Source organism: Rissa tridactyla, chromosome 13 (assembly GCF_028500815.1).
Source record: "Rissa tridactyla isolate bRisTri1 chromosome 13, bRisTri1.patW.cur.20221130, whole genome shotgun sequence".
NCBI classification, from domain to species: domain Eukaryota; kingdom Metazoa; phylum Chordata; class Aves; order Charadriiformes; family Laridae; genus Rissa; species Rissa tridactyla.
Window position 1 is genome coordinate 267,045 of NC_071478.1, and position 143,362 is coordinate 410,406.

General features: G+C 41.5%; 3 protein-coding genes across 6 annotated transcripts; 1 reads left to right on the top strand and 2 right to left on the bottom strand.

The window, feature by feature from the left end:
* Nucleotides 1-512: 512 nt before the first annotated feature.
* Nucleotides 513-10,710, bottom strand: SNAP29 (synaptosome associated protein 29). The gene is made up of 5 exons (XM_054219906.1): nucleotides 10,151-10,710; nucleotides 8,511-8,707; nucleotides 7,666-7,751; nucleotides 6,461-6,565; nucleotides 513-4,752 (listed from the first exon to the last, which is right to left on the bottom strand). Exons 1-5 carry the CDS (start codon nucleotides 10,364-10,366, stop codon nucleotides 4,595-4,597), a joined length of 762 nt encoding a protein of 253 aa, XP_054075881.1. The 5' UTR covers nucleotides 10,367-10,710; the 3' UTR covers nucleotides 513-4,594.
* Nucleotides 10,711-76,877, top strand: PI4KA (phosphatidylinositol 4-kinase alpha). Of its 4 annotated transcripts, none has more exons than XM_054219903.1 (55): nucleotides 10,712-11,007; nucleotides 13,265-13,381; nucleotides 14,624-14,717; nucleotides 15,398-15,486; nucleotides 16,001-16,073; nucleotides 16,409-16,668; nucleotides 17,356-17,422; nucleotides 19,519-19,667; nucleotides 19,957-20,022; nucleotides 20,372-20,468; nucleotides 23,164-23,355; nucleotides 24,118-24,218; nucleotides 24,930-25,059; nucleotides 26,124-26,253; nucleotides 26,916-27,011; nucleotides 27,756-27,939; nucleotides 28,672-28,775; nucleotides 30,756-30,924; nucleotides 33,692-33,742; nucleotides 46,425-46,533; nucleotides 47,054-47,190; nucleotides 48,120-48,253; nucleotides 49,282-49,364; nucleotides 49,641-49,711; nucleotides 49,829-49,953; nucleotides 50,360-50,441; nucleotides 51,166-51,249; nucleotides 51,631-51,720; nucleotides 52,941-53,060; nucleotides 54,679-54,771; nucleotides 55,125-55,281; nucleotides 55,557-55,684; nucleotides 56,935-57,093; nucleotides 57,357-57,508; nucleotides 58,031-58,138; nucleotides 58,851-58,978; nucleotides 59,059-59,178; nucleotides 59,836-59,915; nucleotides 60,090-60,283; nucleotides 61,008-61,098; nucleotides 61,289-61,456; nucleotides 62,007-62,060; nucleotides 63,318-63,438; nucleotides 63,741-63,870; nucleotides 66,006-66,076; nucleotides 66,949-67,021; nucleotides 67,142-67,212; nucleotides 67,775-67,884; nucleotides 68,504-68,608; nucleotides 69,075-69,200; nucleotides 69,522-69,642; nucleotides 70,314-70,473; nucleotides 73,233-73,322; nucleotides 74,187-74,270; nucleotides 76,195-76,877. In XM_054219903.1, exons 1-55 carry the CDS (start codon nucleotides 10,807-10,809, stop codon nucleotides 76,244-76,246), a joined length of 6,351 nt encoding a protein of 2,116 aa, XP_054075878.1. In that variant the 5' UTR covers nucleotides 10,712-10,806; the 3' UTR covers nucleotides 76,247-76,877. The 4 variants fall into 4 exon arrangements, 3 of the variants coding, with proteins under 3 accessions (XP_054075878.1, XP_054075879.1, XP_054075877.1); XM_054219902.1 differs by having other exon boundaries at nucleotides 10,713-11,007; nucleotides 26,121-26,253; XR_008469204.1 differs by lacking the exon at nucleotides 76,195-76,877 and having other exon boundaries at nucleotides 10,711-11,007; nucleotides 26,121-26,253; nucleotides 73,233-73,396.
* Nucleotides 35,883-45,032, bottom strand: SERPIND1 (serpin family D member 1). The gene is made up of 5 exons (XM_054219905.1): nucleotides 44,899-45,032; nucleotides 42,762-43,633; nucleotides 38,750-39,023; nucleotides 37,549-37,693; nucleotides 35,883-37,154 (listed from the first exon to the last, which is right to left on the bottom strand). The coding sequence occupies exons 2-5, from the start codon at nucleotides 43,615-43,617 to the stop codon at nucleotides 36,963-36,965; spliced, it is 1,467 nt and encodes a 488-aa protein (XP_054075880.1). The 5' UTR covers nucleotides 43,618-43,633; nucleotides 44,899-45,032; the 3' UTR covers nucleotides 35,883-36,962.
* Nucleotides 76,878-143,362: the final 66,485 nt, after the last annotated feature.

A 143,362-nucleotide genomic window follows, 5' to 3' on the forward strand; every position in this document is an offset into this window, starting at 1 on the left:
CCCTTCGTATACAGATAAGAACCTAACTGAGGGTCGGGATGTTCTGAAGTTTTCTGCCGTCACCCAGTTTGGGACCACAAGGGAGTACTACATACCTGTTGGTTTTAAGTTTTCAAGATGGTACTTTTTTTTTTGCCTTACGCCTGTTCTGCCTGCTTTGTTCACACATACAGCCAGTCTATGCTATTCCTGATAATACTAAGCGCTATAGCAAGATTACTTTTCAAGCAACATCTTGAATTATTTTATCAGCACAATTTAGAGTTTTGCAAAAAGAAATGACTGTTTGCATTGCTCTCTCAGGATCTAGCAGAATCTACTCAAGAGTCAAGTAGAAATGCAATACCTCTTTTTATTCTCAGAAAACAAAACTCACCAGCTGCAAACTTATCTCCATTCTGGCACAAACTTTACAGAGTAGGTCCAGCATTTTAACAGATCTTATTGTGGGAAAGATGTGTCAATTAAATTGTAATCAAAGAATTTTGGGAAATAAATGCAAAAACTCTCCATTAACAATAAGCACCTTTATTGACCCTCTTACCATTCAACATTCATTTCATTTAGTCTCCTAAATCGCTGAACCACAGTCCAGTTTAGCATTAGAATAAAAGAAAAAGATGTGTCCCATTTGATTGGTATAAAACATGTTATGCCACAGTGGCATAGAATTAAAGTACTGTTTAAAAAGCCATAGACACAGATAATCACTACCTGTGATTCTGAGAATTAAGCCCCATATATTTCAAATTCAAAATGAACACATATCCTCCATATGATGTTATGCTTATAAAAATGCCTACAAAAATCTGTTTGTTCAGAAGGCTGAGTGGTTGGAAAGTATCTTCTATTTCACCATTTAACAAATGACATCACAAAAACTACGAGGCAGCAAAATATTTCAGATAAATTCCACACATTAAAAAAAAAATCAACCTGACACAATATAGTGTCCCAACAATTTCAGTAGGCCAATAGAGTTCAGCACAGCAACAAATCTTTGTAGTACACACTAAAATTCAGCTATGCATCATGTGTTACAAATATTTAATTCAATGCTCAGGAGGTTTAAAAATCAAATACACCTAGGAATCTAGTAGTCAGATACTGGTTATTCACACTCTTTTTTTTCCTTGCTGCTTTTAGAGTGTCTTCTCATATCTATGTTATGAAGGGTATGCTACTTCCCAGCGTTTAAAAACCTCTTCAAAATTTATTAGCAAACTTTTTAAGAAGCAAGAAAAATCACCTTCTAGAAAGAAGACTTCAATACTTTTTTATTAAACTTCTACTCAAGCCAATAGGAATAAAACTAACTAGAGTTATTTTGCTGCAAGGACACCAGTTTCTTTGCTAGCATGAGTATTTATGCAAAATGATTTAACTTATCAAAGTATGCTTCAGCGCAAATTAAATTTCTTCTGAAAGTCCTATACCCTACACAAGGTTCAATGAAGAAATAAAGCTCTAGCTCAGGAAACAGTAAGAAAAGCTACTGAAGCAAGTCCTTCATAACACATGCAAAATGACATTCCCTGGAAAGGCAAAAATCATGTGGGTTTTTTCCCTTTAAATTTCCCCTTTCTGCAGGATGGAAAGGTATTCTAACACGCAAAAAAAAAAAATCACCACTGTTACAAAATAGTGTTGTGTCCTCATGTCAGTTAGACTTCAGTTATCAGCATAAAGCATCTCTATGAAAGCTGAGAAAGGGAATTCAGTTTGTAGCAGAAATTCATTTATACCCATGCACAATCTTTTTTCTTTCCCCCCCACAAAAGAAATCCAATGTGGGAAGTGATTCTTTAGAACAAGGCCATTAAAAAAACCAAACCAAAAACAGTAAATAGAGCAGGAAAGCCTAAGCAAAGACATATGTTACTGAGACAGCAAATGGGATTGTTAGAGGAGATGAGAAGTTAGACCTCTGCATAACATCCACGTGGCTGGGATCCTGGTTTTCTAGTCTGCCTGGATCATGAGGTTCTCAAAGCAGAAAGAGGGATTTATTTTTTTTATTCCTCTTCCCTGTGTGTGTTTTTAAGGGCAAAGATATCAAGGATATAGTAAACATTTGATTAGGCAAATACAACTAAACAGTTGACCAAAAACTTGAGTTTCTTTTGTGAAATAGCTTAGGCTAAAAAAATGGAATAGCTTACATCAGAAAGGCAACACACTTCATGCTTAAATCAACAAATTTTTTTGTTTAGATTCAAGCTCTACATTTATTACATGTAACACAACTAGATCCTCCAGCTACATTTTTCCTCCATTAGCCATAACTTAGTGGAGAAAGCCTCAGCATGCACCCTAGTTACCAGAGTCTTACTTTGGAAAAAATTTAGCTGTGAAATAGCTGCATACAGGTGAAGGCAGACCTCACACTAAAAGAAGTATTATTAATTACTATGCATTTTTTGGTATTCTGTTCTGGAGAGAATTTATACGTCCTTTCTAAGATGAAAGTGTTTCTGTTAGCCAGCATTGGGATAAGAAAAAAATACAAGTCTTCTCACCATTTTTATTAAAAAGAGAAAGTCAAATAAGAAACTAAACCAGGTATAATTAAAATTTCAATCTTCCTTCGTTAAGGTACTTAACATTTTGAAAACTAATGATTGCATCATTTAGTAAATAAATGTATCGACTATCTTGAGACATCAAATCATATCATTCATAAATATTCTAACAGTAAGAGAGAATTAGTCATGGTACACACCCCAAAAGTTAGATGATACATTGATATTAATAAGGTTTTTATGGTTCCAGATGAGCGTAAGTGGCACAAAGTGAAAATTAAACAGCAATTAAAGGTACTCAATAGCTCTTGCCTGCAAAACATTTGTGGGTTTTTTTTTTTTTTTTTTTTTTTTTTTTTTTTTAGGGACTGACATCAATGACATCAGTAATGTAAGGGGAAACAGAGGCTCACCTTAAAGTTAATTCACAACTCTACTTTGGTATTAATCCCAGGAATACTTTTTTTCCATAATACTATGTCCAAGAAGCATATCTTTTTAGCGCTTTATTCGTCTACACGTGAACTTTCAGGAGACACGGTAAAACAGGAAAGGCTCAAGTTTTCTTTTATCTGCTTAACAACTGGGTGCACTTTGTAGCAAGTGAGCTCAACCTAACAAATCCCTTGGAAAAAAGGGGAGGGTATGAATGTGGTGTTCAAGAAGGATACAGGCTCAATAGCCCTGAACACCAAGGTCTTCCTTTAATTCACAAGATAATGTGGCACCAGCTCAAAAAAGTAACTCTCTCTTCTTAGCCACTCACTGTCATTTGTGATAGCGAGTGTTGCAATACCGACACAGGTCCCTTGACCCCTCCAAACTGAAATAACTTACTTGTTTTCAAGACAGACAGCAAGCTCTCACTGTCATGTCTTCAGGCTGGAACAGAATTATTTTATCTACAGTGATACTTACAACAGAATAAAACAAATTGGAAGGCCCAACTTGTATCTGGAAGACTCAAAAAACATTTCTGAGCTTCTCTTCATTTGCAGGAACTTTTCATACCTGCTAAGCCAATGCAGAAGTATGTGAACCATAGCCGAGTTTCTTAAAAACAGTCATATTAGCTAGGAAAATACAGCATCTGCTCAATCCCTAAGCACATTTGAAAGAAATGTTAAACTAAAGAATGATCTCCTATGATCTGTTTGTGCAATATTAGACCGTGAAATGGAAGCTATTTTTCAAATAACCACCTAACTGAATAAGCTGAGAAAGAGCAGAAAATAAAAAAAAAAAAAAAAAACACAGATGGTGACAATTTCTACAAAAGAATCTTTAAGAGCACATATGTTTAAGTCCTGATTTTGTTACACAAACTTTTTGGGTCACTGTCAATCAATATTTCTTGCAGAACATAAGATACCTTTAGAAATCTTTACTGAAAATAAAGGTGATGGCATTTAGTGACCTAAACATAAAAACCACAGTTCATGGTTCCACCATCTAAAAAAAGTCATCACAGGAAAGGTAACACGCACAGAATATTATCATTACTGCATGACACCCTTGATACTTTACAACTTCCATAAAACAGTTTGCTCCTTAAGCCCCAGAAATGCCAGAGAACAGTCACTTTGAATTATTTTTACAGCTGGAAATTGGCATTTTTTCATAATTTAAAATAGCTGTAGGTAAACAGAATTAGTAACGTTCATTCTGAACAAAGCAGCACATTCTGTTCCCCTGCCCCCTCCCCAAAACAGAGGCAAAGTGCAGTTACTTTTCTCATCACAGCTCCCAGGCCAAGGACACCAAAGCTTTGTAGATTGCAAATTCCTCCACACACATGACGCACAGTTATACAATTGAGCAGGGTATCCAGCACAAAAGCATTTACCAATTGCTGGGAGTTTTCACTCAACATGCATTTTTCCTGTGTACGTTAAGAAGGAATTTAAGGTATTATGCTGCATTTAAGATTATGCAATTTTAATGACAACAAAATCAATAACATGTCAGAAAAAAGAGAAACAGATATTGTCCAAGATTTTTTTTTTTTTTTTTTTAAGAGATCAGTTAAGACACCCAAGAAGAACTGATGCTGGACAAAATCTAAAAGTTCTTTAAAGTTGTCGGACTTTTTTATCAGTGCTTTTAATATTGACGTCCAGTGTCTCTACTTTTTTTGTTAGGCGATCCAGCATATCATCTTGCTCATCTATTTCTGTCTGCAGACCAAGAGCTAGGTTTTTCAGACGACTCAACCCAGAAGACATCTCATCTGTCAATGAAGAGAGGCACCATAAGTAAAGCAGTATAAAGCATACTGTTTAAATGGACACTATCAGGATTCCCTCTTCTCCAAAAATGTTTGAAAGTGTTAGTTACAACTGCTCAAGTCTGAGTGTTCTTAAACAGTGGAAGCACCAATACTTTAACACTTCTACTGCATTACTACCAGAAATAATCACTTCTTTCTTTTTTCCATTACAAGTTAACTACAAATGCTTAAAACCAAATTTGATCTTTATAAAATGACATACTCTGTAATATATTTTTTTTAAATGTGTTTTATAGAAAATTGGGTACATCTTTTCTCACCTCAGTATACACAACATGCTCACTACCTCAACGGTTTTTCTTTAAACTTCACGCAGATACCGTCAATACACTGAAGATTTAAGCAGCAAGTTATTCAACATAGGTGGAAAAATCCCATTTTCCGATTTTCTAATTTGGCTACAAGGAAACTATTTTATTGCATGATTGATCAGTATAAATGATTCTGAAGCTAGTAAGTTTTGCACGGCTTAGAACAACTGTGCTTCCACTAATTCTTAATGCTTGATTATTTCTCTTTGATCTATCCCTTTCTGATTTCTTTCCAATCTCTTCTTTCTAGGTCAGCTAAACACTGACACATGTAAGGAAAGAGGCACTTTGTATATATGCTACAGAACAAGGAAGAGAAAGTCAGCTGAATGGTTTTGGGAAGTAATAAAAGAAATGCAGCAAATTCACAGATTAAATATTTAATGCCTTTTGATTCTTCTATTTTCTGCAGAACATGTTTATTTCAAAAGCTGCGCACAGTTGCAAATCCTTTGGATCCAAACTGATGTACAATTTAATATCAGAGTTTAACAGCCAGGTCGGTAAGCTGAATGCATCTTTCAGTGTAAGTGGTAAGCTTTAGAAAGAGAGTAGTAAGTATCCATACCGGTATAATCTGGATGTCAATGTGAAGCAGTATTTCCTTATTAATATTACTAGTACCTGCCTAATAAGATTTTTCAGAATGGATGGATAAATCTGCTTGTCCCAGTGATATTCCACTCAATTTACAGGATGATTCAAAGAAACATTTTCACATCCCGAGTGCAAGTGTTATGGGATACTTCAGCGCCATTTCCTCACTCAAATGACAGAGATTTGCTAGCATATTCACATTTGGTAACAGTGTTCTTCCTAGTGTCACTATATGATCTACGAGCACTTGTGCTTTTGGTCTGGATTTTTTTTCCCCCTGGTTTCTTTACTCAGGGACAGTTCAAAATCTAACTATTTCAAAAGCATAAGCACGTTACAGAACAGTGGAAGTATTGATGCCAGTAGCAGATCAGTTTCCACAGTAGATTGAATACTATTCCAGGCATCCTAGCCTGTTTGTTTCCAACTGATTTAATATGAGATGCATTTCTAACTCAGATTTGTTATTAATATTTGCAAGTAGTTGACCCACAGATATCCAACAGCATTCTACCATTCAAATAACATATGCTTCAATCAAACTCTGGATTCTGACATGTAGATAGTTTTGAAATGCAGAATACAAACCAATGATTTTTTTTATTATTATTATCAAATTTCACATGTGAACTAAATGAAAAAGTGTTTGTTGGCAATGCATTACTTAGTAATTTTCTCTGGCTTAAGAACCAAAAATCGAAAATGGTATTACATCTAACAGCTTCAATTTTTGCACTCACCTAAGTTGTTATCAATTTTCTGGTGGTAAGCTCGCAGGTGTTGGTTCTTTGGATAGGAATCCCTTTGCACTGAAGAAACTAACTCTGCTTTGCTGAAATCATTGTCTGTCAAGAGTATGAAATGCAGAATATTATATAATTAAAAAGCTAGCAAGAAGAGTCTTTAGTATTTTAGAAGGGCTATTAAAAATTAATCTGACCACAGCTGCCATGTAATCACATAACCTGTTGGCAGGAGTATAAAAACTAGTCCAACACCACTATCTTTAGGGCACCCCTCAAGATGAGCAGTTAATTAAGCCACAATTATTCTCTTTTGGGCTGCCTTTTGTAGTTCTACTAGGTAGTTAAAAGAAAAAAGGAAAAAAAACCCAACAAAACCCAGCCACTCAACCAACAAAGCAAGCCAGTTGGTAACTTCTACCAGCAGTTACTGTTCCCCAGGTCAAGCCACCAGACAGTTATTTCTGCCCTCTATTGGACAGACTTTTAATATTATGTGGAGTGGAATGGAGATTAACATTACCAAAAAACATTTCGCTACTTAGAGAACTACAACTATAGAGACACCCTGCTGCTTTCTCACTCCTACTAAACTACATAATTGAAACTCACTTTAAGAAGGAACAGTTACTTTGTACATAAAAGTCACACAGAAGTTAATGCACTGGGAGAAGGTACGCTGTACAGAGAACATACGCTGTATGCTTCCTTGCGTGAATCAAGTAATGACACCAGTATGATTATACTCCATGTTTGAAATAACAAGGAAAGCATATCTGAAAACTATGACAAATGATGCTTAAAAAGGATAAGCTCTGAATGTATAAGTTAACATTTTGGCAAACATAGGACAAGGCTGCCCTCACATTGTGTGGGTTCTTGGCTATAGTCTCCTCTGTGCAAACATAAGCACTGTACGCTTTTAAACTCTTTAGTGGATATAACATAAATCCGCCACAGGAAGGGCTAAATAAAAGCTGTATCCAAGTGAAAAAAAAAATAATCATGTCTTCAGTATAAAGAGTTTTAGGGGAAACAATTCCCTAGAATTCAAAGACGTGAACACTGGGATACAAATCTCCAGACGTTAAGCAGCAACTTAAATCAGCAGTTGGGCAGGCTGAAGGGTCTCTGCCTTCGCCGCTGTGCAAGTTCGCCCCATGATGATGACAGACATTCAGTGTGAAATAAAGTTAACAAACCTGAATTATCCAGCTTCCTTAAATTTGGATGACTCTCCTGGTATTTTGACTCTTGCTCTTTACTAGACATCATTGCTTCTTTTAATCTAGTAATAAAGAGAAAAAAAAGAAAACATTCCTATGGACCACAGGCCTCATTCTGAATCTGTTAAACAAGGACAGGTGACAAATTTATAGAAGACAACCAAATTTGTTAGACCTGATCCAAAATGCTCCTTTAAAATGAGCTATTAGCATTTGCCTTCAGTGAAAGTGGAGCCGGTTGCTTTAGTGCTGAAAACAGTGTATGGAAACTTTGATATCAAAACCAAAACTGTATCTTCCATCTTGGAGACAACCTGTTCCTTTCCTCTAGTGGAGGATGGAGGGGGAAGGGAAAGAATAAATCAGTCCACGCAGCATTACCAGGCTTTACATAAATCTCTCAGCTGAAGAAAGGCAAGTACTGTAAACCACAGTAATTTCACAGCAATTAATTTTTATCTACAGCTTGTAATAGAAGGTAGAAAAATACACATAATATTTAACTGGAAGCATGTCAATGCTACAAATCATGATTTCCTGATAAGATTGAAGTAAGCATGGTAATTCAGAAGACTCCGAAGAATTATTTGTGTGATTTTGTGTAATTGTTGGAATTAATTTCCCACAAATACAAAGTCATTCTTACCACCTCAAATATAAATAAAAATATTTTTTCTCAGAGTTAAAGGGAAAAGGGAGCTAGACACCATCTCAGGAGTTTACTTGAGAGAATCAACAGATCTTTTAAATTCTGATTTTCTGATGATGTTTCAGAGATGTTGTGGGAGATAAGTCCCAAGTAAAACATTTATGTTACTTACCTACTGTTAGCATAATATTCAGGGGTTCCATTCTGCTCTGGCTTGCTCTCTGGAGGTTTGGCTTTGAAGTAGTTTACCAAGCCCCCCCAAACACTCTTAATGCTATTTATGTGCCTTTGACTAGTCTTCAAGTCCTGGTCCATTTTATCTACCATCTGTTCTGTGCGCTTCAGGGCCTCTCCTTGACGTACAAGCTCCTAACAGATATTGACAAAAAAAGAGAATATAGTAAAGCCAAGATAAACTGAAACATCAAACACATGACGCTCTAAAGAGAAATAACAGAGTTCCTTCAGCCGTGTAAATTATTTCTGAAGGCATACAGCTTTTTCACTCACACCTCTTCCTCCAGGGCACTTCAATCAAGAGCTGCTAGTCAGCCATAGCACTAATCAGCTATAAAAACCTGATCACTACACAATGCCAGGTTCCTGACACCTACTACAAACAGCATCCAGGAATTTTCTGTATTGGCCTTTTGTCATGTTGACGTTTGTATCTCTTCCTGATGGAACAAGCATGGCACCAGATGGGTGATGTAGTGAAAATGCAAAGGTTTATGGCACAGAAACGAGCAAGCAGAACTATTTCTAGTTGTAAATGACACCTTCATTGGGAACGGAAGCTACTTTCACATTACTGGGATGATCCTGATAATTTAGAAACAGAATAAACAAAGAAAATAAATGCAAATAGAATTTTTTCATACTGCAAGAATAATATTTTAGCAAATATTAACAGTGCAGGATTTAGAAATTTTGATATATACAGTTATGTTATTTTCTAATTCAGCAGCACAAACACAATTCCAAAGTAATCCAAAGATTAATTCTGTCAGAAAAGTTGCCTGCAGCTAACACTACTGCAAAACAAAGCACTTCTGTTCGTATTCTCTCTAAACGTTGGGGAATTCTAGCTGAATTTTTTTTTTTTTTGCCCTCAATAAAGCAGCAAACAGATACAAGTTCTACTATGAGTCCCGTGTTAAGCCTAAATTCTTGATTCCTCATTTGTGTTTTTCTGGACAAACAAATCACGAGCCCACAAGTCTGCAGATGTGCCACTGCGAATCCCCTTCAGCATAAGCACCTCCTGCAGCTTCGATGCTCTTGGGGTAACTGAGGCAATCGCATTACCAACATTCAAGGAAACACCCCATTAGCAAGTGACACAATGGACAAGACCTTTATGAGCGATGTCTCTGAGTATAAACTCTACTCTGAAACAAGGCCTGAAGAATGAAGGAAATGAATAATCAAGATGAAGCGAGCACATCACAAACAAGTAACAGGACACGCTCTTCACTTAATCAAAAGAACTGCTGAAAACTTTTTAGTCAGATAAGAATAGGTACAAATGCCATTAATAAGACTTAGTCAGAATTGTCAAGAGCCGCTAAAAACACAGCCAAGTCCAACTCTCAGTATTATACAGAGAGCGTCTAACTGGCATTTTTTAATTCGAACTCTCTCCCCAGAAAATCAGTCCACAGTAACAGAGACGGATATGTCGTCTCTGAAGCATTGACTCTAAAAAGATGTTTCGGGAGACTTTCGGGGAGAAGAAAGGCAAACCAGCCTCCCAGCCGGCGGTTTCGGCCGGAGAGGCCCCGGCGGCCCTCCGCCGCCCGCGCCACCCACCTCGGACGCCGCGACCCCGACCCGCTCCGACTCGTAGAGGAGCGAGAGAGAGCGGGCGGTGCTGTCGGCGGCGGCGGCGGAGCGGCGCAGCACCTCCTGCTGTAGGTACCGCTGCCGCCCGCCGCTGGCCGCCTCCCCACCGCCCCGCACCGCCGCCGCCTCCTCGTCGTCGTCGTCCACGGCGAAAGGGTTGTAGCTCCTCGGGAGGGCCGACATGGTTGGCAGAGGAAGCGGCCGCAGCGAGCGCCCCAGGGAGGCGGCGCGCTCAGCCCCTCGCTCCTCACGGTAGCCTAGCCTAGCCTAGCCTAGCCTGGCCGGGCCGAGCCCCCGCTCCGCTCCGCTCCTTCCGTCCACAGGCCGCCACCGCGCGCCGGACGGAAGTACCGGGCGCTGCTGAGGAGAAACAGCTGCTGGGAAGGACCACTGCGAGGGGGGGGAAAGAGGGGTGGCCTAGGCGCGTCCACTTGTAGAGCGGGCCCGGGGGGGCGGGCGGCGCGGCAGTGCGGGGCGGGCCAGGGCAGGCGCCGGTAGTGAAGCTACTACAGGCGCTGCCATCTTTGTGGTGTGGGTGTTGTTCCGTGAGGCCGCGGGAGGTGGTGGTATCGCGAGAGATCGGCCAGCCGTCGCGCGAGCGGCCCCCTGCAGTCCCGCACAACATGGCGGCCGCGGCGGTTGCGGCGGCGGCAGCGGCTGCGGCCACGGCGGCGGCAGCAGCGACCACCCCGGCGGCGGCGGCGGGTCCCTCGGCGGTCTCGGGGCGGGGGAGCAGCGCAGGCACGGCGCGCGGCTTCTACTTCAACACGGTGCTGTCCCTGGCGCGGTCGCTGGCGGTGCAGAGCCCGGCGCCGCTGGAGAAGGTAGGGAGAGGCTGCGCGCGCGAGGGGTGGCGGGGGTGTCGCGTGCGGGAGCCGCGTGTGCGCGGGGCGGGGGGCGTCACGCGAGCGCGGTCTGCGCGGAGGGTGGGCGCCGCGGCGGCGCTGGGGCCCGGCCCTGCCTGTGGGGAGTTGTCCCCGCCGCCTGGGAGTGAGGAGGCCGGTCGCGGTCCTCTGGGCGGGGGGGGGAGCGACGTCGGGGCCGTTTCGCTGGGGCCCGTCGTGTCTGGGAAGCGGGTGGGTTTACGCCCCGACAGCGCCGTGGGAGGCCGTGCGCGGGGGATGCCGCCCTCTTCCTGTGGCACGGGGGCTGCCGGGCGCTCGCCCGGCCCGTCGCGGCCCGCGAATACCAGGGCGTCCGCGGAGCAGCCCCAGGAACGCGGGCCCTCAGGGCGGCGGCGCGTCTCGCGGGGTGTGGAACAGGGTCTTGGAGGCGTCATTAGTCTCAGCCTAATTAGGGCTGGTTGCTTTACTCTGTGCATCTGGTTAAATGCAAGCGATGCAGTCCGCTGAAGGTAAAAACTGCCGGCTTGAGACAAACCTCTGCTGGATGCGAAAGCGGAGCGCGGGTGGTTCGGCGGGGAGGGGAGGGGAGGGGAGGGGGGGCGCAGCCTGGGCTGCGGAGGCGGCTTCTCTGGGCACGAAGTGAATGAACTTCTGCATTACTCATGCAATAATGAAAGAAAAATGACTAAATTGTTGAAAAGCACAGCACTGCACTGATGAAAATTCTGGTGCGTGGCTTGTTCCTGGCCAGCTGTTGCAGACTTCATTTCTTAGTTCATTTCTTATTCTGGAAATGTAATATTGGTCTGACAGCCAACTGTGAATAATTTTTTTAAGCCTTGCTGTTCGTTCACTAATATTCTGGGGTGTAATATTCTGGGGTGGTGGGTTTTGTTTGTTTTGGGGTGGGGTTTTTTTTGTGGTTTGAGAGACTACAGTAGGAGTTAAATGATATTAGCAGTTGTCCTGGTTTGAGTTTCAGTGGCCAGTCCGGCCCCAACCATGGCAGCAGTTCATGTTGAGCAAGAGGATTATTTGTCTTGTGTTCAGGCCTTGTAATTATGAGGTCTGGCAGTTTAAGGACCATAATCCTAAATTCTATTGAGCATCCAGTAAATTCTTCTAATACTCTAGGGAAATAGTTTCTTGGTTTAGAAGTTTCAAGGTGGGGTGTTTACAGAGTTATCTAAGTAGGAAGTAACTTGACATGCAAACATAGGTCATTCAAACATAGGTATTTATTATGACAGTCATTTTTAGGTAATATTTATTAACATCAAGGAGACTTATAGAAAGACAATGTGCTTGTTGCATTTTCCCTTCCCTAACAGTTTCATAGGAAAACAAAGCATTTGGGAGATTTGGTAGTTTCTTTAGATGTGTGGTCACTGGTTATGGAGTGAAGTAATAGGTAAGTAGTGTGAAAATAATGTTCTGGTAACTTAATCTGTTTATTTGAGCAAAAGTCTTACTCAGCTAGGTAACAGTTTATTCTTCAGTGGTGTATATGAGGAAGGCATTGGTGCAGCTGTAACCTACCTGTTTTTTGTTTACATGAATTTAGTAAATATACATGCCTGCTGCATATTTCTTGCACATCCAAAATGTCCAAAGAATTAGTGGAAGGAAGGCTTTGTTGTACCAGGGATGCAGGAATGAGCTCTGTAAATGTGATGCTCTGGAAAGTTTCAGAAATTCTCTTGAGATATGAAAAAACTGCCAACTAAACAGCTTGATCAAGTGTTGAAGAAAAGTTTTAGATCTATCTGTGTTGTGGGAAAAATGTTTGACATCTGCGTGATATTTTTCTGTCTTTTTCTAGTCTCTGTCATTCATCATTCTTTCCTAGCCCTTTGATGCTCTCATTAAGGTTGATGACTAAAAGAGGGTAGTGTGGCCATCTGTCTTCCAGGAGATGGTAAGACTACTGTCCACTTCAAACACAGGAGGTCTGAATGGGCTTTGAAAACCACAGCCTGCCATCTCGTTTCTCTGCCGTGAAAATATTTGCAATTGTATTAGCGCGCCGCAGGCCTGTTTCTTAGTGTGCTCTAGGGCATGGACCTGATGGCGAGCTCTGCTCTGTAAAGTGAAGCTGGGAGCTATTTGCATTGCTTTCCTGAAGTCTACTGGGGGATTTTGGAAAGACAATTTTAACACACGTACCGTTGTTCCCTTGGATTCTTTTGACACTTTCGGTCTTGTTCCACTGTTCTTTTGCTCTGCTGTTTTTCAGGTACAAAAACTCCTCTGTATGTGTCCAGTGGATTTCCATGGGATTTTCCAGTTAGATGAACGTCGCAGAGATGCTGTTATTGCTTTAGGAATCTTTCTAATTGAATCTGACCTTCAGGTATTTTTCCCACTTAGGCTAGCTCTATTTAACTTGAAAGATTTTGGATTAGTCAAATGTAGTTGTTCAGTGAATGAAAAGTTGGTATTTACTATCAAAATAAATAAAATTAAAGATCAGAGATAACAGATGGATGCAGGCAGGAGAGCACAAGGAAACAAGGGCAGTACTGATGAGTGTGATAAGACAGTAGTCATGGCACTGCCACAGCCGAACTGCTGTCCCATTTTTCGGTCATCATAGCTTAAGGAGAGGAAGGAAAGGCTATTCAGGAGGGTTTGCTCAAATCATATGTGTCATCGCGTGTTCTTCCCCACATGCTTCTGAATGACAGGTATGTTCCAGCATACTCCCAAACATCAGGTTTGAAATAGGCCTTTTCATGCCTGGCACTAGCCAGGATAAAAAGACAAACAGTGCAGAGAGGCTACATCGTATGCTTACATCCCTTTTGGGCTGTCAGCCTGTTTATGACAAGCTGGTTCTCTTCCCTTCAAACTCTGGGCGTGGTACTCCTTTGTGTAGAGGAAAGGAAGGATATATGGAGTCTTAGGTCCAAAGTCATTAGACCTCACTTTAAGTCATTTAATGTTGCTAGGTTTGCATCAGACCCAAGTTTCCTCTTTAGTGTCTATTTACCATAATATAGCTGCCATGCATACTACTGTTGTCCTTTTTGCATTTTTAATGGTATGAAGTTTAAATAAGGCAGCTGTATTTATGTTTCTTAGCATTGTTATGATGTTTGAAAAGCCAGCAGTTAGTATTAATTAATCCAACTGTATGAGGAAGGAAAGTGATATCCTTTGATTTGCAGATTAGAAAGCTGAAGCGTTACACAGATGTGTGAAGTGACTTGTGCATAAGGCCATGGGATGGATCACGTGTACTGAATTGGGACTGGCACTGAATTTCTAGCTGCCTTAACATTATTTTGTGACCTTGCTGTAAACTAATAAATTGTTTGGGGTCCATTACTGTTCTAGAACTTTTTTTTCCAACTTTTATGGAGAATGAACTGTTGCCTAGAATTAAAAGATTGGATTTATATCACTGAATTGGTTTACTTTAATTTGCCTGTGTTGAAATAAATTTTGCAATATTCAAAAAGCCTGTGTAGTGATTACTAGAAGCGTGTTTTGTGTGTTGTTAATATGTAGTCTTTCCGTATCTCAAAAATAACGTGAGATGATGCAGTTCAGCTTTTCTTCTCCATTTTAAATAGAATATTTTCCTCTTCAGCACAAAGATCATGTGGTTCCTTACCTCCTCCGACTTCTGAAGGGTCTTCCCAAAGTCCAATGGATAGAAGAAAGCAATGCACGGAAAGGCAGAGGTGATGTTTGGGTTTTTTGATCATTCTTGTGGAATGACAGCCAGGAAATAGGAATAACAAAGGTTATTCAGGACATGGTACAAGGGGATGTGATAGGTCCTGCTAGGTTCTTAGCTCCTGACTCAACAGCCTTTCATATTGATTTTCTTTAGAAGCAAAGAGGAAGTTGAATAGCTCCCAGCTTTCTTTATGGACTGCTTTGTGATAAATTGCACTTTCCAAACAATTCTATGCTCAATATATTTGGTTACTAAATTGGAGGCGATCATGTAGTAGTTAGAGCAGAAGAGCAGAACCCGAGATTTGTATGCTCTACTTTCAGCTTTGGTGCTTGGTTGCTATTTAAGCTACTTCGTTTCTTGCTCCCTTAATACCTTTTAATATAAGAATACTTTTTTCACAAGGGTTCACAAGGGGTATTATAATATTTTTTTCAATTACTTGAAAGCCTGGAAGAGTTTTTAATTATTGAAGTTATTCTTTTAATATTTTATGCTGAAATTATGATGATTAGAGTGTACTTCTAAATTTTGTATGTAATACTGTATTTTTCTACAGTCTATTTCAGAACATGACATGGAAATCCCTTATGTCTTCTTGCTTGATTATTATTTGTTCTTTCTGCATTGATTCCCTCTAACAATGTCTAACTGGCCTATTTTCTGTCTGTTACTTTGCAGGCTTGCTTCCAGTTGCAGAAAACTTCAGCTTCTGCTTGGTAACGTTGTTATCAGACGTTGCTTACAGAGATGCATTTCTCAGAGAGCAGGTAAAGTTTATTTTAAGTTTGTGCTGATGTAGTACCCGATTCTCCAGTGTTGCAGTACTGACAAATGTCTAGAGAAAAGTACACCACAGCTGCTTTCTTTCTTGCAAAGGGATTGATTGCTTTAACATCTGTACTGTTGCATTATTTCACTTGTACTAATTACTAATCAGGTACCTGGAAGATATTCATAAGTCTGCTGTTACTTCCAGGCGTCAAAGGATGCCACTCGCTAAGGCCAGAGTTTTAGACTTCAGGTTTTGATACTGAAATTAGGACTGCTGCAGTTTTATTCTGCTAGTAAACACCATCTGACTGCAGACTTTACGGAAGAAGCTGTGTAAGCTGAGTGAGGGCAATATACTTTTTTAGTCACATAGTATTAAGAAATTTTGTTTACAGAGGTGCTTACAGTAATATTTGCAGGTTTCATTGGTGTTGTAGTGATCTAGTGTAAGAAAATAATATCTCTTTAACAAAAGGTTGGGTTTTTTTATGTCTGTTTTGATTACTTCAGATTTTGGATGCAATTCTGCAAGTAATGCAGTTCCTGTTGGGAATGTGCCAGACTCCACAAATGCATGATAAAGGTACTATTAAAATAACTCTTTATATTGTTGCTATACTTGTAACTCCCATCCTCTGAACTTCTCTTGTGTTTTCTAATTATCAGGATTAAGCCTGAAGAGTGAGCAGCTTTTTCTTTTGAGTTCTCTTAGCACATATTTATTCGTTTGTTGCTGACTGGTAAATACAGAAGCAACTGTATTAATTTGCAGTACCTTCATGGTTTTTCCTCTATTTGCACAAATAAGTCTTTCAAAACACATTAGGCTGAAACAGTTTAGTAAAGTGGTAGCAAAACCGTGAAGAGGAAGTTCTGAGTTATTGTTAATATACTGTTATATGTGTTTTTCTTCTCCAGAATATTTATGCAAGTATGCAGTACCCTGCCTGATAGGAATTTCTCGAGCCTTTGGTCGCTACAGCAATTCAGAGGAGGCTCTCCTTTCAAAGCTTTTTCCAAAAATTCCCCCACATTCCCTGAGAGTTCCAGAAGAGCTTGAAGGAATTCGTCGGCGATCCTTTAATGATTTCAGATCAATTCTTCCCAGTTCTCTACTCACTGTTTGCCAAGAAGGAACACTAAAGAGAAAGGCTAGCAGTGTGTCTAGCATCTCGCAGGTTTGTATGACTTGCTCTGTGTTGGAGTCAGCGCTTAGATGATCTTGTGGTCTTGGTGGAGTTAAGACCACTGGATATGAATGCAGTCTATTAACACATTATTTGACCAGATACAGAAATCTTTATTTTGGTTCTGCAACTGAGTTTCAAAATAATTTTGTAGTTCCTGAGTTACAGAAGAATCAGTGTCAGTTAAACCAGTAACTGTACTAGTAAGTCTTTACAAGGAACAATTGGCAAATCCTGTTCCTTGTGTTATTGTTGTGAAAAAGCATTGTATTGTATATCTGTGAATTTGGGAAGCTGGCACTTAATGGCTAAAGTTTTTCGAAGTCCTGAGGATACGTGAGCTCACACTGATTTCACCAGGAGCTATGGATGTTCGTTGTCTTAGGGGAAGAATGGATTCAGATATCCTGATTTTGAAACCACAGATTGTTATTAGCAAGGTTTCATACAGTACAGGAGTCATCATTCTGGTATCTTCCCTTTAGTCAAAAGCACTGAACTAGCCTTTTTTAACTTCCCATTTTTGGTTGGAATTGAGCTGTTAAACGTGACAATATGTAGTTCCTGTTAGTTTTCCTTGAAGCTGTGTTTCGTTATAAAGTGTATGAACCATTCTCTGGAAGGTTTTTCAAGTTTTATAAACAGTTTTTAGATTATGGCTTTTGTGTGATGTTTCAGGTTAGTCCCGAACGTGGAATTCCCCCTCCCAGCTCTCCTGGAGGATCTGCAATTCATTATTTCGAAGGTAAATTATTTTGCAAAGGAACAGGGTATAATTTGGGGGGTTTGTTGCTATTTATAAAAAATTGAAAACCAAAATAATTTTGACCCTTTTCACTGCCCTCTAGAATGCTTATAGGAATTCTCTGATACATGCCTCTGGAGACACTCAAAACCCGCCTGGACGCATTCCTGTGTAACCTGCTCTAGATGACCCTGCTCTGGCAGGGGGTTGGACTAGATGATCTCCAGAGGTCCCTTCCAACCCTATGATTCTATGATGCCTGCTAGGATTCTGAAAAGTTTTGAGCTATAAAGACAGTAGGAAATTATTAACACCAATGGTTTCCAGGCTCAGTTGTTTCTGGCAGGCTTCTGAGAGACATGATTTCTTTACTGCTAGGCTATGCCTGGTACTGAAGAGCTTAATTCAACTAGGCCAAAAATATTTCAGGAGATTAGGCTGAGTAACTTTGAGAAACAAATGTTAATATTGTGTTTCACTAGACAACTACATTGTTGGACTAGGGTCTGGAATTTTGAGACTTTTTTTTGGCACATTATATAATCTCAAACAACTGCTCCATTTGAAGAAAACATGATGTGAGTCATTGTGTAAGACCTAGTAATTTGTTGATGCGAGAAATAATAAAGGAGGCACTGAAGTCAAGTGCTCACTGATGTGTATTAATTACTGTATCATAATGGCAATAATGTGAAAAATTTTCATGAACTAATATACAAACTCTTAACCACTGAGGTGTAGTAGAACTCTAGCTGTAAGTTCTATGTCAAAGCAAGGCTTAAAAATAAACTCTTTCATGGATCAAGTGTGGAGAACAAGCTCTGCATCCGAGGTGTTTTGGTGTCTCTGGTTTTGTCTGTCGCGTTGAGGTTTTTAACAGTTTGGGCATTCTCTGTTTCTGGGTCATTCTCCTCTCTTGAGCCCTTGCTTTAATTTCTTCCACATTACTGTTCTTTTTCCTTCACATTACTATTTGTAGAGGCATCTGTCTTTCTCAGTCACATCATGGGATTTCAGGGTAATTCAAATATCATTCTTAAGTTGCCAAGTAGAAAGAGACCTGTTTGTCTTCTGTCTACCCTGTTGAACTAACCTATACTTCTTCAATTTTATAGTCTTCATGTTTTGAATTTAAAAAAAAAATAAAAAATCTGCCGGTTAGAGAGAGGCTATAGTTGTAGAACAAAAATAATCTTAACTAGAGCTATAGGTGGGTAGTAGATAACTTTGTAAAAATTTTAATTGTTTCTATAGCAGAATTATGATTATTCTAATCAGGATTTTATTTTCAATACTAACTTCTGCCAGGTATTTCAGATACAGGCAGCCCTTGTATTATTTCTGATAATGTAGTTTGTCAAAGTCTTAGTTGCTGAAGAAGATGAGTGATGACCTTGTTTCTATTCTGGCCAAGGTTAATGGTTTAGAACACTGAACTGAAAATATTTTTTTTTGTTGTTGTCAGTAAACAGTGTTGCTTGAAAGCCTATTAGTCACAGGAACATGACTTTAGCACAGGCAGCTGAGTACTTTAAAAAGGAGGAGATGTAATTTCTAAAGTGGAAACAGTGCCAAAAGCAGTATGCTTAGCAAGTTGTTGGTGTAGTGGAGTACTTGAATCTGAAAAATAATTTGATTTCTCTTTGCCTTCAAACTGCAGTAGTGAATTGGTGCCTCTTCTAAGATGAAAGCTGTGCCATGGGTTCATTTGATCTAATATAGGGGAAAACCTTGCAAGATAGTTTTGTCTTAATCTGTTCTTTGCACCTCTATGCTTTTGAACAAAATGGCATTTACAGATGTTTTCAGATAAATGTACACCAGTAGTATGGGAAGACTTCTTGTCAGCAGTGTCTCTGACATGAATATGAGTCATTTAAATTAATTTTTACATTAATGGACAAACGTATTTTTTTTAACATAGTTTTCTGTCTTGATTTACTAGTAGATTAGCTGAAACGCAGCTCTTGATAGCTTGCAAGTTAAAGACTGTACCTGTGTTGGAAATAACTCATTAGTAGTGACTAAATATTACCATTAAACAGAGTTTACATAGCCTCTCTCCCCCCCAAATTTCTATTATTTTTTCTGATCAGGTTCATATCTTCCTGATGGGAGTGCACTGGATCCTGATTATTACTTCTCCACTATCAGCTCCAGCTTTTCGGTTTCTCCTCTCTTCAATGGCATTAACAATAAAGAGTTTAACATCCCACTGGAAATGCTTCGTCAGCTGTTGAACATGGTATGTGGTGGGTTCTCGTGAAGATGGCAGTGAGATTACATTCTATTCGTGGTAGAAATAGATGCAGTTTAAGCTTTTAGAATTGCAAATAAAAAGACAGTGTTTGCGTCTCAAGATTTATATGATGTTATTTTTATGGCATTTAATGTCATGCTTCAATAGTATTCCTAAAAAGCTCTCATATGAACGATGAAGAATTTTCTGTGCATGGGCAAAATTATATTGTCTTCCTATCGAGAGTAATCAACAGGAAACGTCCTTTTTTTAATTTTTTTTTTTTCCTCTATAGGTAAAACAGATTGTTGGGGATTCTCTGCTAAAGACCTTAGATGCAGTTGTAGCTGAAGTGTCAGAGGTATGTTTTTAAATTCGTCTTCTGACTTCTATGACTCAAGCCATTCAAGCCATTTCTAATGACTTGAATGACTTGAATGACTTTCTCTAATGACTTTTTTTAACAACACTGTTAGAGAGAACATATATGTACTCTTCAAACTGAAAGAGTGACTGTGTCTTATGCACCGTCTATACTTTTGATAAAAGTAGAGGGGGAAAGCTGTGAGGTTACTTCTGGTACCTGCTTTAAATGCTAGTTTACGTTGCAGAGGAGAACAATTATGTGACTGGAATAAGAAGATTTGTTTAGCCATACAATGGAAAATACTTGATTTTGAATCTAGCAGGTTGCTTCTTTTCTCTTTCAGATGGGTGCTAATACAGAGCTCTATTATAAAACTTTCAGTGACCCTCTTTATCTTGCTCAATTTAAAATGCTGAGAGACACATTATACTATATGAAAGGTATAGTATTTGTATTTTTTTAAATTTATCCTTCATTATGGTTAGGATCAAAAGCATTGATTATGGGACTGGAGCACCTCCCTTATGAGGAAAGACTGAAAGAGCTGGGACTCTTTAGCCTGGAGGAGAGAAGGTTGAGGGGGGACCTGATTAATGTTTACAAGTATCTTAAGGGTGGGTTTAAGGAGGACGGAGCCAGGCTCTGTTCAATGGTTCCCAGTGACAGGACAAGGGGCAATGGGCACAGCTAGAACATAGGAAGTTCCGTTCAAATACACGGAAAAACTTCTTTACAGTGAGGGTGACAGAGCACTGGAACAGGCTGCCCAGGGAGGTTGTGGAGTCCCCTTCTCTGGAGATTTTCAAGACCCGCCTGGATGCAGCCCTGAGGGATGTGCTTTAGGTAATCCTTCTCTAGCAGGGGAGTTGGACTAGATGATCTCTAGAGGTCCCTTCCAACTCTGAAGATTCCGTGATTCTGTGATTGTCTGCATTGTATGGAGTGCTTGAACATAGGGGTTTGCATTTTCACTGGGAGGAATACAGAGAAATTGTCTGAGCAGCCAGGGATCGGGTTAGGAAAGCAAAAGCCCGGACAGAGTTAAATCTGGCCAGGGTACATCAAGGGCAACAAGAAAAGCTTCTGTAGGTAAGTCAGTCACAAAAGGAAGACTAGGGAAAATACGGGCCCTCTCAGGAAGGAAATGGGAGACCTGGTCACCTGGCACATGGACAAGGCTGAGGTACTGAACGAATTTTTTGCCTCGGTCTTTACTGGCAAGGGCTCTAACCACACTGCCCAAGTCCCAGAAGACAAAGGCTGGACAAAGGGAGAATGAGGATCTGCCCGCTGTAGGATAAGACCAGGTTTGAGACCATATGAGGAACCTGGAGGAGCACAAGTCCATGGGACCTGGTGAGATTCATTAGCGGGTCCTGAGGGAACTGGTGGATGAAGTTGCTAAGCCAATATCCGTCATATTTGAGAAGTTGTGGAAGTCCGGTGAAGTTCCCACTGACTGGAAAATGGGAAACATAACCCCTATTTTAAAAAGCAAAAAAAAAAAAAAAAAGGAAGACCCAGGGAACTACAGGCTGGTCAGTCTCATGTCTGTGTTCAGGAAGATCATGGAGCAGATCCTCCTGAAAACTCTGCTAAGGCACATGGAAAATAAGGAGGTGATTGGTGACAGCCAGCATGGCTTCCTTAAGGGCAAATTGTGCCTTACAAATTTGGTGGCCTTCTACAATGGTGTTACAGCAGTGGTGGATAAGGGGAGAGCAACTGACATCATCTGCCTGGACTTGTGCAAGGCATTTGACACTGTCCTGCACAACATCCTTGTCTCTAAATGGGAGACCACTCGGTGGATGAGGAATTGGCTGGATGGCTGCATTCAAAGAGTTGCAGTCAATGGCTCGATGTCCAAGTGGTGAGCAGTGACAAGTGGTGTTCCTCAGGGGTCGGTACTGGGACCAGAGCTGTTTAACATCTTTGTTGGTGAGATGGACAGTGGGACTGAGTGCACCCAGTTGAATTTGCTGATGACACCAAGCTGTGTGGTGCGGTTGACACATTGGAGGGAAGGGATGCCATCCAGAGGGACCTTGACAGGCTTGAGAAGTGGGCCTGTGTGAACCTCATGAAGTTCAACAAGGCCAAGTGCAGGGTCCTGCACAGGGGTTGGGGCAATCCCAAGGTGAATGGATGGACAGCAGCCCTGAGCACAAGATGTTGGGGGTGTTGGTGGATGAGAAGCTCAACATGAGCTAGCAATGTGCGCTGGCAGCCCAGAAAGCCAACTGCATCTTGGGCTGCATCCCCAGCAGCATGGCCAGCAGGGCGAGGGAGGGGATTCTGCATCTTTACTTTGCTCTGTGAGACACCACACCCCCCCTAGTGCTGCCCCCAGCTCTGGGGGCACCAACATCAGAAGGACACGGACCTGTTGGAGTGTGTCCAGAGGAGGCCATGGAGATGCAGCGAGGGGTGGAGGACAGGCTGAGAGTCTCTGCTGTGAGGACAGGCTGAGAGAGTTGGGGGTGTTCAGCCTGGAGAAGAGAAGGTTCCAGGGAGACCTTTATAGTGTTCTTTACTTAAAGGGGGCCTACAGGAAAGATGGGGATGGGACTTTTGATCAGGGAGTGGAGTGATAGGGTGAGGGGTTAACAGTTTTAAACTGAGATGGGAGATTTAGACTAGGTATTAGAAAGAAATTCTTTATTCTGAGGGTGGTGAGGCACAGAAACAGGCTGCCCAGAGAAGCTGTGGCTGCCCCATCCCTGGAGGGGTTCAAGGCCAGGCTGGATGGGGGTTTGAGCAACCTGGTCTGGTGGGAGGTGTCCCTGCCCAGGGCAGGGGGTTGGAACTAGATGATCTTTAAGGTCCCTTCCAACTTGATCCATTCTGTGATTTCCGGGAACTCCACATATGCTGTAAAATTTGTATTTTGGAATGTTTCTGTATAAAAAAGGTGCTATGGAAATAGAAAAAAAATATTTTGAGCACCAATAAAAGGATTAATAGACATATTTCAATTGTCTGCATACTGGTGGCCTTTGATATGAAATTTATCTTTTAGGTAGGGCATAAAGTTTATGAAATCTGTAACATAGCAATGAATTTTATATATGCTGTCATTTTGATACACTGACTCCCATCATTCGAGTATGCTGTTTCCTTTTATTTCTTTAGACCTTCCCAACTCATTTGTGAAGGAAATCCATGATTTTGTGCTAGAGCAATTCAACAGCAGTCAATCAGAACTTCAGAAAATTCTTCATGATGTGGATCGACTGCATAATGAACTGAGTCCTTTAAAACTGCGTTGTCAGGCTAATGCTGCCTGTGTGGATCTCATGGTGTGGGCTGTGAAAGATGAGCAAGGTGAAGAAAGCTCCTCAGTGTCTGGAATGTCTGTGTTGTTTTTTTCTTTTAAGTTGTGGAAAAACTTGTAAGTTATTTAAGAGTAGATAATGCTCAGAGAAAACATAAAATAAATTTCAGTGGAATACTCTTTGCTATTAGAATACAAGAGTAAAACTTCCATCAAAAAGTTGTCAAATTAGTTGGCTAGGTAGTTAGACGTCTTCATAGAAATGGAAACAGAAACATCCTATTGGCTTATCTACAAGAGATGATATAATTGCTGCATTACAGGCAGCTGCTTATTTTCTAGTTTATTTTATGTTTTTAGTTATTGCTTTTAGTGTCTTAAATGTTTCTCAGTCATTCTTTTAAAGAAAATGTTTTTACTTCATTGTTAACAGGATTGGGAAGCTCTCTCTCATTTTTTCTCAGTTTTCTTTCTTCTTGTATAATTCTTACACATCCTCTGAATCCGTGAAGGGATTTTTTCCTTTGGACCTTGCAATACTTAATTTCTGACAAATGCGAAGTACGTTCAAAATCAACTTTTAGTTCTGTAATTCTTTTAATCATGGTGTTTGACATCGGTGCAAATACTAAGTTTCCAAAACTGTTTTTGCAGAAGCAGCACTAAACCTCTTTGAGTAATTGTAGTATGAGAAGAGTGAAGATGATATATTTTCTGTGTTGTTTCAGAAATTCCAGTAAGCATTGGGTTGTGCGTGGCCTAATAACAAATCTGATAAATATAAATTTTTCTGTTTGATTTTTTCGGTTAAGGTGCAGAAAACCTGTGCATCAAGTTATCGGAGAAGCTGCAGTCAAAAACCTCAAGCAAAGTCATCATCGCTCACTTGCCACTGCTAATTTGCTGTTTGCAGGTCTGTCTTTACAGTATTTGACATTACTATATCAGTAAGTGAGAGTTTGGGGAGTTTCACAGTTTGCTAGAAGAACACTTTTTATCTGCTGTTTGTATTATTTTTCCATCAATGTATTCTACATTTGGATTTTAGAGGTCTCGTGTGGAAACTAGAACTGCAGTAGAGTAGTGCTTTCAAAATTTTCTTAGCTCAACTGCTTGTTGAAGAATAATATTCATGAGGGTTTTTTAACCAGTATTTAACTTCTGAAATATTTAGCTTCTTTCTCCATTATATAAACAATTAATACTGTTACTGGCAGATCACTGAGCTTTAAGACTGAGGCTTAGTTATTGTAATTTTTATGTCATCTTATTGTGCACTTACGCGTAGTCTTACAAATACGGTGTTTTCCACCACATAGTAAATAATCAGGATTCTCTAAATGTTGGAACTTGTCCAGTAACTTTATTTTTAGAGAGTGCAGGTCATTTTATGTAACTCCCTATGAAATCACCCAGGAAGAAAACAGCAAGGCTTGACTGGCATGCAGCACTCTAGGATAACCTAAAAGAATTAGAAACTTGAAATGTCTAAACCTTCTGCTAAAAATTGAATCTCTTAGAACTATGTATGGTTTGTGTTGGTTTGTGTTTTTTTTTGTATTGACCTGAAGTTGCAAGCTTACAGTTGGCTATGTTCCTTTTTTTTTTTTTATTGTTTTTTTAGGGGCTAGGTCGTTTGTGTGAGAGGTTCCCTGTTGTGGTTCATTCTGTCAATCCATCCTTGAGAGATTTTCTTGTGATACCGTCCCCAGTGCTTGTGAAACTTTACAAGTATCATAGCCAGTATCACACAGGTAAACGAAAAAAGGCCATGTTCCAAAGGATATGCGAGTGATTGTTTTCCAACTTGTATGGCTTTTTGATGCGTTTGAATATTTTGTGGTGATACAGCTGTAGGGGGAAATGGAGATGCATTTATGATAGTTTTAAATTTCTTGTTCTTTGGAGCTGAAGAGGATGAATGATTGCAAATCAAATTGTGTATCTAAGGGCAAGCAGTATATAGAACTACATTTTATCCTAGCAGCAATATTGCTGTGCCTCTTCTGTTGAAACCAAGATAATCTTATCTCAAGCGTCTTTGTCCTTAGTGAAATCACTGACAACTGTAGTGTGATACTGCAGTACTAAGGGTTGTATTGTGCATGCCAACATATTCACTCAAGTCATAGCAGTTTGCTTAGGGCTTTGTCCACATGGGCCTTCAGAAACCTCCAAGGACGGAGATTCTACAGCCTGAGACAGTGCATAATTAATCTCATAGTGTGGCAGGAAAATAATCACATATCCAGTTGGAACCTTCCTTGTTTCAAGTTACGGCTGTTGTGTCTCATTCTCCCACGAAGCCTGCTTCTGTCTTCTCAGTAACCTGTTTTACACTTTGGAAGGCAACTGTTGTGTTTACCCAAAGCTGCTGCTTCTCCAGGCTGAACAAGGTCATGTTCCTCGGACTCTCCTTACAGGCCCTATGCTCCAGCCCTGTGACCATCTTGGTGGCATTTGGCAGGTTTTTTGTTGTTGTTTTTAAATTGTAATATCAAATTATGATTTCCAAAAATAAAATGTTACATTTAAATCACTTGCTAATGCAAAAGCAGTATCATAACGCTAATGAAAGGTAACAGAACAGAAATTGACTAAATTTAGGAATAAATATTATTTAGGAATAGGTAAATGCAGTAATACCTTGCATAGCTAGTGACAACACATGTACTTCTGGAATTCTTCAGCACAACTCTCCGAGCTGTAAATAGGCTGTTTTGCCCTCACTGGGTATTGCTCTGCCCGTATGCTCTTATCTTGCGGATAAAAAGCTATTTCAAATGTTTTTGGTTTCCATACTCTGTGTTCTTAGTAGGTGGTAATGACATCAAGATTAGCGTAACCAACGAGCATTCAGAGTCTACGCTAAATGTGATGCCTGGCAAGAAAAGTCAACCATCCATGTATGAGCAGCTGCGTGACATTGCCATAGACAACATCTGCAGGTAAGAGAGAGACTTGCACCACGTTGGAATACGTCTCCCTAGCAGAAAAGTATTATGGCCATTTAGAAGGTGCTGCTCTGTGCTGCTATAAAGGCTTTTTGCCTTTTTTGATCGTGACTTCATTTTTCCTCAGACATCTCTTGGGTTCTGTCTGTGTCCTAATTGTAAAATAATTCAGTCTCATTGTTTTGCTTTCCACATGCGTAGTTCATGCTAGTCATCATTTTGATACTCAGCAGGGTTTTTATCTTCTGCTTAGATTATCATGTGGAGTGAGCCTCCTGTAACAGGAGGATTGTCACGCCCTCAAATGTGGGCAGTGTAGTGGTTACTCTTCCCTTTTAGACAGCTACTGAGAGCTGTAGGGAAGACAAATATTGGTGACTGGAGACAAGGGATTGAATTTTCTAAAGCAGTGCATTCTGAATTTACCTTATTGCCTATCCCCAGTCTTTACTGTTGATGGAGAAAGCAGCACTAGAAACTCAGCTCAGTTTTTTAAAAATACATCTGCAGCATTCCTAGGCAGTCAGTTCTTATACTTCAGTATAAACATTTTTCCCTTACGCCTGGTGTGTATTTACAGTAGTAAAAAGTGAAATGTTTAATTCGTACTTTTTTTCTTTTCCCCCCCGTCCTCTGGCTGTTCATTGTTATTCCAGGTGCTTGAAAGCTGGCTTGACTATAGATTCAGTGATTGTTGAGGCCTTTCTTGCCAGTTTATCTAACCGTCTGTACATCTCTCAAGAGAGTGATAAGTAAGTTGTTAGTCATCAAACCAATTTTTCCTTCACTCAGTAAACCTGAAGCTTATTCTAAGATATAACTATGGTCAACATTGTTTTAGAATTAAGTGTCTCTGAGGTTAGTGAGCTCGTATGGAGGGTCAAAATCTTCCCATGCAAATTATTGCAGAGCTGAGCCCTTGTTTTCATGCTGAGATGTACGGATTCATTTTTATCTGATTGAATCAGCAAATCTTTGGTGAGTATTAGCCATTTTTGAGTCCTGGATTGAGTGATACTCTCTCTGCTGTATCCTTCAGGCTTCAGCTGTCTTTTATGGCTAGACAGAGCTTGTCACTTAAGGCATTTGACTTGCTTCACTTTGAAGAGACTCGCCAACCAAGAAACTTCCAAGGGGAAATCCTATAGTGGCTGGTCTGACTGTCATGTCTTAATGTTTTGCAGATCACTTTTACCTCTTTTCATTGTTGTTTCTAGAGCAGTTTGTTCATGGATTAGTGTGGGTTTCTTGAATACTGTGTTTGTGGGTTTTTCCTGTTTTTTATTTTGAAAACCAGCTTGTGTGAGTATATCTCTAATGTTAATATTTGGAGTAGATGGGTATATAGATTGGCAATATTAAAGCTGTTAGTGATGTTTAAATTTAGTATATGAACTGTTTCTTACATGAAATGTAACCATGCTTGGAGGTCTTGATAGTTGGTGAACAGTTATATGTATGGTTTTGGGGGTTTTTTTGTTTGTTTTTTGTAACAGGGAAGCTCATTTGATTCCTGACCACACAATTCGTGCTCTAGGGCACATTGCAGTGGCGCTGAGGGACACCCCAAAAATGATGGAACCCATCCTACAGATCTTACAGCAGAAGTTTTGCCAGCCACCTTCTCATCTTGATGTACTCATCATTGATCAGCTAGGCTGCTTGGTCATCACTGGAAACGTAAGGAAAGAACAGGCCAAGAGAGTGCCAGTTTATGATCCCTTTCCTTTAGTTAAAAGGAAATGTAGTTTAGAAACTGCATTTGCAGATTTTTAAGATTTTTCTTTTCTTCACCACAGGTATGTGCTTGTACAATCCTCATGTCTCTGTGCCATCAGAAAACAAAAGCTGTCCCTGTCAAGAACATTAGTCCTCACAGAAAATAATTGAAGTTTTTTCTTTTAAAAACAAACTATAAAAAACACCAAACACAGTGTTTTCAAAAGTTAAGAAGTTCATAAACACTTGGTCTATGTCCCAAATAGGTGCACAGTATCTTTTTTTTTGTATCAGTAATCAACTTTCAAAGTCTTGTAGCTCCCTACATTTAAAAGTATAGTTTGCCTTATTCAGTCATACAGGGATTAACTGACTTACCTTTTCTGAATGTAATTTTTGCCTCTGAGCGAGCAATTAATTGCCATAACTTGGAAGCCTGAAAAAAAGTTTTCCATCAGGAAGGTGGAGCTAAAGAACTTAACAAATTCTGTAAAATTTGAGCAGTTAAAAACACTAGTTAGAGCACTTCCACTGTGTGCTTTGTGGAAGCTGAAGTCGTTCCTCAGGCTGTGACTAGATACTTATCTGAAAAACTTTGTAATGCTTAGCGTATTTTACAGGGTTGCTCTTTAGAGAGATTGTATTCAATAAGCTCTACTTAGTGATTTGTTTTGGTTGTTTTTTTTTTTACAGCAATATATTTACCAGGAGGTGTGGAATCTGTTTCAGCAAATCAGTGTTAAAGCAAGCTCAGTTGTTTACTCTGCTACAAAAGACTATAAGGATCATGGATACAGGTAACACTTAGCCGTGTCCCTTAAATGCATGAACACTGTATCAAATAACCTTTATGCTACATCAGGGATTTTCACTTTTTCCTGCTAAAGGTTTTATAATAAGGCTATAAGTAGTACTGTTTTTTTTTCCTTTGATGTTAAAAAGTAATATATTAGTTTAAAAAATAGTAGTACTTCATAATGTAGAGATTCTAGAAATGTGTTTTACTATGCGTAATATCGATTTCTTTTTTTTTTTTTTCCTTTGTAAGGAGTTAATGTTTGTAAATTATAATTGACATTGAGGACTTACGTTATCTGTACCTAGAGTAATTAATGTCTTAGCCTAGAAAAGCTAATGAAGTTCCATTGGGTGTTGTGTGTGTTTTGTTTTGGGCGTTTGTGTTTTTGTTGTTTTTTTTTTTAAATGTGGTCTCAGTACTTGTTAGGGATTAAATGCAAACCATTAGCAATTTGATTCTTAGTATGTAAGTATGCATTGTAGTCCCTGTTATAATTAAAGATTATCACTAACTTTGTTGATAGTTGGGGTAGGCTGGATATCTTTTAATGTAGTATGTGAGTAACTGAGAGGACCGTTCCTGTCAGTATGTTTAAACATATTGTCTGACCCAGCCCAATCTCAGCTTTAATAGCTGATACTAGTTCTGATTCTTGTGCTCAAGAGCTTTCCCAATCCAGAAACGGAGATCTTTGCTGCTTTTTGTCTGTAGCCATGTCTGCTACAGAAAAGTCATTTCCTTTTGGCCATGACAGCGTCATAAATGAAATGGCTTCCAGAGGCAAAGCATACAAATAGTTTTTCACTTAAACACTGATTGCATTTCAGTTACCAGTAAAGTGATGTGCTATTCATAAAAAAACATAACCACCTCCCCTCCCCGCCTGCCCCCCCAAAAAAAAACACCTCTGAGTGAAAAAAGCGCCAGCAGCCTTGTTGCAAGAGTTCATAGAATCATTTGGGTTGGAAGGGACAAGTAAAAGCCGTCTAGTCCAACCCCCCTGTCATAAGCAGGGACATCTTCAACTAGACCGGGTTGCTCAGAGCCCCGTCCAACCTGGCCTGGGATGTTTCCAGGGATGGGGCATCTGCCACCCCTCTGGGTAACCTGGGCCAGTGTCTCACCACCCTCAGCATAAAACATTTCTTCCTTATATCTAGTCTAAATCTTCCCTCTTTTAGTTTAAAACCACTAATCCTTGTCCTGTTGCAGCAGGCCCTACTAAAAAGTTTGTCCCCATCTTTCCTGTAGGTCCCCTTTAGGTACTTGGAAGGGGCTCTGAGGTCTCCCTTCTCCAGGCTGAACACCTCCCAACTGTCTCAGCCTGTCCTCACAGCAGAGGGGCACCAGCCCTCCCAGCATGTCTGTGGCCACCTCTGGCCTCGCTCCAACAGGCCCATGTCCTTCTGATGTTGGTGCCCCCAGAACTGGAGGCAGCACTGCAGGGGGGGTTCTCACGAGCAGAGTAGAGGTGCAGAATCCCCTCCCTCGCCCTGCTGGCCATACTGCTGGGGCTGCAGCCTAGGGTGTGGTTGGCTTTCTGGGCTGCCAGCACACATTGCCGGTTCATGTCCAGCTTTTCACCCACTGGTACCCCCAAGTCCTTCTTGGCAGGGCTACCCTCCATCCCTTCCATCCCCCAGCCAGTATGGATACCAGGGATTGCCCCAACCCCTGTGCAGGACCCTGCACTTTGCCTTGTTGAACACCATGAGGTTCACACCGTTCCACTTCTCAGTCCTGTCAAGGTCCCTCTGGATGGTATCTTGTCCCTCAGGTAGGTCAGCCACACCACTCAGCTTGGTGTTGTCCACAAACTTGCTGAGGGCACACTTGATCTCACTGTCAATGTCATTGATGAAGATAACTGAACAGTATCGGTCCCAATACGGACCCCTATCTCTCAGCATTATGAAGAAAGCACTGAAAATATAAAATTTTGAGGAACTGCTTGTTCATAACCGTTCTTTCTTCTCAGACACTGTTCTTTAGCAGTCATTAATGCCCTAGCTAACATCGCTGCTAACATTCAAGGAGAACACCTTGTGGATGAACTACTGATGAACTTGCTGGAACTGTTTGTTCAGCTTGGGCTAGAAGGAAAGAGAGCTAGTGAGAGAGCAAGTGAAAAAGGACCAGCACTAAAGGTCAGATATTCACTGTTTTTTAATTTTATTCAGCTGTGCATTTATATGGATGGCACTACTAAACATACTCTTCCATATGTTTTTTAACCAAAACGACACCTTTACACACACACAATAAAAAATCACCCTTTGTTAAACCTAAGAATGTTTTCTGGTCATGGAATATGAATGCAGGTCAATAATCCCTTTCAAACACCTAACTAATCTGTGTATAGTATCTGAGATAAAGCACTGATATATTCATCTGAGCCTGATTTTGTCTGAGACTGAGTAAACTGTTTGGAGTCCTAGAGGCAAAGCTGTAAAGAGGAACGCTGACTACTTAACGGCTCTTACTAATTCTTAAAGTGTCTTTAGATTGTGACAGAATTCTAATTTTAGCGGTGTTATAGGATTATAGGAAAACTTAGGTTGGAAGGGACCTCAGGAAGTCATCTAGTCGAACCTTGCTGTTTTCTTCCTGGGTGATTTCATAGGGAGTTACATAAAATGACCTGCACTCTCTAAAAGTTACTGGACAAGTTCCAACATTTAGAGAATCCTGATTATTTACTATGTGGTGGAAAACACCACATTTGTAAGACTGTGCGTAAGTGCACAATAAGATGACATAAAAATTACAATAACTTTTTTTTTTTTTAACTTTCCCCAGGATCCAAGTTGATGCAGGCCTATCTGTCTAGGCTTATAAGGGAAACAGTGCAGTGAAATGAAAAATACAGATTTAATTAAAATCTGATGATTTTTAGGGTTGCTTTATTTGGAGAGCAAGTTTATTCAAAAAGCTTGCCTAAGAAAGATGAGACTTGTCTCTTAGATGAATTTGTATGGTAGGAATACTTTGCAGAAGAGTCTATTTGAGTGGTTTTGCTTTAAAATAGAGGTTTTTTTAAATGCAATGTTCAATTGCGATTTGTAAAATTTAACACATGCTGCCCTTTAAAAGTTTATGAGGAGGTTTGGAAGATGAATGTCTCTAAATGCTAACTGAATTTTTGCAGGAGCAGTTTATACGCAGTTACTTCAGAATTCTCTGCTTTTCTTCGTATGTGAAGACTTTCACCTCGCTTCATATTAGCTTTTCTCCCCATTCCAATTAAGTATCCAGAGTACTCGATGTGCCTTCTATTTAAGAAGAAGCAAACAAAAATCTCAGCCTTTCCCACAATACCTTCTTCTCATCTTTGCTCTAAAATATACTCATGAACAAGCTGTTAACCTTGACTTTTGTTCTTGAGGTGTATATTAGTGTTTGAAAAGCAAAATGTAGTTGCTTTCTACTCAGAAAAAATGAGAGCCTTAGGCCAGTTATGTTCCTCCCTGGTGTTCAAATGCTATAACCTCTTGGCATCCATGCACTGCCTTAGGGTAACTTGTAAAAATTCAGGGTGTTTGATAGTGATTTTATATACAAAAAATACAGTTGCCTGCTTTAATAATTCAAATGTGTTCATACTGGAAAATTAAGGTTTTCTTGGAGATGTGGTTTGACAGATGTTCCCTGCTTTTTAGGGCAGATAGGTAACACTTCCTTTTCAAATAGGTACATTTTCCTAGTAGTGAGGGGAACAATGTGTTTTTTGGTTTTTAACCTCTTTTTCACCCCTCCTGTGCATGCTATATTTTAATAGTACCAAGTTCTTTCTTTGTCCTTTTATGGGATGGGTGAGCTCTTGGTAAATCCCTCTGAAATGAATCTGTTTGCTTTGAACATAGACTGCATTTCATCAGGGATGCCAACTCTTCTTTTAAAAGGGAACTAGGACATGTCTAGAATCTGCTTTTCATGAAGTTTATGGTGGAAAATTTCTCCCCATAGGTTTCATAGATTCTTTTAACCACAGATAATCAAGCCGAAATGGTGAAAAATGTATTGTAAATGTTGCTCTAAAATGACACTTCTAAATTAGTTTCCACCTTCCTCCTTTCAGGGCCATTTTCCCACTGTTTCAGTTTTGGAATCACTATGGGAGACAGACTGCTCCAGTGACTTAAAGCTGCCTGCAAACAGAAAAATGTGTGATTGATTTAACATGGATTTGAGCTAGGAGGCAGTGTTTCTTTATTGTGAAGATACTGATAGCAGTTTTCACTAGAACACTTTTTACTCAGTGTAAAGTGAAAATTATGAAAGGTATTCAGACGGGCTTATTTCATTTTCAAGAAGAGTTAAAGTAGGTAAAACACTGCACGTGCTGTGCTCCCAAACAAAAGCAAATTTTTTCTTTGATAGTTGTCAGATAGTTTGCCTGTGACCTCTGCTTCTCAGCGTACCTTTTCATGGACTTAAATTTGCTCATTAACCATTAGAATGCTTCTGTGGCTTATTTGTTCTGTTTTAAACTAGATCTTTCAACCATGCAAATGTGGCTTCTGTGAGGGTCTCTGTACCTGGTCTCTCTTGCAGTTGTTGGATGTCAGAGTAGACATGGTATCAATGAATATTTCCCCCTCTTTAGCTCAAGGCATAATATCTGACTTCCAAATATAGAATACTGTGCTGAAAGGGGCGAACATTCTTTCTATGAGGGACATCCCACCTGAAACACGTTGTTGAAAGACTCCTGGGTGTCCCAGTCCTTTGGATTTCCAGGGTACTCTCTTGGCCAACTTGTGCGCATCTATGCTAGATACAGAGCTGTAATGGGCAATGTATGCTGTGATTTGCATTGACAGTAGGAATCTTTGCTGCTTGAAGTATGTCCTCTAGCTGGTATTTTAGAAATGCTTTTGTAGATGTTGCGATAAATTCCTTTTTCTTTTCCAGGCCTCCAGTAGTGCAGGGAATCTGGGTGTGCTTATTCCTGTTATTGCTGTGGTGAGTATCCAATGGTTGGGTTGTTGCAAACAGAATAATTTTCTCACATATGCCAAATGTAGGTGCTATTTCATGGTAAATGGTTTGATTAACAACTAGTGCAGAAGTCAGCATCCAAGAGAAATATAGTAGTATTGTAAAATGATATTTCTTGCTCTAAGAGGGGGGAAAATATTTGTTTAATAATGACATATCTCTTAAAAATAATTAATCTTTTGTGACTGAGAGTTAGATTGTTGCTAATCATGAATTCGAGAGATTCATGAGCTAAATAATACCACAGCGGATGTTTCTTTGAATAGTGTTTGGTGTGCAATTTAATAAACAGCACATATGTGTGGCCTAAGGAGAAAAGTGAAAAAATCTTAGTTTGGCAGCACAGTGCTTCTTAAAAGGAAAAAAAAAATCATTGAGAAAGGAGGGAGGAAGGGGAGGAAGTGTCTTGTGTCTTCTGAAACTAGAATTGGCTGTCGTGCTTGAAAGCATTTTAGGAAAAGTGCAAGGACACTGAGGTCCATTCCAGACTCATTTATTTTGATGTATATCTGTGTTTGGTCTCGGATGACAACCTTTTCTGGGAGGAAAAGATATTTTTTTTTAACAAAGTATAACTAAACCAGGACACTAATTCAGTCAAAAATTCAGTGCCACCATTCTAGATCTCCAGCGGAAAATTTGGTATGTCCAAGCTGGGTTTCCAAGTCAGTAGGACTAGTTGCCTAACTGCTGCAGCTTCTACAAAAAATGTCTAAAAGATCCATAGACAAACTTAAACTTACTGGAGAACAAAAAAACATCATGTCAGTTTCTCTTCTCCTGAAGTTGAATTCTTCTGTGGAACTTTTCCTGCACAGCTAGTGGGACAGAAGGGGAAAATGTATTACATACTTGCAGTAGGCATGCCTGCTTGCAAGTTGCTCATACTGCACATCTATTAACAAGCAGAAAAAAAATCATTCACTTCATACTCTGCCCTCACAAACCTCTTTACTGAAGCTTTTCAAAGAGAAGAGCCTAAAATTAGCACTGGTTAAAGATCAAAGAACTGTTCGTTTCCTCCCCCTGTCTCTTCCAGCAGTTTCCATCATAAGTTACTCCGTAATTCACCAGCGATCACAGGGGCCAGACCCTGGCTTTACAGAAATGTGTTTATAAGTGTCTTGGATGGCTGTTATTCAATAGGTGCTCAGGTTTTGCATGAACTAGCTAGTCCTGTCTTGAGAGATATGGTCTAGTGGGTAGTGTCTTTCATCTGTCAGTAGTGCCAGCACTGATTTCAGTGAAAGCAAGATCATTCCTTGCATATTGAGAAAAGATTAGTGCCTATTAGAGACTTAATGTAAAAGTTACGAAAATACTTTTCTGTTTCAGATTTTTGTTGACGATATATTTGTTCTGAATAGCTGGTGATAACTGCATTTTTCTTAACCAGTGTGACCTTTAAATGGAGTCAGATAGTGCCAGAATCTGAAGCAAGAGTTAATGGTTACATTATGGTTGTTGAAGCAAATATTTGACTTTCTTGCACAATGTATGAAGATCATGAGTTTTGAGCAGTAGCTAATTTGCTTTTCTACCGTTACTTAGGTCTCAAAACCCCTGCATTTCAGGTGCTCCAGCTCATTTAATCGTTGATAAACTAATTAAATCCAGGGCCTGAATATTTAATATTTTGAATATGCTTGTCTTCTTGAATGTAGATGAAACAATAAAACATTTCTCTGAATGTTAGTGATTTGTTGTGAACCTTCAGTATTGAAAACTCTCCCCCACGTGGTGGGCTTACAAGGAAGCACAATGTGAGACAGGACTAGAGAAACACCTGAGCTTCCTGTTTGATATCAGCTTTTCATCATCCTTCGTCATCTAATACTGATATTTCACTGGCTGTCATGTTAAAAAGTTTTGTGTGTGGGGCAAATAAACGTAGTAGATGCAAAATTAGAAATGGCAGTATGTAAAAACCAAATGAAATCAAGAAGTTAAACTTAATACTGGAAAACACCTTTTTAAGAGAATTCAGAATCCTTAAAATAATTTGTCAGTTTTTAGCTTAATTTGCATATTTTTGCTAACATAAGACAAATTTTTACTATGAATGTATTTAGAAGGATACAATATTTGATACAGCAAATAATAATAAAAATACCCTCAGTAGATTGTGAGGCACATTTTTTTTAAAAGGTATGATGCAAAGGAAAGTATGCAAAGGTGAGTATTTTCATTGGCTTTAATAATTTGAACGTAAGATGCAATTCTATTCCTTCTATGGGGTAGGTAGTAATATACTACAGAGTGCAGGTAAATTTTCACTTTTTCAAATGTGAAAAAGACTTTTGTACAGCATTCATGTTGTTACCAGAATGATTCAGAAAGTTTATAGTCTTAAGGTTGACTCGAAAGGTGTTGTCTGTTGAATCAAGTATGGAGAGTGTATTTGAATTATTCACAAATGTTGTAATTGCTATAAATCACACTATTTTGCAGAGAGGATTAGGTGATATTGAGGCCATGAAAAGAGCATTTTTCTAGCTGCTTTCACTCTAAAAGGTATTCTAAGACTCTTTATGGTTGGCCTAATTCTAATACCATCTGTACTTGTGAAGATGAGAGAACTGTATTAAAACCATACAAGTTAGGTTGGGGAAAAGTAGTGGATCCATTAGTATTTCATTCCTCTTATTTGGTACACTGGTCCATAAATTCGTGGTGAATGTTAAAGTCTGCTGAATGTTAAATGACGCAAGCAAGTGAAAGGATGTAGACACCCACTCTTTTTCAAGTTAGATTATCTAAAATACCTAGGACAGACTTCGGCTTCTAAGACTGGTCAGGTATTCAGGGTTTCCTTATTCCTATTTATTATAAATAGGCATCCTAGCACAAATTTAGAGCTAAACTTCAAGAATCTATACAGTCTAAATATTTTATTGATTACATTTTATACACTGAAGTAGAACACAAAGCGTACGTTACTTTGTGATTATTTTTTTAATACACTTGCATCGATACATGGCACTAACCATTTTAAATTGCAGTCAAATCATCGAGTGCTATGAGTCCTTTCATGTGAAACTACCTGTAGGTAATATATTTTCTTTTGATACCAGTGGCTTTTGTATTAGCTAATATGACAATAAAATTTCCTTTATGATACTGGTATATTAATGTGTAATTATACATCCCTTGTATAACAGCGTGTTGGAGGTCTTCGCTGCTTTTAAGACTTGGCTGGGTTGACAACTCGACCCATGAACAGAAGGCAGCTGGTACGATGTTCATAGATCATAAACAAAAAGGGGCGGTCGACAACAAAGCGAATCTGAGTAGAGAGAGGCATGAACCCGACATTGGTTACTGCTCCAGCCTCTGTGCCCTCCTCATTCACAGTTATTGTGCCTTGATGATTGAACTGTTTAAACAAACAAAAAAGGGAAAACAAACAAAAAAGAAATTGAGGATCTCGAATGTATACTCAAATGATGTGCTCACAGCCTTCCCCCCCCTCCATGGGGCCTCACACGGCTCCCTGCTAACACTCTTGCTGGTAACTCCTGTGCAGCTGCGATCCTTTGGTTTGTGAATTAGCCTGTTCCTGACTGACCACAACGCTTTTAGTGCCTTTGATATCTGATTAATCGATTTCCCCATTATATGAATAGACAAGACCCACGTCCTTCCTATGTCCTCAAGGGAAGATGAGAAATACTGTTCTTTTAGATTACTGTGTAATTATTTTAACGGTGTTGCCATGTTTTCAGGTGATATAATCTAATCAGAAAGGAAGTGAAAAGAGGAGTAAATACCCTGTCAATGATGATTTTCTCATCCGATACACCAGAGTAGTTGCCTTTTTCATTGAACAGTTCTTCTATTCCCATGGGTGTCAGATAACCAATCAAGTTATAACTCTTCTCCAGCTTAAATTTAGGCAGAACCACTTCTCTTGTTCTAGAAAAAATGAAAACAAAAATCAAAAATCATTGAGGCACGACTGCTATGCTTTACATATCTTTTGTGGTTTGGGTTTTTTTCTGTCTTCAGCAAGCGGGACACAGAAATATGCAGGACTGTTTACTGTACTTTTACTTTCAGAACTTGTGCATCATTACTTTTAAGCTCTGTTTTAAAAAATGAATGCCCCACCAAAACTTTTAGTTTGTCAATTTAATATTTCACTTATGATTTACATTATTTATGTGCGTAAGTTGTATAGCTTTGAGCAGTTCAGTATGTGGTTGGTTATGCTTGTAATAAATGTTGAACTGTCAGATTTTTCTGGAGTACTAAATTGGAGATTGTCACTTACTGTATACAGTAGAAATAGGTTGGCTTCCTGAATAGCACATCAAATCAACTCTTTTTATCTTTTTATCAAGTCTGAAGACAGATACCACCCAGTCTGTCATCTTGCACAAGGGATGCTCTATAATTTCTTCTGTCCCATAATTGTGATGTCCATTGTGGATTACTGAATGTATGCCTTTGCACGATAGATATGTTGAAATGCATAGTGCATACAGGCTGCTTTCGATATCATAGAGATTGTTCTGCATAAATAACCTGTTATTATCATACTCCTGTTTTTCCTCCTTGTTGTAACCTTTATCAGTAAGAAACTTTTCTTTAAATCTACAACATTAAATACTTAATCGAAAGAATTTTGGAACTCCAGTAGAATTTTCCAACTCAATCATCCTTGATTTCTTGATGGCATTTAAATTTTGAGACACCACTGGTCTTTATTTTTGACTCAATAAATCCATCTTTTTGGTGGTTTTGTTTAGGTTTAATGTTATAATCAGAATAACCTGGTCTAGTGGAAGGTGTCCCTGGCCATGGCAGGGGTGTTGGGACTAGATGATCTTTAAGGTCCCTTCCAACCCAAACCATTCTATGATTCTATGAAAATATAGTATGTTATCTTCTGTGCTCTTTACTTACCCTTGCCAGTCTCATCAAGAAAATACATTAAGACTTTAACAGTATGTACTTTGCAGCACATACCTGTTAGTCATGCTCTTCTGCCATTTTTCCACCACTTGTGGTGTTATTTGCTTTTCTAGCGCTTTCATGCCAGAGAGTTTGTGTGGAAGTACAATCAGCATGCTGATGTTCCCCACAAATGGGAGCTGGATCACACCGCAATCTAGGTCGGGGTCTGCGGCAGCTAGGAAGTTCCCTTTAGTCTGCATCATAGGAACCTTTATTGTTTGCTTCTCGTTCAGTCGGAAACTCCTCTTCGTTGTCATTTCCACTGGAAATTTATTCTCCCAAGTTCCTGTTAATACAATGCAGAAGACAGATAAAAAAACACAAGATCCGTGTTTAATAAAATATTCCCAGAATAACAGTTTACATTAAGTTTTCATTGGTATGAATTGGAAATTACTGGAGGAGATTGTTGATTTCAAATAAGCCTGAATAAGAATCCCAGAATGGTTTAGGTTGGAAGACAAGCTTTAAGGGGACTTAGAAATTCCTGGCTTGCTTTCTAACTTAACATTTGTCTGATTTGAATGTTCTGAATTACAAAAGCAGGTCAGCACAAACTGGTGATTTGAAAGGGCTTGGTGTGTATTTTTTTCTCTACAAGGAACCTAGATTTTACAAAGTTCAAACAGGCAAAATATTTGACAGGGTTTGCACATAGCGAAGCAACTGACACAGCTTTTTCTGAGAGATCTGATACTTGAAACCAGGCTGTTAAAAGCACCAGAAACGTCAAGCTAAGTAATGGCTGTTTTCGTTTTGCATATAAGGTATTATGCTGAAGGCATTACGTTGACTTAGTGCATTCAAGTTAGTTAACTTCCTGTGTTAAGACATCTGGAAGAGTTTGGGTATTGACTGCTTAATTCTGTGACCCAGTTGTATGTGATTTCAGCACACCTACGCAAGCCTGTCACTAACAGGTTTGTGCCTAAAGAATACATTTCAACGTATTTTGCAGCACAGAAAACTTTGACATCAGGGTTTGAATCTTTTTATGTGAAGATTCTTTGGGTATCCCAAATATTTATTGACTGTGTAAAAGAAGGCGCTTTTCTTTAAGCGGTCTTCCTATTGATCTCTTCAGAAATGAGGGGCTCTAGAAAAAAGATTATTTTTTTCGTAATGGGCAGACAAAGCTAGAATTTTATAGTGGAGATAGGATTACTGGTATTTCCTGTTAAAACTTTGGATTTTATGTGACTGTTGGCATGCAAGTACCTGGGGAGTGTGGCTGTAACTGTGTGGAAAGACTACAAATTTAACCTTAATCAGTAACCTTTTTTTAAAAGGTTGCAAGTGATTCTGAGATCCTTAATCTGACTTTGCCACATTGACTGTGAAGTAACAAAAAAAGCCTTAAGTCCAACTTTAATGCTCATAGTTTCTTCATACATCAGGCTGATGGGGAGCAGTTTGAGAAGTGATCAGACTGCGGTTAATATTCTGAAGGGAATGGGATATAAAATGGATTATGCTGTTCCCAAACAAATTGTCTCACTTCTCAGGAAAAAACCGACATCTGTCTGTTCTTCAAGGAGCAGAACTCACAGGTGTAGGATTCAAACTAGCTAAAGACGGGAAGTTGCTGTGGGTCAGGGGAGCTTCAGCAGCACTGTCATTACCTGAGGAATGGGAGACATTTATCAGTTCTTCCTGGAAAAAGAGGAGCTGAGGAACTTTTTTCTTGAATTCACTTTTGCAGATGTGTTCGTCTTGGGGTAAAATACACTGTTCTCCAGCAGGAGCCATGTGGTTTTCTGGGATCAGCTGAAACCAGTTGGTACTTTGACTTCTGTGACTTCCTATTTTGAACCTTCCCACCAAGATGTCTTATTGGATCCATCTGTGGTGGCAGATGATGTTGTCTCCAGTGATTGACTTATCTCTTGCATTTGTGACTAGAATCTCATAGAACCTCAATTTTGTATCTGTCAAAATTTGTCAGTTATCAAAAGCTGCCGTGATCTACCATGACTAAAGTAACCATCTCCTACTTGATAGGAAGCTCAAAAATGATTGTTGAGACCTCTGCAGAATGGAGGGTAGATCTCAGTTGGAGGTAGACTGGACACCTATACAAGATAAAACTTGCTTCTTACCAACGTGAATAGTTTCCAATAGTTTCTTGATGGTATTTAAGATAAAGGCAACTTGAGACTTCATGGTGTTTGGCAAGTATCCCATTACTCAGTATTGCTTGTACTGAGCATCTCTGTGTACCTGAGAATACTCATACGTTTCTTAGCTCTGAGGGCTTAACAGAGCTTGTCTGCAATGGTACAGACAGTGTAAATATTGTAAATGGAAAGATGTGGACAGAAGTTAGCATGTCTAGAAGGACTGGTGGGGAAACTAGGAAATCCAGGAGCAGAACTTGCTTTGTAAAAGTTCAGTTCCATTCAAAATAGAAATACCAGGAGACTGTCACTATAAGATGAAAGAATGGGAGATAGCAATATAGTCTTCAGCAGATAGCACCAAGACAATTTGGACTAACAGGACTCCATGGGGAGAAGAAAAAGCCAAAAGTATTTTTGGTCGTGATGACTAAGATATCCAGTACTAAAGCTGTTTAATTTTTGGTGGTGTTTTTGTTATTTTGAGGTAGCACAAGTATTTATAACTTCAGAGTAAAACAAAAAGGTATTTAATATTTGACCAAATTGTGAAAAAAATAATTTATCTGTTTCACTTTGCATAGTCCTTTTCTTAGGGTGGTCTGAAGGTCAGTAAAGCCATCTATTTAATATGATATGATCACCAGAGATGTACTTAAAGATACAAGTAGGTCCCTTTTGGATGGTGCTTCAGAATAGGGGATTAGTGACTGCTTCAGGTCTTTTAAAAGAGACAAGTGGCATTATTGAAGGAAGTAATGCTTTGCAAGTGCGTGGGGAAAGGTACGTTTCATGAACTTACAGGAATGTTGTTCCTAGAAGTTCCTATAATCACATGCTGAGAAGGCAGATATAAGAGAGCCCTTGAGCATTTGTTTCCTGGAATCAGGGACATAATCAGAAAAAAGAAACTCCTTTATAACTTATGGAAAGGAGTATGTTGTACTTCCGGACACTGTTGCCCTTTTGTGCTAATCTGCCTTTCCTTACCAGTGTTTTAAGCCACCTTCATCTGATTTTCATCTTAATCAGTCAGTAACAGATTTCCTTTTTTTCCTTAGTTCCTCTTTCATTGGCAACTCCCACCTTTTGCTCATTTAATATAATTTTAAATGTCTGTTGAAAGATTAACAAACTTTCAACCTGAGGCAGATAACCAATTTTGAAAATCTCACCACAGACTCTTAGTTTAAATGTAAAGAAATTGAAAATAAGTATTTATACCAAGAATATATTGTAAAGTCTTTACTTCAAGCCTCTTTAACTGTTCAGCCTGTGGTAGTGATACAGTAGGAGCCTGTATCAGCAGACAGTTCATGCTGAATTAGCTGAAATACTCCAAATAGTGAATGTGTTTGTTTTTTAGCTTTAGAACACCACTGTGGTGGTTCTTCTCTTCAGTCCCCTGTGTAGGCTTGTCGACAAGGATCATGCTCTGATCGTATAAAAAATACATACTTTAAGCTGAAATTCTTTATAGTCATTCCTATGAATCTTGAATATTTCAGAAATGTTAAGTGTTTTCACTGAAATCATCCTGTACCATTTCAATGAAGCCAGTAACTTGAAGCAGGACCGAATGTGACTAATAACTTGCACACGAAGTAATACTTCTCCATCTAAGACTGCCACAAAGCTTATGCTTTCTAAGGCTATTCTGCATTCATGTGTTGGTTTTTAGTCTCACTTTTAGACTATAAGGTTTTGGATGAAATAAGCATTTGCTGTATTTGTGCTACAGAAACATGCAAAAAATGGACTAATAGAGATTCTTCTTAATGAGGGAGTGGATGGGGTTTTTTGAACTGTAGACTAAATTTAAGTTCAGTCTGGAGTTTGTAATGAATTATGCAGTGAATTGCAAACTGAGAAAATCCCTAGCTAAGACTGAAGTAACAGATTCTTACCTTTAAAATAAAGACAGTTAAGAATCATCATCAGTGTTGTAGGGTTTACATTCACAAGAGCTTCCTTTATTAATCCTTTGGTCAGCTTCAAGATGCGTTCATTGGTTTTAGTTATGAAGTTAGGATCTGAAAAATCAGCTGGTTGGGCGTCAGCAAAGTAGTATGTTTTCATGTTGTTTCGGAAATCGTTCAGAATAGAAAAGTCCTTTTGAATATAAAGGTCATTGACAGACCTCAGTGTATAACCAAAATTGCGCCTGAATAGCCGATGAGTGAGTTTGCGGAAGAGATTATGAATAGTCATGAGCTCATATTTGGTGCTGGCATTAATGAAGTCTTGAAAGCCAAGAACAGATAACACTTCCTGATGAGTCTGACCCTTCAGACCCAGAGAAATCATAGCCATTGCAGTGGAAATGCCAACAGGAGCCATGAGAATATTCTCTGAAGAGTTGGCTTTGTCCGCCACACTGCGGTAAAGGTTGAAGCCAAAGTTTGCATTGAGGATGTTGAGTCGCTGGATTCTAGTTTTGCCTTGGAATAGTTCAAGAATATTTCCTTGCTGAATTTCAGAAACCATGTATGGGCCAGCATCAATAATGTCACTGTAGTCATCTTCACCCAATATCTTGTCGAGGTCTAGATAGTCCTCTTCCTCCTCCTCTTCAGGAATCAAGTCATTTGTGATAGTGTTTTCTCTGTGGAACTCGGGTGGTAAGTTTGGCATATCATAGGTCCCATTTTCACGTGGCTGTGCATCTTTAAGGCTTTCAAAATGCTCAGTGAAGTCCTTGACTCCACAAAATGTGGAGGTGATGACGAGAGTGAGGGCAAGCAAATGAAATAGGAGCTTCATTCTGACAGGTCAAAACCTGGAAGGCAACATAACACAGTTGAGAGAGCGTAGGGTAATTGAATTTTAGTTATCTATTCTGTAATTTTAGGTCCATGCCGAATTCTGTCACAGCAGAAGGTCTATAGCTACCTTATTTGACAGCATATTTTTTTTTTAGTGGAACAGAGCTTAATTGGATGGATACATCTGTTTTACTGGTAATTGGTTTGCTTACATAATGCCTTCAGCCTGCCAAAGAATTGGTTGACCTCCTCCCATGGAAATCGGTCATTATTGGTGTATTTTTTCAGTAACAAACTCATTACCTAAAATATGTGGGACTCTTTATTTATAAACCTGTAACACTTAACATATGTACTAACTGTGTTACTAGCGTATGCTAAAAATATGACGTGAAGAAAAGTTTGAAGATTCGAGCTTGGTAGGAGGAGGGACTAGGCATCCACTAAAGGACCATACCAGAAGGCTGAGATGTACTGAAGAACTTGAAAAACATACATTCTGTAGCTACAACAAAAAGTTGGAGTTTAATGGGAGTATTTATGGAAGAGCAAAGCTGAAATTTGTTGGAATAAAGGAGATCTAGGGATTTAGCAATAAACCTGGAGAAAGATAGGCTTTTGCAATAAATGCCATCAGTGGTACTGCACTGTTAAAACAAAAATCTTATTACAATGTTGATTAAAATGTTTTTTAAATTAGCAAATAGTCCAAAGAGCTGTTCTGTAGAAATAAAATATACAGATATACATACCTGTTCGTCTGTGAATAAAACCAATGCTTGAAGGAAAATATTTTGAAACATGATGCAGCAGGACTGAAGTAAGTGAGCGAACAGTTTAATTTTGCAAACTCTCCCCCTGAACTAATTAGCCTGAAATCCTAAAAGCATTTAAGGTGATTATCCCGTACAAAAAATGACTACTTTTGCAACAGTGAAGGATCCACAGAAGGTGCTTTTTAAATGGTTTTTGCACTGTGACTGAAGGATTTGAGTCAGTCTTTTTTTATTGTTTCTTCATAAATTCATTGCTTTTTTCTCCCGCCTCCTGAAGTCAAGCCCTTAGGGCTGAGGTACTCTGTCCAGTAACCATTGATAAATGTTTTCTGCTTTTGGCAAAGAGGAATTTGCTGTCTATAGTCCCCAACTTTACAGTCTTGTCTTCACCAAAGTTTAATTATCATTCAGATGCACTTACACATGTGGAACATTCCCCTGCTCTGCAATATGTGTCTCTTCGGTCAGATCAGCCCGAAATAAGAGATGTAAATGAAGCTTACCTTTAAGCCACTGTACAGTACAGAAGGGATGTGTTGAATAGCTCAAGTAAGGAGAATGCTGAGGTTTAAATCTGAACTTTGACGCTAGTTTTTTGTGTATCTCCCAAAGTAAACATTCTCTAAACCAAACACTGCTAAACTTACTTCGTCAGCCAAAATCCCTCCCTTGCCTAGTGATCTCTGCTGAATTGTATGTTGTTTGTTGAACTACTTTTATGGCTTTGCAGGTACTTGTTCGCTTTTGAGGAAGATCTTTCAGCAAAAATTGGTCTGTATATAAAGTTTCAAGGTCAAACATGCACATAAACTTCACTGTTTATGGCAAGTAAAAGCCGTGTCGCTCGTATTTTGTGGGGGGCGTTTTACTGCAGATGAAGTTGGGGCCGCTGTTGTTGTGATGGTTAGGCTTCTTTAGTCACTGTTATACTGGTGCGGACATTTGCGTTACACAGGCAACTTTCTATCATAGTGCCATTTACCAGTTTAAACTCAGATTAATTTGGGATAAATCCCTCAATCCCTCAGATAATCGAGGGATTGTTTTCTTTTTCTTTTTATTTTTTTTAATTGAACAGTCTGCCTTATGATTTACAAATATATCCAAAGTTGGCTTTATATAATGTTTCACTGGAATACTGTTGGCTTTCATACCTCAAGGGAATTATTGTACAGTTAGGTAAAATCTCTTCAAGTTAGAAACATTTTCTTAATAAAGTTTACAGTAATAACATACAGTCATATTGAGTAAAGCTTGTGGTTTAATGGACCTTTTTATTTTACTTTTTAAACACTGCCTGTGCTTCTAATGCTATTTAGGATAACAGACTATGAACTTTGTTATATGCAATTTTATACAAACGTATATCATAACCATTCTGTGATCATATTGGCTGGGAGTATAAACTGTGCTCCTCCAGTGGCAGCAGCTGCTGTGCAAAAAGTATCAGAGAATTTTAATAAATGTCTTGAAAATAATGCTCTTTTACTTGCTTGTTTAGATAGTAAATTCCCCAGAACTGATGTCATGGCGTGCGTGGGTGCAAGCAATGAAAGATCCCCAATTGGTGCCTCAGTGTATTTCCACAAAGCCAATAAACAATAGCAACCAGAAGTATGTTTGACTGATATTTATTTGGGTTTGAGTTCCTTTGCACTGAAGCAAAGCTGCATGGCATTGTCTTCAGCACAGTTTAAAGGATCACATGGTCGCTTCCTCTCTGCGGTTGATAGTATATTAATATTATGTATTCCCTTCAGAGGTTACTGTATCAGCATGATATTATTCCTGTGTAAAACAGAGGAAGTTCTTACTTCAGGCATCTCAGATGTTAACATTTAAGATATTCTAAAAGCATGTAATTTTCTTCGGTACAACAAGAGCAATGCAATGCTAGTTTTCATAGGTGACAAAGAATATTACCTTTGTAAATCATGGTAAAGAAGGTACGTTAATTGATTCCTTCGCATGGAATTAAGTTACTGGAACTCCCACCATCTTCTGATGTTAATTTTTATTTCTTTGATAGCTCACTAGACGCTTGCCACCCATCAAGGAGGCCAAGCCCAGGTTGCAAAAGCTATTCCGTGACTTCTGGTTGTATTCAGTGCTGATGGGATTTGCTGTGGAAGGATCAGGTAGTGTAAATTCTAAGACAGCAACATTGCTGCTCACATTTAAACTGTTAACGAATGTAAGGGTAACTGTATGCAAACTGTTCACAGTAGGCTGAAGAAAAATTGCAGGCATAAAATACTACAAAGTAAACAGCTTACACGACACTTCTCTGGTAGGATTTCCTTATATCTCTGCTCTGTTTTGCTCTGATATTCAGCACAGTGCAATTTGTTATTGTACTTAATACAGCGGTTAGTCTTAGTTAAGTATGAGTTTTGGCAGGTACGGTCCTGAAATGGAAGATCAGGCACGTGGGGTACAGTGGTAATTGGGTAGATACTTCTTATCCATTGAGAAACTTCACTTGGAACTACCTAAACATGTTTGTTATGTTTGGAACATGCATCACTTGTGTTGAGTGTTTGTGCTTAAGTGCAGGAAAAACTGGCCCTAGGAAGTAGTACAAAGCTTGACAATGCTAGTTAACTTTGAATCTTAATATTGTTCCACCCCACCTTTCTCTTTGTTCTTGTGCTCTAGGTCTCTGGCCAGAAGAATGGTATGAAGGTGTATGTGAAATTGCCACCAAGTCTCCATTACTCACGTTTCCCAGCAAAGAACCACTTCGATCTGTTCTTCAGTACAATTCTGCCATGAAGAATGATACTGTGACTTCTGTAAGAATTAATTTCTTCTATTATCTTCTTCCAGAATGCCTGTCAGTGTTAAATGATACAGTAACCATGATTTATTGAAATAGCACAATACCCGTTCAACCTGCCTCCTTTTAGTGAAAAACAGCTTTTTTACACTACTGTTATGACAACACTGTACATAAATTACTTGGTTTTAGTTTTATTGAGTGTTAATACAAGTGTTTAGGGTGACAGCTACACTATTTTGATTAGGTGTAGAAACCAAGACCGTGGAGATGGAAGCCTTTTAATAGTTTTTCATCTCTTTTGTATCAGACAGACAAAACTTGCACTGTTTAAAAAAAACAAAACGAGAACCTTTGGAAGGAAGCAACACATTCAATCTTTCAAAGAAATTTTAAGTGAGCTTTTGCCCTTTTTATCCTCTGGCTTCGTACTGGTATGCTTCTCTCTCCCTAGTATTTGCAGGATAGATTTTGCCTGAGGACTATTTGTAGTAGCAGTGTAAAGTGGACTGAAGAGTTGCAGTTCATGAAATGTCTTTGTCTCCTCCCAAATAATACAGAAATCTGCATTGTTCCTAGATACTTAGTTTTGCGACATTAGAGCAGCACAACAGACCCATGAAGCTTAAGAAGCTGGACAAAATTGATGTTGATCAAAACTACATGCATTTAGTGTAGGAATTGTATTTCTTCATTGGTATAACTGCATGGAAATTAGCAGTTATTTCAGCACGGAGCTTGACTCGAGTATTTAATTCTGTTTAATTCTGTATTTAAAGAATCGTAACTTGCTGGGTCGAAGCAGGTTGATCTTAGTGTGCAGACGGAGGCATCCCTGCATATTGTTTGCAAAGGTTAAAAAGTAAAAAGAGTAATAGCTGAAAGCAAATGTTTTCAGAACACAAACTACTCCCACTTCAGATAACTTCATGTATTCATCTCTAGGCTGAATTAAATGAATTGCGGAGTACCATAATAAATCTCTTGGATCCTCCTCCAGAAGTGTCAGCATTGATCAATAAGTTGGACTTTGCCATGTCTACCTATCTTCTTTCTGTTTACCGCCTAGAGTATATGAGGTATATATATATTTATATACACACTTTTTTCACTGATGAATTAAAAAAAAATAAATTAAAAACTGTGTATGTTTGAGTCAGATTTGCCAGGCACTAAGATAAGTGAGAATCAGTATTTTGAGTCACGTTAGCTCTACTGAAGATTCCGAAACTGGGATTTCATCTCTGCAAAAATATCTGCAGGGTACATAAAAAGGATGGAATAATATAGTAGGGCTCCCAAAATGGAATCTGCTCTGTACGAGAACTAACAGAAGATGGACCAAAAGGTTCTTTAAAGGAATGTCTTGCAAGCGTAATGTATCCTTTGCACAGAGTCTTGTGCTCTGAAGGACAGCATAGATGCGTGCCTATTCTTTGAAATTAGTGTAATGTAGGAGCTGAGAAAATTTTTTGTAGCGTACTTTCCCCCCCTCAGCAGTTTGTATTAGGCTGTACTAATCAAACATGTGGAATTCACAGACTATTTTTTTTTCATTTAAAAGTGTATTTATTACTGCTATTCAAAGAAACGTGTAGCTGAAAGCTGAGGTGGTGGTCAAGCAGTGAGGAAAATAGGAAGAAAATTCTCCGTCACATTTTTACTTTGATAATAGCTGACAATAGGGACAACCATTTCCAGAAACATCTTGGCTGTATTTTAGAAACAATTTTTTAATAAGTGATATTTCTGTCGTATGCAACTTCAACAGATGCAAAGCCTATAGAAGTGCCAAAGATTATACTGTGTTTATATGTTTGTGGTGACTGTGTAAGTGCTGAGGTGTGGAAGTTATTCTCTCAGTGGCAAACAAGCATTTTAAGATCTGAGCCCTATTAGTTGAATGTAGAAACAAATAGCAATATCACCCTTACTAGAGACTTGCAATCATCATGAAATGAACAATTACTGTATGTGTGCGGTGTGTACTGTAATGTTGAAGTGCATAAACTTGTGTTGAAGATGTTTAAAAGAAAAGTGGGAAAAAAAAAAAACTAAACCAAAAAAACCCAGAACAACCCAACCCACAAAATTCTTCTTTTCCTAGGGTGTTGCGTTCAACTGACCAAGATCGCTTCCAAGTCATGTTTTGCTATTTTGAGGATAAAGCAATTCAAAAAGACAAATCTGGTAAGATTACCTGTCTGGGTTATTTTGCAACTTGAGACGCTAAGAAGTTACCTCCAGGCATGCAAAACTAAAACAAATGAAGCAACTATGTAACAAAATAAATCACGTTTACTGGATTTCTGTTGCTTTATTCTTGTCAAGAATGCTGGTTTTATTTTGAAACAGCTTAGTTCAGTGATGGCTGAGTAAACTTAAACACTTTTAAACTGTTAAACATGGTTTATAAAGCAGACATAATACTGATAATCAAACTTGTCACTTCTCTCAATTCCTCAGGCATGATGCAATGTGTGATAGCTGTTGCTGATAAGGTGTTTGAAGCTTTCCTGGCAATGATGGCTGATAAAGTAGGTTACATGGAAACTAAAATTTTAAATTTGTATAAATGTTCTCATTTCAGTTTATGAAAGTGTGCTTGTCTTTTTCCTTAAAAGCTTCATGCTTCTCTTTGGCATGCTTTTTAGCCTAAAACTAAGGAGAATGAAGAAGAGCTGGAGAGACACGCTCAGTTCTTGCTTGTGAATTTCAACCATATTCACAAGAGGATCAGGAGAGTTGCAGACAAATACTTATCTGGTCTCGTAGACAAGTGAGTTTGGATTTAATTTTCCTGTTCTCTTTTCACATTGACTTACGCAGTTGATGACAACAGTCAAGTGAATTTCTCGGCTGGTACTTCTGCTGAAACATCTTAAAAAATAACATTCTGTGGTATTTTTAACCTGGGCTCTGAAATCCCTTATGCTTAAATGTCTGCTTGGTATTCCTGTGGATGGAGCAAAGCAAAATGCCCATGAAATAAATGCAGTCTCAACTTAGCTCTACTTAACTTGCTCTTAGACGGCTTTTGACTGTATTGAGCTTGGCTGTTATGTGACTTCTGTTGAGTATGAGCTACGTAGTGGAGCTCTTTGAGCAGCTTCATTTCTTGAGAAAATAATTGCCTTCCTTAGCTCTCCATGGTTATTGTGTTTCTGAATCTTGTCTTGCTCTAGATTTCCTCACTTGCTGTGGAGTGGAACTGTGTTGAAAACTATGCTAGATATTCTGCAGACACTCTCCCTGTCTCTTAGTGCAGTAAGTTCCTTTTTTAGTAATGCTATTAAGGAAATAAAGTATATGTTCCCATTTTTCTTTTTATTTTGTAGAACTGAATTTTTTTACTTTGTTTTGCATTTATTTGATACTTATTTAGGTTCTTAATTTGCCTTTGCTTTCATTACTAAGATTAATAAAATCTCATTTTTAATTTCTGAGAAATAAGGAGTGCATGTGTACATCTATTCCATTGGTAGTAAAACTAGTACTAGAAAGCTGGTGTCAAACATGGTTCAGAAAGTCAAATTTAGCATCAACAGTAAGACACAGGATTACCAGTTATGGGTTGTAACTGTTGAACTGTCTCATTTGAAATAAAAATTTGATGTTTTTTTTTAAGGGTTTGTCTTCTTTTTATGAATTATGGTTGTCATATTATGTTTTTTTCTTGTCTGTGTATGTGTATCCATATTCCTTGGATTTATTATATATTTGTATTTTTGAAGATGGAAATGCTTTAGAGAGTTCTATTTTTCTACTAAATGTTGAGGAGAGGGCTTTGGATTTTTAAAATTATACTGAAAACCAAACTAGAATAAAAATGTTTCTTACATCTGTTCAGATTGACTTTGAGAGCGAATATTTGAGTAAAAGTTTGGTGAATCAGAATTTCTTTTTGGAGAGAGTCGTGCCTGTAGTCTTCAGGTTAAGTGATGATGAATTTTATCTTATTGAGAATTAGTAATTAATTGGTTTTGTTCAGGACATTCATAAGGACCAACCATACTATGACATTCCTGATGCTCCATATAGAATAACTGTCCCCGACACACATGAAGCCAGAGAGGTAGGTGGTCCTCCTTGATTTATCAAGCAACAAAATAATGCCTGATTATTTTATTTTTTTTTTTTATGCTGAGGCAATAAATTAGTGATCTACTGTGAATGGTCCTTTCTTTTTTTTTTTTTAAATACTTCCCTAGGTAAGGTTTTTCTCATACCATATGACACTTGATATTCATGTTTTTCTGAATCTCATTGTCTTACTTGACTTGCAACATGACGGTTCTTTGCTTACCAAGGGTACACTTAATAGTTACAGAAACTTTTACTGGTATCATGTTGCTGCAACCTGTCTTACTCTCTGTGTTACTTATTACACCATTAAAACCAGTGACTCTTATTAAATGTCCTGTATTATTACTGATTATATTGATGCTTTCTCTAGAGTATAGTCAAGGATTTTGCTGCGCGCTGTGGGATGATTCTGCAAGAAGCAATGAAATGGGCTCCCTCAGTTACAAAATCTCATCTACAGGTAATGAACCTGCTTCTGTGAAAGAATTTGATCTTCATGGATCTTCAAAATGAGAATTATCTGATGTTTTTTATTTTTTTGAGGCTATCCAAGCATCGTTTTAGATTTTTCTGTTGCTCTAAGATCTCCTTTATAGCATTGGCAGAGAATAATTAGAATTTTTTTATTTGATGTGAATTTTGATGTAGTCCGAACCTGTGTATCTTGCAAGTAATGGTTTTGTAAACAGTTGATCACCCTGGATTTACTTCATAAGTCAGAATTTCATATAATAGAATGCTGTGCCTAGCAAAGTTTGTTTAATGCTGGTGCATTAGCTGAAAATATCAGCTGGACTGAAACGTATGATTAGGATGTAAAACTTGTTTCTTGTTTCCCTCTTGGGAGGATGTTTTTTCTGTCTTTGTTGTGTGTTTTTTTAAATACAGAGAAACACGACTAATATCTGAGAACACTATAAACTACAGACTGTAATTTGAACAAGGGTGTAGTAAACGCTCACATGTGGCAGAGTTCAGTGGAAAGCTGTCACAAGACCACAGGCAAAGACTACAAAAGACGATTTATGATGTGCTAATAAAATAAATAAAATACCCTTTATGTAAACAAAAAGTCTTACTACAGTAAAATGCAGGACTCTGTTCATCCTTGAATAATTGAAGAAACTGTGTAGTCCAGGTTAGAGTAGTATTCTGTCTAGAGGTGCCTAACTTAATGCTGATAAAGAATTTCTAGGGAGGCTCAAGATCTTGGACACTGCAACTATACCTAAAGTTTATATTTCCTTCCCGAAAAAAACTTCAAGGGATTCTATCCTCATGTAAAAGGATAAGTAATTATAGTCCCTTCTTCCATGGAGTCCAAAGCATTTCCTTTTGTAAGGTTCTTTTTGTGCACAGTGATTCTTTTTAAAGAAGACCTCAGCCTTCAAGTATCTATCTCGATTGCTTTACCCTTTTACCAAATGGAACGAGTCTCACTCTTTACATGTTTAGGAGAACATTCAGAGTTTCTTATTGCCAGGAGAGCAATACCTAAAAGGCAGTAGAGACAGTCCATTTATTGTCAGGTATGTGTGTAATTGAGTGTTCTGGTATTTTGCAATGATGCAACACTTGCTTATGAGTTGCCTTGTTTTGAAAAACACAGTAGTTTTCCAACAAACACTTTTTTTTCATTGGGTTTCTGTTTGTGTTTTTTTGTTGGTTTTTTTTTGACAGGAGTACCTAAACAAACATCAGAACTGGGTATCAGGTTTGTCCCAGCACACGGGGCTGGCTATGGCTACAGAAAGCGTTTTGCACTTTGCCGGCTACAACAGGCAGAACACCACTCTGGGCGTGAGTATTGGGCACGATTCTTGTTTGTTTGTTTGTGTAGCGGTGTTGTGAGTTGGGATGGACTGGCCAGTAAAATCTTATGACACTCACTGTAGCCACATAACACAGATTTTCTAAATCACCTTTGTCGTAGCACTTGAACGTTACTTAGAAAGATATGTTAGTTATTTCCATCTCAAATCAAGGTATCTTCCAATCATGTTGTTCTGTAAAATACTGTAAAGGAAAATGATAGCAAGCAAGAAGATAAAACTATTTCTAATGCTGTTTAAGAGTTTTCTGTAGTTTATTTTTAATGATTTGAAAATGGTATCTTTGTGTAAGACTGAAATGAGCTGCTTTCTAGAATAGTAACGTAGCGTCAGGTGACACCCATTTGCTCTGAGTTTTACGGAAGTTCACTCAAAACATATATGCAGTTTTTTACAGTTCCTTTTTTCTCATTTGTGGTTGTAATTTCTGATCTCCTGAAGAAACATCCAGTAGAACCTGTTGTATCATCAGCCAGCTTGTTTTCCAGCAGCAGTTCTGAAACTGCCTCCGTGCCCAGCTTTAGCAGGATTTCCTTTTGGTTCTCTGTTGTCGTTCTAGACAGCGCTAGTCACTAAATGTAAATAGGATAAAGAACTCCCAGGACTCAGGAGTGCAGTCACATAGTTCCCTAAAGGGGCAAGGTGGAAAAACTTGATAGAATAAAGACTATGCTGGAAGAAACCAGAAACTACAACTGGGAAGGAAATAAGAGAAACAACTTTCTCATTTTCTTAATACATTAATGGTATTTGTATTGATTTGCATGTCAGTCAAGTGACAAAAGCTCTTTCAGAAAGCTTTTGGTTTACTAGCAGTTTGGTTTTCTTCCTGCTTTATTCCCAGGGATTGGACATTGCTAATGCAAAGATGATAGTGCACAAATTTTATATCCAATACATGTAATAAGAATAGTTCTCAAAAGTTTATCCATTGCTGAGCCAAGCATGCTGTTAGCAGTACTGAAGCAAAGCACTGCAGGAGTGTTGAATTTTTGATGGTTTTGCTGGCCTTGTATTTTAGTCTTAAATCCCCCTCCCCCCCAAAAAAACCAGAACAACACATTTTACAGTATAAAGAATATTTCTCTTTTTTTTGTATGTGTTTGAGGAGAAACCCCTGAGTCACAAATTCGTGAGTGCTTCTGCAAAGGGAAACATGGATGACTAGCGTACTTTCTAAAGACAGGAACAAAATACTCTCTCTGCATTACTCTCAGTGCAGCAAGCTGTTGTATGGAGAGGGCAGAACCAAAATCACTTCTACTCTTCTGTCTTCTTCCTTACCTGTTCATGAAAAGAAAAGGGAGCAGCAGTCCCAGAGATTCTACCCTTTTTATGCTTTTTTTGGTCTTTCAAAAAGTATATACAAATATGTATTTATTTTGCACTGTATACATATAACTGATGCACAAGTTCTTTATTTCATTTTTATCGGTCTAGGTACTGTTGTACCTAATAGTCATGATACTGTTTTCTTTAATAGTATGAAGAAAACTAAAATTAAAACTTCTGTGAATGTATAAATAGGAAAAAAGACAAGAGCTTGGATATGAACGGTATAAACAGGTTATGTGGTCTGGTCATAGGCAACCCAGCTAACTGAAAGACCAACTTGTGTGAAGAAGGACTACTCCAACTTCATGGCTTCTCTCAACTTGCGCAACCGCTATGCAGGGGAGGTAAGTACAGGATTTCTCTTAAGTGTGGAGTGTCCATGAGCTCTGGCATGGCTTTTCAGGGAATGATGTCCCATACAATGCAAACTATTGTATGCACAGTATTTTGTGCATAAGCACAAAACCACAGACTCTAAAGTTAAATTCCTTCAAGATAAAGGGTATAATTTTCCTAGGTTATTAAACAGATCATTTTACTGTTGGTCTTGGAGAAAGTTCTTAGATTGCAGATAAAGGCTGAAAGATTTAGCAAAGTAGCAACAAAAGATGTCTCTGTGAAGTTCCTTAATCAGCACGTGACCAATATCAAGCTAGATTCCTAAAAATACTGTTGAAAAACCCATTATATTTTACAGGTTTCTGGAATGATTCAGTTCTCAAATGCTACAGGACGAACATCTGACCTGAATAAACTGATGGTCAAAGAGCTGAATGATGCTCTTGAATCAGGCCATACTGAATTCTATACCCAGGCCATGTTTAAGTTGACTGCACTGCTAATAAGCAGCAAAGGTAATGAAAAACAAATGGAGTTCTGCTTTCTGGCTGTGAATGCTGAGAGTAATAAACTACAAAAACTATCTGAATACAAGCCAGTATGCATCGACTTGAGGCAAAACTGTGTTTTGAGTGTTTTCAGTTAGGCTTATATTGGGGGAAAAGCCTTCATAAACTAGAAGCTGTTTATTAGGAATTGATTATTACATACTGTGCGCACCAATTTCATGCTGGTGTGAAAAGCATTTATTTATTCTGTTGGAGAAATCTGAGTGAATGTTTGTTTTCAGACTGTGACCCCCAGCTCCTTCATCATCTGTGTTGGGGACCCCTGCGAATGTTCAATGAACATGGCATGGAAACAGCAATTGCTTGCTGGGAGTGGCTGCTTGCTGCCAAGAATGGAATAGAAGTGCCGGTAGGAACCGATTTAACACCTCTTTCTGTGTCCCTGCAAAGGGGGTAAGAGAGAAGATTTTGAGAGATTGACAGCTATTGTGAATCTGTGTCAAGTAAGGATGTTAAATGCATGGCTAATCGCTTTAGCCTGCCAGGAAGTCTCTGTTCATGTGTTGTTGGAAGTCTGAGCACTCTCACAAAGTGGACTGTGGGAAACGGATCTTTCTCAGCAGCAGGAATTATGTAGTAAAGGAAATCTGTTAGGATCTCAGCTGTACAATTTACTTTGCTGCTGAGACGCCCGAGCTGCTCGTGACTCAGATTCTAAATAACACAGTTTATAGAATGGTGCTTTAAAACAAACAGAAATCAATGCCCTGCTCATCAGTCAGAGCCTCTGGTATCTGGCATTGCACCCTTGCATAAAAAAAAATAGGCTTGCAAGTGTCTTGATCCTGTAACAGGCTAGACCAGCTGTGTTTTGTGAGGTGGGGATGAATCTAATAGAAATAAAACAACTCAGCATGGTGTAGTGACAGCCCACACTCAGCTGAGGAAGCTGCCTCTGGTAATTGCTCCAGTTAGTGAGTGCAGTGTGTTTCACTTCCTGGAAAAAAATTACCAGTCTAAATATACTTAGGTCAGTTTTCATGCTTATTTCAGCATTTAACTTCTTAAGCATCGGTTTCAGTTTTCTCTTAAGCTTTTGGGAAACTTCTTTCTGTCTTGTTGAGGAGATCAGATAAGCACCCTTTCATGCAGGGCCTCCTTTCTACCAGAGGATGCTGCTCTCTAGAGCAGGTTCAGCAAAAGTGAATTATGTGGCATCTTTATGTTGTGTGCTTCATCAGCTGCACGTGGTCATGGGCCAAACTGCGTCCTGCAGTACGTGAGAGCCTGGCACACTCTTTTCTCTGCTGTCCTGGTGTTGGAGAGAGTAACCTTTAGTAGAACGGGAGGATGAAAGGCACCTGGTGATCTAACTGTTCAGTCTCCTCAACAAAGCAGAGCTCTTGTCTGCTCTTGCCTTTAATTTTTTTCTTACTTGCTGAACTTCTGGGGGAGCCTTTCTTCCCTTCGTAATTCAGGAGGTGAAAGAAACATTTTATTTCAGGTGTGATGTATAGACCTGTCTCTGCGTCTCTGTTAACATTGCAGTGAATTTCAGTTGATGTACTAGATTCTTGTGTGCACTATGGAGAAAGATTGTTCTTCCCATATAACAAGATGCTCTTGAAACAAGAAGTACTGTTAGCTTCCTCTTTGCAGTTCATGCGGGAAATGGCAGGAGCCTGGCAAATGACAGTGGAGCAGAAAGTTGGCCTATTTTCTGCTGAGCAGAAAGAAGCGGATCCATTAGCAGCCTCAGAAGAGAGCCAACCAAGGCCTTGTCCGCCAGAGGTGACTCCACATTACATCTGGATAGAGGTGTGTATTTCTGCTGAATGGCCTGCCTATGGTGGTGTTGCAGTGATGCTGTGATTAAGCTACTCTGCACTCCTTGTTCTCACGATTCAGAAAGGGAGTGGAGTCATGATGGTAGTCCTTCTGCCTCAAAGCCAGGAGACATGCTCTTTTTAGATGAGCATAATAATCGAGGGGAAGAAAGGTGCATGAAACAGAAAAGACTGGGTTGTTTTGAGATGAAAAAAGGGCAAAGGAACCATGGCACGTCTTTCTCTCTTTCTCAGTTTTTGGTGCAGAGATTTGAAATAGCCAAATACTGCAGTTCTGACCAAATAGAGATCTTCTCCAGCCTGCTCCAGCGGTCTCTTTCGTTGAACATTGGAGGGGCGAAAGGCAGTTTGAATCGGCATGTGGCAGCAATTGGACCCCGATTTAAGTGAGTAGTGGTTTGTTGTTTTTTTTTCCTTGGTGGAAGAAATAAGGTTATAGAAGGGTGGGAGGAAGAAACTAAACATGAAATGTATAACTTCTCCTTGGCTTCAAGCGGTGAAAATTCCTTTAAAAGCCTGGAATTGTGTAGAGGCTGAGCTGTGTTTTCAAAGTAGAGGTAGCTAACTCTACCTTGAAAGTAATTTTTAGTGCTTCAGAAGACTTCATGGGATAATTTCATATAGTGAATTGCCCACATTGTGAATCCGGTCAGTGTATCAGTTGGGGATAATTTTGCTCCATTAATTGTTTTCACTTTTTGTGACTTGAAGGCTTGAACTTCCTGTGGTTCAGTAGTTACAGCTTTAGGAGCAGACTGACAATAATGAAAACAGTTTGCTAAGAGCTGTGAAACAGGCACCTTTCAATGAGTTGAACTGAGTTACAGCTATAGCTGTGGTTTGTATAGTGTTGCATTGGTCACCATTTTGGGAATGCCAAAATTTTCATTCTTTATTTTGCTTATTAGGTTACTCACTCTGGGGTTGTCTTTGCTGCATGCTGATGTGGTTCCAAATGCAACTATTCGAAACGTTTTGAGAGAAAAGATTTATTCAACTGCCTTTGATTATTTCAGGTACTTTTTTATTTGCAACTATTCACTGACAGCGTGTGTGTGATTTCCTGAACCTTCTGTGATACTTCAAAGCAGCAGCTGTCTTTCTCTTCTAGTGATTTAACTTCTTCCTTTCCTTTTTCACCCATTTTAACAGAAACTTTTCTTTTCCTTGTGCTTTTGTGTAGTTCATAAACCATCTCAGAAAGGCTTAGATATAAGTTTCAGTTATGTTAGGTTTATAAAGTAGTACCTTCAGGATCATTTCTGTTCTTTTCTGTCTTTCCTTATTTTGGTGTTTATTCAATGCTCAAAACTGTATGTAAATTTATAAGATTTAAAGAATTGCTGTTACAGAGTGTGTGGCTGAAAATGTAGTTTCGCTGTTTTGAAAATACACCCACACTGAATCTGATTTCAACGTTTGACATGGGCACAACAGAAAAGAACATAATTGATAGGAATGTCTGAATGTGAGGCGGTCAGTCAGTCATAATACTAAATTTCAGATGAATCCAAGATGCTGACAGACTGCTGCTTAATTTTCACTTGTAGTAAGAAGATTGTACTCTTCAGTCAGACAGAATAAAGCAACGAGGATAAAACGTAGTGATGTGTACTCTCATCCTTGTAGATTCTGGTCAGAATAAGAAATATGACTTGATTAGATTTGTGTGGGTTTTGTTTTTTTCTAATACATTCAACATCACGTTATTTGTGTGATTTCTTTAAGTTGTCCCTCGAAGTTCCCTACGCAAGGGGAAAAGAGGCTTCGTGAGGATATCAGCATATTGATCAAGTTTTGGACAGCGATGTTCTCAGACAAGAAGTATCTGACAGCCAGCCAACTCGTGCCGCCTGGTGAGTTCCTTTGTGTGCCGTTTCAAAAGCTTGTTGTTTCTTTGATTGTGTTCTACGTCAGATCTGTGCTCTGTTGTTAGATAATCAAGACACCAGGAGCAACCTGGATATCAACGTTGGATCTCGGCAACAGGCTACACAAGGATGGATAAATACTTACCCGTTGTCCAGTGGCATGTCAACCATATCTAAAAAATCAGGTATTTTTTTGATGGTAACCACCTAAAATTGCAGACAACTTTATAGCATATTTTATATGTGGATATTACTTGAAGTCAATATTTACCTTTAATATTGGCTGTTGTTCTTCTGGTGGGGTATTTAATTACCAGCGCCAAACTTTAGAGAGGGGGCGGAAAAAGTCTCACTGGTAGCAAGCAGCAGACTTCTGAAATTAGCTGGGTTTTTTTGATAGAATGTTCAGTTCTCTAGTGCAGAAGAAGTAAGACTGAAAATCAAGATGTATTGAAATCCTGTAGGAAAACTGCTTTGTTTGTGCAAACATGCCCCTAGTGCTTTCTGGGGGCAGCAGAGTGACATTAGATTGTGGACTGTGTTTTTGTACAGTTATAAACTATGTGCTCTTTCTTTTTAGTAGGCTGCTGTGTTTCTAAAGTGAATGCAGCACTTGCTAAATTGATATCTCTGTAGCCTGTTGTATTCCATGTGTTCAGAGAACAACGGTACAATGAGTAGCTGCAGTGCTGACTTTCTGAAGTCACTCTTACCTAAATTTACAAGTGTTCTATGGTTATTCTGTTCTTGTGTATTAATGTTGCCAGGTGTGGACAGTTTGAAAGCACCATTTAACATACTGAACAAAAGCCACTGAAAACTATTTTTATCCTTTTCTCAAGGAATGTCTAAGAAGACTAACAGAGGTACGCAGCTACACAAGTACTACATGAAGCGAAGAACACTGCTGCTGTCGTTGCTGGTGGGTCATCAGAAGAACGGGGAAACTGTATGAATTTCTAAGACCCTGTTGTTGTTGCAGGATACATAAACTAAAGTATGAGATTTGGGAGTGTTTTTTTTTCTTCTTCCAGAAAACACTTCTCTCTCTTTTTTTTTTTTTTTTTTTTTCCCCCCCCCTCCCTGTTTCCCTCAGGCTACTGAGATTGAACGCTTAATCACATGGTACAATCCACTGTCTTCCCCTGAGCTAGAGTTGGATCAGACTGGAGAGAGCAGTGTAGCAAACTGGAGGTCTAAGTATATCAGTCTTAGTGAGAAGCAATGGAAGGATAATGTAAATCTGGCTTGGAGCATTTCTCCTCATCTTGCTGTACAGCTGCCTACCAGGTGAGATATTTCAACAGAGAACGGGTGTAATTACTGCTGCCTTGGAGTTGGGCGAGTACTTACACTGTAAGTACTGATGGCACTCGCTCTTGTTTACAGCCCCCTTGCATACTTTCATACCTGGTTGAGACCTTTGAAATTAAAATAACTATATTACTTAATATACTCATTTGGCTCAGGCTCTAGCAGAGTCCAGCGTCCTTTCCTGCCACCCATTCTTCACTAACACTTAGATGGTGTTTTGTTCAGAAGAAATCATGCTTGGTTCTCAATAGCATTTAACCCATTAGCAGGCACAGCATTTAAACAGTGCTAAAGTAGCTTTGGATGAAGTGTTCTAGCTATATATTGGCTTGCACTTTAATAAGTATTATAGGAGAATTAGCATAGTCGGCTCCAGAAGGGAAAGGAAATTCTTTCCCCCTTACAACAGTGATAGTTTTTGCCAAGCAGAGTTCTGCACGCTGGTTTCTGTAGAATCCCAGACAGTATATTTCAGCCAAGAATCTAAAAGCGGGCTAAAATACTAGTGGTTTATACAAAAGCATTGGGTGAGGACTGGTTGTTCCTGACAGCATATTGGTTCCTCAGTGTGCATTATTTCATAGTTGGACTCTTTGTTTATTAAGCATATGCTTTTCTGCCTTTTGCTGTCCTCATCCTCACATAAATAGAAGAGGCCGTCAAAAATTTCTAATGGTTTTGTATTCCTGGTTATACTTAGATTTAAGAACACTGAAGCTATTGGAACAGAAGTGACCCGTCTGGTTCGGTTGGATCCAGGAGCTGTTAGTGATGTTCCTGAAGCAATAAAGGTACTTGTGAATATTTATACTGTTACAGGGCCCCAGTGTGCCCGTTTTATTCAGATATATTGGAAAATACAGTCTTTAGTTAACACAGTATGATCTAGTGGAACTCAATTATAGCATTACTGTCTGATATGTATTACTTAGACATTATTGAGTGCTATAAAATCCTAATGTGTCTGACCTTCTTTTTCAGTACCTGGTTACCTGGCATACAATTGACGCTGATGCACCTGAGCTCAGTCATGTTCTGTGCTGGGCACCAACAGATCCACCGACTGGCCTTTCCTATTTTTCAAGCATGTATCCACCTCATCCTCTAACAGCTCAATATGGTGTTAAAGTCCTACGATCTTTTCCTCCGGTGAGTTCCAAGGGACCCTTAACACTGCAAGTAAAGTAATGTCCCTAGTCATTATGGCCACAGGCTTCATTTTAATACCATGGAGAGGCATGTATGATAAACGGGCACATCACATTGCAGAATGTGAATAGATTGGGATGAAAAGTTAAAGTTATTTGTCCCACATAACACTCATGTACTGGCAACTTTTTGTCGTAAATCACGCTAAGCTGAATTCTTTAGATTGCTCTTCTCAAATCATTCCTTTCGAATCTTCTCTCAGTGGAAAGGTGTTTCTTCTAAAGCAGCAGAAGGCTGGATTTTTAGCACTTGTCAGACTTATAGGAGGAGTGTAAAAGACATGATTATTAATGATATTTTTTAAGGGAGTAACAGGACAGAAAAATACTTTGATTTGAGGAGGTGGCATATATGTAGTTTAAAGTAAAGAGGCAGTGGAATTTTGTTCATCAGCTAACCGAAGGGAGCTTTTCTTTGTGCATGTGACCTGTCTTTCTTTCCGACCACAAAAACAATAACAGTAAAAACCCTGCCATCTTTTCTCTTTCAGGATGCCATTTTATTCTACATTCCACAGATTGTTCAGGCACTTCGGTATGACAAGGTGAGGATGTGAAACAGCTGTGTATGAACAAACCAGATTTTTAAAGCGGCTTTTACACTTAAAACTGCAAATCAGGCAAAATTTCAGCTTAAACCAATGCTGCTTAATACTGTCCTATATCTAATACATAGTGGAAAAATTATTGTCTCTAGAGGCTGGCTTGCTTTGGATACACCTCTCTTATGCACAGGTAAATTTGAGAAACCAGAGGTTATGTAGCTCGTCTGTCAGGAAAGAGAATTTTTTTTATGGGAAACCCCAGCTGAGGACTCTTACCTGAATAAAGCTTTTGAAGGTCTGCGTGAGACAAGCAGTAGTGAAATTAAATCACTATCCTTAATCATTTTGCTGTGGAGTTAACCAGAGAAGACATCTAGGGGTGTCGTATGCTCCATCATGTATATGAAATTGGATCTTAGCTTCATCTTGCAGGAGCCAGAAGTAAGGCTTGATGACAAAGTTCAGAGTTCATTAATGTGAGATCGTTGTTATCTGCCCATAAGGTATGTGAGCTCTGGTCAGTGCTTTCTTTTCAGGTGAAGACATCCCTAGTCAGTAGTGTAGGTAACTGTATTTAGTTATTATTTGAGAACTTTGCATAGATAAGTGTCCTGTGCAATGCAGAGCATGAACATCAGACGTCTTGTCTGATAATATCAGTCAAACATATAAACCTCTACAGACTACAGAAGTAGCCGCAAGTAGAGGAAAGAGAATGCAACTTCTGGAATTAATAGGATTCCCTTGTACACTTAAACTTCCTTTGTAAGTTTGTTCTTACTTTCTAGAATTTCTGAGGAACAGTGCCAGCACGTGCAGTTCTTGCCACTAAAGTGCGCAGTCTGTATGGTGCTGTCTAGATTTCTGGCATTACAGAAGCATTTGGTTACGCCAAGCAAGACCAGTGTCTCTATTCCACTGTGCCTTGTACAGAAACTAGAAAATGCCCTAAACTCAAAGAGATTTGAAATCCAAGTAGAACAGATAGAAAATGACACAGAAGCGGAAAGAAGGTTGGTTAGAATAATGGAATAGGTCAATAATAAAAGTTGAAAACAGTTTAGGTCAATTCGCTACCTGTTAAAATACATTGTCATTTTCAAAGGTCTTATTGGCAATGTGAATGAGAGTGCAGAGGTCTTCTTTCCATTCATTAAATATTTTTGAGTTTAAAGAATAGCTGTTAGAAGCAGTAATAATCGAGTCTGCTAGAGTTGTAATCATCTTTGATACTTACTGGGCTGGATATGGTTGCAGATGGGTTATGTTAGAGAATACATCCTGTGGGCAGCTGCCAAATCCCAGCTCCTGGCTCACCAGTTCATCTGGAACATGAAAACTAATATCTACCTGGATGAAGAAGGACACCAAAAAGATCGTGAGTGCTTTAAAATATAATCTAGCCTGACTCCTTTCCTTGTCTCAGTTGAGACTAAATCTCTTTCCTGCTTCTCTCGTGGCAGGAGGAATCCTTTTAGCTAGGAACTTCTCTTTTATCTGTAGAGGTAGGGCCCATTCTGTATAAGCGTTCTACCTGATAGAATGCGTCAAAAGACGTGTGACAATATTTGCATCAGTACCTTTTCTGAATGCTATCTGGGGGTGTCTCTTTCCATCACCCATATCATTTAGCTTTCTGAAATAAGCCACTGACACAAAAGCTTCCTTTTTCACATGCAGCTGACATCGGGGAACTTCTGGAGCAGCTAGTAGAGGAAATAACTGGCTCATTATCTGGCCCAGCCAAGGAATTCTACCAACGGGAATTTGATTTCTTTAATAAAATCACCAATGTTTCAGCCATTATCAAGTAAGTATTGTAATTCAGAAATTGCACTCTTTGGGGCTTACTGTTCTGTTAATTACCAGCATCCTGATTAAGAGGCTAAGTTGTTTTTAGGGGTATTGGGATAGTGTTGAAAACAGAATTAATTACCTACATGATAAGAAATGGATTATTTTTTTTCTTAAATGTAATTTAAGAGTTGTAGTAGGATGGAAAGGCTGATTTTACTTTGACTTTTAGACATAATTCATACCTGCCCTGATCTCGGTGCTTAAACTCTGAGCTAGCAGTCTGTCTGAAACAACTATAACTTTTTATTCTGGAAGTAGATAATTAGGTATTTGAACTTTAGTTTTTAATCTGATTTTTTCAAATACATTGTAGTTGGTAATAGTGGAATGAGGTTCCACAGAAAAGTAATGGAATTGGTAAAGCAATCGGTCCTCCTGTCCTAGTTGAAATCCCATCAGTCTAGTTATCACATTGCATCATGCATTGGCTTTTTGTATATGTTACCAATGTCCTCCTCAAAAAGTAAGCAGAGATTGGTTCAGGCAGGAAAAACAGAACTTCTCTGTTTAGGTCTACCAAATTGACTGTCATTTTCTTGCATATTATAACTTGCTATCAATATTTGTGTGGAGTTTTGAAATAAACAAACAGACTAAAAACACACCACAAACCTAAAAAACCTCATGCATAGATAAATGGGTTACCTTCTGCTGAAACTCCCATTTAATTGTCATTTCTCTTTGCAAAGAGATTTCATTGTGCAGTGTAATACAAAGACGATTGTTCTTTTTGCATATGTAAGTCTTCTTCCTTCAATCATAAATTGTGGCTATGGAGAAAGATTTGGTGTCATACACACGGGATTGTTGATCTCCTAAAACTGCAAGTCCTGCTCATAGAGAGATTGTCACTGTGCACTGTAAAGACTGCAGTAAGATACGTAATTAAACGTTTATAAAGCTTGCCAGTGGATGGCAGCAGCTCAGCACACAAGCTCTAAGTCTGTAAGTGTGGTTTCATTGCATATTTTTAACACATTCTCTGGTGTATAAAAGTATTTGAAAGTCATATAAAATGTATTTCCTGGAACATAGCTCCTTTAAAATGAAGCTTTGCAAATCACCAGTTATAAGGGCATCAGGCTTACATCACAGAAACAATAAAATATTAGGTGCCTTCTATGTGCATGTTAAAATGTTTTCACCCAGTAGGATGAGTTAAAGAGGGGGCATTAGGATCTGAATATCTTGATATTTAGAATAAAATCAATCCACTGTTTGTTAATGTGAAGTCATAATTACGTGACTGATAATAATTGTGCTTTGAAAGCATTGCATTTTGCACCCTAGCCTTAAAATGAATCTGGTTTTTGTGCATCTCCAATGTAAAGACAACATAGAGGAGATGCTGTTTGCTTTGTAGATGGCATAAATGAATAAATGTATCATCTGTGATGATTTCATTATCCTACGTGTTATGTTGCTGCTTCAGTAATCTGCTGTACTCCTTAAAACTAGAGCATAAGTAATACCTTTCAGTTGCATGCTGCTACTTCAGGTGAGCACGCAGCTGTGTGACTGACTTCAATAGATGGCTAACACAAGTGCCTGTGCAAATTGGGTAATTGTACGTACCAATCGTTAACCGTGTTACCAATTATTCAGTTGACACCTGCATTCATGCTAAGTGTGTGAACAAATTAGCCGTGTAATTGCATAGGCATTTTGCCGGCTTGTCCTTTTCTAGTTAGCGATGTTTTTATTCTAGAATAAGTTCCACAAGGGAAAATTGTATTGGTATAACTAAAGAGGGGCTTACAAAGGTATAATTATCCTCAAATTCTGTATAAGGAAGAGCCTTCATATATTCCATTCACATCTCTTATGCTGTTTGCATTTGTCAACAACCTGTATGTCAAATCAGTGTTAAATCTACAAAGAAAAGACTATAACGTTCATTAAAATAGAAAATGTTCTGGTTGGGTACTGAGCCTGCAAGTTCCCTAGAAGTGGTGCAAGTAAGAGATCTTTGTCATTAGAGGAAGAAACGTTTTTAGTGAAGGTTGTATAAGTTTGAAACAAATTTGAGGCTAGTACATAGAGTAATGTATAGTATGCAGGTAAATAAAATATCATTCGTCTTTCTAGGCCATTCCCTAAAGGAGATGAAAGAAAAAAAGCTTGTTTGAGTGCGCTATCTGAGGTGAAAGTGCAGCCTGGTAAGAAGTGATTTAATCCTATAATATAGTGGGCTTTTTGTGTTGAATATGAGTACTGAATATTCTGCAAGCAAACCTTAAAATCTCTGCAAGTGGCAGCTCTCCATTTTGGTGGTGGCTGTTTTTCTGTCACAGTTGGATTGTTTCTCTCTAGAAACATTATTTTTACCCACCCAGTAATTTCTATATGGTGCATCAAAACTTGCCCAAGAGCAAGTTACATAACGCACACCATGAATCAAAGCAGAAATATATGTCTGAAGAGGGAAAATAAATAAGTTCTTTTTCTTTGGACCACCCTCTTCTCAAAAAAGATGAGGCGCTTTTGAGAAGTCATGTTATCTCAAGAGTGGAGCACATCCAGTTCGTTTCATTCTCCTTTTTCTTCCATCAGGCATTCCCCTTGAAATGTCATTGAAGGCCCTTTCAAACCTTGAACCTATGTTTTCCCAATCTGAATCTTCTCTTTAAAATGGAATTTGATTACAGCTTTTCCTGCTCTCTGTCTAACAGGTCTCCATTCTCCTACCATGTGTTGGTTGCTAAGGGCCCTTCCTAGTGCACTGGGACATGCTGCCACATCTTATTAGGGACTATCGTAAGAGAAGTTCTGTCTGTACATTTCTGTGGTACAGATTCTGCAGTGTTAGTTCAAAACTGTATTGTATTTGTTTCTGCCAGTCACTCACTAATGCAAAGGATATACTGCATCCTTCGTGGCTCACAGACTGTAATCTCCAGTTTATCTCTAACATTTTATTTAATTCAAAACTGTGTGCTGAAGTTATAGATGCTAAACATCAGAATTTCTCCAGCTTGCGTTGTCGCACTAGCCAGTGGATTTGTTCTTAGCTCTCTGCTCCATTTTGCAGGCTGTTACTTGCCCAGCAATCCTGAAGCTATCGTTCTGGACATTGATTACAAATCAGGAACTCCTATGCAGAGGTACCATGCACTTGTTATTCTCCCATTAAGTTAATTCATGATATTAAGTGGGTTTTTTTCTAGAAATTCTTGTTTTGCTAACTTGCGCTCATCATTATCTTTGTTTTTATCACAATTCAGTGCAGCAAAAGCACCCTACCTGGCCAAATTTAAAGTGAAGCGATGTGGAGTTAGTGAGCTTGAAAAAGAAGGTTAGTAACTGCGTCTTAATCATTGACACCACTGATTAAGTGTCAGCAATTCCTTTAAACTTTCCTGCTTTTAGTGACCTGTACTACTGTAGTAAAATTATTTACATGTTGAACTTTATCTGCAATGGTTCAGCTCAGAAATGAAACTGCATCAAAGGAAGAGAGAAGAAAATTTTGAAAACTTAAATCCATTGTTTTTGCAATTTTTTCTAAAGTCCCAGGAAGCAAGCCACATAGTACCTTGAAGAAATTTTAACATATAAATTGATTGCCTTTCTGTTTTTTAGACTGTAGCAAACTCCAGATTTTGGCAGTTTTTTCTCATAATAAATTTTGTGGGGTACTTTAGCTGGCTAGCTTAATGCAATTCAGGCAAAAATCAGGTAAATCATGAACAATATTTTGATATGTTCCAGTAGACAAAAGGAACCATCTTATGGTATTCACCTTGCAAGGCAGAAATATCTATAGTGCACCTACAGTGAAATGTTGTGTGTTTGACTGCAGATAAAGTTGCTAATTAAAGTCTGTGTCTGGGTTTTGCTTTGTACTCTTCTTGCAGGTCTGCGTTGTCGTTCTGATTCCATAGATGAAAGTGCAGAAGAAGGGGTGGACAGTAAGAAAATCTGTTGGCAGGCAGCTATCTTTAAAGTGGGCGATGACTGCAGACAGGTACAAAGCTATCAGTCAGGCTTTGCAGTTGTAGAAGACAGATTTGTAGGTGAAAATATGTAAGAAGAAAATAATTTTAGTATAGAAATATTTTTCTTTGGAACTTTTAGAATCTCCACTTTTTATGGACTGAGGGAGAGAACTGTGTTGTACCACTACAGAAATTCTGGTTTCGAAACAAAGGCCATCCTTTCAAGACAGTTTGCATGACTTAAAATTCTTTTTCGGAGTTTATTTTTCGATTGAACTATTGGTAATACAGCAGTAACTTCCAAGGTCATATCCTGTACATTGAAGTTTGATTGTTTTTGATTAAGAGGGAATGCTAGCCATTATCCCTAAGAGTTATTAGGAGCCCTCTTACCAAAGAGTGATGGAAAAGTTTGTTCTTCGTAGGTCAGTAGTTGTATCTTCGATGTTGCTTACTACTCACTTAAATAGCATTTATTTTTTCCCTCTTTGATGTCCCCCAGAGCCACAGTGTGTGCACAAGCACACATCTGCAGACCTGCTGGGGTAACTTGGTGTTCACTTCAGAGTTCCTCAGAGTATTTTTGTAATCTGACTTACGATCCATAACCCCTGTAATGCTTGTGCAATTTTTTTTCTTGTATAACAGGACATGTTAGCTTTACAAATCATCGATCTCTTCAAGAACATATTTCAGCTGGTAGGCCTGGATCTTTTTGTGTTTCCATACAGAGTGGTGGCCACAGCTCCTGGGGTAAGTGGGCAATTAACTGTACTGCTGTAGAAAATAGTTCCTAGATAAAAAAGAGTTTCTCTTCCACCGCACATAAAAATTCCATACTGCAAGGAAATACTCCCCACATCACTTACGCCAAATATTTGGAGTACCAGCGACAGAAAGAGTCTTTGCTGCCCTGCTTTCTGCTTTTCTAAAGCTTTTGACTCTGAATTTTTGCTGCTTGTGATTATTCATGTTTGTTGTTTGATTTTTGGGACTACATCATGCAAGTCAGTGGAAAGTCACAGAGCTCGTCTTATGTTGTGTGGAAGTCCTAAAAAACTGGATATACGCTTTTTTATGAATAAACTAGAAATTCTGTATTCAGTGATTGATAGGCGTCCCCACATTTCCCAGGGGACCTGTATAACTGCCAAAAGCCATGAGCAAAATATATGTTGGGAGCGTGCTTTACAGACCTGTTTCTGCTCTTCCCCTTCAGTGTGGTGTTATTGAATGCATTCCTGACTGCACATCCCGTGACCAGCTGGGCAGGCAGACAGACTTTGGGATGTATGATTACTTTACAAGGCAATATGGAGATGAGTCTACCCTTGCATTCCAGAAGGTAAAATATCAGTTGGCAAGCACAGCAAAATCTCAACTGAGACATTCTAGCTCTAAGAAATAATAACAAATAATTGCATAATGACTGCCATAATGCTGCATCTGGTTTCTGATGTTGATAATCCATTTTTAGCTATGAGTGAGTTAGCTAAAGAAGTTACTGCAGCTGTAGATCTATAGAGAATATCATTGAACATTGCTTCAAACTACTCGTGAATGGAAAAAACGAAAAAAACTTTGTTCAGCTGTATCTGCTCCTGGGATGGGTCAGCTACTAAATTCTCTAAGTTCTCTGATTTGTTTTAACTTCTTGTTTGTACAGGCTCGCTATAATTTCATCCGCAGTATGGCGGCATATAGTCTTCTCCTGTTTCTGCTCCAGATTAAAGACAGGCATAATGGCAACATCATGCTGGACAAAAAGGGACACATCATTCATATTGGTCAGTCATATCCACATTCAAATTTCAGTAGTTACCTTTTCCTTCCCCTGTAAAGTATTGCTCCTAGAAGACAGTAAGCCATTTCCCTTTTGAGATCAATGCATATACTGATTTCACGCTTTGTAAATATACATGGGATTTTTTCGTGCCTGTTCAGTATTTTATCTGTGCTGGCTGCTTCTGTGTAAATTTGGCTTCGCAAAGTTTTGCCAGCTTCAGGAATCCGTACACACATATGTATGGGTTATGCATATATACATACTTATGCATGCATACATACATATATACATGTGTGTATATATAAGTACATAAATGTATCTTTGAGTTTCTTTCATCACTGTCTGAGGATGAATTAGATTTGACAAGTAAATTTATAAAATTGTGTGAGGCTGTAACCTCTGCTTTAGCTTTGCCTTTCTGGAACTGCACAGATGTTTCAGCAAGGAGTTTTTATATGAGGTAATCATTCTTAAATCTAGTCTAATGTCATGGTGATGATTCTTTTGTTGGTGTTCTTACAGTTCACCAAAGCTTTTTTCCAGTTGGAATTGAAATGTTGGTAGAAAAACTAGATATTAATATGCAAAATCCACCTCTCCTTTCTTCCGTAAGCTTTAACAGCACACAGTTAATCAGCAAAGTTTATGAGGCACCTTATCTTTTGTGCACAGATTTTGGATTCATGTTTGAAAGCTCACCTGGTGGAAATCTGGGCTGGGAGCCTGACATTAAGCTGACTGATGAGATGGTGATGATAATGGGAGGAAAAATGGAGGCAACTCCATTCAAATGGTTTATGGAGATGTGTGTTAGAGGCTATCTGGCAGTCAGGTAAGGTGTTCTTAACTGCTCAAAAGTGGAAGTGCTTGCATGCCTAAAACCAAATGAGAAGATAAATGACTTGTCTGTAAGGGGTCTGAGTCTGTCAGACTGTCCTGGTACATCTTGCAAACTTTGAAACAATTTAATAGTCCTGCAATTTTACAGCCTAACTTTGTGGGGTTTCTTTCTGTTCTTATATTATATTGAAAAGTTTACATATTCAATGCATAAATATGATGTTACACATTTTTCTTTCTATTCAATTTACAAATGTGTTGTTACACACATTTCCTTACACAATTTAGTATGCCGTAAGAAAATGCAGGAGAATCAAAATCTTTCCAGTTTTCCCAAATAGGACAATCACATTAATCACCATTTCAGGTAGAGTTACTTAGGTAGGAGATGTGAAAAAGTGCTACAATTTTCTGTTATAAAATATGCAGGGGTTTTGGTAGCTCAGCTCTTCAGCTGTGATTGCCAGCCAGTCACCGTAAAGATCTGCAACTTTATCTTGCACCACACCAAGCAAACAAGGTTTGCTTTAACATGCAGGAGCACTAATAAATCTACATGAAGAGGATGTTGCATGTGGGCAGGAGGAGGACAGGACTCCGAGGAGTGCTGAAAGAGTTGGCAGACGTGCTCGCCAAGCCACTTTCCATTATCTACCTGAAGTCATGGCTAACTGGGGAGGTTCCAATGGACCGGAGGGTAGCAAATGTAACACCCATCTACAAAAAAGGCAGAAAGGAGGATCCAGGAAACTATAGGCCTGTCAGGCTGACCTCGGTAGCAGGGAAGGTCGTGGAGCAGATCATCTTGAGTGCCATTACAGGTCATATGATGGACAAGCAGGGGATCAGGCCTAGTCAGCATGGGTTTAGGAAAGGCAGGTCCTGCCTGACGAACCTGATCTCCTTCTATGACAAGATGACCCGATTATTGGACGAGGGAAAGGCTGTGGACATTGTCTACCTAGACTGTCGAAAAGCATTTGACACTGTCCCCCATAGAATTCTCATGGAAAAACTGGCGGCTCATGGCCTGGATGAGCATACGATCTGCTGGCTCAAGCACTGGCTGGATGGGCGGTCCCAAAGAGTGGTGGTCAATGGAGTTAAATCCAGCTGGCGGCCGGTCACAAGTGGTGTCCCTCAGGGCTCGGTGTTGGGACCATTTCTGTTTAACATCTTTATTGATGACCTTGGTAAGGACATAGAGTGTATCATCAGCAAGTTTGCAGATGACACGAAGCTAAGCGGGAGCGTTGATCTACATGAGGATAGGGAGGCTCTACGGAGAGACTTGGGTAGATTGGACGATGGGCCACTGCTAACAGTATGAGCTTCAACAAGGCCAAGTGCCGGGTCCTGCACTTGGGCCACAACAACCCCACGCATCGCTCCAGGCTTGGGGAAGTGTGGCTGGAGAGCTGCCTGGCAGAAAAGGACCTGGGGGTTCTAATTGACAAGTGGCTGAACATGAGCCAGCAGTGTGCCCAGGTGGCCAAGAAAGCCAATGGCATCCTGGCTTGTATTAGAAATAGTGTGACCAGCAGAAGGAGGGAGGTGATTGTCCCCCTGTACTCAGCACTGGTGAGGCCACACCTGGAGTATTGTGTCCAGTTCTGGCACCTCAATACGAGAGAGATCTCGAGGTGCTGGAGCGAGTGCAGAGGAGGGCAACGAAGCCGGTGAAGGGCCTGGAGAATCAATCTTATGAGGAGCGATGGAAGGAGCTGTGACTGTTTAGTTTGAGGAAGAGGAGGCTGAGGGGAGACCTCATCACTCTCTACAACTACTTGAAAGGCTATTGTAGAGAGGTTGGTGCTGGTCTCTTCTCCCAGGTAATTAGCGATAGAACAAGAGGGAATGGGTTCAAGCTGCAGCAGGGTAGGTTTAGGCTGGACATTAGGAAAAAATTCTTCACGGAAAGAGTGGTCAGACACTGGAATAGGCTGCCCAGGGAGGTGGTGGAGTCACCATCCCTGGATGTGTTTAAGACTCGTTCAGATGAGGTGTTAAGGGATATGGTGTAAGGGAGAACTTTGTAGAGTGGAGTTGATGGTTGGACTCAATGATCCCAAGGGTCTTTTCCAACCTAAATGATTCTATGATTCTATGACAGTGCAGTAGAGTCTAGGTAAAAGCTACTTCTATCATGAGTATAAAGTATTATTGATGTTACCTTACAGAATAAAAGTTTCTTCAGCTAGTAGCCCCAGAAGGGGCTGTCTTGGAGTCAAGATCAACTCGGTTCCTTGAGGGGGAGCAGTCTGGAGAAAGTTTTGTGTCAAGACAAAAATGTCACCCAAGTAGTAGAGTAATAGCTTGATAGCTAATAAATGTTCTAAGTGGGAGGAGAGGAAGGAGAAGGGAAGCTGGGCTGATGTAGCAAAGAATTACATGGAGTAATTAGGATTAGAAGATAATCTTTTACTGTGGTATTGCTGATTCCAGCCTCTTGTACTGTTCTGATGCACTGATTCACCTTTCTGATACCAAAGAAATTGTGTTTACTAAAGCACTGCGTTGTATAATCCTCCTTGAGACTGTTCATTTTACAGCATTCTGAGTATCTTGTAGTCAGTGACAGATTGCAAGCAATGGCGTAGCTCCACCAGCAAATGTAAGAGGATTATATGTGTTGATTTAATTACAGAAAAAGGTGTGATCCAGCTTGTTTAACTCCTCAGCTTGCCTCCTTTACCTACTATGGATGCAGAAGTTTGAGCGCCGTAACCTTCTTGTCCTCTTTTTCTCTAGGCCTTACATGGATGCTGTAGTCTCACTGGTTACGTTAATGTTGGATACAGGGCTGCCCTGTTTCCGAGGGCAGACAATCAAGCTGTTGAAGTAAGTCAGCATATGTATGAACTGGAAAATGTTCATACGTTCTTCACAGAATGTATACTGTCATAACTTGTGCTGTGAGTATAACTGTCGTGCTACTCAAATATCTTAAATGTCTTAATGTTGTAAAAATGGTAACTTTTATTCATAGAATATCTCAGAAAGTAGGAATTCCAGAGGCCTTTTTGTAGAATTAAGTTCAAGTTGTTCAATGATTGTGCAAGTACGTGTATTATCTTTAAGTTCATAGGACTAACAAATAAGGCTGTAAGATCTGCTGTAATTGAGAGGTAACGTGTTGCAGAGTCTTATGTCCTCTGAAATGGTGTTGGGCTCTGAAGAACAGCATCTTAAAAACTTGTTTTACAGATAATGCAGTACTGAATGGCACTATGTTGTAATACCCAATAGCTTAGGCAAATACAAATTCTAATATGACACTTTAAACAGCCCTTCAGGCTTATGCCTCCAGAGGTAGCTCCAGAATGAGCAGAGTTAACTCAGCATTTCCTGCATATAACTTCTTTCAACTTCTTAAAGATAAGCATATACATAAAGTATGATAGCTGGAGTTCAAGGGCACTACTAGGTATATATTTTAAAAGCAGCAACTGCCTAAAAGAGGGGTCTGCTGTTCCTAGAGTTACCATTAGACTGACAAAAAGCTCACAGCCTCAGTCTTCGCTACAAGACTAATGGCTAGTGCTTATTAAAACATGACATAATTTGCATGAGGTACACAAGAAATAAGTATTTGCAGCAAGTGAAATCAACACCTGTCTAAGCTTATACGAAGACACGTTTGTGTCATGCTCAAAGGAAACCTCACTAATTTTACTCTTGCTTTTTGTGATTTTCTGCATATAGACACAGGTTCAGTCCCAACATGACTGAACGGGAGGCTGCAACTTTCATCATCAAGATCATCCAGAATTGTTTCCTCAGCAACAGGTTTGGCATCTGTGCATGTCTTCTCCCTATAGCTGAAGGAAGGTCATCAAGCTTTGGGCAGAGCTGAAAAGTAGAGTTTTATCAGTCAGCTACCAAACATTTTTGAGTTGTTGATATTTAGATGATGCAGGATAGCAGCTTTGCTTCTGAACATGCTGCATCTCCTCCCTTTTACGTTGGGAAGGAAGGCCTAAGCCCACGCTGGTCAAATAGCAGGGCTGGCTAGTCTAAAGAAGGAAAGATTTTCTGTCTGGAAATGACACTCTGTGATTTCCACAGAGTGAATCGTTGGCCCAAGAGTCAAGCATTGTGGCTCCTATGTTAGAGCCTGGCCAACTGTGCCATTAGGGTTATATGTCTAGTTGTGGTGTCTCCTTTTATATAGGGTAGGGTCACCTCTATGAATAAAGGGATAAATAGTGAAGAATGGTATTGAATGGCAAGAGGCATAGCATGCCTTCTGATCAGAATGAAGGGAGATTGATTTTTGCAAGGAGAAATTTTCTTAAACAACAATATGCATGGTCCATTGGTCTGAGTAAGAATGAAGCTGAAACAGGACTACAGTGACTTTTCAAAATCTTTTTTTATAATTGCTTGTAGGCATTAAGTTGCCTGAATATCCTCCTGAAATTCAAAGCTGTTATTCTGTGCAAAAGTGTATTTGACTCTTCTCTAGAAATGAGTTCTAATCTTTCTACTAATTTTTTTCTTCATGACTTGATACTACATTAAAATATTAATCATTTTGCTAGACCACATTACTTATTGTATAATATTGGCTAGAGGAAATGCCTCAAATAGAGAACACTGGCAGCATGCTTTTTGAGTGTCTTTGTAGTTGCACCATGTTTATTTGTCATCTACTTGAATAGATAGCATACTGAATGGAATAATCAGTTCTATCAAGTAATTAGCAATTTAAAAATCAACTTAATCACCAGCTAGCCAATCAACTGTAGGTTTTTCCCTTCAAGTATACAAATAATTCGGTATCTTGTGCAAAACTTTTTAAAGGAAATTACATGTAAAAGTAATTTTATTACATTTAATACTTTAAATACAACAAATTTAATACTTACACATCTTAAGTGCATGTTTTATTGTTATCCCAGATAATACAGATTTTGTGGGATATATTGGAGAGGCTAAGACAAACTCTTGTGTAGTTCCATATGGGGTCAGCTTGTGACCAGCAAGGCTCCCTGGTTCAGATACAGCCCTGCTAGAACTGGATTGGATTTTCTAGTGGGTTCTGGTGCATCTGCTCAGAGTCTTAGATTAATATTGGAGGTTATGAAGGCAGTCACACTGCTGTTTGAATGTCCAGAGCCAGCTTAGTTCTGATAAGCTTGAGCTTCTCTACCTGTGGCATGGTTAGTCTGTGACCTGAATAAGCTCTGCCCATGGATAATCGATTTGTCTGTAACAAGGCTTAGATGTGTTTGTTCAGTCACTCATCAGAGATGCTGCTATTAATGCTGTTATTTCCTCTGCACTTTTATTTTCATTATTAGTATTCTCCTTAATTAAGATTCCTTTTATTTCCACATAATCCTGTCTCCATGTGGCCTTGACGATCTTGCTTCGTTCATTATGTGTTTCCTTCTCCTAAAACTGCCAATGCAATGTGAGGTGCTTCTGGCTTACCCAAACACAGGATCCACGCTGCTGTTGCCACACTGAGAAGGATGGAAATACTTTTTTTTACCTAGTTTAAACAAGAGCAGGATGTTTTGTGCTGTGCAAAACAGTAACTGGGCCTTCACAATGCCTTCAAAGCGTGTAGGGCTAGTTTTGATTAGCAGCTAATTTCCTTCACCCATGTTTTGTTTCTTTGTGATCTTGATGTTTGTTTCTGTGACAATGGGTGCAATGTTTTTTTAAACTTTTACTTACTTCTGGCTTTGCTTTTTTTCTCCAGGAGCAGGACATATGACATGATCCAGTACTACCAGAATGACATCCCATACTGAGAGAAACTAGAGATGCACTGCCGAAGCGAAACATGCGACCCTGTGCCCTCACTCCAAACCTGTAATAAATAGGAGATGCTCAGTCACACCTCGCTATCTTCCATGTTTTGTGTATGTGTGTGTACATGTGGGTACATGTTTCCTGGACATTGCAACAATCAGTCTGATTGATTCCTTTCTCTACAGGTTGTATCTATTTCTGTTTTTCCCTGTATTTCTGGAGTTGGGCTGCAATCACAACAAAAATTGTACTATGATTATGAATGTGTGAAAGATGCCAAGCTTGTGGAGTCTGATAGTTTTTCATGCAATACAAGGATTTTATAATACTTTTAAAAAGTAAAAAAACAATACAAACCTTTCCTGCACAATCCCACAAAACACTGTGGAAGGGAAGCAAAAATGTCGACTTGTTCCTATTCTACTGTAGAAAAAGCCTGATAATCATCCAAGGTGGTGATGTCCTGTGTAGCTGTGTTGATACTTTGCACGGTATGTGGTCCCTGCTACGTGGTCAGTATTTCATGTGTACATGAAGAATGTATTTTTTTCCTTTTATGTGTTTTAAAAGAAGAGACTCTACTGAAGATATATTTGATCTATAAAATGCAATAAAAGACCTTAGACTTTGTGTCTGTTCCAGATCTTTTGCTATGCGCTGAGTTTTAGTTTATATACCACATCATTCTGCACAGTTGTGTACTGTTCATTTCATATTGTGACCTTTCTTTATCCTGGAGAAATCCGATTTCTTCTTCAGCTTCTCATCCATCTTAAGTGACCTTTTTTTTTAATCATAAATGCAATGTTTTGCACAAGAGTGATGTACTGAGGAGCTAAACTGTAGGACCGAGGTGAAGCTGCGCACAGCGTAGCCCTACCTTGGCTGGACACACCGTTCCTTTTCTACACCCCTGTCATTCTTGAGCGTGCTCTGGGAAGTGAGACAGTGCCTTCTCGAGGGGTTGTTCTCCCCAGACGCCCCGTCCGGGCCCGCTCTCCCAAGGGGCTGCCGGGGCTGGGCCGCGCCGCTCGCGGCGGGGGGCGCCCGGGGAAGGGGCCGGGCGGCGCTGCCTCCCGCGGCGGGGATGGGCGGCCCAGGGCCTCCGCGGCTGCGGCGGAGCGCGGCGTCGGGGCACGCTCGAGCCTGAGGCCTATCTCTGAGGAGAAGCCGTGCCCTGAGGGGCTAGCCCTGAGGAGAAGCCGTGCCCTGAGGGGCTCAACCCAGAGGGGAGCCAGCTTTGAGGAGAAGCCATGCCCTGAGGAGGGCTCAGCCCCGAGCAGAAGCCATGCCTTGAGGGGGCCCAGCCCTGAGGGGAAGCCGTGCCTTGACGGGGGCCATCTCTGAGCACAAGCCATGCCCTGAGGAGGGCTCAGCCCTGAGCAGAAGGCATGCCTCGAGGGGGGGCAGTCCTGAGGAGAAGCCGCGCCCTGAGGGGCTCAACCCAGCGGGGGCCCAGGCCTGAGGAGAAGCGGCACCTCGAGGGGGGTCGATCCGGAAGGCGGCCCAGCCCTGAGGAGGGCTCAACGCTACGCAACGGAGGTGTCGTGAGGGAGATGCAGCCCTGAGGCGGGGCTGCGCTGTGGAGAGGATGGGAGCGCCCAGACCCGAGGAGCAGGTTGTTCGCACCAGGGTTCCGGCCTCTAAGGGGTGGCCCCGAGGGGAAGGGCCCTGGGCCGTGGTTGCCCAGCCCGGGCTCCTGGGATTACTCGGGAGCGCGGCCCTGGCGGCAGGGCGGGCCTGTTGTGTGTGAGGGGACACTTGGGTGCCTGCCCTGCAGGGCCGGTGGTGTGGCTGCGCCCACGTATTTCCCTTGGTAGTGTAACCTTTTGAGCACCTTTGAGTCAGCACTGAAATCTCCCTGGGTGAGTTTTTGCTTTGGTGAGGGAGCTCCCAGCGTGTCCCCTTGGACCAGGGCAGCTGGAGCTGCTTAGGGGGGCAGCCAGCCAAAAGCTGGGCTGGCTAAGGAGGTCCCTGCCAGAGAAGGCAGCGGAGGGGGTGGCAGAGAGCTGTGCTGCTGTGCTCACAGCTCAGGGGGACAGGGGCAGGAGAGGGGGCAGCGAGGGCAGCATGCTTTGTCTCTGCCTGTGAGGTGGAGGGCTAGGCCCTTTCCAACGGAGGGGCTGCAGCCAGCCTGTTTCATTCAAAAATGGCTCAGGCTTTTGCCACAGGTACTAAAATGGGTCTTGTGCTAATGTTGGTTGGCTGTGTGGTGAGTGGCTCACAGCAAGGTGGGCTCTGAGCCCCTCTTCGCATCAGCAAAATGGGGAGATGCCACTGGCTTTCTGAAAACGTTCGGATGTTCACTGGGGAGAAGTAGTGTGCAAGAACTGCTTTTATTATTGATTTAATTCAGCTTTATCATACAAGCAACTGGGACATGGAGTAATTTCTGTGCTGTGTGGCTGCAGCTAGTTGTAACTATTCAAGCTCCATAGGAAAAGGAGCTGATTGACGCTACAAGTGTGATATACTTCCTTACGAGTTTCCTGTAATGGGGAGTGGGTGGAGTGATGAGATGTGAAGGCTTCTTCTCTTCACAGAGGAGGTGGTGAGTTGTTCTATTATTTTTCCAATTCAAGTTAATGCTTATGTGCATGTATTTTCCTTTCTTGCACCTCGAAATCACTGTGTAAAGTGGAACCACAAATGAGTGTCTCGAGCAGCGTCTCAGCAGTTCTCTTCTTCTATGAGTAGAAGATCAATTAAGAGCTAGCATAAATGCAGATGGCATAAGAAATTGCTCTCTTGAATGAGTATAGGATAAATGAATGCTATTAGGTATAAACTTCCTAACAAAGCTTGTAGTATGGTTAGAAATATCTGGGGCTAGAAGTGACTATCAGCTGGTGAATAATAATAATATTTGGAATAATAAATTGATCTCTGCTAATGCTGTACTTCAGAAAGTCACTCCCTGTTGCAAATCTCAACCCACATAGCAATTTCTGTGTGCTCTAGCACATGTAGAATTTGCTTGAGTACAATTAAAGCTATCCAGGGTTTTGTATCAGGAAGCGAATGAGTTTGAGTGCTCTTTATCATGCTCACTTATTTCGTGGACTTCAGTTGGGTTGTCTGGAGAGCTGACATGGTCTTAGTTTCTTCTGTCAAATTTGTCCAGAGAAATGAAAGCAGTTGGAGCCAATTGCATGTAGAGGTCAACTGGAGTTATCACAAGAAAAAGCTGGTTTGCAGTATGCTCTTAAAAGCTATAAGATGACTGCATTTGAGTTATCTTGGTTGTGTCATTTCTTCTGCTATGAAGCTGCGGAAATGTTGTGAATGTGTTAAAACTCCATGTTAGTAGGAATGACGAGCTCTTGTGACTTCTTTTCTCACTGTGGTTTCTGGTGACAGTGTGTGCCAAGGCTCACCTGCTGACGTGCAGATTTAATTTTCACAAGTTGATTGTGCCTCCTTCCCCACCCTTCAGGGTTCCTGCCTGCAGCACAGAGATGGAAAAAACTCCCCTATAATTGAGCATCCATTGAGATACAGAGGGGATGAGGTGGTTTACATTTAATCATGCAAGGCAGTACCCTAAAGATGATTCTTCCTAAATGGGATGTGTTCTGTATCTTCCTCCAGGGAGACTGAGGAGGTGAGAAGATTAAGATGCTGCAGAATACTGCAAGCATTTCAGAGATACTGAGATACAGTTGGAGACAGCACCTTTGTCCTCCCACCAGGAAAGTGTACGTCCTTTACGTAAGGAGGCTGGCAGGACTTTCAGAAGTTGCTCAGGTAATTAAGAACAGATAGAATCAATAACTTACATGAAGGTATTCTGAAGGTTTTTGTCCCTGAAGGTTATGCCAGAATACGTCCTGATGTTTCCACAGTCCTGGGAGAAAAGAGGCATCAAAAAGATGGGGAAAAATGCTGTTTTTAAAAAAAAAAAAAAAAAGCTTTATCTAAGAAAAGATGCTGGTATGGTTTCTCCAGGTCATGGTGAGAGACAGACTTCCCTGTCTGTCCCCACTGCAGTTCTTCCTGTGTTGGCTGTGCATATAAAGAGCCCTTAAGAAAGGAGCAAAATTTATAGTGGTTCATTTGCATCTGATGGATCCAGGGTTCAGTGCTACTGGTAACTTGATCAGCTCTATTCAAATGCTAATCTCATTATGTGCGTTAGAGACTGAAGCGCAGCAATCCACCTCCATTAGCGCCATGTGCCTGTGTGATGTTCTGGCTGGTGCTCATGGTTGTGGTACCCCCTGCGGACACCCAGCACATGCTGCACAGCATCAGGGTTGATATGGGCGGAGAATGGGAACTCGGTGGAGGAGCCAACGAAGTGAGCGAACGTGGGAAGGGGAGCTAGAGTCTTCTTTGGAAAATGCTGGGGAGCGGGGAAGGGATTGTGGCCAACAAAAAAGTTTACAGTAGATTTTTTTTTCCTTTTCACTGTAAATATGCCCATCCTTTCCCCTTGTTTCAACATGAACACTGTCCAGAAAAAAAAAGCAGCTCCCAAATGAGCATGATTAATAATTGTTTGACATTATGAAAAGTATTGTGTCTGTGCTGTTTGGTGTTAAGACATGGCATTTTCGCTTGTCCCATGTAACAAGGACTAAAATCTGCTGCGCAGCACGTGGCACACCCAAAGACAGCATGCACAGGGGTTATTTCTAGGTAAAGGCTTTCTGACAGAGCCTTGTTACTGAAAGCACATTGAAATAACGTTTGGAGGCGCTCATGCGGTATCCAGGCCTGATGTGAAGGAGGCCTACCCCAGGCTGTTACCTGCAGTATGTCAGTGGTACGTTGGTTTGTTTGAGGTTTTTTGTGCCTCATCTGCTTTTGTAAGGCTTCTGCATTTGTGAGGTCGCAGGATTTATCATCCTGAAGAAGCAAGATTTGTAAGGTGACATAGTGTATTTATTAGATAAGCTACTTAGCTGGCAAAAGCAGATGAGCTCTGATACGTGCAGTCCCGCCGTCAGCTGGCTTATTAAATAGCACAGCCACCTCAAAAGGGCTGTTTTTCTGATAGATCGTTGCAACTGCAGCAGCCCTGTTACTAGAGCTTTGTAGTTCTAGATGACGTCTTTGTTTCTGGTACAATATCAGTTGCCTAATAGCAATAGTTATAGTGTTTCTGTGAGTCTTGCTGTTCTAACACATCCCTCTCCAGGGTCAGTGCTGCCATGGTTAGCCTCAGTGCTTACTTAGCAGCAGCAAACTGCGAACATGCTTGTGTTAAGGTTTATGAACGTCATGTGTGGCCCTGCTGCCTGCCTGGGGAGAGCAGAACAGGGAGGATGACCGATAAGCAGTCGCAGTAGTCGTGCAGATGGACAACAATGGCTGGCAATTCACTGAAGGGAGAATGCATTCAGGTATCTCGTCCTAAGGGAAGCATGGCAGCCAAAAGGGGAAGGGAATGGGGAGTGATTGTTGGGAGCACGGTGTAAATGCCCACACAAGGACTATGTTACATACCCTGACATCCTCACACACACACACCTTTGGGAATTAAAAAACTCTTACTGATGACAGATACAGAGGTAGGAATGTGTCTTGATTGTTCCTAAGGAAGTTGTGTCAGCTTTGGAGTGACAAGTCTGGCAAAACAAATTGTGTGGTGTCGTGGGAGGGGAAAAAACATCTGAATTGTAGCAAATCTAGGAGACAGTCCCAGCTGTGTCTATTGATTAGGAGTGCACATGTGGGGTGGTAGCTTTGATCCTGACCTAAGCTGGGGAGAGTTGTGGAATTCCATCATCGTAGAGGTATAGGAGTGATACCTCATGGAGAGGTGTATGCCTCTGGCTAACAGAAAGATCAAATGTATTGCTATCAGGTAGTTCTCTTCACCAGTACAAGACTTGTTGAGTTGTATTTTGACTGCCGCATCTAAGCTTTTTTAAGATGTTTGCTGTCAGGATGCAGATGAAGACTGTATGTGTGCATCTTCACATGCACACATGCAAACCATTTCCTAGCTGAGAACTTCACGTTACTCTTTGGAGCACAGACCTAGCAGCTTCGCAGTACCCAGCCTCATTGCACAGAGAATCCTGTACGTATTGCAAAACTGTTTCTTGTGCAGGACAGTGCTGTGCCTGCGTAGTAGCTGATTGTACATGAGTGAGTGATCTAATAAAGCTACTTATGGGTGTTGTGCTTAAAAGAACCTTATTAACCTGAGTGAGTAACACATTGCAGGAATACATTATGTTCTGGCACTGAGAGTCAGAAACTTGAACCTTAGTGACAGGCCTGGCTGCCTGTACCAGCTTGAACAGAAAGAGTATTGGTAAGGGTAGGGTAAAGATTCTCGGACCTGTGAGGATAACTGACTAAACAGTTTTGCCAAATACTAGAGGTTGTTAGTTAATTGAATCGTCTAGAATATCTGATCTCTTAACCACCTAGATAGAAACTGTTTCTGTGCAGTTTTCAGGGGTGCCTGGAGGATCCCAGCAGTGCCAGCGCAAGGGGCGTCTGCTGCCTTTTCTGCCCTGGATGCCAGATGAGAAGAACTGGGTGAGAGCTTTGTGAGGTGTGGGAGATGAGCTGAGGTACAGTTGCCCCAGAAAACAGACCTGAAAATCAGTTGTCTATGCAGCCCTGGTACATGACAGTGCTTTCCGAACCATCTGCCTTTAGAGTTCTGGCAGTTTGGGCTGGACCCTGAGCTCGGGTCTCAGCTCTAGCACGGGGCCTCTGAGCTGCATGTCAGGCTGCATGGTGCTGACTGCTGTCTATCCTTAACCGAGATCCCGATAATTTTCTCAGCCTCATTATCTGCAGCCTCGCAGCTGTGTGGGCTAGGCGGCAGAGGGCACTCCGAAACAACCGATGGTGCCTGGGACACATGGACCGAGCAGTTGAGGAGAACAAATCTGCCTTTCATGTAAGGCGAGCAAGTCTGGTAGGGAAAACCTTGCTGTGACCTTTAGTTGTGACAGATCTGTCACGGCAAGCACTGACTGGTAGAGCAGGACAGCTAGTGAGTACCTGAATATCAGATATGAAATTGCTCAAGAGCCTGGCAGTTTGAATTCTGGTGTATTCTGCTGGGGAAGTTTTTGACCTTCCAAGGGACATAAAGAGAATGTATTTTGCTGACTCTGCATTGTTGTCTCAGGTGAAGCCTTTAAATATATTGTTCTCCTCTGTTATAGCAAGCATGCAGAAATCCGTAGTGCATTTACCAAAAAACCCAGAGGTTTGTTGTGAACAGTGCAGTAATTGGATGTGTTGGATGAACAGCAGCTGTATTCGGCTCCAGAGGTGGCTACATTTCTGTGGTTCTGTGCATGTATGTTTTTGGAAAGCTGCTTTGGGCTAGAAAGTACTCTATATGCAGGCTCTGATGTAAATTGTTCATTATTTTAAGGTTCATGAGTAATTACTAAAAAATAAAAACCTCCCCATATAACAGTAGTTTAACATTCTGTCTTACCTTTGAGCAAATCGCCTTTGGAGGAGACATAGTAGGTAGATGGCACTGTGAAGTCTTTAAGCTGCACAGAATAACCAGAACACAGGTGGTAGGATGGGGGAAGAAAAAAGGTCCAAGAGAAGAAAACATTTTGAATCAGAGCAGCTATAAACAGCTCATTGATTATGAATAATTCCTGTGGTCATTTTGAGTGCAGGCAAGCAGTAGTTAATAGTCTTCCCCATGCTGTCTGTGACAAAGGTAGGGTCAGGTGTTTGGAATCCTCTGTTATGAGGATAGCCTTGGTGCATGCTGTTACCAGGCTTAAAAAGCACTGTCTAGGGATGGATCCTAACAGAAACCTGGGCTCCAAAAAGTGCTTTCTCCCTCTTACCCCACATGTGAATTGGGATTTGAATTTCAATGTTTTCAGCATCAAGCTTGGCCTTTAGGCTGCAACCCCAGACAACAAAGAAAGAAGCAAGTCCAGCTACAGCTGTGGTTGTGTCACAGATCAGAACTCAAACAGAGGGGCAAACAAATATACAGTAATTTCAAGCTCGTTAGCTTGCAGACAGGATGACTAGATCAGAGGGAGGGATTAAGCTCTAGGTAAGACAAACCTGCCAAGGAAACACTTGAGCTGGATCCATGATGAAACCTCAGAAAGACCTCAGGAACCTGAAAACCCAGTTGGTTTCCAGGACAATGCCTAAATTAGTTTTTTTCCCTGCCTCTCTGCTGACACGGTTATCCTTCTTCCAATTTGAGGAGAGTATTATTTCCATTGAGGTGTAGCTCTAATCAGCTTGTGGGACAAGTGACTCAGTGCAGTGCCTGAGGCTATGGGAACAGGGCTGATGGTAACTGAGCTCCTACCCATCAGCTGAGCCTGGAAAACCAGTCCTGTTTGTGTTCCTGCTCTGTCCCAGCTGGAAGGTAAAACTCCTAAGCTTTAAATCTCACTGAAGGTTCCTTAAAACTAGAACAGGCTTAAGAGCAGGTACATCAGTTCCCAGCTTCACTGAGGAGCAGGAATTCAGGTTGCCATAACCCTGTTGCATGGGATATATGGTGGGCCAGATCTCTTTAGAAATGCGTGATGTGAGACATAGGGAGCTTGATTTCTTGCAGAATTGTGCTCTGACTTTGGGAGCTGCTTTGGCTGCTTAATGCTTAGGGAACTTGAACACAGTAGGATGTAAATTTGGAATCCAGAAACCAGCTGCAATTTCTTGAGAACTGAGCTCATCTGTGAGCTGCAAGGGAGCTCTCAAAGTACAAATAGAAATTGGAGTCCTTTTTCCTCTGATATCTATTACTAGGATTTTTGAACATTATAGGTAACAGTCTAGGTGAAACTGGCATTTCAGCAGATGTCACTTTTGTGCTGATAATGACTCTTGAATGTAAAACTTGTTTACAACTGAGCCTGCTGCTGATTGCTGTCCCTCAAAGTTATTGTGGTTTGCCCTTTTCCCAGGAGATCATACCTACTAATTGTGCAGAAGTGATAGGAAAAGCAAAGCTTGCCCTTCGCTTTATTAGGGAGCCTTTCCAAAAACTCTCCTCGAGGTGCAAATGGCTTTTGCTGAAACAGGTGTTCTGCCTCTCAAAACGTTGGTGCGTTTTGGGAGAAAGTTATTCACTGGACCTGCAATTGCACTACACTCGGTGGGGATGTTTGGGCAGTGGAGATGGGTAGTGTGCGTGCCCATACAGGCTGTCACCGCTAGATGACACCATGACTCTGGCAACGAGGTCCAAGATGACCCCCTAAAACCAGGCGCTTTTTGCCTCTTTTGGAGGGTTTGTTACCAACCCAGAACATGGTCTGGATTTGGAAACCTTTCAGTGAACTGGGGTCAAGTTTCCCCCAAATGCAGGCTGAGGTTTGAGCAGAATGGGCTCAGTTCCAGGTGACAGGGTGGGATTTATGATTTGGGGTGGAAACCATCAGAACATTTGACTTGCAACCAGGCTGATCTTGGCTGTGGTTATGCTTGGAGGGTCTGTGTGTATTGAAACAAAATCTCAGGCCAGGGTTCAGGGAATATGAGTCTGCCTGAGCCAAAACCAGAAGGGGTTTGCACGACCCTGCTGTGAACTGCTCTAAGAAGGTTTCACACGACTTCATTGCTCACCCAAGGTGGGTCCAGGCACGAACCCAGAAGCAGTATCCAAATGTGGTCAGCAGTAGCCCCGCTTCCCTTTTAACCCGTTGTCACTGTGGGTGGCAGGTAACTAAACCCTTGGCAGGGAGTCAGCGAGTGCACCTTGCCAGGCTGCTTCCACACCTAGCTTAACAGCTCACCATAGCCTAACGGTGGCTCAGCCGCCACAGGGGCAGCCTTGTCGCCAGGAGCACTTTGCTTTCTGATCAATTGGCTGACTGGTTATCCACCAGCAGAACGTATCTGTTTCTTCTGAGTGTCTTTTGGAGCTCTTGCTCTTTAAATTGCACAGGGTCTAGCAGGTACAACTCTGCAACTTGCTGTTACTGTTACTTGCTACTGTTACTTGCTGCTACTTTCTCTTTTTTTAGCAGAGGAAATGCTTAGTTATTCCCTAGCCTGATAAAGCTTCTTTCTCCTGTAATTACTGTGTATGTACACCTACTTAAGTCACCCTTACATTGCTTTTTTTATCCCTTTCAACGAGGCTCAGAGGATGTTCACATGAACCATATTAATAAACCAACCCGCATGTCTTCTACTCTTGCAAAGGGTATTTCTGCATCATGAAGTTTGGCAACTATCATGTAATTATGTGGCTCCAAGGACAGATTCAGGGAGTTGAAAATCTAAGAGATGTTTGTACAATGCTCTGTCGCCACCTTTGAAATTCATGTCTTTCCACTACCATCTCGGGGACAATCCTCACATACAAACTGGTTAAATACCTTGTAGCAAGGAGTCAGCACAGAGTGACGGGATTCACCTAATGAGCACAGTGTGTATAAGCTGTCCCCAGGTACCTGTTGTCCTTGTGTCCCACACTAGTTGTGGCCTAGAGGGATCCCAGCAGTTTGAGAGACAGGTCCTTTTGGTAACACTGTGACTCTCAATAGTGCTTGGAGATTTGGATTTTATTTTGGCAAACTTGTAGTGCATGGGAGTTTCCTGAGTTATTAACTTCATACATTGATATTTTCATAGGATGCTCAGATGGCTAACTAAAACTAGCTGTATTAATACGGTTATCTTATGTTAATTTGTTGTTATGTGTGTAGAAAACTCTTTAAAAATAACATTAATAAAAGCTTCACTGCTATTGTAAGGTTAAACATCACAGAAAACCCCAGGACAAATGTTTTGGTTTATTGTTTGTTTTTGTAGACAGACAGTGGTGTGCTTACCTTGAATCATCCCAAAACTTTGCTCTGGTTGGAATATGTTTTTTGTGGAAGTCAGCTTTTATGTAAGGCCAGAATGTATATTTCTGGTGCTTGACGATACTATGTCTTGCTATATTCACTGATGCAGTCTCAGAATTCTAAAGGATTAGTTTTACAAAAACTCTGCTCATAGCCCATCATGGAACAGCAGTATCACTATTCCTATTTTTAATTAACATCTAAATGAATTTACCAGCATACAACGTTTGAGTCTGTAGCTCTCCAGAAAACCCCGAGAGCCTTTTTGAAATACACGTATGCTTGTTACCTTGCAAGGCTGCAACGCTATAGCTGATTTTAATACGAGATTGCATATTTTTATCCACAGTTTAGAAACTTCATTCTTATGACCCTTTAGATGATCAGGCATTGTTTGGTGGGAGAGATAGGACTCTAGGCAGGAGAAATAAGAGGAAAACTGTGATAGTTCAGCCCAACATACTCTGCCACAAATGTGTAAAACTGACACCAGGACAGATCAGGGGAGGCAACAGATATGGGTAGGTAATTGAAGTAAAACAAATGGGTACTCATGGCCCAGAATGCCAGTTGTAGTATGGATGTGTTGTCTGAATCAGGTTGTTCCTGTCCAAGTCTGGAACTGCAGGAATGGTATTCAGGTTGTGTTCACTGAATTATCATAAGGAGAAGAAAGTAGGAGCTTAGTCTCATGTGATGCTTCTCCTGGCAGTGTCAGGTAACTTTCACCCCTGATAAGCCTTCAAAATTCATTGTAAATTTTTTTTGTGTGTGTGTTGAAAGCTTTTATTGCTTAAAGAAATTTGCTACTTTCCAAGCAGTATGTTGTATTGCAGAGATTTCTTGCTGTGTCCAAAGACATAAGATACAGCTATATCCAGCACTATATTGTCAAAACTTATGCTACTCTTAATGTTTTCATGAAGTCCCATGTAAGCTGTTGTTCCAAAGGGCCAATATGCTATAGACACGACTACTTTCCTTCACCTGCAAAGTACCTCTGGAACAGATGTGTGAGGGAGCTGAGTGGAGCTGCTACAAGCACCCTCCAGGGCTTTGTGCAGCTCTGACTGCTCCAGAATTAATGGGCCATGATCTCTGTGAATGTTGAGAACATTCTGTAGGCATTCCTTCTAGCCCTTAACCTTTCTTCCTCCACTGCCATGTGCAGAGTATGAATGGGGAAAAGAATAATTCCTGTATCTCTTAGCCCCCCCTGCCCCTGATCTGACAGGCTTAGCATATTCAAGGTAGCTTTCCCCAGTGGTGGAGGATTGACAGCCTTCAGCACAGACACTGGAGTGGAAACTCCAAAGCTCTGTGCTGGGAGAACTGTACACCTTGAACTATGAAGAACCTTACACCTTGCAGGAAACAGCAATGTTACTGAAATGTCACCAGTGCTTGTAAATATGGATTTCTGATTTATTCTGTGACTGACTTTAGCTTAGGGGCCTGGATACCTTCTGAAAAGCCAACTCTCTTGCAGAATGCCTGGAAGGCTGTTTGGGACTGTTTAACAGGATGAAATGTCACTCCAGCAAGCCCCTTTGGTGCAGATTTCTATAATGCTTGTAGCTTTCTGCTTGTCTGGGGGTAGGGAATCTCCTGCCTGAGAACAGATACTCTACAAGTTAGTGCTTGCTGCCTGCTTGCTTTCTGCATGCTGATGTGATAGGGAAGCAAGCGAAGAAGCTGATAGAGAGTCAAGAGAACTGTTGGGCTCCTAGCGTTGCTCCTGTTTGTTGGGCCTGCTGAGACCTCAGTGGGGAAGGATTTTCATCTTCTCCTTTACAGCTGTGAAAACAGAGGCCTAAACAGATTGGCATCAATGATGCAGACTCCCATGTGCCCAGCTCTAGCCCAAGAGCGGCTGGTGCCCATAGCGGAGAGATTTCAAAGCTGAAGAGCTTAAGCAGTGCACTGAAGCTCTCCCTAAAAGTGAAGCAAAAGGCTGGGGGTGCATTCAGTGGGGCCCCAATCGGTGAGTTGTCAGTATGTCATGGCAGTGTCAGACAGACTCCCTGCTTCTTCAGGGGATGAGAGCATAACTGCAGGGAATGAAGAAATAGGCACAGCTTCTTGCTGGAAGTCCTGCCTTTACAAAAGGATCTCCAGCAAAAGCTGTCACTCTCACATTTGGTTTTTCTTTCTCTCTCATTCTTCCATCTCCCTGTCTGGCCGTTTGTGTTGCTTGCCTGTTTGTTTGTTGGCTCAGTGGCTGCTGAATTATTTACCAGCCTGACTGAATTAAGCAGCAGCGAAAGCAGGCGAGTGAATCCCACCTGAGACTCTTCCGGGGAGAGGCGGGGTGGAGAAGTGGGGGGTGTGTGTGGGAGTGTTGATACGTAGTGCTTAATTAAATGTACCAGCCCATTCCAGGCAAAATCTTGTGGGAGGAGAAACACCTCTATTGGCCTGAGACGCGGATGAAGCAAGCCGAGCGCATGGCTGATGCACCAGCTCAGGTGGCAGCGTGCCCCATGTCCAAGCTGAGTGAGGGCACAGCTGCTGGGAGTTACTTTCAGCCCTTGCAAGTGTCATGACAGCCCTGCCACATCCCAGTGTGCTGACAAGCGGCCATTCCCCTCCACCACACCAGTTGCGTTGTCTGTGATGGTTGGTGTGCTGTGGTGGGTTATTTGGGTTAATAAGCGCATTGTACATTATTAGAAGCTGAATTGGCAATTATGCTAATTGTTGTGTCTCCCAAAGTGCCACAGTTACTGAGAATGTTTAAAAGGACAGGGGTTCTTGTACCACACACTAAATCAGAGCTGCGTATCTGGACACCAAAGGACCTCTCTTTACTAACTGGTGGTTCACTGGGTGTTTGGTGTAAGGAAATGTCTCCTTGTTGGCATATCCCTACCAGCAAGAATGTCCAAGCTTAGCACACAGTCCTTAGCTCATGCCGGTCCTCTCCTGTCTGTGTGTGTCTCAGATGTAAAGTCTTACAGATGAGGAAAATGAGACGTAGATCACTCTGCGATATATCCAGTCTGGTTACTCTCTCCCTAGAGCACGCATGCTCCAGTGTGGTTGCCTTCTCCAAGACAGTGCTCCCTACCCTGTGGTGGACACAGCCTTGTGACTCTGGAATGTGCCCTCATTGCAATTCTTCAGACTGTAGCAGTTGGTTGAGATGTCAGAGATGTTCCCAGACTCTGTTCTCCTTCCCATCATGCTCTGCCTGCGCTGAAAAGCAGCAGTCTTCAGGTCACTATTTGCTAAGGTACAGAAGCAGATTCTGATTTGCCAGTTTGGGCTGCTCTCCAGGTTGCGTCGCTTTGTCATGTGATTGATTGTTACTGTCATGCCACTGTAGTAATGCCATCCTGGCTCTTCCTACTATGTAGGTTTCCCAGTAAAGATAACCCAGGGATGCCTTTGTGCCCTAAAGCTAGCTTTGGAACATTTTTTCTGTGTACTGAGCAGTTGCAAACTATGAAGCAGTGTGGGGATTGAGAAAGGTTGTCATCCTTGCTTCCATGCGCTCACACGAAATGCTCACCAAGACTACTGTTGGCTTCAGTGAGAGAAGAACTGAGGCTGAGAAATGGGGAATACCACTGTGTGCTCTGAGTCATCCATAATGCTGATCTGAAAGGTGCCTATTCAGAGCAATATAGTACCAGTGTCTGGGCTGCACAACATTTCCAAAAGGCTGATTGGATTATCTGGTGGTTAATGTGTGCTGAGCTCCATGCTGGTTGCAATGTCTCCAGTAAACTCCTTAGGCATACCTCTAAGGAGTTACGTGCTCATGCAGTATAGCTATAAACTGGGTATGAGTTCAGACTGCAGAATTTATGAGGCCTAACCAAGGAACTGATGCACCTTTTAAATCTATAGACTGTGTCTGTCATATTGTCTTTTCCCTGAAAGAGTTTTCATCTCACCTGGTTTAGCCAGGCAAGCCAACAGCATCCTAGCCTGTATCAGGAATAGTGTGGTGAGCCGGACTAGGGAAGTGATCATCCCCCTGTACTTGGCACTGGTGAGGCCCCACCTCGAGTACTGCGTTCAGTTTTGGGCCCCTCGCTACAAGAGGGACATTGAGGTGTTGGAGCATGTCCAGAGAAGGGCTACAAAGCTGGTGAGGGGTCTGGAGGACAAACCTTATGAAGAACGACTGAGGGAGCTGGGGTTGTTTAGCCTGGAGAAGAGGAGGCTGAGGGGAGACCTTATCACCCTCTACAACTACCTGAAAGGAGGTTGTAGAGAGATGGGGGCTGACCTCTTCTCCCTGGTGACAAGTGATAGGACGAGGGGAAACGGGTTCACGTTACGTCAGGGGAGGTTTAGATTAGATATTAGGAAACATTTTTTCACTGAAAGGGTTATTAAACATTGGAATAGGCTGCCCAGGGAGGTGGTGGATTCACCATCCCTGGAGGTGTTTAAAAAAAGGGTAGATGGGGCACTTAGGGACATGGTTTAGAAGTGGCTCTTGTCAGGGTAGGCCAAAGGTTGGACTCGATGATCTTAAAGGTCCCTTCCAACCTCAACAATTCTATGATTCTATGATCCATCCACTAAGCTACTTGTGAACCTGGGAGTGCTTTAGTGTCACATGTACAGTACAGAGCATTTTTGTCTTAGGCCAACTGATTGAGAACTAGTCTGTGTCAGCCCTTTCTTTCACATATGGATACACATGCTTGAGTATATTAGGAGAAACTTAACCCCTCCAATCAGCCTGCTTGCACTGCTGTCTCCTAGACTTCTGACTTCTTAAGGCATCTCTTCCCCTCCAGAATGTGGCATGTCGTAAAAGGCAGCCGATGCAGAGTAGTCCTCATTGTCTATAGCATCAGTTAGCCACGTGAGGTAAAATACTGTCTCCAGAAGGTGGATAAAGAGGGAGCTGGAAACGGCAGGACATGAGAAGAGCACTGTGCGATCAAAAGCACATGCTTCATGAATTTATCATGAACTGACTCTGTGTGACTCTTGCTACATAAATCAACTGATAACTCACCATGTAAAAGATCATATACAACAATTCACCATTCACCATTTCCTTCCCATTTCTGCTGTATCCCTCTTTCGAAGTTCATTGTACAATCAGTGTGAATGTGCTCATGCACACTGCTCTGTTGCAGAGATGTGTATGTGGCACGTCAAGGTAATGGATTTTTCTTGAATAACCTATGCAAGTACTGTCATGTTTTGCATCAACAGTAAGTGATTTTGTATTGCATAAAGCAAGGAGTTTAAAAGAGTTGATGACCCTTTCTGGCTTTATTCCAGATGGTGGTCATGTGTCTGGGTTACTGCCCAACCTTTTCCAATAAGTTAATTCCTACTCTTAGAATTGTAATGGCTGCATTGAGCTGTGCTCCCCTCCATAATGATTACTGTCAGAAAAGAAAAAGTGCTTTTTCACTGCACTCCAGCATTCCTCCTCATGCCTTGCCAGCATTTTGTGCAGGTGCCTACACTTTGCACTTGCTGTGAAAACTGAGGCATCAGGTCCAAAACTCTGGTCGGCGTGAGCTTACATGTCACATTCTAAGGCTCTGCAGCAACATTCAAGTCAACCGGTTCTATATTGTCTTTGTCTCTACAGCTGAATTGATGTATTTCCTTAATAAGAAGACTTAACTGTCTTGGATCATCAGCAGACATTGTCTAGCTAGATTTCAGCAAAGTACTTTGTAAGGTATCTCATGGGAATATTGTATTCTCAGAGAAATGGGGATTAGCACATGTCTTGTACAGTAGAAGAGGGGCTAACGATGGGAGACTGCACAGGAAGAAAAGTCATAAGGGTGGAATTCTGTCAGCACAATGTTAATGTATTTACGAATGTTAATTCTACTACTTATGTACAGATTTACTGGACAATATTAGGATTCTGCAGAAGCATTTGTATGTACAAACGTATCAGAGGAGCCAAGGGCCCCTCTTCCTTTGCCTTTGTACCCATCGAATGGTACTTGCCTGCTCCAGTCTCTGCAAGAGGAAATGACCCTTTCTGGTGCTGCCATCCCCTGCTGTGTTTCAGAGAGATTTACTGCTCTCTGCTCACTGACTGTACTCGGGGAGCTGGTATAAAAGCAAATATCTAAGGGTTGCATACATCAGCAAAACTTGTTCTCCCTGATTACGCAAGTTAGGCTAGGGATGGACTTTTTGTCAAAGGAAGGCTTGTAAGTCTGGATGGCTTCCTTGGACAAGGTCAGAATTTTGTCCTAAGTCTGCTCCTGTCCACATGTCTGAGCTTGGAAGGGGAAGGGGATGGTCCTACCTAGCGTGTCAAAGGAGAGACAATATTCCTGGCTGATACCAATACCAATGTCAAAGGGACATCTTATTTCTATGGCATGTATAACCAAGCAGACAGCTGTACGTGAGCATCAGGGTCATCCTGCCTCAGACTCATAATACTTTGTGCAGCTGCCACTGCTGTACAATGACAAAGCAAAGGTCATTTCCCCGCTTGGCAGACTTGGCAGGGAGATTGTGGAAGAGATGCACTGGAGGGAGCGGGTACTTGGGCGGAATGACTGAGGGAGTCCCACATAGTACAAGAGGGAGAGATTCAGAGATGACAAGACAGAAGAGATCACATGGGACTGGAAGAGAGGAAGGAAGGTATCTGAAATAAAATGAAAACAAAGGGTGAAGTACTGTGGGAGGATACAGACAGGGACTTACCTTAGCAGCAGTCTGGAGATGATGTTTTTCTTCTTTTTTGTTTTTCTTTGCCAACCTCTATCCTTTGTCATCTTTCCCACATAAATATCTTAATCAGCTGCCCACGTGTCAAGTCGGTCCAGCACGTATTCTGCCCTGCTCAACTCTCAGCGACTGGTTGATGTGTGCTGTTTCTTTTTGTTGGGATGCTCCTCTCCCTTTTCCATTTTCCCATGTGGGAATTTGATACCAAGAACAAGCCTTCAGATCTGTCCCACCAGCAGGAGGCGATGTGTTAACGAGTGAAGTGAAGTGAAGGGAGCCATCCATGCCTAGCACTTCGGAGCCGTTTCCTCTCCCACTCATGGATGTTCGCTAAAGAGGCGTTTTGGTTTAACTATAGTTTATTGGATTATGTGATTATGGCATTTGAATTCTTTATTAGATCTTTTCTATCTTGGTCCCTGGGGTTGAGAGGGACTTGTTTTCTGGCCTTTGATGTCTTTGAAAAGTCAAGCTATTTGTATCACAGCTCCTTTGCTTTGATTCTTTGACTCCTTCTCTGGGGACCGTTCTGATGTGCAGAGCTCAGCTTTGCGTGCGTCTGTTGCATGGGATGTCTTTGTGGTTTGTTTTTGTACACAGCACGAATCAACCCTCCTGCTTCCATCTTTGCAAATTGTCATGAAAGCAGGCGGTTGCTGACCAGTTCTTTTGGAAAACTTGTGTTTGCTGAAAGCTATACAGAAAATTGGGTATTTTATGAGAAACACAGTACCTTTGCTTGGAGGGGATGGGTGGCATTGCAGAGTGGCATTGCAGCAATGCTCCAATTTCCACTCAGCCCCTTTCTCCTGTGTCTAGAAAAACATCTTATAATTATAGTTCACTTATCAAAATAATATTCCTCATGTTCTGCTGTATCTACTCTTTCCTGATGATTTTGACTGAGGTACCAGGAGAGGATTCCTCCTAACCCCGTAGTGGGAAGTGAGAAGCTTCTGCTCCTGTGCTTCACCACAAAGCAGCACCCTGTGAGCAGAATATCAGAGAAGGGAAATTTGCTTAGCCTGCTAGGAAAGGTCGGGCCCAGCCTGGTAAACCCTGCCAAGAAGGGTCAGTGTGGTGAACCAACTTACCCGTCATTTGTCACCTGTCAGTGCTGAGCACGACGCGCTTAATAGCATGGTAGTGGAAAGGACAAAAGGGATTTCAGATGGGGAGAAGCGAGGTAAGCCATAATTAACTATAACGCTGAGGGGAAAAACTCCATCTTGGAGCTGCTGAATTTCTTTTGTGAGCTCAGATGTTTTCACATGTGCTCCTAACACACAGCACAGCCCCATCCATACACCCTAACATCCCTCCATGGTTGCATTCTCCACAGTGTGTCATATCAGGAAATGGAACAAAATAAAAGGGTGACTGAAGCTTTGTGGACATAGGCAATGAATGCAGTACAAAGATTTGTGAGGCTGAGTGTTCCTGCCGATGGAGAGCGCAGGCTCAGTCTGAGGTGTTGTCTGAGGGAGCAGAGAGGAGTCTCCCATGCTTATGTTAATTCTGGAATTAATCTCCCCACCCAGCATAGGTGAAAAAGGGGCTCATTGGCCCCAAGGAGGACAGTGTTGTTGTTAATCGTCACCCCAGCAACAAGAAACAAGGGGTGTGTCGTCCGTTCTGTTCCGTCGTTCTCCCCCCCCCCCCCGCCCCTTCCTTTCCCTTTAGGATGAGCTAACGCCTGTATCTCTAGTGGCTGGTTTGTGTATAACCTTTGCTGCATGGACTGTTACTGCCACATTCCGGCTTTGCCCAACACTGAGAACATGCATCGCTTCTGCTTTTGTTCCCGAGTAGCTTCCAGCCAGTGCCACGTCCCTGTATAACGTACTCGAATGTACTCCATGGCACAGGCTGCTTCAGCATTGAAGCATATGCTAGTTGGAAACAAGGAACTCCGTGACCTTTTTTTCTCCCAAGGCATAGTTTGGAGATGGCTATGAAAGGGCTGCCAGTGCCCAAGCAGTGATTTGGTTCCCACATCCTGCCGGTCACATGTGAGAGCTGCTCTTGTTTTGCATGGTGACAACGAGCAGAGCAGGCTGTGAACACTGAGCCTGCGTTCTACCTCACCCCCCATACTTGTAGCCTAAGTGGGCCTGAACTATTTTTAAAGGAAAGCTTTCAAGTGTCGTTAACAACAAAGTCATAAGGGCAGCCTCTGACGCAGCTGGAAAACATCTGCAAACACTTGGAACAGGTAACAGTTTGATGAGGGCAAAGTTGTATCAGACTGCACACAGCTCTTGGGGATTAAAAGCCTTAGCTGGTGGGGTTAGCAGGACCTCTGGTATGGCTTGGAAGCACACTGCGTTCAGGAAGTACTGGTAAATCATGGCAGCTCCTTGCTTCTGGAGAGTGTCAGGATGTAGGATACCAAACAAAAAGATAATTTACCTGATAAATGTAGCCCTACTCCTTATGGAATTTTCTTCTTGAATTTGCTCATTATTCAAAAGTTGTTGAATTTATTGGCCATTTTGAATGGTGGGGAGTGAGCTTTTTGGGTTGTCATAGGCTGTCTTTTGAACAGCTGCCTACACTTGGTCACTGTGGTCACTGTTTGTGGTTAAATGACTCATGTTTTACATTCCTTAACCTTGAAAATAGTTATGGTGCAGATTTTACTGGGATTAGTTTTGTTGTTCTGTTTCTGTAAAGATTTAGACAAGTGGCTTTCTGCTGATGCAGACAATCATGGGAAGCATTTTTGAAGCTTCATTATTTGCAGCAATTATGGCAAGAGCACAGCAATGACAAAAAGAGTGATTCCCATAGCCAAATAAATATTCATGATGCTTCTATTGCTACATTTGCTTTAAGGAATGTATGTATGGTCAGGATGTCATGATTTTTTATGTTCTTGCTATTTTGGCTTGAGATCTGTGTGGCGATAGGGAGACCATGTGGTGTGAGGACCACGTCGTGTTGTGAATATAGCAAAAAGACACTGTTGTGTTCTGTGTCCTCTCTACCTGCCACCTCAGGATTACTGCTGTCTCAACAACTTTTTTTTTTTTTTAAATCATTTTAGTTGAAATGACAGGTGAAGTAGATTTGGAGATCTAGGTATTTCTCTCATTGTTGCAGAGCCATTAAACAGCACTGCACTTGCCCCATAGGTGATGCTATTATTTTTTATGTCAGGAAAGCCAGGGGTCATCTTTTTTTTTTCCTCTCCTAATAAGGCACACTTCTCACTTGAAGCAGGCACACTGAGACCAAGGAGCACCTCCTAAATACAGAAAAAGATAGCAGAGCCGCAGTGCTCCAGCTGTCACTCATGGTGTCCTCTGGACTTGTGTGGTGCTGTTTGGCAGAGCAGTCCAAACTGCTGCTACATAAGGTGCCCAATACAAGGACTCTGGTTTTATGGGCCTCTCATTCTAATTTTATCAGATACGCTTTATGCAGAGTAAATAATGTCAAAAGATCATCTCTCTTACATTCCTCTTCCTCATCATCTCCTTTTTAAAATTCACTGTAAGTACCTGGTCATACTTTAAGAAACTGCTTTGTGTCTCACTGTATCCATCATCGTGGACTAATCCATGAGAAGGCTTGTCTGTGGGTTGTCCAGCTGACCTCAATTTGAGCATTCTTGGGAGTGGAGCAAGGAGGCGTGTGTCTATTAGCAAAACAGGGGAATACCAGGCTTCAAAACATCATCTGTGCGCCACGCGTATCTGCATAAATTATATTGGGAAGGAGTAGGATTCTTTGTCAAAAGCACTGGGACAGCCTCTAGGCTATATAAAATTATGCAGATATGAGGGCATATTAACAAATGTGGAAGTTAATTCATTAACATTATTCTCTTCCCCTAAAGAAAACACTAGCATTACAGTCAGATTAGAGGCAAACATTGTCTTCCAGATTCATCTGTGCTAGTAAAAGATGTTACCATCACCAGCTGATGTAACTCTGCGCTGGTCACTGGAAGAGCCCCAGGCAAAGTTGAGTGTCTGTCTTAAGCAGTTTCAATTGTTGTCCACGGCAAACCTGTTGTCTCTGCCTGAACAAAATTAGGGAGTGCTCACAAGAAGTGTTCCTTTGGAAAATTGGTGGAAACACAGCCTCTATAAGGACAGAAGAGATGGGAGGAGTAAGCGAGCAGCTGTGGGGGGATAAGCACTGGTTCTGGGTGATGATGACTGGCCATGTCCTTAAACACCCTTGTACCACTGGAGTGATAGCAGAAAACTGTCTGCATGTAGACACATCTTTTGTTGTTGCTTATAAAGGAAAGTTTCAGCAAATCTTAGATGACTTCTTTACCTGTCATAAAGAAACAGACTAGGGTAGGTACCACTTTTGTATACCTTCTAAGTTGCCTGCCCAAGACTATGTGAAGTCAGTAGCAGACCTAGAAACAGAACATAGAAGTCTTGGCTTTTTTATCTATCTTTGCTAACCATTAGATGATACTTCCTCCAGATGTTTCAATAAGGGGTGCTATAAAGAGTTCTTGATGTTGCTGTTGCAATTTCTCATTTCCAAAGTGCTGCCTGCCTTTGTGTTTTTAATATCACTGCTTTGAAGCACCACAGCTAGAAGTGACAGTGCCAGGAATAATAATAACAATGATAATCTGCATAGCATAACAGGCATTTTACCAGCATGTAGGAAGACAAAGGTCTCTGTGTGTTTTGTATTAGCACACTGAAAAAATCTTAGTGGGTCTATCTGGAATGCACAGGTGAGAACCTTAACCCCTCATATGCTGAGAAGAAAATCGTATGCTGACCTGAGAGCTGAATTAAATGAAGAAGAGGGCACATGAGCTTCATTCCTGTGGCAGTGGTAGGTTTTTCTGGACCATATGCCTTTACAGCCTTGTTCAAGCTTACGTGTTTAATATCCATGTGACACCAGAGTCATTAATTTACAAGTATTTTTCCAGTTTCTTCAGCCACATTTAATTATTTTTTACCATAGACCAGAAAAGACAGAGGAAAGGCAAAAGCTAACACAAAGCTTAAAATTCTTGTTTCCGCTGCAAATTCCATCCTTATTTCTGCCATGGCCTACGTTAAAAACCCAAACAATAAAACATACAACTGTGACATAGGGGAATTGTCCAAAAAGGATGGTGTCTGAAGGTTTATGATTGGGTTTTATATTCCCCCTGTCTACAGAGCAGCACTTCCTGAATGTTTCTGTGGTGGGAAAAGCATCCCAGCCATTTCCCCTTGTGGATGATGGTGTAATTAGAGCTGTAAAGAAAGAACCCATGACACTAAAAGGCTATAAGTGCTGCAGATTTAGGACAACAGGTTTCTATGGAAACTGAAGTGAAAATAGGACCTTAAATGGGTGAATAACAATAATATAGAGTTCTCAGTTTGTATCAGTCTGTAAGTTGCACTAAAATACTGCCTACCTTTCTGGCAGTTATTTGCATAACCACTTCTATGGTGCTCTCAATGAAACCTTGCCCCCTTAAATTTCTATACAGAAACATTCTTTTCTTAAGAAAGAAAGATGAGGAATTTCCAGTGGATGGCATGCACCCATTTATAGATGTTATCAAAATAATTTGAGCTTAGTATAGGGAAATATGCAACATAATAAGTTGTGGCATCCATTGTGATCACTAGTACTACTGCGCTGGAGTCCCTGGTAGTAGCTGAAAATTTTCCTGCATCAGATGGAATATGAAGTTGTCTTATATTCTGGTTCAGTGATGGTGCACTGGAAAGACGGGGCAATGCCAATGATACCTTTGCAATACCTCTGTGTAATTCACTGCATGCTGTACTTGCCAGTTCTTGATAGCTAATTGTCTCATGAAATCCTGCTGGAATGCTTTGCAGTCTAAGACTAGTTCTTGTGTCTTCAGTGAGAGATCCTTTCCGTTGGCTCTCCAGTTTTTGAGGAAATTTGGAACAGTCTCTTACTGGCAGCAAGCGCCTTTTCAGGATTTTCAGTAGAATATGGTGTCTTGCATTGGCTGTGCCATGCTTTAAGCAACATCTGAAAATGCCATCGCTAGAAATGCTCCAGGGAAGAACAAAAGGAGACTTTGCATTCTTTGCACTGTTTTGTTTTTTTTTTTTTTCTTGTTGAGCATTTAACAACAGTGGAAGAAATGAAACTGCAGCACAGGAAAGATTAAACTGCTGGTGACAGAAATACCCATATGGTCCTGTTTGTTTCTGTAGAAACAGCCATGCAAACTTTGTAGTAATAAATATACTAACTCGGGGGTATTTAAGAAAAAACTATTGTAGATTATAGACTTCTCTGCAACTAACCTGTATAGGCTAAATATATAGCAATATATATGTGGAATTATTACTAAAATCAGTGGCAAACAAACTGGGACACATCTGTGCAGTAACTGACCCTAAGAGTTTATCATCCCCCGGGGCACTCTGAATGGTTCATGTTCTCTACAGCCTGAAACATGAATTAATTTTGCAAGCAGTGGGCTGAAAGTCATGTAAGCTGCAGTTTAACTTTTTGCAAACTGTCCCGGAAGAAGAGGCAGCCTCATAACATGCTGGCTCTCTTTCCCTGTCTGCATTGGTACAAAACCAATGTTCAAAATAGGAACCACTTTAACCAGTCTGTTGCCAGTCATTGAATGTGAGTCAAGATCCTGATTTGTGGGAGTGGGGTCTACAGCAACACCATGCATCCAAATGCCAATAATTTCTGGTCTGAAGCTTGTGTCCTACCATTGAGTTTTAGTTAAATAATACAGGCTTCCCTGACTCTCCAGCTTTATGTTGCCATAAATGAGAGAGAAACTGCTTCTCTGTGTGTGTATCCGGAATCTCTCATTGCATGGCAAGCCAGGCAGATTCATGATCCTGACTGCTCTGCTTGTGCAGGCTCAGGGCATCATCCAGATGCTGAGGCGCTGGCTCCAGACAGCCTCCCCACAGAATAAATGCTGTTAAATTTTTGATCTGATTGGCAGCCCTGGGAATTCAATTCAAGTCCCTGTGGAGAGGCAGGAGAGCGTTTCTTTCTCTGTGGCTATTGTAATGAAAATGAATAAATCCTTCTCCCTCCCCCCCATCCTCAGGTTGTCACTGGCCTGGATTAATTTTGTGTACATTTTTCATATTCCTTCCCTAGCATCTTCTTGAGGAGGGGATTGCCTAATTTTCTGTTTGTGTTCAAAGCAGAGCCAAGCAACCAGCTAGGTGTGAATCTAGGAAGGGAAGACAAGAGACCTGGCTGAAGCCTCTCCAGCCTGATGGCTATGTGAATACTTGGTGCCTTGGTTGCGGTGGCCCGGCAAAGAGAGAGGCTTATCAGGGCTGATGGGAGCAAGGCTGGTCACACTATCCTTTCGCACATCTCATCATCATTCTCTTCTTGATAAGACGTTACTTGATGATTTGCCCATGGATTTACCTTTTCTTCTAGGCAAATATAAATTATCCATGGCTAAGCTGGGGCCTAGCGTGCTCCCCTTGTCTGCCTCTTATTCATCTGTGTGACATCTAACATGGGATATTAGCTCACAGCACTCACCAGTGAAGAGAGCAAGGCCCCGTGCCGCAGCGTGGGTTAGGTCAGGCACAAATGAATTGGAGGTGAACAGCAGCTGGGACCCTGTGCAGGGGCTGGGCTGCAGCATTCAGCGATCACTGGGTGCCTTGGGGATGCTGCACTGCAGACTGGCAGCCAGCCTGCAGTGTCGGAGCAGAGACTACAGGGACCAGCCCTAACATGCCTGTCTGAGGAAACCCTGTCTAGCCTTTGTTTCGGCAGAGCATTTAAGCATAGTTAAACTTCATGCTCATGGAAGAGGAAAAATGCAGGGGAAAAATGGAAAAATAGATTATTGCGCTGAATTTTTATTCACTGAAACTTTATGTTCTGTCTCTTGCCTTTTGAAGGTAAAAATGAAAATAGAAATTTAGGTTTTTGGGGAGAAACTTTTTAGTTTTGAAAATGCTTTTTTTTTTTAAAGATCTGGTTTATGGTTAGTTCCTTCCCCATAATTTTCTTTAGAAAAGCAACCAGTATTTCTCAGCCAGCTTTGTTTGTATGTTTACAATTGCTTACATGCTTAAGCATCCTGCTGAATCAGAACTTTAAAACAAACCTTTTCTTATCTTAGCTATAACAATTACTTTAACTTATGTAGGAACATTAACTATAATGGTTATATATGCTCTCTCTTTTATGTCATAAGTCTTTGAAAATCTTTTTATAAAAAGTGTAGTAATTATTATATAGATCAGAGTTTTTAATGTCAGGCATTTGCATAAAAATTTACGTATATTAATAATAATTGGGGCTGTAGGAAGAGAAACAGAATTTCACTAAACTCCTTGCTCTGAATTAGAACTCCAATGTTGGAGGCCAGGCTGAAAAATACAGATGTTGACACCAGCTGTATTCCCCAAACCCTTGCACAATGGCAAAATTGTCTGATGTTTCTGTTGGTCATCATTCTGTCAGGCTGGTTAGGAGTGCTGACACGCACCTTGCTGATGCTGCACTGTAGTGTTAACACCTTGTTGAGCTGAACGAGAAACTTGCACCTCTTTTTAAAGCAATTGATTCAGTGATTTATAATCTGTGGGCTGGGGGCTCCTGGAGGCTCTTCTGAGAGCACTGAGGGGAAAGTGAGCCTGTTGTCAGTGTGCTTAGATTTGCTATACAAAGCGTAGGACCGACGCTGGGAAATTTTTAGGATCTGCAACCTGGAAAAGGTTTGTAACTGTTGATTTAGACTGTCAGCAGTCTCAGCAGTCAGAGCTGCTCCTGGTTAAGATCTGGACATTTCCTCTCCAGCCTTCACCAGGGGTTCTAGGTCCATTCTCAGTCATTCTGTGTTCACAAAAGCATTATAAAAATAGAAAGCATTCAAGGAGAAGTGATTGCTCTTAGAAACATGAGGCAGCTTCCACACAAAAAGAGAGATTATTTAGGTTCAAGAGGGGGGTAATAATGGAGAGTTATTCTAGAAGCATGTGAAATGAGGACTAGTACGATGATGGTAAGGAACTACCTTTTCTGCATTTTACAATAGAAGAGGAAAGAGATGTTGGATAACTTTGAAAGGCAACGTTTTTATAATGGATAAAGAAAATGTTCTGTCACACGCTGCAGAACATCTTGCCAAAAGGTAGCGCTGGGCCAGGAGTTCAGCAGGATCCAAAGAACTGAGGAGGAGAATTTTCCAAGCCAGATAAAACAAGCTAGGCATCGAACGCCCTGTGGAAATTAAGTGAATGCTGAACCTGCATTCATGATCCTGTTACCCCCTCATTGTCTCTAAATGCTGAGAGCCTCAACAGTTGAATTAAAAAGGATAAAGTGAAATAAAATGGTAAAGCTACAAGAACCGTGTATGTCAAGGCATAAACGTCTGACTTGTGCCCACTAGGAAGGAGCTTTCCCTCTGGTCAGATTGTTCTGTAATTTGCCTGCTGTGAAGCTCCCCATGTTTACATCTTTGCAAAGGATTGTTTAACAAAAAGGAAAACAAGCAAAAAAAATCCCGTTTATGAAGCACTGGAATCCCAGAGTGCATGAAATCCTGAGGATTTCCGTCCCTCCGAAGCAGGGTGAAGGCGGCGCTGTTTGTGCGGGTGGGGCTGCGCTGGCTGCCTGCCTGCGACCATCCCACCTGTGTTCGATTTGGGAAGGAAAGTTGAGTGTGCTTGAAGGGGAAGTTATTTTTCTGAACTTGTTTGAATGTTGATGTTAATTTGTCATGTTTTGTGATAAATATTTGAGTCTCTGGAAGCTTTTCTTCTCCAACAGTCAGTGCAACAAATCTGCACTGGCCCAGAGTAGCCTTCCCCAGCACCTAAATCTTATAGAAGGATTTCTTTCAAAGCACAGGCCTCTCGTGTACAAGCTAAATGAACATATTCTTATTTAGGAAGTAATTAATTTATGATGAGCAAGGGCTGAAAGGAGACAGTTACAATGGCGGCACTGTAGCCAAGTAGTATCAGCAATTACGTACAGCATTTGCGTCTGTAGATAAACAGCGATGCTATAATAGTATTGTCCGTCTGCATAACATGAGAATGGCATATACACAGGCGAGTATATCAAAGGAAACCATGCTATTTTCTTTGAGACCTGCCTTTGTGCTATTTTAAGATGGTTTCATTTTTTAATAGTGAAAGCAGCAAGCTTGCTGTGGTTTATAAATCTTCAAATCAGCAGTGGTCTGCAGTGGAAAAAGAGCCCACCTACCTGCATAAAAGTCATCCTGCATCTTGCTTGCGGTTTGAATACTAGAAAACCAGGACTTTCAGCCAAATCAATATGTAAAAGCTAAACTATATCCAGTTGCGAGACATCTAAGGCAATTTTAGTGTCAGTCTTTAGGATTATGATTTACACCATGTATGCCTTTTGACTGTGGCATAGAACAACTTTAAAATACATTCTGATTGAACATGCGCTGCTGCCATCTTTGTACTGGTGTGGGCACAGTCAGAATCCACAGGCACCTAGAATAGAGCTTAGTGTCTTTATTATAGTGTACTTTTTTTTTCTTTATGGCTTTGATTTACAATTTTTTCCCTCTGAGTCATAGTGAAAAAAGACTTGAATTTTTGATAAATTATTTTTTTGTGGAAAAAGGCAAGAAAGCGTTACCTTTCACAATCTATAGTCATTGTGGGGAAAAAAAAGTGTTTTGGTACAGATGAGACCTATGTACATTCAAGGAATATCTCAGAAAACTCAGTACATAACATTACTAGAAAGGGGCACAAAAGGTAGAAAAATGCATTCCACAACTTCTATTCATATTAGCAGATCTGATTCTGCAGCTGTGGGTACCAGTTTAATCTGGAACGACCCTGATCGTTCAGCTAGGGAGAAGAAGTGAGCGTACAATCATGCTCATACCTTAGATGAGAAGGGCAGAATTTGGACCCAGTGAATCTTGAGAGTCAGGCAGAATAAAGCTGGTGGTATATTGCAGAGTGAGTGTCTTCAGTTTGAGGCTTGAGCTAGTTTGTGCAATATACTGCAGAGATTCTGTGCATGTTTTATTGCTATAGAGGACAGCACATGTCTTGGATATAAGCATTAATTGTTTCTACTGCTCAGTGTTTGATGGTTATATTAATTTGCTAGATGCAGAGCAGTTGCTGCAGATTACACTGATGGCATTTGAACAGATTACTATGACCTGCAGTTTGCTGCAGGGCAGCAACCCATGTGATAGAGATTAGGGGTCAAATTCCGCTCCCCTGTATACTGTTGTAAATACCAATAATCAAATTGATTTCATCAAAGTAACTCTGGATTTACACTAGTGTGATTAAGGGCATCTGACCTTGTTGTTTTGTTATACATACAATACTGTACAGCAGTAGTCTTTGTAATGGCAATCGATAGAAGAGATTCCAATAAGCTGCTGAAATTTTTGAAGGAGTCTAAATAATTGTAACGTGACCCTTTCATTGACTTCAGTGGTCCCATGTTTAAGTGTCTGAAAATCTCAGCCATACAGTGTAAAATGGAGGTGATGTTATAATGGAGTTTTATGCAACATCCTCCAAAGTGAATGCTCCCATTTCAGACTGAGCTGTGAGGAAGAACAGTGTGCTGCAGGATATTGCAGAGACATCATGATGCACAAGATACATAACACTGATTATACAAGATGAACAGGCAAGCAAATGCAAGTAACGTTAATAGTTACTTGTGGATTTAGTACTTGATCTTATTACCGTGAAAGCATGTAGCAAAACGTCCTCCAGCTCTAGGGGGAGGAGAATCAAACCCTGCTGTTATACCCGTAGAGCACAGCCGTCTTGTACGTGCTGTAGACAGAATAGTGCATCATAATGCAGATTACGTTGGTTTGCTGCAGCATCAGGGAATCTCCTGATGGTGTGTGCTCTGTAATAGAAATGTCACTTTGCCTGCCTACTTTTATAAATAAGCATAGTTTTTTAATACTACTCTTGTTAAATTCACAGCTGCTAAAACAGCTCTGAGTGGCAGGGGTAAGCCAGCTTTACCTGCAGCTGCCCTGGCGGGCTGCTGGATTTTGATGCTTGTTCCTCCAAGGAAGAACTGCAGTTTTGTTCTCACACCTCCTGCCTGACCTTGCAGTTCCCTTGCACAGCAAATGTTGCAGGGAGGCTCATGGTAGAGGTGTGGGACAGGTAGATTTCTCCTGGCAAGGGGAAGCAACCTGAATGGAAGGAGCCAGGGACTAGTGCCTGTCTTGGCCTTGGCTGAACTGGCTTGGAGAAAACAGTGCAGGCAAGAAGTAATAGTATGGTCTCACCCTTGTGCTCTGCAAGGCAAAATGTAGATAAGGCAGTGGCAGCGTGGTGTCTTGGTGAAACCCTAAGCTAGTACCCAAGAGGCTTGAGCTCTTTCCCAGCCCTGTTTCTGGTCTGCCCTATTGCCTTTAGCTCCTCAACTGTGCATGCCTTACCCCCAGTCATCTGGTGAAATGTTAAGATTTCGGAGCCAAGGACTGTGGCATGTTAGCATGACATCTAACGAGGTAGGCAGGGCTTTAGTTTTTGGCTGGAGTCTTTAGGCCAAGTGAAAATGTGATTGGTGTTTGATGCCCTGTTTGGTTTAAAATACCATAGCCTGTCTCGGCAGTGCCAAGCATTGCAGAAGGTGGTTCTCTAATGTGGCTGTAGGTGTTGCCATACAAACAATGAACAAGTTCCACAGATGAACACTGCAGAAAGGGTCCCTTCACTCTTGGGGTGTAGAGAAATGAGGTAATAACTGCTTAGAACGCAAAATATTCTCATTTTATTTATTGCCTTGTCTCCTCCTTCTGTTCCACCTACCAGTTGTGCCTGTCATTAACTGAGGGTATAATCAGTTCAGAGGGGTTGTTGCTTAAATAAAAAGTAGACATAAATGGTCATACAATTTCTAGCATAACAGATAATGTATTGCTACTTTTATGGACAATATGAGCTAATAGAAACAACAAAAATAAGCTTTTAGTCTTTCCTCTCATCTCTGCATTATCTACGAATCTGGACTGTGCTCTGCTTAAAAATTATCAGTAGATTACAGGGTCTGTTCTCTCTGGCCTGTGTCCCACTGAAAGCGATGGGGTCACAGTGTTGTGGTAACTTAGGCTGAAGGATCTTTTATTAATGGAGTTGATGCGCCGGTAGTAAAGAGTCAGAGTTAAACATGCGGCTGAATTTCCCTCACTGTTTGTCTTTTTGGTCTGAAAACTGATTATGTTTACACTCTGTTTTCTGGAAGACAGCTATGTGGAGCCCTGTGCTGTTGATTTTAATTAACTCTCTGAGTAGAAGCAGCCTCCAAAGGCAGTGTTGAGGCTCTGTCTTCATTGAGAGGAAGGCTGTTGTGTTGTGCGATGGCAGTGATGAGTGTGCCAAGGCTGACTGAGCTTGCAGGTCGGAGAAGTTTCTGTTACCAGTACCCCCATTCAAGAAAAGAAAATCCCATTCATCTTTCTTGTACTCAATTCTACCCTCTGTAGGTTAGAGGGATTTAACTCACAGCATTCAGAGTAGGAATTTTGGAGCATCAAACTCATTTGCTTCCTTGCCTGTGCCATCATATCACCCCAACTACCAGCTGCATATTGACCAGTTACTAGGACTGCTAGCCCTCAGTTTGTGTCCCAATTTTCTGCCCTCAAGAGCTAGGCTCTGTAGTAGGCCAGGGAGGTTAGAAGATCTGTGTGAGTGTTAAATGGATTTATGCAGCTTTGACACAGCTTCAGATCAGACCAGAATCACTGCTTCTCAGCTCTGTCATTGTTACTATAACAACTTAATTATTTGATTTCTGGTTGCTACTGTATTGTTGTTGTAGGCACTGTATAAACATAGAAAAAATGAGGGCCTCTGCCCTGAAGGTTTTGCAGTCTTGCATACGCAAGACAGCAGACTGATGCAATGAATGCGTATTACCAGACAATTAAAAGTATAAAGCAACGGTTGGGTTTTAGCCTCAGGTCCTCATGGCTGTCAGGTGTTTTTCTTGTGGTTATGTGCAAGTTTGCCTTCTCCTGGGTGCAATGGGGCAGGCTTGCTTGTGTATAATTTATTCAAGTGTAAGTACTTTGTTTTGTGTTTAAACAATGTAAAACATTGGTTTAGTGCACAGCTTGAATGAGACAAGAAGCCTGAAATAACTAGTGGGGGGACTGTCCTGTGCCAGATAGAGCTGACAAAAGCCACTGATGGATAGGTGATGGTTTTCATTGCCCCGTCCTAGTTTCGTTGCAGAATCTGCAATTATCAAAATATCATCCCCATGATATCTCTGACTTCCTCTGTTGGCTTTCCCCTGGCTACTCTGCTCAACGTAGTTTAGTTCTTAGAAGTGTTGGAAAAAGGAGACTCTTGTAGGAAATGCCTAGACAATTGGGCACACTGGATAGATAATAAACTCAGACAAAGAACACTCAAAGTCAACAGTTGTGGCAAGTTGTTAGCAAATATTAGAGATAAGTAAGGTATTCCAGGAAGTATTGCAAGTATTCTGGTTTGTAGTATGTTTGCATAAACCATCGGATAAGGCTCTGTTACACTGTTAAAACAATGATTGGAAGTATCTGTTTTTGTTGGTTGGGGTTTGTTTTAAGGTAGTTTAACTTATTCTTGGCTTGAAATTTTAATAATTTAACTAATTGTGGTTACGCAATATGACTTTTTGCTGGTATGGTTGCAGAGGTAAAAAGTCGTAGCACAAAGTCAGGTATAGCGGTACCTAGGTTATTAGTAGGCCGTATTCCAAGCCAGGCAGGAGGAGGCGAGGATACTGTCTGAGCTCAGGAGGAGCCAGAAGGGATTGCTTTACAGCGAGGCAAGATTCAGCCACCAGCTGCTTCCAGTGAGCAGCCACTAGGCTCCTGCCTCTGGGCTCTGACTTCTGCAGCTGATGGGTGGTGTTTTGCTTCTGTGTCAAAGACCCCTGCGAGGTCCTTCCAGGCATTTAGTGTGCAGCTGTTTGACTACAAAGAAGAGGGGAGGGGCAGTATGGTGGTGTTGCAAAGGAGGGAAAAAGAAGGGTAACATGCCTCTGCGTATCACTGCGCTCTGGGCAGTGCTGTGAGAGGTGACTGTCCCATTTTCCCTGTAGGAATAGTGAAATCTGCATAGAATGCCTTTAAGACAAGGTCTGCTGGATGGGGAGGTCTGTAGATATCTTGGTATAACAAGGTGGTGCAGCTTTCTAGTGCAGACTGAGCCCCAGGCAGAGCTCCAGTCGTGTTCCTGTTTGATGTTGTGTGACTTACTTTTAGAGACGTGGAGAACCACAAGCTTTATGGGCATTTGCTTCCTTCATAAAGCCTAATGTGTTCTATGTGACACCAGTGAACAGGGTGAATAATTTCTGGGAGGTAGCTCTGTGTATGTCAGTACCTCAAGGCACTGAAATCTGATGAGAAGTTGCTCTGATATTTGTCTGTTAGTGTCAGTGCTGGAGTGTCATAGGTCGCAGTTTTATAAAAAACTGGTCTCTCTTATTTTCATGTCTTCTTGAAAAATCAGTTTTTCTTCCCTTTCTCACTTTGTTTCATTGCTGGCCAAAGCATGGTCTCTTCAAATGCATCATCCTGCATTGGCATGCAGTCTTTTTGGCTGCTCATGATTTCAACAGACTTTGTAGAAGAGGTTATTTATAACACTGAAGTTTGCAAGATCTGACTTGTCTTCATCCATATGTAACTACTAACTCTTTGATAAATTAAAGTTCTACCCAAGTAAGCATGTAGAATCCCATCATCTTTGGAGTAAGTGTTCTTGCTTCCTGGTTTTGGGAGAACATCAGCAAGAAACATGTTTCTTTTGGTACTTGATTTAACAGACAAAAGAAACAAGCCATACCACCAATCTCTGATTTAATTCAGCCATAAGAGCCAGTGTTTGTGGTTTTTGTGTTTGTTGTGTGGAGTTGGAAACAATTACAAAAATAGTTTTTCCCAGCATTAGAGATCTTTCCTGACATGCCAGCCTTTTTGTCTTATCAGACCTTTTTTTGTGGTCTTGCTGCTTTCATGTTATTTTCTTAAGCCCTCTTTGCTGACAATAAACTTTTTGATATATTCTGCTTTTGAACTACTAGTTATTATTGCCCATTTTGTTCTGGCATCTCTGCTCTTGTTTTCTTCTTATTGATGGCCTTGCAGACCTCTATCCACTTGCTTTTAATGAACCTTCTCTCTGTGTGAAGCTTCTTCAGAAATGATGCCTTATATGGTGTGAGATTACATGTAATGAGGAATCTTTGCCTGTTCAGGGATTTCTTTCTCCGTGGGGCAGATTTGTGGCTGGACTTTGCAGGAATGCCATGAATAAGGAGATGGTTGAGAATCTTGGATTTCTGTGCTGCAGTTGCAGGCCTTGGTGAGGAAAACATGGAAGGTAAGTACCACAGTGAAGGAATGTGTGTGAAAGCAGTCAGTAAGCCTTTACTTGTCCTGAGTTGCACGTAACTGTATTTTTGGTTGACGTCAGTGCAGTAGCTAGTGTACTTAGTCATGGCATGGGAAAGATGATAGAACTGGGACCATAGTTTTTACAGGAATGAGCTTGAAAAAAAGACACTGAACTAAGCAACCCTTGTACAAATGGCCTTTTCAGGTGAGCCTGTGCAAGATAGACCATGCTTCTCAGAAAACCTAATTAATCCAGGCAGAATGCCATATCAACACAGCTGTATTGCTTCTAGTTCCTCACTACTGCTGAGCAAGCTTAGCTGGAATTATCTACCTGGCTCTGTGGGAGAGATTCATCCTCCTCCCTTCCCACTGCTTTGGTTACTTCTCCTCCATTCAGGAAGGAGCTGAAATGAGTGTGGCTCTTTCTGTACTAACACAGGTTGCTGGGACATCCGTACTGCCCTGTATTGCTGATCCTACTGCCTTTGTGGGCCTGGTGACAATGACAGTGGTCAGCAGAGCCTTGGGACTGCTGTCTTTGGGAATGCTGCTGCTCAGATTCTAAGGATATATAAAGTGCTGTTTCTATGCTGTGGTTAAAAAGTAGTGGGAGTAATTAGATTTCTTTCTCATTGCATTTCGTGGTGGCACAAAAAGCTTTCATTTTTAAAAGGCGGCATTTTGAATCTGGAGCACATACCAGTTTGCTGGGAAGGTGAAACTTTGGATCTGAAAACTTGGGTGGAGTCTTAAGAAACACCCTAGCAAATAAATGGTTAAACAATAAGGCAGAGCATAGAAATAGGATGGAGGAGTGTAATTATCACGGGATAGGCAAATGATTAGGGTGTTATGATGCTCAAAGTATAGCCCTAGAGTCAGGCGCTTAATTATTAATATTATTATTCATGGATGGGTCTTTATGATGTGGGAAATGAATATTTCTGGCACTGGAAGGAGATGTAAGACACCAGTTTAATATGCCAAGCAGGGCTTTTGAGACAGCGATGTGCTTCATATAAATTAAATCTACCCGTTAGCCACGTGCTCTCCACTGGGGATGGAGTCTTCATCCACTTGCTTCCTAAAGCTGCTCATACAATGTGAATTAAAAAAAATAATAATCTCCTTTTAATATTTTTGCAAGTAAATCAAAATGTTCAAAATGGAGGAGAAAGATAGGTGAAGAAAGACATGGGTGAACACTCTGGGCTCAGGGGAGGCAGGGCTGAAAGCATGGTCTTGGTGATGAGCCCAGGTCTGTTTTTCAGGTAGCACTGACTGTATTCTCCTTTCATTTTGGTACCTCATAACCTCACAAATCCACAGTAGGTGTGTGGTTAGCAGCACATGTTGGAGCAGACACCAAGCACCACTGACACAGCTTTTGTGCTGACATAAGCATCAGCTGTAGCACCCCCAAGGCCAGGCACACTAATCTTTGTTTTGGAACTGTTGTCAAATTGGGTGTTTTGGTGTTTGTTGGGTGTTTGTTGCATTCCTCCCCTGAACTCCCTAGTAGCAAAGGCTTGTTTTCTGTGACTTAGCCGTACACGATAGTGATCTGGCTGATATATCTGTGGACCACTTTGGAGGCCACTGTGCTTAGCTGTCCTTAGGACAAAGGAGTTGTGTCTCTGTGTCAATAAGGGAGTGCTAGGTAAACCCTTGTCTCCAGGCAAATAGTACATGATTTAGCAGAGGAAGAAGAAGTGGTGTATAAAGTCCAGGGAATGGAGGCTGCATGCACGCTGAGCATGCTGTGGCTCTTCCAAATGAGTGACACCTGTTTTCTTCCCTGTGGGTATCTGGCTTTTTGGCAGTGTGACTGTTGAAACTGTGTCCATCTTTCACTCCAGTCCTAAAACTCTTGCTCTTGCAAAGTGCTTGTGTGCATGGTAGGGCAGGTGAGCAGTGGGACAGACGCCTTTCCTCCTTCTTCTTTCCCTCTCTCTCTCTTTTTTTTTTTTTTTTTTTCTCCTTTATTACAGTCCTGCTTTTTTGATCTTGATTCCTGCAATATTACAAGGACTGCAATGGATTGCTATGGCAACTGGCCAGCCAGGCCTGCATACTAAATGGAGACACCTCCATGAAGGCTCACAGAGTAAGGAGATACAAGTGTAAATGATGCAAACGAACATTCTGTTTAACAAACTCCCAACGACAGCGATAGCACCACTTGGATGTGTTACCCTGTGGGATGGGGGAACATTAAGAATGAAGCCTGGTATTGCTGGCAGCCTCAGCACCAGAACTTTTCGTCAAGCATCAGCAGCACACTCTTCTGCTCCCCTCTCCCTCTGCAGCCTTCACCACAAGCAGATGTCTAGGAGACATTTTGGTCTGTAAATATAGGTGGACTGCTAATTTGCAGGGAGTTGGGGGGATGGCTCTGTGAAATCAGGGATGCAAATGTTCAATTACTGCAGTTTGACAGTGATGAATGGAGAGGGAAAGAGGGGCTGCGTGGCTGGGTTCCTCCTCTGGGTGCTTCTGTTCTGGTTGGTCGGAACTGCATCCCTGTCCCTGTGCCGGTTGCTCTGGGGAGTGCTGGGCAGGAGAGGGGAGCATAACGGAACAGAAATGCCTCATGGGGCTGGGACAGCTGACAATAGGGTAGGTCTTCTCTGTTTAATGAAACAGGGCAGAGATGTTGCTTGCTCAATATCTGGCAGAGGAGGCATGGAGGGTATATGTTTTTCCCTGTCATGCTTGGCTTTATCTCCACCTTCATCTGTCTGCTGGACTGCATGTCTCTCCAGTCTGTCAGCCATAAGCCCATATGGCAGTTGCCCCTCCCCACAACTGGAAGGAGCCAGCCTTCTTGCCAGAGAAGGGGGGGTGGGGAGGGGGGGTGTGGTGAGAGGGAGGGGGAGGTTTGTGCTGCTGTTAGGGCCAGATGGCCCTGAAGGGCCTCCAGCAGCCAGAGGTGGCCCGTTGTAGGCCGTTCTCTGGCTCAAACCTTTTCAGCTCCTTTATCTCTGCTTTTTTCCTCCCAGCTCAATGGTCAGTATCTGGTGTAACAGGGACCACTTGAACCTGGCACTGCCATTAAAATCTCATGGATACTCTCATCCTGGTGGGCTGTGGCATGAACTGGGTGAGCAGGTTCACTCCACTCCGCGGACCAAGGGAAGTGGAGATTGGTCCTGTGCTGCAGTAGGGCAGCCTGTCTGAGTGTGCCTGCGGCCCAGGAAGACATGCCGGGTACAGAGGAGTTCCACAGATGTGTATATCTAGCTCTAGTCCCAGGCTGAGGCCTCGTAGAGCTTGGCACAGAGAGCGTGACAGCTAGTGCCTTGGTCATGCTTTTTTCCCAAAGAGCTCCATGAGCCTTTCCCAGCTTGCCTGTCTTTACTCTTTGTGCTTTACTCAGAACAAATTCCCGCTTGTCTTCTGTGGGGTTGCATTGGTGCACAGGGGATAAAAATTTTGCTCTTCACCCAGAAGGAAAGCCACTATGTGTTAAAACAACACATTTTCACAGGCAGGGCAAAGCGCTTATTACCCAGGCACTAGGCAGCTTCTTGAAATCAGGTGCAGAGACCCAAACCTGATAAAGGAGCAAGACTCCACAGAGTGGAACAGGTGATAGGGAATGCTAGAGAAAGAGGCAGACCTTCTTTTCCATAAAACATAGCTATCTTTATAAATTAATGAACCCTGCTGAAACACAGTGTGCAATGAACAAAATGTGCATTTAATGGTACTTTCACCTAGTTTTATTGATTTTAGCCCTGTACAGAAAATCAAGCAATGTTGTTCTTCTGGGGCTACGATTCTGGCAGTAATAATGGCCGGTGCTTACCAAACTGACAGCCAGCAGAGGGGCCGTGCTGTCCTGCAGAACACTGCTGTGACAGTGCCAGGGCCAGCACATTTATGTTGTGGTTCTGCATACAGTGCTCCATACAGATCAGCCCGCCTTTAGAGTATGTCTTGGTGCAGAATTAATGGCTTTTTTTTTTTTCATAACATCCTCCTTGGCCTGTTCTAGGTAGCCATTCTGCAAAACTGCAGGTGAGTTAGCTGTGCTGCTTTATTCACCATCAGCCACACCATAAAGCTGTCTGGGTTCACATCCCACAGCAATCCGTGCTGCTGTAAGATAAAGCACTCTTGAATACATTTTCCAATGAGTTTGTCCTGTTGTGTATAAAAGCATTGGAGAGCTATAGGAACTTGAGCAATTCAGTGGATTTGAGTTACCAAAATGAGAACACCTGTGGTGTTACATACGCTTCTGGGCTCCCCGGGAACATGTTGCTAAAGTCTTGTGGGGCTGCTCATGGCAAACTTACTGTGTGCATGTAGCAAGGAAATCTCTTCCCAGTGCTATGTGCATTATGTGCAGTCCAACATTAATGGACTTGTTAAATCTGAAATGCTGAGCAAAAGCTTTGCACCACTGATTCTTTCCTTTGTTCCCTGCAGCTAGGGTACAGCTCACATGTTTGGATTGTATCGCTATGGCCTCCCTCCTGCTCTGTGATCTGTGCCACAAATGGTTGTCACCGTGGTCCTCCCACCGTCATGTAACCATGTACTCTTACACGTGAATGAAGACGACACTTCAAAGATTTGCAGAAATGGTTCCTAATGCATCGGTGGAGCAGCATATAGGGGCTAAAGTAAGCGATGGATTCAGCCTCTTGTCTGTTTCAGTGGTGGTGTTGGTTAATACTAAGATAGCAGGAAGCATCTCAAAAACCATGATTGGTAACAACTACATAAAGATATAACTAGAGTTGCTAACTGTTGATGAAGTGCATTGAAGAGAGCAGAGCTATAACAAGTGTTCTGTATTAACCTCACTGCTGCACACAAGTCCCTTTCAGTGTGGTAGCTACATAAAAATACTAGATTAGTCTCTGAACCTCTGCAGAGGCTGGGGAATGCTGCTCCCAAGGCGTGAGTCTGAGGAGCTCTGCAGGAGCCAGGCTTTGAATGCCGACATCGTGTTCCCATGAAATTCTGCATCCTTCCAGAAGTGGGCTTCAGCTCTCTGGCCCTTCCACAAAATATTTTCAGTTGATTTTCCTGTGCCAGTTTCAATATGTTGTTATTCCGTTCGTGGGGCTGTACCAGGCTCCCTGTGGTTGGTAATTAAACACGCTGGAAATTCTTGTGCTTTCATTTTCGACCAAAGACCCTAGGCTGGCTGGCACAAAAGGATAAGGTTTGCTGACTTTGGTGTAGGAAGCCCTGAGTTCAGATTCACTTCCCTTTCTCAGCACTTTTCTCTTTCTAATGAAAACAATAAAAAGAAGAGAGATGTGATCAGAAAGCACTTGACAAGTACAAAAATATTGGAAATGGGATGTTTGCTGCAAAAATGGGAAGAAATAAGAACAGGCTGAGCCTTGAAAGGGGCCAAGTTAAATAAGCAGCAAGTCCTGATAACTTGGCCCTTTTTTTTTTTTTTTTTAAGGTTCATACACCCACATATGGGATCTCAAAAGGGTGAGCCAACGCAACCCTAATTGTATCTTATTTATCTTGGCTGTTCAAACAGCTCACCATGCTGTAACTTGGCCCCTTCCACAGTGATTGCATCTTTATACAGTTGACCTTTTCTTCCCCCTCCAGTTTTTTTGTATGTGTTACAAGTTTTCATGTCAGATATAATTATCTGAACCCCCGTAGGCTGTAAGGATAAGGTTTCAACCATTTTTGGCAATGGGGTTCTTTCCCAGGGCTGCAGATGGGTTAGGTGAACCAGATGTACTCAGATAAGTTTGTTGCAATTTCTCTCTGTTTTTTGGGTTGTGCTTCAAAGGATGGCCTCTGCACATAGGGGTTAGTTGCCTTATAAATTGCAATTTATATTTTTGCCTTTGTGATGAGGGCATTTTTAATTTAATTGAGGCTTGGCTTAAGCTATCATATCCTTGTAGGTTCCCTTCTAGAATTTGGGATGTGACAGTTTTGTGTGTTTGCTAGTATGTAAGTGCTTGGACTAAGGTTGAAAAATAAAATATTAGAAGACGTTTGGAATCAGAGGCAACTCTGCTGTTGCTGTAATGTATCACCTGCAGCAAGCTCTGTGTAAGTGGCTACTCTGTAATGACACTGAATTTACTTGAAAGATGAAGACACTTCTGGGTGTCTGAGCTGTGTGCGCGCCACTGCACAGCCAGCCTTCTGCTGCCTTCCCTTGTTCCCTCTGCCACCACCCAGCCACTCCTGCAACTACATCTTCGTTTGATTCTTACAGATTACTGGTGGGCTGGAAAGTAGGCAGATTGGTGAGCTGGTTAGTTAATTCTGGTTTTTTATCATTATTTATACTGAGAGACTACAGTAAGTTGTCTGAGGTCAGGCTGCCCCTTTCACTAGGCACTAGAAAAGCAAACGGGCTGGGCACTTTCCACTTTGATTTGGTTTCTATCTCAGTAGACAAGAGTAGGGAAGAAGGACATGTTGTGACCGAGATTTTGCAGAGGGGAAATGGGGGAGATGGCAAGTAAGGGATCTGGCCAAAGCTGTTGCAGACACTCCGGCTGAGCCAGGAAATAACGTCAGCTTTCCCCAACCCTTCTGCAGGGCCTGTATCGCAGGGCATCCTTGTTTCTCACTGAAGCTTTCTCTTTTAAAATTTCCCCTTCTTAGTACTTCCATGCTGAGTTACAACATCTTTTCTCCAACCCCCCCACTGTCTCACCCCGTCTCCCTGGACTCAGAGCCCCAATACCAATATTTGCTAGGAACAGCATCATTTTAGAAGCAGAGCACAAAATATGTTTCAAGTGACAGCCCTGTTCAGCTGCACCACTTGTAAGGGGTGGAAGGGAAATGCAATGAGCTCACTGGCTTCTTCGTGTCAGTTAGTTGGTGAGTTTTTTCACCTTTCTACAGATGCCACTCAAGAGCACTGCGTGATTTCTGTTGGGAGCCCCATACCCTGACAGAGCCACGAGCCACGTGCTGAGCTCTGCTGAGCCCCAGCTGCGCTGACTGAAGGCCGTCAGAGCCCATACTGCTCAACCCCCCCAGGAATTGGCTCCAATTTTTTTTTTTAATTTCATGTTTTTGTCCGTTTGGGAGGTGACCAGTGGCACTTAATGTGGGTCAAGCCTGGCAAACTGATCTCCATGGCAACCCTTAATGAATGCCATTGGCTCAGTGGTTCCATCCCTGCATCTCATTAAATTTCAATGACTTTCATGGGGCTCGGACATGTAATTAATATCAAACACATGGTATTCAGTAGGATAAGGTTTAACAGCAGGCAACGTGTGCAGGAGTGGAAGAGTGATGTGGGGGGAAATGATTGGGCTCGGTCCCCAAACACCACAGGAACAGACAGCCCCTGAAAAAGAAGCGAAAGGCAGAGCCTGGTGATCGCTGCTCTTGGCCCGGCAGAGCCGTAGACAGGCTCTTTAGCCCCGTTTGCTTTGTGGAGTCTGAGAAACAGTTCTGTCATTGGGGCTGATGCCAGCATGTTAGAGAGTGGTTCTCATTTGTTTTGTGACCAGTGGCCATCTTGCTGAAGGCAACGCAGTCCCATTGTAGGAAATGGTGGTGTTTGTGCTAGCTAAAGGAAACTCCTCAAAGGCCAGGGAGACTGGAGGAAGCGGCACAAGGCAGGAAGACAACTTCAGTTGCTATACTTTGATTTATTTTGATTGTGTATAGGTACAGCCTCTTCCTGTTGCCAGCTTCTGTGGCACATAGCGAACTCTCCCCATCCTCTGCACAACAGCATTGCAGAATAGCTTCCAAACCGCTCACAAGAAAACATCGTGGTCTGGGGAAAATCTTGTGCTTATCGTCAGGGTTGAGTGAATCATAAGACTGTCTTCAAAAGCAAGCATGACATTCAGGCTAGAGATGCAGCAGGAGGAGCTGCACAGAGAGCACCTGAGCCTTGCACCATCCAGCTGCACAATAGGGCCAGGGGAGGTTCATTCTCTAGGGAAGAGACAGATGCAAAAATACAGGGAGGAGTGGCGAGGAGTGATTTTGGAGTTTTTTGCAAACATTAATTTGAATTTCCTAGGGTTTGCCTGCCTCTAGTGAAGACCTCAGTCATTTCAGCTGTATTAAAATCTTGCAGCATCTTATCTCCAATGGATTAATGGTATCAGACATGAAATGAAACAAAAAGGTGGGGGGAATGGAGGAAATAACCTCTGCTAATTACTAATATGCAAAATGAGTAATGAGATGAAGAAATAATATGCTATCAGATACAATCCTGGGGTTTTTAAAATGAATTATTTCATCTTCAGCTGCATTGCTGCTATTCCCCAGGGAATAATATACAATTCCCACAAGGATATGAGGGTATAATTCAGTGGCAGCTCTGGTGAAGTTATATTCAGTTTAATGAACGTCGGTGGGAAGCTGAGATTGAATTATTGCCTGAGTGCTCTGTCAGGTTGCCTCATGTTGTTACACAGGATATAAAGAAAATTATTATTGACAATACTAAGGAGATCCATTTTGTCTGAGTGAAGGAGGCAAAGGAGGTGTATTGAATATGTGACGTAGTGGGAGAAGGTTAATCATGACTGTAATGTGGGATGGGGAGATCGATCATGCATGGATCACAGGGATGGATATTTAATATGTGTGTGACACAGCAGGGGAAGTTTTACTGTCTAGGATACATGGAAGGGACGGAGTTGGAGGCAATAACAATGACTTACCATGTGACTAGTAAATAACAGTGTGGGGAGGGCGGTATTCAGGGATCTGTGTGCCCAGTAGAAGGTGCAGCGGCGGGGGGGAGAGCGAACGGGTTTCCTGGCCGAGTTAGGCTAAATTCAAGGCATCTCTACTTCTGCGAAGAAAACCCAGACCTCTGCAAGCTTGCAAATGGCAGTGGGCGATTTACCGACCTCTCTTGCCATTAGGTGGCGGCATCTTGATGTGCAAAACGTGCTTCTGGAGCATTTACAGAGTTCTTAACTCCCGCAGTCCCAAAGGTATCTCCAGAGGTTTGGGAGTTCGGACTGATATCACCTATTCACACCAAGGAGTACTGTGCCCAGGTTCATGACTGGGGCCCGGGGTGCAGAGCGGTTACAGCATGGTGCTGCAAGGCAGGTGTGGCAGAATTGGAACCTAAACTCAGTTTGTGTAGGTCCCAGGCTGTGTCTTTACTTTCTCCCTGTATTACAACTGGAGATTCCAGTCACATTCTCAGGGGGGTTTGCTCACAGCTTGCTGGGAGACTAGCTCAGAGCCTGGGAAGGGTGGTGTTGGGACACAGTGACACATGTCAGATGAAGGAAGACAGAGGTTCTCCGTGTATGTGCAGATAGATGAACCTTGTAATCTTTTTGTATAAAGCTGGAGGGCAACAAAGATGATGATGGACAGTTTTCTGCACTGGCCTTGCACTTGCTCTGGGCTTCATATCCCACACTGGAATAGGCTTGCTGGTATGAGGGAGTACTCTTGTTCAGTTTTCTCTCCAGCAGTGAACAAATGATTCTTATACTCATTTAATGTATCTCATTTTCTAGCCCTCAGCCTGCTTCTCCTTTTCTAAATGCCTTTACTGTTCTATCTCTTTCTTCCCTTTCTTTCCTTTTCCCAACCTACTCTGCTGCTTACAGAAGCACAGACAAATTGAGCTGGAAGGGAACTGAAGAGAATCTAAGTTATTCTTCTGGCTCAGAGCAGGCTCAGCTTTCCCAGTGCCACTCCTGGGAGGTGTTCAGCCTGTTCTTAGAGCTCTACAGTCACAGAGATTCTGCAGCCTCCCAGACAGTCCAGTCCCTTTTGCTTCATTATTCCTTACCATAAGAAGTGGCTTCTTGGTGTCTTATCCGGACTGTCCTTGGTTCATTTCACACCCATTTTTATTACATCCACCATGGACTTGGAGAATAGATTGCCTCCTCCCATTGCCACATCCTTTTCTGTGTTTAGATACTTCTGTCTTATTTCTCCATAGGGTATTCTTATTCCTCAAGAATATAAACTGAACAACCGCAATTCCTGTAATTTTTGCTTGTAAAACAGATTTGCTTAAGCTCTCACCATTCTTACTGCCCTCTTCTGGGCTCATTAGTAAAGGACGATGGACTTCAAATTTTTGGTTAGTTAAGCTACATTTGCATAAGAACTTAGCTAGCCTCCCTGGCCCAAGAGAGAGTTATAGACTGACAGTTGTGGCCAAGAAGGCCAATGGCATCCTGGGGTGCATCAAGAAGAGTGTGGCCCGCAGGTCGAGGGAGGTCATCCTCCCCCTCTGCTCTGCTCTGCCCTGCTGAGGCCGCACCTGGAGTGCTGTGTCCAGTTCTGGGCTCCCTGGTTCAAGAAGGACAGGGAACTGCTGGAGAGGGTGCGGCAAAGGGCTACAAAGATGATGAGGGGATGGAACACCTCTCTTATGAAGAAAGACTGAGGGATTTGGGTCTCTTCAGTCTGGAAAAAAGACGACTGAGGGGGGATCTCATCAACACTTATAAATACTGAAAGGGTGGGTGTCAGGAGGATGGGGCCAGGCTCTTTTCGGTGGTGCCAGTGACAGGGCAAGAGGAAATGGGCACAAACTTGAGCATAGGAAGTTCCACCTAAACATGAGGAGGAACTTCTTTACTTTGAGGGTGGCAGAGCCCTGGCACAGGCTGCCCAGAGAGGTGGTGGAGTCTCCAACTCTGGGGACATTCCAAACCCGCCTGGACGTGTTCTTGTGTAACCTGCTCTAAGGTGACCCTGCTCTGGCAGGGGGTTGGACTGGATGATCTCCAGAGGTCCCTTCCAACCCTATAATTCTGTGATTCTATGAGTCCCATCAGTTCTAGGTATTTTCATGGACAGTCTTGACTTGAATTAGAAGAGAGAGATGTGTAAAAAATTGAGAGTAATTATGTGCAAAACTATGCAGAATTAGCAAAACCAGTTTTTGCTAAAAACAATTTGAGTATCTTTGAGCTCTCTGTATCTGTCAAATTTAGTTGGCCTTGGCCAATGAGTTATATCTAATAAGCAATATGTAATCAAAGATATTGTACTAAATACTAATAAATCACACGATTATTAATAGAGAGACTTGCACAAACATGTATTTACATGTAGAGCCAGATTGTGTAAGACTTGTTTTCTCAGGAAATTAGCCAATAAGTAATGGATGGTTTAGGAAAAAAGATCTGAACATTTTCAAACTTCCAAGAAATGTTTGCTTAAAAATAGACATTAGAAATGCTTTCAAATTTTTTTTGTCAAATATCTTTCTTATCTTGCCCATTCCTACACAGGAAATTCATGATTTATTCTTTAGGATTCCAGGTCACAGAATTCTAATCAAGATCTCATTGCACACACTCAGAAGGTAGAGGCCATTGATTTGAGGGGTTTGTTTGGTTCATCAAACTTCCCATATTGAAAAAACGTAGCCTCCAATTTTGAGTACCATTAGGGTAACAGAATGTTTGCATCTGGAGCACTGGATGAGTCCCATCTTCAGTATGGAATAGGCTCAGCACCTATTAGAAGGAAATTAATGTATTGAAATCTAGTGCAAACTATTATAAGCAAAGCAGCTGCTGGTCTTGTTTCAGCAAATTCCATTAGCTTGCAAAACAGAAGATCTGTCCAAAAATCCTTGTCACATTTTTTCTTACTATCCACAAACAACTTCAAAAGCAGATTAAATTCAGTCTCCTTGGACCTGTCCACCACATTTCACTTTCATATTTTCTTGGAAAAAAATCCTACAACAAAATATGGACATGATTGTTTCATTTCTCAACCTGTCACTCACAGCGTTTGATCTGCCTGTTCAAAGTGCAGTCAGTTGCAGTCAGCATGTTTCCATTACAGACAGGACGAGCGCCCAGTCCAGACCATCTAGAAGTTCTCCAGTGGTAGGATTCAGAGCAACATGGAACATTTCATTGGTTTCCATCTGCTGAGGTGAGGAGACTGACAGACAGTCAGTAAATAAGTAATAAATAAGTAAATAGACGGAAACAAATTTTCCAATGGCCAAAACAGAAGACACTCTCATAAACCACAGAATACTTTGAATTACAGGAAACCACTGAAGGTCATCTTGTCCAATGTTCTCACCAAACAATTTTGAATTTTGGTATCCTAGTCCACTGTCACACTCCTACACTGTTTTGGTGTTGGGCTGTTTTTTTTAAGGTTTACTAAAGTCCCATGGGTAGCATTTTTCTAAGAGACAGTCCTCAGATGCAAAGTTTTGGTGTACATTCAGAATCATCATTGCAGGAAAAGTCTGTGCTAAAATGGAGCTGAAGTTGAGTCCATACATTGGTAATTTAAGAGTACAGCATTGCAATATGTATCATTCCAGAAGTGTGCATTGTGTGCCCAGGGAATTCAGAATTGAGATAAAACCTTAAAGGGATCCAAGTAAAGGAAGGAATAGAAAAACATCCAAAAATATCTAACTCTACCTTGTAGAGATAGGGATTTGTTACTATGATAGAGATGTTGTAGTGCTTGTGCTCAAAATTAAACAGATATTAAGGCACACTTGATTTTACACATTAGAATTATTTTTTTTTTACCAGGATCATTTGGAATGTGCTGATGACAAGAACAGGTGTCACATTTCTTACTGGAACCTAGTCTTAATTTTTCTTTGTGAGCAAAATAGTAAAATATACTTGTAAATTCACCAATAATTCCTACTGTAAAACCAGAATTCAAAGGTTTTATTCTAAGAAGACACCGAACTTTTTTTGTGAAACAAAGATTTTTAGTTTTTAGGAAAGTTTATTTAACAATGCCTCCACTCTGAACTTGTGTACCTGGCACGTGAATGCGGTGGATGTGGATTGATGTATGGAGAGCAAAGTCTGTAACGGTATTTGTTGTTTTGCAAGTGTGGTGGTCACAGAGCTGATGAGAACCTGGCAGTACCTTACTCATAACTGAGAATAGGCACAGAGTCTTCACATTTTATTTTTTGGGTTTTTTTAATGGTAAAAGATTTTAAATGGTAAAAGACCTGGTGAGTCACAGGCAGTACATGCTCTCAGTGTTCAGGTACTGAATTGGCTCATGTGAGACGCTCTCTTACCTCATCCCCATCTCCAGCTAGAGTCTTGCAGATCTATTTATGTCCTATCAAAGTCAATAGGAAGGTTGTTCCTGAAAGTGGACTTCTCCTTTCTTTTGGGGGGTGGGGGAAGAGGAGATCTGCAGAGGTGCTACTTCCAGGCTTTCTGACACAGAAAACAGTTGCTGCATCACACCAGACACTGTTTTGACCACTGCAAGGGAACGGTGCTAGCTGAAATCCATTGCTGCCTGCTCGAGGCCAAATAAATGCTAGCAAAGTTAGAAAAGCGACAACTGCATTCCCTGGCCAAAGGCTACTGTAGTTAAATGTGCAGAAGCAGCGGACTTGGGGACTGCAAAGAGGAACCATAATAGGAAAACGCAACCTGTAAAGGTCCATTACCCTTCTTTCTAGCCTCAGGTTGGCAGTGAATGAGATTTTAATTCTCCTATGGCTGCTGTAGGGTGCTTGCTCTTTGGCAGCATTACCAGAGCATTATGTTGTGCCTAGCACAGAAGCCACTTCCTGACAGAGGATGTGGTACTTGTTCTCCATTTTCCCAGAGTAGGCAATCCTGCTCTAGCAGGGGAGTTGGACTAGATGATCTCTAGAGGTCCCTTCCAACTCTGAAGATTCCGTGATTCCGTGATTCCGTGATTGTTGGAGGCAAACTGTATCTCAAACCCACCTATCCTAAATCTCACGCTTGGCACCCAGACCATTTTTTGTGAGAGGGAAGTACCACTTTGGCCTGGTAGAAAGTCAAGCAGGTTAGCACAGCTTTGTCTTAGGTATTGAAGTATGGAGAGATGCTGTGAAGCTGAGGGAGGTGACTTCCTCCAGCTGGAGCCCTTGGAGCACTAGTGAACGAGACCGGCATTGGCACTATCGGGTCCAAGCTTGCAGCAGGGAGTCTGTGTAGAGCCCGGAGTCAGGTGTCTGCTGTTGCCTTGGGCATGGCAGTTCCCTTGTTTCCCATTCAGGAGCCCAAAATTGCTAGGGGCTTGGCATGGGTGGGGTGTTGTGGTCATTGAAGTAACTCAGGAGGTCTGGTTCCCAGCTTCTGCTTACAGCTCCCTGCCAAGGACTCTAGCTGAGCTGCTAGTAGCGTGGAATGAAAAGCTGGAAGCGCAGGGTTTCCCAAGGCTGCTGCCCAGTAAGTGTTCTGGCAAACGAAGGTTTGTCACTGAAATACAGTTCCAGCCTTGTGCCTGGAAAGGTGGCAGGGTCCTTTTGCTATATGCGGATGTCTCCCGCTCTGTCTCTGTCTCTCTCTCTCTCTCATATTATCCAGTCAGTGTGTTTGGAGGCTCTGTGCATTAAGTAGATTTATGTGCTTAATAATTATTAGTTTCAAAGATTTAAAGTGCCCTGCTGCCATTTCTGTGACTCTGCCTCCCCGGGGGGGGGGTGTGTGAGAAAGTGAAAATCCTTCAAGGGAAAGGAAAAGATTAGAAACTTTAAATCTTTCATAATTTGGAAAATAGATTGTGGAGAGAATACACACACGTTCTGTGAATGTCACTGTGCTAGGTGGGTGAGTGCGTCTGTCTTGGGGTTGCACACAAAACATGTGTTTGTGGAAGGTGTAAAGATCTGGATATGTTATCTCCTCCCTCCTTGCTTTAAGAGAGACATTTAGACAAGTTAGGGGCATAACCAGAGGAAACTTAACAGTTGTTCTGCCACTGTTTTGTTGTGTACTGATGATTTCATAGAAAGAAGCAGTCCTGATTTAGCAAGAAAAAAGGAGTGGGATTTACCAGTAAGAAGATACAGCTACTTCTAGTAGAGCCTCACTGCTTTACACCATCTTCAGTGCTGTCTCTTGGTCTGTACTCATGTCATCTCCAAAGCTAGCTCATGCCAGAACAAGTCCCATTGTGTGAACTGGCCGTTTTAGTCTCCTTTTCATGTAGAGTGATTATAGTCACTATAAAAGCAAAAGGGAACACCAAGGGAAACTTGAGAACTGAAATGCTTGTACAGAAGCTTATTAACATATTCCTGTCTGTTTTGGTGCAAAACCAATGCAGATTCATTAGATAATAATACCAGAGGCATGAGGAATTAGGAATGCAACTTATAGAAATTGAATTTAAATGACTCATTTTGAAATGAGAGTTACATTTGGAAGGGAAAACAAAAGCACTCTGCATGACATATTTATTTATAATAGTGAAAGTGTTAATGAATTTTGTGCTAATCCTGATTTGCTTAGGCTGTCATATAAAAATTAGAGGTTGCATAATAGAACTTACAGAGAAGTAGCATGAAACTGGAAAGTGTGTGATGCTTCTGGGAACAGAAGGTTTAGGGAAAACGTATATTGTGAAAGATGATAATTATACAGTAAAGAATTATGTTTCCAGAGTTTCCTGAGACCTTGGCATTTCCAGGGTTCCAGAAGGATGACAGAGGTGTAGGAAGCACCAAAATTCCTGTCATAAAACAAGCTCCGAAATCACAGGAATAATGGGGTTGCAAGTGAAAGCACAAGGGCATATCTCTTTTCTGATAAAGGGAGTTCCTCGTTATGCAGAACACAAAGAAGTGCTCTTTCATTTGGAACTAACCTTACTGAGTGCTGAGGACAAGAACTGTATGGCGAAATGGCAGAGCTCTGAGAGGCAAGCAAGCTTTATGTCATTTGAACTCTGGGCACCTACTTAGCCCGGCTCCGCAGCCTTCATCAGATCATGAGAAGTCTCTGCCTTCTTCCCACCCCTGACCTGAGCAGTCGCAGTGGCCTTGGCAGGAAGAGCTGAGCTGTCTGACCTGGTTTGCACACCTGGGCATGCGGACTGCAGCCTTGCTACAAGGCTTATACTGACGTTAAGGGATCTGTGGAACGAAAGTTTATCTTGAATATTGGCAGCATAGAGAGGTAGATAATATTTGAGCGGAGTTGTGAATAGTTTGCCAAAACGCCCTCAGGGCCTTAGCAAATTGCAGCTTTTGAAGGAATAAGCTGCATTTTTTGCTTGTGACTTAATTTTAAGAAACCCTGTGGAAAAATCCCTTTGTAATTGGCCTTGCAACCTCAGGTCGCTGGCTCAGATCTGATCAGCACAGTCAAGACAGGCTCTCAAACTGTGGTTCATGGACAGCACGGTCAAGACAGGCTCTCAAACTGTGGTTCATGGACAGCACGGTCAAGACAGGCTCTCAAACTGTGGTTCATGGACAGCACGGTCAAGACAGGCTCTCAAACTGTGGTTCATGGACAGCTGTCTGCAGGAGCAGATGACAAACAGCCTGCAAAACAGACCCTTTATATGCAGGGGATTGAATACGGCATGCTTCAAAAGCACCAGTGTCAGTAACATGGCATCTCTGCCACCTTTTCCTGCAGTAGCAGCTTCTAGTCTGGCACGAACAAGTGCGAGGAGCAGCCGGTGTCTGGGCTCTGGCTGGCAGCTGCAGGTGAAAAATCCCCTTCATGGACACCGCAGTCTGATGAGTTCATTGTGTCGAGGAGGGTGTTCAGCAGGCTGCATACAAAAGTTTCACGTGCTGCAAGTGGTTTGCAAGGTTTGGGTCTTTGTACGCTCTGGTTATAGAAGAAACCTGCTCTTATGTCTGATGGAGTAATGTGTAATCCGACTTCAGGCAGTTTGCTTTTCTACTGCAGTTGTAGCAACGGGGTCTTGCACTCAGATAACCAACTCAAAGCAAGTAGGTGCTATTGTACTGGCAGTACCTGCCATATTGCGTGCGTAGTTGCAGAGAGTGACAAGCTTTCCCACGCTGCCAGCCTCCTGCTTGTAACTGCAGCGGTATGCAGGACTGGAAGGCCATTTTTTCTCCTTCACCCGTGTTGGCAGGTGTCAGTGCCCTGTTCCCATGTGAGCTGAACCCCTTCTTGCATGTGTTACATTTTATCACCTTTAAGGAGTAAAACATCACACCGGAAGAGGGTGCTCTGGCCTGGAATGGCCATTTGCTAAGCTATGTTCGCAATCCCAAGATGAATACGAGCAAGAAAAGGACAAATGGAGAAGAGAGGGTTTTCTATTAATGGGGAGGGGTGGTATGTGCGTGTGTGGCAGTGAAGATCCATGTGTTCACAAACACGCTTGAAGGTCTTCATCGTGTCTGTTTGAATATTTGTATTTATTATGCTGGAGCTAAACATTTGTGCTCTCCTGCTGCTGTTAGCTCTATTTGCTTTTTGTGCATGCTTCATGACATTAAACATGCTTGTTGATGTAAGTAAGTAGTATGTAGATACCTTTATGAGCTTCCAGCCTTCAAGGGACATATGAAGACACAGGACTTTTCAGTATCCTACTTATGAAATGCTTGCTTCAGTCATCTTTTTTTTTTCCTCTAAGGAAGAAATGTTTTGATTATTTTTTTCACCTCTGGTTAGTGCTTATTGGCTAAAGGTGTCTCAGCCCTCTGTGGCTGTAATCTGTCCTACTCGTAGCAGATGCATTCAGAAGATTGGGGAGGCAGATGAATTGCTGTTTTATCATTGTTGCAGCCAGAGCACTGCAGTCTGCATCCCTGCCATGGTTCCCAAATGGGCAGTGGACAGACTGATTTCCAAAAGCCCCCTGTTCCTCAAAATGCTGGGAACAGAGGAGAGGAGATGCTTCCCAGCACAGTATTACTTAGGAAAAGCAGATTTTTGAGTTAGCTTCTCCTCTTGTATTTTCATACCCTTTTTCACTTTCACCAGAGGTGCTATATCTGTGCCAGGCACTCAGTTCCTTGGTGACCCAAGGGTGGCTTGGATCATCCCCTCTCAGTGACAGTCTCCTGACTGCCTGTCGTCTCGTACCTTTAGAACAGGAGGCAGGAGTTGCGTTTCTTCAGATATGGCTGGAAGATGGTCAGGATTGTCTGTAGCTCTGGCTTAGCTGCGTGTGATGTGTACAGAATCTGATCTCAGTAAGACCTGAACTGAAAACTTGGCCCTGTTGAAGTCAGTGGGATTGTTTCATTTCAGTTACTTCATCATTTAAACTCGTCTCTGGCAAATACTGAAGATTTATAGTTGTCTGTTCAGCATGTTCTTAATGCATTTGCAACACACTTGTAATAGGACTACTGTTTTATTATCATCCTTCTATAGTGAGTATAATTGTTCTTCTTTTAAGATAACAAAAGCTATGATTTAATAATTTTAAATGGATTCAATTAAAATGGGAGAGTTGCACTAGAAGCATTATGTCAAGAGATGCTTAAAAGCATGTGGCTGCATTTATACATTTCTGCAGGTGAAGTGCAACTCCATTCTTTCAGTCCCAAATAGTCCCACAGCAGGCTGTGCTGACTTGGGAACAAGTTGCTGTTTGCATAGAAAGTTCATTTATAGAAATGTAAAGGCATAATGAATAGCAAAGGAGGGAAGCAGTGATAAACTCTCTGTGCCACTTAGGTGTGCTGAATGAGTTTCTGTATCCTCAACTTGTATGAGAACCTGGGATCTTGGGCACTTGCCATTTACAGCACCATCTTGTATGGTGACCTGGTGACACCATGCTGGAAAAGAGCACTTGGAGGATTAAAAACGTCTTTCTCGGTTTCTTCTACCTTTCTTTGATAGCTTTGCATAGAAAAATGTAGCTATACCAGAAGAGGATTAGCGTGCTATGTATCTGCATGGGTTATTCTTTCACTCTAGATAGAGAATTGCATGCCAGCAGTTTACTGAATTTTCCTGTCGGGTAGTTGTGACAGTGTTAAAAAGTAGGTCATTTGAAGGCATTGCTGATAGCAGTAATGGATTCACACATCAGCTGGCTGCTCCATACACATGTAACCCCTGCCCAATGTCACCTCCAGAGTGGTTCACGCCCACGCAGTGGAATGTGCCATTTTGCTAATGCACGTATGCATACTTTACATTTCAAACTAAGGAGAGCTGAGAGCTTAGAAAATGCTGGTAATAGCTATTCCCTACATGTTTTAGCAAAATCTCAGACCTGGGCTCTGTCACCAGCCATTCGGAAACGCCGCATGGCTAGGATATATATGAAGTAGTATCAGGATTAGAACTTACTTAAAAAGTTATGTGTTGCAGGGAGGCTGTTTAAAAAATAAAAGCAAATAAATTAAAAAAAACCCTCTTACTCTCTTTCTGCAGTGGACAGACCAGAGGATGCATGTTCAGTAATGTCTGTGAGCTGCTCAGCCTGTGCAGCACCCTTTGGAGCATCCTTCCTGCCTCCCCAGCTGTGCTGCAGTGTGCACTGGTGAAATGGGGTGTGTGGCTGACACTGACCCAGCTCCACGGTCAGCGTGGGCTGAAGTGACTGGGGTGCTCAGTGCCTCAGGGGTGCAGGCTCTGTAATCAACAGCTCTGCAGTGCTTTGAATGAACAGTTGTTTCTTCCTACTTTCAGGAGAGCTTGAAACTAACTTCTGAAGGTTGAGATCCTAAACACTATATATACTTCCTTCTGCTGTCCCCAGAAAGGCCTAAAGTGGTGGCAACAACCAAGAGCAGCCAGGCGCCCTGGTGTTGTGGTTTGGGTTACGTTTGCATGTCCTGCCGTAGCTGTAGCTGAGCCACAGGAAGCAGCAATAAGCCTCTGCCCTCCCCAGGGCAGCTCCTCAACAAGCAGCAGTGAGTTGGGGAGCAACTGCAAATGTAGCTATGCTAGCAGATCAGAAGGGCGGTGGCACAGCTTGGGCTAGGGAATTAACATCATCATTTGGCTGCTGCATACAGAACAGGAGGTTCTAGAGACCGAGAAAGACATTGCTAGCCACTGTAACCATCCTCTGGTGAAGCAGGCCTTAGTGCCCATGGAGTGGATAGTTCGCTTACGAAGCAAAATCCATAACCTCTACTTGGTATGACCTAAGAGAGCCACAACAATTTTGTGCTTGCTATCCAAAGTGAAATTAACTATGGAAACATTACAGAAATAGTTTGCTTTTAAACTGGAAAAGCAAAACAAAGCAAAAGCATGTCTAATATCTTCTTAGAACCCACTTGTTCATGTAAATACACCCGGGCTGGGGTAGATGTACTTTGAAGTGCAATTTGGGAAAGCTCAAGTGGTGAGCTAAGGACCTGCCAAAATATGCTAGAAGCGCAAAACACTGAGTTTTAACTATTTGCTAATTGACTGTGCCGTGAAAGGAAGAGGGCATTACTCCAACTGTGCAGTGTGTCTTTCAGTAGTAGTGCTGGACAGTACAAAATTATGCTTATAGGTGAAAGTAGCCTGGTTAAGGTCACGTACAGCCTTTGCCTCCCCCCCCTAGTTCTGCTGTGATCAAGAATCATGTGTGTGTCTCAGCTACTTAAAAATACTTTATTGTTGGATTCGCTTTTCTTGTATAAAGATTCAGGAATTGCTGATGAGACCAAAACCTGCTGCTTTAGAGAGAATGTATCTGAAGAGTCATCAGTGATGTGCTACCGTAGGCTGTTTCTTGTGCATGTCTGCAGTAGAAGGTTCACTTTTCTAGTGCAGCGTAATGCAGAGAGTTGATGGAAGGCTGCGTGTGATGCAGGCTTGGCTAATTGGAGCACTCCTGGGAGGATGTGAATTGCACAGTTTCCATAATGAGTTGAGGGAAAAGATAGTTTACATCCCTTAATGTAACAGTGTCAGGACAAGATTAATAGCAGAACCACAGCAGCAGTCTCTATCAGAGACTTCATTAATGAAGGGACTGAGTTTCGCTAATGGTATTTTGCTGGTGATGGGTGCTGTGAGTCAGTAGGCAAAATCCCTTCCCTGGGTCTCCCCCAACTTTCTAATCACCAAAGCCTAAGCTGATAATGGACACATGAACACAGAGATTTTTCTGTTATGGGATGCAATTAAACTGTGGTTCAGCTTCCAAACTACAGTGGAAGTGGAGTCATCTGTATGCATGATTCTCCATGGATCTTTTATTCTGCTGCCACTTTATACAGGGTCATCTCAGGAAAGTTAACGAAGAGTCATTAATTTGTAGTTAGGGAGATGGACTGGATTGGTGTAAACATGCCATTTTCCTTCATTTTTTGAGCATACTACGCACTCTGGCCAGGTTCTCAGTGATATTAAGCTGTGTCTCAGCCTGGAAAATGTTTGTACGTACAAATCGGAACACACACATTTGGAAAACAGTCACCTTTGTTGGCAATTTTGCCCTGGAATGGGATGGCAGGCAGTGTTACAAATCGGCATGCGTGTGCCAGACTTGACTTTTCCTCTGAGAAGCATTGTAGGGTTAGGTAGAAACCAAAAGATGTCATTTTGCTGTCATTTCAGGTATTTGTTAGAATACAAGCTGTGGTGGTGTTTACAACTAGGGAGGGAAAAGAGCTTTGAGTCCCCACTGCTCTAGGTTAAGATGTATGGCTTTTTGCCGCTGGTTTTGAGGAAAATCACAATCAGCAATTTCTTATGATCTGTGCTGGCAAAAAGGCTATGCATTTGTCAGATATCCTGTTCGTGGAAGGTGCCTGTTCCACACCAATACTATTTGGCCTAACACTAGGTTAAGTGTGTCTAATCCCAGCGCATGATAGATAAAACCTAATCCCATACTGGTGAAGTGAATGTTTTGTTGCAAATTTAGATTAAATCTGTATCCCCTTCCTGGACAGATTTGTGTGCCTGTTGGCATGCGCTCCCTCAGCTCTTGCAAGACATGGTGTTGACTGCCCAGATTCAAGACGCACATTGGTGCCAGAAGAACTCTACCATTTCCAGTGTTTGATACTGTGATAGCGCTGATAAACTTGGGGGCCCCGTGTTGCTGTGTCCTGTCCTGTTGTAGAGGTTTGACGTCCTCCAGCCTTGGCTTAGAATGAAGCAGAAGGTGAATCTGAAGTACCATAACTGTTTCTGAACAAATCCCTGTAAATACTCTGTCATTACTCAGAGAGAGTGCCATGGCAGTTCTGTGTTCTGTCTGATAACCGAGCAGGGAAACTATTAAAGCCAAAATTACAAAAATCCCTGAATCTGCCATAAACAATGTACACGCAGTTGTCTGAAGACTTTTTCTCTGCAGTTACCGTGATTACACATCTACGGAGTGAAGAAACTGAAGAGTCTGGGGGTGCTCTGGACATACAGACGCCTCTCCTCGTGGCAGTCCATGTGCACATCCAAAGATGGTCACTTAACCACCTGCCTGGCCTGCTGTTCTTTGTAAGAAACAAAGTTTATTTGTTTCTTACTGCTATTGCCTGGGTCATCTTAGAGTGCTTCTAAACAGAGCATGTTTCCTTCTCTCTCTCTGCCCCCCCCCCCCTTTTTTTTTAATGGAGTTAACCACAACTCAACATTTGTATCATTCAACCTCAATTAAAAGCACACACAAAAAAATTCATGAATAGTCTGCTTTTAATGAAGAGGCATACTTTCATAGCAGACAATGTTCAAAGATACTTTTAACAATGAGAACGAAGGATTTACGATTTAAGTATTTTAGTCATTAGAAAATTGGAATTGTTTCTTTGGAGAAAACAAACAGGCTTTGGGCTCTTCGTACAAGCAGTATGAACTCAGCGGCTGGCAGCTAGTTAGCCCCCCTGCAGCATGAATTAATGATAAAACTGCTTTCGTTCAGAAGGGAATTTTATTGGGCAGGATGCCGGGTACCAACACAATGAGGTCTCCAGGCACCCCTCCCTCTAGGGGTCTTCAATTACACTTTGTAATGAGCACTGTTTCATTAGTGAGGAAAGCAAAAGTCGGCACTAATTAAAATTAAATTAGGACACAATCAAGTTGTGTCACACAGTGTGCTGAGATATTACTAAAAAAGAAGTTGCCTCAAACAAGCATGGACCAAAGGGTCAAGTGATAACAATTAAAATATTGGATGTGATGTCAATGCTGAATTTTTAACACTCCGGTTTGGCTTTGTGTATGGAAAGATGATGTCTGGAGTGGTTTCTGTAAGTTGGGAGAGGCATTGCATCTACATCTGTCAACATAATGTCTGACAGAACATTTGCCTAAAGCTTTCGTACTTGCCAGAGTATTTCAGAAGAACACATGCATGTGCACATGTGCCTGCAATCTGGTATTCACGCACGCTGTTGAGCTGACGTGTGAAAATAAGATGTACATTTCACGTGAAAACCCTGCATAAACTCCTGCTGACATGCAAAAGGTGTCTCACTTGAGCACTCGTGTAGCAAAGCACTGCATCTGCACCGTTACATATGTATACCATGAGATGAGCATATATTTTTTTTTATGTATATATTTCACATGAAGATGGTTTCTAAGAACAACTGAGTTCCAGACCCAGCTCTTGGCTCCCTTCCTGGGAGCGCTAATACTTCGTTCACCTTAACACTTGTGTGATGCACTTGACATTTTGTAGCTGAGCTGCCCTTAGGTTTGGAGCATTGCTGAGCTTCCTCACTGGTTCACTTTTTAAGTTTTCCAGCTTTCACTTCTTCTGCCGTGCTCTGTCTCGGGGCCTGCTGCTGCTGCTCCTTGTCGCTGGTTGCGTATTGTGGGCCGGGAGCGCAGCGCTGGCACTCAGGCTGCTCTCGTTCAGAGCCAGTGTGGATCTGGCAGAGCTCCTCAGCTGCGTCCGTCTAAGCCTGTAGCTAGTTGTTCAGACTAGTCGTTGTAAGCATTTTTGAGGAAAACTTACTGCTCAATTTAACTGTAGTGTTTAATTATGTTGGTTCCAAAGGCATTTGCCAAAATATTAAAATATATTTGACCTTCAAAATGGATTAAGTAGACATGATGTTCAGCAAGGCAAATTACAGTGAACATCTGTACATTTTGTGTTTAAATATATAGACATGGAACTTGCTAGGCTGGTGAATGGATATAGAATATTCAGCACACACAGTAATCTGGAAAAGAATTTGTTCTTCCCAGTGAATATATTCTCGCACGTTAGTAAAATTGTGGCCAAGGCACTTCATGCAGTGTACATCTGTTTGCCTGAGTAATAATTATTAATGCTTGCTATGGTACAGGGGTAGATCGTGCATGAGACTTGGGTGGAAAACTGAGCAGAAATAGATCCTGGTGTTCTGTAAGAATCCTTGGAGGTTCAGGCACCCGACCACCAGCACACCCAAATGCCCACGTCTAAATAAATGTATTTCAAAGAATGGAGTAGGCATCACCACTGGACCATCCGTCTTGTTGTGCATAAATCCTCTTTCCTAAGCATTAAGACAATTGATTCCTTTAAACTTGCTGCTTGCCTAAACACCTGCTGTCCTTTCTGGGTGTTTCCTATTGTGGCAACTACAAGCAAAGCTCTCCATCCTGTGGAGACTGTCCTCCTCTAGCTGACGTAAAACTAGCAAATATTTAAGGCCTCGCACTGAAAGCTGACTGCTTATATTTCCTTAATATGTATTTAAAAGGCAGATCATGAAGCCTGTAAATTTGTGTTATACTAAAAACATCCCTAATATGTAACTGTATGCTCTGCCATAACCATTCCACATGAGCTGTTAACTCGCTGTGAGGGCTATAACCTGCGTTGCAATAATTTCCTAATGTCTGGCTTAAGAAAGACCCTGACTTCACTAGGTCATTTATTTACAGTTCTATAAATGCTCTACTTTTTTAGTACAGTCAAAACATGTATTTGTGGATCTTGTGGGGTTTTTGTTTCTTTCTGGATGTATTTGATTATAATGACATACATTTTTACTGTGCTTTCCATGCAGGAGGCAGAAATACAGCTCAGGTAAAACGTGTGTGACTTCACCATGAACACAGAAGTCGCCCAGAGGCGGAGCACAGCATCTACTGAATACTACACACAGACCAGTTTAGAGAGTTTTAAGAGATGCTTAAAATTCCATGTCTGCCCAGAAAATCTGAGCTAATGATCCAGAGTTGTTGAAAGTAAGCGTTAAATCTGCTAAGCAGAGCATTGATCACAAAGGGAGAGATGCAAAGGGAAAAAGAGAATCAAACAGATCACCACAAAGTACGTTTCCATTCATGAGAGACCTAATTCTGATTAGCTTTGAGTCAGGACAGTCTATGAGGCTAATGGTTTTGCTCAGCACTTCGAGCTATTATTTAGCTCTTTTTAAAAATTTATACAAGCTTAGAGTCAAGTACCAGCTCTGAAGGTATAAAAAAAAAAAAAAGTTGGGGAAAAAGAAGAGAGTGCTCTTCCTAGATAGTCAATGTTAATCCCCGTCATCTTAATCTGTTCTCCGAAAGGTCCAAGCAGGCTGACTGCGGGTGAGTAAGTAGGCAGTACGCCAACACGCACATGCTGCACTATTACGCTGGCACGCCTTGTACAGGCATTTTCTTGCTAGTTCCTCTTGCCTTTCACTTAACCTGCTGGGGATTGCTAAGGAAGACACTTCTATGTTTGCTTATATTGAATCACTGGAAGATACAGATCTTCGCTCTTATTACCTAAGACTGTCTGGTCCCATTCAGGAGCAGAGCCGTTTCTTTTTGTTGTACAGAGGTACTTGCTTTTGCCTGCTGAAGCCCTTTCTTAACGGTGAATGGAGAGTGCATGTGTATGTGTGTGTGAGCGAGCTTTACAAATCCCCTTACACACACCCCTTTGGCAACCTCTTTTATGAAATTTTTATTAGTATGTTCAGCAGTGTGCATGTCCTCAGGAATAACAAACAGCACAGATAGAATATATAGCCCCTCAAATGGTCCAGGGGCTTCAGAAGGGAGGTGAACAATGCTACTTTAAATATTGCAGGATGGTTTACAACCCTGAGGGAGGAGGTGTGGGGGAGGAGAGGGGAAGAGCAGATGGGCACAGTGTCCATTTAAGGTGGTCTGGCACAATTATTGGTCAGCAACAATGTGATTTGTATTTGGAGGCTCCTTTCAGCTCCCATTTTTCTCCTGAGTTTGCATATATGTCTATCCCTGAAAAAGTTACCTTGCATTTCAGGGGGTTCTCCAGCTCAGCTGTGCCATAATGATTAGGTTTAAAGATTGACAAAACATTTCAGGGATCATTGTCTTTAGACCGGATGGATGCCTGACGTGGCTGACGTGCCCCGTGTTAGGGGGCTGATATGGCAGGTAATGCTGCCTGCCTCGGCTGCAGTAAGCCAGTCTCAAATCACGAGGAGATGTGTGCCTGTCACAGTGATCTGCTGAGCTCAAAACCTCTGGTAGGCCCTGAAAAACGTTCAGGAACATCACTGGCCCAGACTGTTGTCCCAGACGCCAGACTGGCTCTGGGCTGTGCAACGTGGGGAATGAAAAAACTGTTATTCTGGGCTTTTGGCTCCAGGAACTTTGGAACAGCACAAGATCTTTGCATTGATTGTAGGCCTCGATGTTAGAGTAATCCCTAACAAAGAGCCTCATACTGCAAGGTTCTTAGTATGTGCAATTTCCACCCTGATCAGTGGGAGCTGAGGGTGCTCTTGCATCAGGTTCAAGCTGGGGAGATTATGCCGATTCTGGCAGCCTTGGCTTGGGAAGAAATGGCTGGACTATGCTGTTTGTATATCCCCAAATCATATTTATGTGTTCCTTGCTCCTTTTTGAGAGCAGGAGCTCTGAGGTTGGTGGACACAAAGCTGTTTCCTTGGGAGAAAAGGACCTGATATCAACAGCAGTATAGGTATCTGTCTACAATTAGGGCCTGGTATATCTGCTAGTTAAATTTCCTTGAATAGGATAGTATTTATGTTTGCCAGTTCTCCTCCCCACGTGACCCATTAAATCACGTTCATCCCTCCACTCCAGTCCGTTCTTCTACTAAAATCCATGTCTTCCTGTAACTTGCTTCTCATAATCAGCCCATATGCCTGTGCTCCCATCTGAGGTAGAGGACATTTATCTTGGTGGCTAAATCTTCTTGGCTTCAGTTTGCATTCACTGTGTGATTCCCTGAAAGGACACTGTTTTTTTTTGCCTCAGTTTCCCCATCTGCAAAATTCTTTATTGCATTGCAAGGCTTACTGCAGTAAGGTCATCGAGGGAGCCGATACGTAAATGCTAAGGAAGAGCATTTATACTTATATGAACTGTGTTATTGGTAACAAAATCAGCCTCATTCCCCTGATTTACTACCAACAGTGGTATCAGACTCCATAATAAACTAAAACTGCCTGTGTAAGAGTTTTGGTTTATCTGTTTGCGTGGGGATTATTCTGTTAATCGGCATGGCAGCATGGTGCAATATCACATAAGAGCATTAGAGGTGAAATGTTTTCTTAACTTCAGGGTCTTCAGGCATGTGTTTTGTGTATGGAGAGACAGGTAGTGATCCTTTAATGGCATATGGAAGGACCAGTATTTGTATTTCCTTAAGTGAGAGATGATAATATGCTATCAAGTATTCACCTCTTCATGATGCTACAAGAATAACATGAAAGGAACATGATATCATGCTGAATAGACAGTCAACTCTTTGGGGCAGGAACCATCACTTTTTATAATGTAAGCGCTGTCTCTAGCATGATAAGTGATGTGTCCCTGAGATTATTAAGCATTCTGTCAGAAAAACGTTGTTATTGTCACCACAGACTTGCCTGTGTGATGAGATTTGCAAAGAACAGTCTGATATTTTAGGGATACACATGCGAAATCTTCAACCGTTGTCTCTCTGCTGCTTGGAAACCCAAGTTTGTCCTTATGACTTGACTTGCTTCAGCTGTTCTGGGGTCCTGAGGCCTGTGACAGGAAGGGCTGTTTTCTCATGTCTGGAGCATACAGACACAATTAATCCAATGGAGCTTAAGGATACAGCCAGGCATGTACAGTATCCAGCCACGAGAGCAGTCAAAATGGGTGTGACCCAACAGGAGTCTGGAAAAGCCTGACACACTTGGCAAGTGATGTAATGCTCTATTCTCAGGAGGAAATTCTTTATTGAACCCCTCCAGCAATGAACTTTTGGCCTGAAGCTGGAGTTTGGATTGCACAAGCTCAATAAATGTGTAATTATAAATACCAGAGACGCACCAAGCCCCCACCATACAAGTAGGACCTGTTTCAGAAGTCAGGAAGAAGCAAACATCTAGGCAGTGAACCCACTGCAGGAGCCAGCTGCTCTGAAGGAGAGCAGCCTCTGCTCAGGGTGTGGGCCCTGCAGGAGATGGCTCCTGCCCAAGAAAGTGTCGTCGGCCATCCTGGGCATCGTGGCAGCCGATCAAGCCAGCAAAGCCATCAAACTTTCAGCCTCCTCCTCAGGTCTTGCTGCTTTGAATTGGCTGCTTGACAAGTGTGTGGTAATTCTGCTTTTACCTGAAGTCATTGCCTAATTTAGAGTTTGCAGCTTTGCCATTTAGGAGCCAGAGCTGGATGGGAAGCCCAGGGCTGTTGGGCTTTCTCTGATGTGGGAGATAGTATCATGCAGAGAGGGAGAATCTTAACTTTCATAAAATATCAGTCTCCAATCTTTTTTTTTTCTTCCTCTCTTCTTAAATTAGAGTAACTACAATGTAATGCAGAGATACCAGAACTGCTTTGATGGTAGAAATCTACCTGCAACAGCTTGAAGCTCAGCATTGGTAGAACTGCCCTGCCCCTCTCACTCCAAAGGAAGGATGCAGAGTTCATGGTCCAATGACGCTTCCACACCAGTAATACAGTGTTTTGAGTGGCAGCAGAAACCAGTGGGAGGGTCAATGCTTACTAGGCGATTTCAGGGCAAACTGCGTTTATGATATTCCGGGCTAAGTGCACATATGCCCACCAGTTCCAAAATGAACACCCCAATTTTCAGTCTTGTGACTTGAAATATTGGTGATTCACATACTTCTGTGCCGAATGGGATGAGGCTGGAATGGATGAAAATTATTTACACCTTCATTTCAACTATGACAGTGTGGGGTGGTAGAGGAAGAGTCATCACTCTTCTTGAAAAGTTGGAGACATTTGTTTTATGGGGCTAACCAAAACCATGTTAACTGTAGCTCTGCCTGCATGTAAGGCTTCTGCACAAACCTCTGCTAGTTTGCATGGTGGCTTGCTGAACCTTTCATGTATAGGGTGGATCCAGTGCTGAAATAAGCAAATGAAAAGGCTGTTGAACGAAGGGTTAGGAGTGGAACCAAGAGGTGGCATATTCAGTCCTTTCTGTAGGCCAGGAAGACCCGTCCAGCCTGCTCACTGCAATTATTAGATTACCAGAAGAGCTCAACACCATTTTGAAAAGTCTGCTGTACATCTAACTGCAAACATTAGAATTGGCTGCTACTGAACAAAATCAGGCAGAGGCAAAAGCCAAAAAATCATTCCTTTTACATGAGGTTGGAGAATGGAAAAAAGAATCCTCATCCTACAGCGTTCAGAGCAATCACCCCAAAGCCATGATGCACTGTGCAGTAACACTGGGTTTGAAAGTGTTATGATAAAGTATGGGGTCTATGCACACCAGTGTTTGTGCACAGACATGTGCATTTTTAGGGTTAGCAAATGGAAATGTTTTCTTTTCATTTCTACCTGAATATGGATTTATCTTCCTGCTTTAATGTACCTACTGCATGACCGTTTCAAAACTATACAGCAAGTGACAATTATGAAGCATGGTTCATAATGACCGTCAACCAGGCCACGTGAGTGATGATCTAGGTGTGAGAGGCTTTATTCAGGGCTCTGTAAACTTTATCACCATGTTCCTTAAAGCTCCAAAGGACATTAGAAGAGGTTGTGGAATAGTCTGAATGTCTCCGCAGGACCCAGCAGATCTTAGTAGAGCTATGCTGCTTCTTGCTATTACAGCAGGAACAGCAGCATAGTTCTATTGTGGAAGTTTACTTAGTGTGTTCTTCAGATGTGTACGTATTAAACGAATGTGACCAAATAATTTGTCATTACGCGTGTGCAGTTTGCTTATTTTGTTAATCCTATATAGGAAAGGGAAATCAAACATTTTTGTGACCATTTTAACCATGTTGTTTTATAACCATCCCAACATTCTTTTCCTTCAAATGCTGTAAAGTGATTCCCTTTGCCAGTCTTTTCCCTTTTTCTCTTTGAAGACTGATGGTCGTATAACCTTCTGTTTCCTTTTGTTCTGCCTGTGGACTTCAATTGGTTTTGTCACTTTCTGCAATTGTGAAACTTGAAATTAAGCTAAGATTTTTATATATGCTAAATTAGTTGCCTTAGGTGTGGCTGAGTGGAAGAATGTGGAAGAATGTGAAAGTGTCATGTACACAGTTCAGCATAATATTTGTTTTAGCTGTAATCATAGTACAGCATTATAATATCAAGGTAGATTATAGTTTATTATGGTGTATTAGTGCAGTTAGTAAACAATGCTATCCAGTGTTGTTTTATCAATATGTCTGTTTCAGGGATCTACCAATGTTTGTGCTAGAAAACTAGATTTCAAGGGTTTATAATTCATCTGTTATATATTGCCTCAGGGTGGAACTTTACATAGTATGTACCAATATTGGGGAAATCCCTGTTCTCTTTGTACTATCCACTGGATTGAGGCCTGTCATGCTTGGAGGAAGATCTAACCTCCTAGAGCTACAGCTGTGGAGGCTTATCTTTATGGGTAGGAATCCATGCCAATCCCTTCAACTGAAGGTAGATATTTACTCTCTCCAGCTTCTAACAAATGCATCTTCTTCTTCTTTCTTGATTTGCTCTCCAAGTGACTCATTTTTAGATGTTCAGAGGAAGGGAGTGATAAGAGAAGAAAGTAGGAAATGTTTAAGAGAGAAATCTGTTTGCCAGTCAGGAAACACATGAGAGTAAGAAATTCCTAGAGACCAAGTCCCAGTCCCAAACTGCTAGCTTTCCCTGACAATGTTTATTCCTTAATTTCTAGAGGGAGAGAGGTATGAGGCACTTGAATTAGTCATACTCCTATCTCCCTAACCCCAGGGTGTGTTCTGGGGAGCCTTCTCCTGCCTTAACCCCAGGGAACCTAAATGGTGTGTCTGTAGGAAATTTTTGAGTTTTCTTTTCAAAGATTGTCCCCTAGAAGTCTGTCTTTTCCTCCTCAGAGCCTGTTCTTGTTTTAGTTAAGGATGAGGCTATCTATATCAACATCAATCTTTGCCCCTCAATAAGGGACCCCAAACCCACTGTTCCTTTCTTGATGCCTGTCAACATTGATGATATCAGATACAGGTTTCGGGTATTTGAGCATGAATACATATATGTATTTATTTTTTACTGGTGAAATGCTTACAAAGAAAGAGATGCAAACATGAGAACAGACAGTGAGTCATAGAGGACATGAGTGAGCAATGAGACTCCTGATGCAAGGTGCTGATGTCAGAGTTGCGGATGCCCTGATCTGGCAGTGTGCTGTACACACAGAGGAGCTCTGTGCTGCAGGTTCCCCCTGGTCCAGGGAGGTGCTTTGTCAGAGTGGCTGCTAAAGGGAGCTGTGGTCCATTTGTACAGAGGCACCAGAGGTGAGGTTTGAGATCCACTGGATCCGTGAGTTAGCAGTCACATGTCCTGCAAGCCTGTTAAGACAGTAATGATAATAATGATTATGATACTTAGGGGAGTTCAAAGTGGAAGAATTTCAGGGAGATCTGCTATGAATTGCTTACTCTTGCTATGTATTGTGTATGTCTGAGAGTGCAAATCCAGACACAAACGCTAGAGCCATACCTTTTCCCCACTCCAAAGAGGAATGCAACAAGGATGAGATTCCAGAACGGGATCAAAAAGAACGAGCTCTCTGTCCTGCGGTGGACCCTGGGAGAAGTAAGCTCTGCAACTCCTTGTGAGTGCAGGAGTAGTGAGGGCCTGCATGTGTAGGGGTGAGCTGAAAGCAGCTTTTCCCACGTTGATTCAGGGGAATCTTCTCATGACTCCCCTTTCACCCATCCTCCCTTCCCACAGATTTCCTGTGGGAGGGTGAAACCCAGCTTTGCAATCAAAACATTGTCAAATTAGTAGTAATTAGCAATTCAATAAATAATCTGCAATAATGGGAACAGGTGCTAGGGGGAGCAGAAGAGCTGTTGGTAGGACACCCATCATTTAAACGGTAGGTGTTGCTGGTGGCTTGCTGCAGTGACTAGTAAAAGTCTTTGAATCTATAAAATGTAGAACTAGATGCATTTAAAAGAGATATGGATGTGTTTTAAAGCTTCCTGGGTATTGACCATATCTCCTAGAATTCTACCTAATTAGTTGCACTTACCTCCAGTTATAATAAGCTATGTTCTTGTGTAGCACTGGTCTCTCTGTAGGAAGCAACCCAGTGTAATGGCATAACTTAAGAGTTATTCACTCTCTAGTCTCATGTAGCTGCCTCTTGGGTGAAATACAAAAGTTAGTTAACCAATAAGACTTCACAGCAGAGTTTGGGAGGGGCACGAAACGCTGAGATTTTATATCAGCTGCCCCAGTGAAACCTTCAATAATTCTGTCAGCTGTCAATGGAATCGCTTGATTTAGACCCATGTACAAAATGTAGCCTTAAAAATGTCTCCAGTAGAAACTACTTCAAAATGTTAGCAATAATTTGGCCAGAAAATGGACTCTAAGGCAATTTCTGCTGGGAATGCAGTTCACAGATGTATCTAACCAGCTGCGTACACTGGCTTGGGTTCACACGTGTATCTCCGGGTTGCACTCACAGGAGAGAGGATAGTATGCATATAAGCTATTTTACTACACTGAAAAGCATTATGGATCCCAAAAGCAGACAGGAAAAAGCCTTCCTATCTCATCCCAACGTCACGTAAGGCTTGCATATACTCACCCAAGAGGCATTCTCCTTTGCTGGTCTGGCTGGTTTTACCACAATAGGGTTACGATACTAGCAATTCGATTGTGGTACAAATGGGGTATTATTAAGGATTTAAGTTTCCTGTGGTATAATTTTGTGATTCCATGTGCAGAATCAATCTGATATTACTAGAACTGTCTACAGAAAAGACATTTTAATATAAAAAAATTTGGCAACACTTGTTTTTTCCTCTTCTTTAGGAATAGTTCTTTCTACCACAGTCCATCACTGGTTTGTTGCCTGAAGAGCAGTACGAGGTCTCCCCACTTGTCTGGAAGTTAATTCTTCTTCATTCTGCCAAGTACCTTTTCTTTTCTCTTTCAAACAGTTCTCAATACCATCCACCTTATTCTTCTCTTGCCTTCTGTGTGCTAATATCTACCTGTTGCTTCAATAATCACTACCATGTTGATAGTACGTAGAAGATTTTTCTTCTAAGTATTTATTCTGTTTCAATGCACTCTGCATAGCAATAGAGCATTCATTCATTTAATGGATGTATAAGGTACCTCTTCAGGACAGTGCTGATCTGAAAGCAAAGCTGCTCCACTCAAACATTGAAGCTGGACAAATGCAGACCAGTGTGGGGCAAAAGCAAATGTAAGACCCATTAGATAAATCTTCCCTCAATAAAACGTTTAGTCTGGCAAAGGGATGGC

What these genes read in the sequence shown, in the direction of transcription:
- SNAP29 (XM_054219906.1), bottom strand. Translation starts at nt 10,366, where the DNA reads ATGTCGGCCCTCCCGAGGAGCTACAACCCTTTCGCCGTGGACGACGAC. An exon ending in GAATATTATGCTAACAGTAG is followed by an intron (nt 7,752 to 8,510) that starts GTAAGTAACATA and finishes CTTTATTACTAG; the next exon opens with ATTAAAAGAAGCAATGATGT. An exon ending in GAAAATTGATAACAACTTAG is followed by an intron (nt 4,753 to 6,460) that starts GTGAGTGCAAAA and finishes CTTCATTGACAG; the next exon opens with ATGAGATGTCTTCTGGGTTG.
- PI4KA (XM_054219902.1), top strand. Translation starts at nt 10,807, where the DNA reads ATGGCGGCCGCGGCGGTTGCGGCGGCGGCAGCGGCTGCGGCCACGGCG. An exon ending in AATTCAAAAAGACAAATCTG is followed by an intron (nt 49,365 to 49,640) that starts GTAAGATTACCT and finishes TCAATTCCTCAG; the next exon opens with GCATGATGCAATGTGTGATA. An exon ending in TCTCCCTGTCTCTTAGTGCA is followed by an intron (nt 50,442 to 51,165) that starts GTAAGTTCCTTT and finishes GGTTTTGTTCAG; the next exon opens with GACATTCATAAGGACCAACC.
- SERPIND1 (XM_054219905.1), bottom strand. Translation starts at nt 43,617, where the DNA reads ATGAAGCTCCTATTTCATTTGCTTGCCCTCACTCTCGTCATCACCTCC. An exon ending in TAACTGTCTTTATTTTAAAG is followed by an intron (nt 39,024 to 42,761) that starts GTAAGAATCTGT and finishes TTGTATTAACAG; the next exon opens with GAACTTGGGAGAATAAATTT. An exon ending in CAGAAGAGCATGACTAACAG is followed by an intron (nt 37,694 to 38,749) that starts GTATGTGCTGCA and finishes CATTTTTTCTAG; the next exon opens with AACAAGAGAAGTGGTTCTGC.